Below are 144,179 nucleotides of genomic sequence, written 5' to 3' on the forward strand. Positions count from 1 at the left end.
AAAGTATGTCAGAAAGAGAGTGCATCAGATGGCTCCTGTTACCCTGTGAAGTATCAGGACTGGGTTGAATATGTGCAAATGCTTTCAGCAGGAGCTGTTTTTCCTGCAGGTTAAAGCTTGTCCTTTTCGTCAGCTTTGGAATGGAAGCTGAAAACTGAATTTGTTTAGACTGCCTTCCTAAAGCTAGTTTAGATAGCGAGGAGGCATGTGCAGCATAATGGGTTAGAACACTGCACATTTCTCTGCGTAGCACATCCCATGCTGAAAATTTTCCACCCCTTACAAACTGTTAGAACGCAAGAAAATCATCCTCTTGTGATTTTTAGGTGACAAAATGTCCATTTTATTCCTGATTGTGTGTGCCTGCTCTCTTTTTGGGAATGGAAGCAGAATAGATCTCCCCATTGCTTCAAAACGGATTGGTTGATAGAAAATTGGCTGCCCAGCAAATGCCTATGAGGCGATTCCTCAGCTGTTCTTTATTCAGTGTCATGAAAGCCAGCTCAGACAACAGTCCAAAAGGCCCATTGCCTGCCTACAGGAAATTGGGAGACAAATAATGGCCTCAGAAGGGAGAGCAGAGCAGAAAACATTGACATCTCTTCTTCTCAGTAAAATAAGCCAATTCAGTCCGTCAGTATGAAAAACGTCTGCAATGAAGCTCTGTATGCAGCTGCCTTTTGCAGGAGATATATATATATATATATATATATCACATTCAAGTGGCTTAGTTGTAAATACCTTTCATCTTATACCACTGCAATGCGATAGAATTATCATCTGTGGGTAACCAAGGTAGTGTTAACATTTATTTCATGTTAAGCAGGTTGTGGAAGTGGCCGTTTTTTGCCTATCACATAAGTGTGTTGTGTTCTCTGGCTTTTAGTACTCAAAGGAAACCACCCACCATCTCTCTGCGCATGAAATTAACAGTGTTGCACTCCCTCTGCTGGGCCTTCTGAATAATTCTGTTACTGCTTTTTCCAGAGGTACGTGCAGCTGCCTTACACCAGGTGACTCTTGTACATCTAGCAGATGATTGTCTGAGTTGCGGTGCTTTTCTCATCACTTCATCACTTTTGCTCAATCCTTTTTAACTGGAGCTCCCAGGTGATGAATGGGCTGTGCCCTGCAGGGCTCTCTGCTATTCATAGGCAATGTCTGCATAGTAAGCTTTTAGAAAGATTTAGTGGCCATAGAAGGAGGGTGAGGAGCTTCTTAATAACCAATGCATTTTAGTTCTGGACATTCCCATGCTCTTTTGAAATCTACCACCTCTTGGGGGAAAGGTCTGCAGTTTCAAAAAGCAAAAAGCAGGTAAAGGGCAGGGCTCTCCCATCATCCATGTCATTTACATAACAGTACTTGTGGGTCCCGGTGGGTCATCTGCTCACAGGACTGTTGTAGAATGAAGTTTCACAAGCGATTTGTGTCCTGATGATCAGGTCCATATTATATACGAGAGCTATAAGCAAGCAAGCAAGCAGCAGACATAGGGGCATAACCAGGGAAGAGAAACAATTCTATAGAGGGCAAGTTTACACATCAAATTCTTCCGCATGACTACATTGTCGGTGCAAGACCACAAAAGGTCAGTGTGAACTCGGCTGTACATGCTGATAATTGTGGTTGCATTTCCTCCAAAATCTGTGATCACAGAAACAGTTGCCCAGAACCTTGCATGCACATTCTGATAAGTTCACACTCATCCTTTTTTAATCAAGTACTTGTGAACTGGCCCTTAGTCCTAAGCCCTAATTACAAATGCTTCTGGAACAGCATGTGCTAGATAAATTCCAGTTGCAGATGTAAGCATTATGTCCCTTCTGGACTCATTGTGAATCTTGCTTTGCAAGGATATATATTCTCTTTGAGAGTGACACACATAACCTTTGCAGGAAATAAAATATACCTTGCTGCCATGCCTGGGGCATATCCAGATGGCCCTTAAATGGGAAGTTAGTCTTTCACAAGCTGGAGAATCACCTTCTCCAAAAGTCCCCTGGAGTCTGGATCCAAGGAGCCTTTAAGAAATCCCGCTCACGTGTTCATGTGTGCACGAGTGCAATCTTGATTTCCTGCTCTGGTTCCAGCATCTCACACCACATTAAAGGCTACTCCCATATACCCTACATTTTGGGAAGCTTGTTGAACAAGGTGGGGGCTACATTGAGAGCAACAGGGGCTCTGAAAGTTTCCTGGAGAAGTAGGCACTCCTGTTGTGGCACTTTATTCTTGATCGGCACCTCTCAAAGATGTGCAAGAGTTTTGTCACTGCAAAGGGTAGCCTCAGTTGCCATCAAGGTGTCTCCAGATACTAGCTCTGAAGGTGGATAATCTGTTCTGTCTTTGTATTATAGCTGACTGAAGTAATTCTGCTATGACTCAACAGCAGATTTTCCTTCCTACGCGTCACAAATATCATAAACTTGAGAGCTTCGCTTGTAACTGGGTTTGAGCCATGCTTAAAAACAACAACCCAATAACCTTCACTAAGGGAATATAAAAGTTCCATGGAGGTTATGCAGGCTGAAATCACAACTTGGCTCCTGCATGCTTATTAAATACTGGATGTTGCCAGAATTCTATCAAAGCAGACAAGGCAAGTGTTCCAAGGCTGTTGGATTCTTAGGAGAATCTCACAGGACAATAGCATCACTTGAGGGCTTGCAAATTAATCAGTAAATTTGCAAGTGATAGTATTTCCATACTGTTTGGTACCTAAATAACAGTACTTGCATCTTTTGGTAGCAAGCTGGTGTTTGCTGTGAGTTGCTTTGGGCACAGCACATAAACTAAAACACACATTTCATTGTTCCCTCCCATTGCTATGAATGCATCACTCGTCTCCTTGAAAACCTGCACTGGCTTCTTGCCACAGTCTGCATCAACCTTAAGCTTTAGTCTTTATTCTAAAGCAGGGATGGGGAAATTGGCCCATCATCCCTGATCATTGGCTGTGCTGGCTGAGGGAGGGGATGGGACTGATGGAAATATCTGAAGTGTCACGCAGGTTCCCCATCCTTGTTTTAAAGCAGGCATGTCCAACAGGTAGATCCAGGTAGATCACTGGTAGATCATTGGCTCCTCCCAAAGAAGCTGAACAACTGTGGCTCCCCTAAAAAAAGCTCAACATTTTACCGGAAAAAACTCAACAACAACTTTGACCTGAACCCCCAAAAAGGGGGTAGATCACTGCTAGTTTTTAACTCGGTGAGTAGATCGCAGTCTCTTGGGAGTTGGCCACCCGTTTTAAAGCATTTCTTTGTTCTGCAAGCAGATGCTAACATTTGCAGTGCTTTTCACATTCTACACTAACTCATCTGATACCACCCCCTTTTCTCATTCTATTGGTTCCAGTTGTAGGGTGCAGCTTGACAGAAACCTTCTTTCTGCCATTAATTGTCAAGGCACAATCTCTCTGTAAATCATTTCCAAGCTCTTTAAGAAAGGCTTTACAAAGTCTACTGCTGACTTGACCCCACACCCAGGCCAATGCTCATTTTCCAGCTGATTTGTTTCTTGTCCCACACATTTTGCCTACCTAACGTACACTCTGAACCCTCCAGGATGCTGTTGTCAGCACAGTTCTTAGTGCATACCGTATGCTTGGCATTAAGCACTGTAGTGGCCAAGCAGTATCAGTCTTGTAAAATGTAAAATATTAGGTAACTTTATTTTCCTCTGAGGGGGCTAAAAGGGTGTGACTAATGTGAAATTTGATTCAGTGGCCAGTTACTGGAGGCAAGAGCACTTGGAATGCAGAAGTCAACCAGGACTATAGTTTCTAGGATTGTGGTACCTTTTCCATTCATTCAGTATAATAGTTAATAAAATAACATCCTGTAATCAGACTCACTGGCGTCTTCTCACCGGAGTGCTAAGTTTGTATTGCATAAGAGAAAATATGGGCAACTGGTTTCTTCTCTCACTTGAGCTGAATTTTCATTTTGTTAATGTGCAGGCCAGTTTGCACGTCCTACCTGTTTTGTATCACATACATTTTCCTTGGAATGGCTGTTTTGAACATACTTAAAAATACTGAGAAGTAATTTTATTCTCATTCATTCATTGGTCATTATTTTCTTTTTATGGGCTCTCATTTTTGTTGAATAAGTATCTTGAGATTGTGATAGGCCTTCCTTGCTCTGTGGGGAAGCAAATTATCTATCACTCATGGCAAACCATTTTGCTTTGTGTCTGCAAGTTGTGCTTATGCCAGCATGACATTTTACCTGCAACATAAAAATACACTACTGTTCTGGAATACCTAAGGGATGGGCTTGTTACAATAATCCCCACTGTCTCACCAGACTCTCTCTCTCTCTCTCTCTCTCTCTCTCTCTCTCTCTCTCTCTCTCTCTCTCTCTCCTCTATCTTTGTGTATATGTGTTTTGATAGCTAAGCCTGCCATCTTATGGTTTGTCTCTGAACAACAGTTTGCATCCTTTAATGGAGTTGCATTTGTTATAGTGAAAACTCCACTGTATTTAAAGGAGGTCTTTAACCTGAAGAAAACCTCACACAAATATATGCAGATGCTGTAATTTTAAAAACAGTTAAATAAATAAGACATACCCCTAGTTCCAGGAAATGTTGTGATAGAGCCCATTATCACCTCGTGAAATGCTCCATGTGAAAAGCAATAAATATGGCTTTACAAATAGTCAAAATTGCTTAGCTGAATTCACTGCTGTAAAACGCTACCTTTTACCCAACTGCTGGCACATTTCCCCACCTTGCTCCTTTTTTACTGTCTTTCTCGGAGTACCTTTCTGTAGCCAGTGCAAGACTGACACAAAATCCAGATGAAATACTGCATAGTATTTCATTTTATTTCTTGCATAGTGAGTATTAAGGAGATGTCTGATGACTTGTGCATTACAAGCACACAATTTGTAGAAGACAGCAAACTGCAATGTGCTCAAGCAAGAATGTTTTCCGTGTGATTATTAACCGGCCTCCTCCCACCAGTCTTTTGTGGCAATTTAATAGTCATGTTGTGATTCCTCTGTGGCTCAGTGCAATGATCATTCCATTCCTGGTAATCCTCAATCATCATGTGCTTGAAGGGCAAACTAGACAGTTATAGAGAGCTGCATATAACCCTCTGCAGTTCTGGGCCCTTCACAAATCATATGGTCTCAGTACCCTGGCTGATTCTAAAGCTCACAGGCAGCAGCTTCATTAGAGTAGGGAAACTAACATGGCAGTGCAACCCTGTTAGTTGGTAGAGTGGGCGTGAATGAGAAGACTGCAGTTATGCTTCTGCAAGGAAGATGTGGGTTTTTTTTTAAATAGTGGGATGTTCTATATAGAAAGTTTGTTTGAAGCAGTGTATGTGAAGCCCCTGTCTGACATGTGGGTTTGGTGAATTATGTAATCTCTGGAGAATGAGATCCTATTTGTGTCAGGCCCCTCCTGCTTCTGCAGCAGCCATTACAGGTCCATTACTGAGGCCCAGCTCCGAGGGCCTTCTGGTGGTTCCCTCACTGTGAAATGTGAGGTTACAGGGAACCAGGCAGAGGACCTACCTTCTCGGTGGTGGAGCCTGCCCTGTTGAACGCCCTCCCATCAGATGTCAAGGAAATAAACTTTTGTCATTTTCATTTCCAGATGTCAAAGAAATCTGAATTTTAGAAGATACCCGAAGGCAGCCCTGATTCCCAGTGCCAACCTGTCTCCTCTTTCCTGTAATAAATCTTAGCCCCCTGAGCACCTACAGAGGTGCTAAGGTGATTCTTATGCTGTCGTTTGCAAATTGTGCTTACCATATGGGACTGGTAAGAAAAGCAAAAGAGAAACACATTTACTGCAGTCTGGATGCTTCTACTCTAATGGACTTGGTGCAGAGCCTCCATGTTGCTCGCTCAGATAGCTTCTTCTTGACACCCTGGCTGTCAGATGATGATGAGCTAAATATAAATACACGCTTTCTTCACTGCAAGAAGCTGGAATATTTTGACGTTCAATCCCCTCCATGGAAACAAGTTGCTTACTCACTGCTGCTGCTGCAGTATGAGTCACCCAGGAATATTCTTAGCACAGCCAGATGACAATGGGCTCCCAACAGCCAACCATCCCTGCCAGCTAGCCGGCCCAGTGGCAAGGCATGATGGGAGTTGTAGTCCAAAAATCTTTGGAGGCCAGCTTGGGAAAAGCTGTCTTTAATATGAATATGTGTGTTCTCATTTTGTGCTCCTCGACCCCAACGCTTAAGGCTGTGCAGTTTTCAGGAAACACCCCCCCTCCATTCCAGACACATTCCCCCACCCTCAAAGAATTCTGGGCAATGTAGTTTTCCCTTCACATAGTTACTCTTCCCAACAACCCTGCACAAACCAAAGGGCCCAGGATTCTCTGAGGGGACAGTGCCGGCGCCCCGCTGCTCCTCATTGGCTCACCCCACAACTCCTCCCCCTTTGTATTCCTGACAGGAGAAAGCCCCTTATCCGAGGCTCCGCTTCCCTCGGGATGAAGGCCAGCTCTGGCCTAGGAAGGGGCAGGTCGCGGCGGGTGGTTTATGTGAACAGTTTCGGCAGCCACCGCTGCGGCAACGTGATTCGTTATGGCGGCGGCGGCGGCCACCTGAGGGACCCGGAGGCCTCCAGCCTCTCGGGCGCGTCTCCCGCTGCCGCGCTCTCGGGCAGAAGAGGCTCTCGGGGTGCAGCCGGTCCTCCCTCCGGGGAACGAGGGAGCCCCTGCTTGGGGCTGAAAGCCCCTGGCGAGGCGAGAACGAAGGGGGTCGGGACAGGCTGGGAGGAAGGAGGCGAGGCGAAGAGGCCCAGAGCCGAGAGGCTGCTTGGGGTCAAGCCACCGGCGTCGCCACGCGAAGGGCGGAGCAGCAAGGCGGCGGCTGTCAACTCCACAGGCTCCGACGGCCAGGAAGAAGCGGGTACGAGCAGAGCGCAGGGCAGGAGGCCGCGTGTCCTCGCCGGTATCGTCTCGTGGTGTTAATGGCGAGGATTGGCAATCAGTGCCGGATTTACGTATAAGCTAAACAAGCTATAGTTTACAGCCCCACTCTCTTGCCCCTCCCCCTAATTTCACTATTAATATACGTCTTAATTATATTTCAGTTCAACAATTGCTTTGATAAAATACATATTTTGTTATGGGCAAATGGCTTTAGATACCTAGTAAAGGTAAAGGGACCCCTGACCATTAGGTCCAGTCGTGACCGACTCTGCGGTTGCGGCGCTCATCTCGCTTTATTGGCGAGGGAGCCGGCGTACAGCTTCCGGGTCATGTGGCCAGCATGACTAAGCCGCTTCTGGCGAACCAGAGCAGCGCACGGAAACGCCGTTTACCTTCCCTCCGGAGCGGTACCTATTTATCTACTTGCACTTTGACGTGCTTTCGAACTGCTAGGTTGGCAGGAGCTGGGACCGAGCAACGGGAGCTCACCCCGTCACAGGGATTCGAACCGCCGACCTTCTGATCGGCAAGTCCTAGGCTCTGTGGTTTAACCCACAGTGCCACCCGCGTCCCTAGATACCTATTAGGTGCATAAATTACCATATAGCATATATTCAACACAAAAAACAGCGACAATTTGTAGTTGACAAAGGACAGCTGGACATATAAAGGACCCCATTACCTTCAGTAGCTTAGGGCCTCATCAAACCTAAATCTGGCCCTGTTTACAATACTTGCATATCCCCTCTCATGGTGGTTCTGCCTTTGGTGGTGAGGGTCTCGTAATAATCCGGATGAAGGAACTGGTGGGCGGAATCATTTCTTGTCCATTTTGAATGTGGGATTTCCCCTTGCATAGGATTGTGCTCCCTTGAGGAGTGGGAAATAGTTCTGCTGACTAAGAAGCTCGGCCTGCCTTTTCATCTAACAGCTTGCAATACCAAGCCTTGCCCCGTTAAAATAAATAGACAGCAACCTCTTGGCCCTCAGGATTTTTTCTTTTTTAAAAAAGTTTCTTCATGTGTCAATGCAAGACTGGTTGCCAGTTTGTTGCCAGGCCCGATTCAAGACGCATTTAAACACATCAGTGTCTAAATGACTTTGGCCCCAAATATCCAAAAGAACGCCCCATTCCTGCCAACCTGGGTTGTTAAGATCTGCAGAGGGGGCTCCTTTGGTAGTTTTACTAGCCTGTGGGTAACGAGCTTTCTCTGTGACAGTCCCTAACTTGTGGAACTCACTGCAGAGGTTTTTCTCCAACATCTTCATTTTACAGCTATGAAGCGTTCTCTGTATGCTGAAGATCCATCCCCTACTCTGGCCTTTGACAGGTTTTTTTTTTTTGTGTGGCGCGTGGATCTGGCTCTGGCTGATTTTATAGATTTCCATTTGGAATGGCTTTACATAAATGTCATTTTAATGGTTTTATCTGTTTTTATAACTATATTAAATTATTATAGCCTGCCTTTGGACCTTAAGATGTAAGAAGGGAAAGTTTTTATAAATAAATAAACAGACAAACAAACAAACAAACAAGCAAACACAAGGGCCAGAAGCTAGTACAATTTTTCTTGTTTACACAATTTTTTTCAACAGGACTTTTGTCTCCATTTGGTGCATTTAATATGTTCCTCTTGTCACCGTAACACTAGCAGGAGAACCTGCACCTGCTGGAACCTGGAACAGTCTCCCATCTCTTTGCCCATGCTTTGTTCTGAGGGTTTTCCCCAACCCTCCAGAACAGATTTGGGGAATACGTGATGTACTAGGCTAGTAGTCTTAGTCAATCATTTCACTATTAAGGAGTATATCGTGATTTAAATTAATTATTTTTCAGAACATAATACAGTGTCTATAAATGCTGGAAAATCATTCACTTCAAGTAATTTCGTTGTCCCCGAGAGGGGGCAATGACAATAAAGATATTATTATTATTATTATTATTATTATTACTTATAAAAAGTTAATTGTTTGATATATATGTCCCCTCAGAAATAGTTTTCCATTAAGTTCATTGGGGCGTGCTCCCAGGTAAGTGGATATAGGATTGCAGCAACTTTATTTGCATACAGGGGCATCTTGCCCATAGAGGCAAGTGGTGCGGGGTGCCAGGGAAGAAGTGGAGGCTGGACGCAGCGCCTCCCGGCATCAGCTCGCCGCCCTTGCCTGCCTCATTGAAGCATCGCAGCGCCCGGAGCGTCCGCCTCTTCCCCGCTGGAGGAGCCACCCTTCAGCCGCTGCCTGCCTCCTCCAACCCCGCAAAGCTGCCAGCAGCACAGTAATAAGTAATAAGGTTGACAACTCTGGGAAACAGGGGCGGGGGGGGGGGGGGCGGCGGCAGTGGAGGGATCTTTGCACCATGGCCCTGTTTGCATAGTCCTGCAGGTAAAAGGACAAACCCATCCAAAGATCCCCTCTATCCCCTGAAGAAAAAGAACCTTAACGGTAGTTCTAATGATATTTTTCAGCACATCTAAAGACATTAGAAACCCTCCCCTCATTTGCACTGCAGTAAAAAGCCTTTCTCACAGCAGCAGCAGCAGGAAACATATTGAATTCTTCCCCCTGCCCCTAATTCTGATTGCCATCTTGCCTTCGTTTCCAGCTACTATCTGAAGAACAAGATGAGCTTCGTAATGCAGCATTATGCTGTACCCTCTGCAAGGCTGACATTCATGCTTTGAAGTGATATGAAATATTGATCTTTCAAAGTGGTTTGTGAGAGATTGGCTCCTAAACTTGCACCATGATTGCAAGGGAAGGTGGGGGAAAATAAGATTTTAATTAGAGCTACATGATCTGATTTAAATCTGTGATGTCTCACAGCCACATGTTAGCAGTTTGGCATTAGTAGCTGAAACAAACACAGCGGCAAATAAAATCCAACTCTTTTAATAGGTGGCTGCAAGGAAACTCAAGGAGATGCATTTGAATTTCCTCCTTCCTGGGAAGTTGATAACAGTGAGATCAGGCATCAAAAGAAAGAGGTAGAACATCAGCACAATGGCACTAGAAATAAAAAATGAAGATGCTTTTCAGTCCGTTCCAGAACTGGTTAGCCATTACAGCATTCTTTGAGGTTGTCCCCTACCCAATTGGACCCTGCTAAGGTGTAATATGAGAGTGGTTCTCTATGGAGGATGAGGTTTTATTCTATACACTGAGTGTTGCTTCAGAAGATAATATGTTAAGAAAGCAGATTATGTTCTCAGTTGTGGGTGAATTTAAAATACTGCCCGGTATGAAGAAGAGAGTGATAAGATTTCAGGGTTTAAGCTTGCCTAGAAATTATTTTAGTGAATTGGAAGTGCCTTTCTCTCATCCCAGATGTGATTAATTAGCAGTGAAGGGAAAGTACTCTGCCCATGCTCAACAGCACTCATGTCCCATTTCTCATGTTGCAGAATTACGTCCAGGCACTAAAAACAGTTGGGTGGGTGAGGCTAAGATCAGGCTCAAATTAAGCACATGTTTTTCTTGTCCTATTGTAGCATATTTCTTTGATTGTGGGGTGAAATGAAGGGGTGGGGTTGGGGAGAAACACTCATGATTTTATATTCCTGTTTTACTTGTTTTTCCCTTTCCACCACTACCATGTGGCCCCTTGAAGGTTGGTCTTGTGGGAATGTGACTCTTGGGTTGAAAAATGTTCCCCACTTCTGGATTAAAGGGGGGTGGAATGTGAAAGTTGGATTAAATGACAATTAAATGCAAAATGTACAGTCTGACATTTTGGTTGAGTCTAACTGTATACCAAATAAGCACAGTGACTATTCACAGCAGCTGTAACGGCTGATTACACAATCAGTTTTATATCCATTCACCCTGACCCACAGATTCTCACATGTAGCAGTGGGATGCCTGTCATTATGCATGATAATCTCCATATGATCATCTGATATGGTGATAGTTGGTGCAGTTTTGCTGAGGAGGGCAAGATTCTAGAAGGGCAAGTATGTTTAGAAAAGAAGGATCAGCTTTAAAAGTTTGGAAAATACAATGGTCATCCAATTTATTAATTATAAATTTATATCCCACCTTTCCTCCCAAAGGGTGGGAAGCAATATATAAGGATAAATTGATTGGAAAAGAGACTAGAGTCTATATTAGTAGAAAGCCACATTTCATTCTGTATCATAAATGCGATTCTGTGCTCTCTGAAAAGTTCACCTAGTGCCTGAGGATAAAACCAGACATGTTTGTTAAATTGACAACTGATTAATAGTTTTATTATGTGTAAAGTAATCAACTCAGATTTAATTTATTCAAATGTCACTGATTCATGATTTAAAATAATGAGGAAAACTACTTCCTTCAAAGGAATATCTTAACATCTTGTTACATGGTTTATCTATTCAATATTTTGCAAGAAGGACAAGGAATTTGCCTTATAATTCAACATTAGAAGTAAGGCTAACTCATAGTCTCTCTTATTATCATTAGGCTTCTGCCACTTTCATTGATGTGATTCAAATTGTGTAATTGAATGTATCACAGAGTAGTAATTTTAACTGCGTTAGCATCATGTTTTTGAATGTACATGAATTACATTTTCAGCTTGATGTCAGTGCCAGTTTCTACTTTAGTTGTATTGGTTATAAGAAGTGTTGTGTTTTACCACTATGGGCTGATTTATGAGCTTTATTCTTAACATGTACACACAATGCACATGTTAAACTGTGAAGGAGGCAAACACATTTCATTTGGAACATATACCCATGTGCCTAGAAGCACCAGGGGCTCTTTGTAAAATATACACATATGTGTGAAATAATGTGTGTGACTGTGAGACTATATATATATATCTGTCTATGCCTGTGGCTGCTTGTTAAACAATCTGCTGCTTCATGTGAGAAGGTGCTGCACAGTCCACCTTCTGTGATCTGTATGCACAAACTATTTTCATGCAAAATCTTCCATCTCATTAAATTCCAAAAACCCCCACTGTTAAATAAATACAAGTTCTGGCATGATTAGTCTACATACAATATTTTTGTTGACTGCTTCCCATTGGTATGGCACATACCATTGATTATGGATCCTTTCTCTCTTATTCCTTTGCTGCTCTGCAACTTGACACAGATAATTTTGTGTGACATTTTAATAGAAGCCAAACTATGCTATGTCATTCGGTCTGTGTATTTGCTGCCTCCAGAGAGTTTAAGGTGGTGTAAATGGGATTCTCTCTTTGTCCTTGCTACAACCTGGTAGGCTTGGTTAGTGAGAGAGTGACTAGCCCAAGTTTCTTTCCTCAATAGGGAGCTGAAGTTGAATCCCATCCCCCTAGTCAAAACTTACAGCCCAATATTACACTCTCTTTTTACAGTCCTGCTATTCAAGAATTCTGTTTCATGGTTCCCTTTCCTCCTTTTTTTTGGCAAACAGCATCACATGTACATGCCCAACATTTACTAAGGGGAAAAACCTTTCTGTTGAAATTCTGAAAGAGGAAGCAAATAGAAATAGGAAATATGCAAAGATTGGTACTGAAACAAAAAGGAAGTGGGAGTGAAATGCAAGCAAGAATACTGACCTGGAAGGTTAGCAGACAACACAGATACAGTCAATATTGAAATGTCAATACTGTCTGTGTTATTGCTAATCCATGATGTAAAAGCTGGTTCTAAATAGCTCTGGAAAATACTGTTAGGAAAGAGGTTTGCTTCATGGAGGGACAAAGATGAGTCTTTTATCACTCATATACTAGACTTATAACAACACCACACTAGAAGATACAATTCTTAGTGATCAGCATCTAGCTTTGACTATACCTACTGGGGGGGGGGGGGACCGGATTTGGGAGTGCTAGCTCATAAGTAACACCAAAAAGTGAAATAATGCATTTTTAGGGTTAGACCTTTTAAAATGAAAGACAATAATGTTTAAGGCCAGTCATTTAACAATGTAAATAAACAGACACTTGTGTTATCTCTTCTCACATTTTAAAAACACTTATCAATAGGTAAGGCAATGTGGTTCTGTTGACATACCTCACATATCTCTATTTCTAGTCCACAGTCTGGCTTGGAGTGTGTAAAGTAATTTCTAAAATGATAGAAGAAAATGGACACTTTAGAAGCAGATTGCTGTCCTGTAGCAAACTTCCAAGTGAAGGTAGGTAAGAAGTAAGCTTCTTGTGGTACTCTTGACTCCATTACTATGCCCAGAGTGGAAAGTTCTGGTGCTATCCAGACATACATTTCACCAGTATCATCTGGTAAGATGGACTTTACATTCTGTCATGCTAAATAACATCCACTCCTTTGTTTCCTTGGGATCTGAAAACTGTGGGCCTAATCTAACTAAGGTTAATTGGGCTTAATGCCCCTGAAATAAAAAGGAGAAGGTGGTCATGAATGATTGAGTTTCCACTGATTTGAATGAGACTTGAAGCAGAGATAAATTTAGTTGGATAGGGTTCTAATTTGAATTGTTTCATGAGGACTATGAAAACTGCTGTGATGCTGCAGTGAGTTAATACAGGACACAATGGCTTTTTTCTAAGAAGAGCTCACAATGAAGTACTTTGGGAGCAGATTGCACACGTGCTTCCTCTAATCTTGCAGGCAGAACTCAAACCCACAGTTTGGACAGAGAAAGCCCTAACTGCCTCAGGCTTGCATAGGCAGTAGTGCCCCAATACCATCCATAAATTATATTTGAATATAAGAGATAGATACCACTCATTCTCAGTACCTATTCCACATTTATAAAGCACTTCTGGATATTTATCAGACTAATTGTCCAGAAGTAGTATTTTACATGTGTTCTGACATGTGGTGACTGAGGTTTACCTTCTGTATTCATTTTATATTGCTTTAAATAACAATCTCACTCCTTTTCTATGGAGCCTCTGGGATGGTGTTGAGGGCAGAATTTACAGTTAAACTTCCCTAGCAAAAGAGATACTTGCTACTTTTCCAGGATTAAACTAGCTATCACAGCTGACACCATCTACCTCTCCTTTCCATACTTTCATTTTACAATGCTATGAATGAGAAATGAACAAACTTCAAGAAGGAATGGGAAAATTTTATTTAGGAGACCACTGTAAGCAGATGAAAACATTAGCAGGATTTTAACAACACTTGTAATGTAACAAATACTATGGACAATATGGAGAGATACAAAATATGGATGATGAAATATTATGCAGTTGAAAATGTTGACAGTAGGACCCGTGGAGGGGAGGGTGGGAAGTCTGGAGTTTCAGAGAAATCTCTATATATGGTTATGTATTTGGCATTGTTATAACCTTTCACTTGTAAAATCAAATAAAACATTTTTTTAAAAGAGAGATGCACAAAGATGCTGCCATACTCGTTTGATACAAAATCTATCATGAAAATGAGTTTCTTCTGCAAAATTAGAAGATGACTGCCTATAATATATGAGTATTACATAAATAAGTGAGCTTCCAATGAATGCTGGCTATGACTTACACTAATATAATATTAGAATATTTGCAGCCTAATTGAGGCCTGGATGCAAATGAATGATGAATGGATGGATGGAAATGAAGCATGAATTAAAACTGACATTCTATTGATGCAGTTTCAATTAGAGCTTTGTAGCTGCTGCACAATTCAAAGTAACACAATATTATGCTTACAATCATAATTGGAATTTCTGGCTTCACAGTTTAATTAGTTTTAGGAAACAGATTTACCAATCCATTAAGTGTTATGTGTTAAATTTAAAGTGACATATTCTCAGTTTGTCTGCTGAGCTTACATTAATGTCAATAGAGGTCTGCAAACTATGTGAGTATAGAATATGCATTGGTATTTGGAAATAACCATTGGTAGTTTCTGTTAGCAGTGTTTTGTATTTCCTTTTGTTGTTCACATTCCATATAACTCCAAATAGCCAAACTTAAATTAGCTAGAATTTCTAATTATCTATTAGGAAAGTCCAATATTGTAGACTGGTTTCAGCTATAGTAGCATGGTTTCAATTACAGTAGCATAAACATTGACAGTACCATGACAGTGATTTTGACACTTACTTCCAAGTAAAAATACATAAGATTTTACTGTGAGTCACTCTGTGTTCAGTGGGGCTTTCTCCATATGAGTGTGTATAGGATTGCTGCTTCACTATAGAATTAGGGTATTAAACCAGTATCTAATTTCCTCTGATGAGCTCAGGTAAGTAGTCAAAATTCAACAAGTCGTTTAGAATATAAGTAATAGGTACTTCTGCCCCACTCCTAGACTGAAAGCAAATCCCATGGTTTTGAGTGGGACTTCCAATTCCTATGTGTGTTTACCACTCACTGAACTCCACAGAGTTCACTTCTAAGTAATCAACCAATTTTACTCAGAGTAGGCCTGTTGAAATGAATGGATCCAACTAAATCATGTTCATTAATTACAGTGGGTCTATTCAAAGTAAAACTTAGTTGAATACCACCCAGTGGAATTTACTCCAGGTAAGTGTGTATCAAATTAAACTATGCCCAGTGGGGCTTTTTGGTGGATTTCACTCTCTGAATGTCGTATTATTTATATGTTCCCTCTCTGTTCCTGTATTCCCAAACCACTGCAATACCTGTATGCAAGCAGAGGAACTAATTTGTGGTCTTTGTGACTGAGGTTCCGTTGGCTGCAGCTGTGATTCATAATACTGGAGGTTTCCCTACAGCCTTTTTCTGCCTTGCTTTCTCACTAAATTACAAAAAAGAGTTATAGGGTTTTCCAGAGCATTTGTGTTTTATTTAAAAACAAAAGAAAGCCCAAAGCTAACATTCTGTCTTGACAGATATGAATCACTTAAAAATGCATCCCTCTTCCACTGGCTTTGACAATAGTAAGCGTGGCCTAGTTGAGAGCTTTGATTGTACACCAGGAGGAAGGAAGGGACATTGGTATTTTCCCCCCTTACTTGTGTTTTCTGATGCCCATTGTTGTTATCATCCATTAGAAATTACATAGTGGCAATAATCTTTGGCTATAATTTGCTTCTTTTTGAAACGCACCATTATGTTACCCTCAGTGCTAATTGTAGTTCATTTTTGCAGAGCTTTAATAGTGGCTCACTTATTAAACTCTATTTAGCTGAAAGCACTTGATTCGAATGCCTTCTTTCTAATTAGCAGATTTTGCACAATATTGCACTAAGGAGATAAGTCTCCTATTGATGTGAATTCTTTATCAGATAAGTAGTAAAAATACATTGGAGTAATCACAGTAGAACTGCAAATGCAGAACAACATGTCTGAATCAAGAAGGCTCTGTTTTGCACCAAGCAGTTATTGTTTTGCACTTTTGTTTATATAGTAAAAGCAAGATTATTAATGCCACATTTTGCTATTTCTGTAAATTGTTTTCTTTAAAGGTGATTATTGCAATTTTAATACCATAGATTGCTTCAGATGAAATGTAATGAGAGTTCCAATACAAATGAAAGCGATATATTTGTTCTCATGAAATTCTTCCACAGGCAGAGATGTAAATGGGAATGTACAAAACGAGACTTCCTGCATTGACACTGTAAGTAAAACTCTGCTTCAATTACATAATGGTGATAGAAAATTATTTAATAAGGGCTACACTTTCACAGAGAGGTAAGCAAAAGTTGTAGAATCAGCGATGACAATGGACCGTATACTTCATATATTTAGCACTGCAAATGTTGATGCTCTTTTTGGAATGCTTCAGTTAACTGTGGTAAAATTCTGTGAGAGTTAATTTATCATTCCAAGTGACATGCATATCATCAACTTATCTCAGGTATATATATGAGAGGCATTTTGATGGTGAATTGTCTAGAGGTGGCCCATGAGAAGTTTTCTTATTGGTAGGAAGGGCATATTTATGTTTTGTAAACTATCTTAGTCATGGATATATCTTACTGTGCAATGGCAAAAGCCATACAGAATTTACATTGTTTACTATATTTCTTTGGTCTACTGCCAAGACAAATATTTTTTTCACCCAGAGACTTTGCAGGTTTTGGAGCTAAATATTTTCAAATGTTTGTAAACTGTGGTATCAACATGGTTTAAAAAAAATATGAATTAAGTCTAAGGGCAGTATTCAGCTATGTTTTACTCAGAGTAGACCCATGTAAACTAATGAGCATGAATAAGTTTGATCCTAGTTGAATACCACCCCAAGAAATATTGGGTGGAATTCAACATATTGCTAAGGTGATTGTTCTTTCAGAACAAGGATTTGTACTTGCCTGGAGGAATGCTCTTCTGGGGAATCTTGTAACCCTCAACAGCAGGTGTGGGGAGGAGACGGGGAAAACCTTGTGTTGGCGTCTGCTAATGGAATGAGGTATTTGAATCTAGTCCAAATTTTTGGGTTGATATGGGATCCAAACCAGCCCCGGACATCTAAGGGCATCACAGACCTGTTATTGCTCAATCTCGGGTGGCTGAACGCCACTTGTCCCTCTAAGAAGTTGGACGCCGACCGCTCGGGGGTCGCATAACTAGTTAGCATGCCAGAGTCTCGTTCGTTATCGGAATTAACCAGACAAATCGCTCCACCAACTAAGAACGGCCATGCACCACCACCCACCACCATTACCTTGTCCAATGCTTATGGCGAGATGAATTCTCTAGCCTTTGGACTAGTAGAATTCATGCCAAACTCCTGTTATGGAATCTCTCCCTCAGATTCCCTAAAACTAGACCAAATCACTGCTCAAAGACTGATCCGCCAAAGACTGGATGACATCGACTTACAGCGAAATTATACACTGGGGGGAGGTGTTTGTTCGCCCCAGAACATTGGTATCACTTTAACTTACTGCGTTCCATCATACCTCTCCTCCCTTTCGACTGTTGCCCATAGACTGGCCTTCACCAAAGCGAGGTTTAACGTTTTTCCCTCCAATGTCCTGAGACATAGATTCTCAAAGGGCCAAGCCCCCGCCATGTGCGAATGTGATAAGGAGACGCCGGAGTCGCTCCAGCACATTATGTTCACTTGCCCCTTGTTCAATGTGCCACGGGCAAATTTGTTGGGATCAATCATACAGAAACTAGAGGGTACCCCACCAAAATTCCACCTTGCCCAAATCTTGCAGGATAAGGATACCCATACGACCCTGAAAGTGGCTAGGTTCCTGGTCGCTGTCCTTACCCAAAAGCGACGCCAAGGAGCACTACAAGCTAATTAAGGCGTAGTATGCCATTCCATCTTATAGTATTTTATTGTTATAGTGGTGTTTTAGCGGCCGTTTTTTTTCTTTTTTTCTTTTCCCATGTGCACAAGCTGTTATTTATGTGTTGTTTTTACCTGTATGGGCCTACGGCCGTAATAAATAAATGTCTGATCCAAACCAGGAGAATAGTCCCTGCTCATAGAATTCTGTGGAAGGAAAAAGTTTCTGGTAGAATCCAACTCTTAACATGTAGGAAATATTGGATATGATATTTCCCACACTTCATCTATGCATGCACTATGGTTTGACTATGCTGCAGTTCTTCCTTAATTTGCTCTATATTGTAATTTCATCAGGAACCATCCTAAGAGCTGATGGTTGACAGAACAAAGGAGCCTTCTGTCTATTTGCCCATCTCATCTGGTCAGGCAAACTTAACTAGAAACGGCAGTACAGAAACTCCTGAAGTTGTCTAGGCATTGAGCAATTAAGCAGCTGCTTTACAAAGCAGACTTCTTCCAAAGATAACTACCATATTCCATAAGTCTGTTTATTGTAAACAAGAGATTCATAACCAAAGGTTTTTTTAATCTCCCTTTTCCATTAGGATGAAGCCATTTTTGGATGGGTGTAGGAAACAAAGCAACAAGGAAATGAAGATTTAGTTCAGGTTTTGCATTTTAGCTGTTTTCCAGTAATCCTTTAACTATACAGGAGAAACAGATTCTTAGCGTCAGAGGTACTGGAATACAAATACTATACATGTTATGTGGAACAGTTTATGTGTTTTTCATGTAATAGGTTAATTGTAATGTAAGTTTGATTTTGTTTAAATGTGATTAAGCAAATCAGCTTTGCACTTGGGTTTAGGTGCTCATAAAGGAATACAATGCAGTATGATTACAATACAATACAATATTTTTTATATTGATTTTATGTGTATTTACTGTACTAATCAGCTTCTCATAATAAAGTATGGATCAATGAAGTAAATGTACAGGTCTGGGAGTTTGTATCTCAAAACTGAGTTTAATTCCTGTTTCCATTACACTGTAATGGTGCACCTGAATCTTACCTGAATCTCATAATGTATTTCAAAAATATACAGGGTAGTCATCCTCAAGGACAGTGGACTGTGGGTAATACTACAGGGTCATAATAACAACACATTATGGATTGATGGTGTAGAAGTTGGGATGCAGTGTCAGTGTCTCATTAGCGCAAGCAGGAGTCCAAGAACTATTCAGCTTAATGAAGTCTACTGGGAGTTAGAGGAAGGTTTCACTTCCTTCCAGCTTTCATTCTCCTGGTACATACCAACTCATTTCCTTCTATGTGGAATTGCCTGGAAGTCCCAAGACTCATAGCAGAGGATCATAGTTCAAGAGTCATACAGTTTCTGAGGCCATAATAATAATAATAGTAATAGTAATAATAATAAAAAAATAAAAAAATAAATTTTGGTCTGATCCAGTAGGGCTCTTCTTTTATTTATATTGCCAACTCATTAATTATCTCCAAGACCTCTCATTCTCCCCTGTCAGACTTTGATACATTTCTCAGCTCCTTATAGTCTGTCCTCTGCAAGGGTATGGGGAGAGACAGGGTGCCATCTTTAAAATTTTAAGTGACAATTTAAAAAAGAAATGGAAGGAGGAAACTCTCCACTATGACCTGTTCATCTTGTGTGCCCTACTTGGCGTAGTTCATAGCTTCTCTGAGTTCTTCAAGCCCCTTCGCCACGGCAAGGCAGTGATCCATGACCCCTTCATGGATCACTGCCTTGCCGTGGCGAAGGGGCTTGAAGAACTCAGAGAAGCTATGAACTACGCCGAGTAGGGCACACAAGATGAACAGGTCATAGTGGAGAGTTTCGACCAAACGTGATCCACCTGGAGGAGGAACCGGCAAGCCACTCCAGTATCCTTGCCAAGAAAACTCCATGGACAAAGACAACAGGCATATAAAAGTTATGACGCTGGAAGATGAGCCCCTCAGGTCGGAAGGCGTCCAACATGCTACTGGGGAAGAGCGGAGGGCAAGTACAAGTAGATCCAGAGCTGATGAAGCGGCTGGGCCAAAGCCGAAAGGACGCTCAGTTGCGGATATGCCTGGAAGCGAAAGGAAAGTCCAATGCTGTAAAGAAAAATATTGCATAGGAACCTGGAATGTAAGAACCATGAACCTGGGTAAGTTGGAGGTGGTCAAAAATGAGATGGCAAGAATAAATATTGACATCCTGGGCATCAGTGAACTAAAATGGACGGGAATGGGCGAATTCAGTTCGGATGACCATCACATCTACTACTGTGGGCAAGAAACCCGTAAAAGAAATGGAGTGGCCCTCATAGTCAACAAAAGAGTGGCGAAAGCTGTACTGGGATGCAATCTCAAAAATGATAGAATGGTCTCGATACGAATCCAAGGCAGACCTTTTAACATCACAGTAATCCAAGTTTATGCACCAACTACTGGTGCTGAAGAAACTGAAATTGACCAATTCTATGAAGACTTACAACACCTTATAGAAGTGACACCAAAGAAGGATGTTCTTCTCATTATAGGGGATTGGAATGCTAAAGTAGGGAGGCAAGAGATAAAAGGAACAACTGGCAAGTTTGGCCTTGGAGATCAAAACGAAGCAGGGCAAAGGCTAATAGAGTTCTGTCAAGAGAACAAGCTGGTCATCACAAACACGCTTTTCCAACAACACAAGAGACGACTCTACACATGGACATCACCAGATGGGCAGCATCGAAATCAGATTGATTATATTCTCTGCAGCCAAAGATGGAGAAGCTCTATACAGTCAGCAAAAACAAGACCTGGAGCTGACTGTGGCTCAGATCATCAGCTTCTTATAGCAAAATTCAAGCTTAAACTGAAGAAAGTAGGAAAAACCACTGGGCCGGTAAGATACAATCTAAGTCAAATCCCTTATGAATACACAGTGGAAGTGAGGAACAGGTTTAAGGATTTAGATTTGGTGGACAGAGTGCCTGAAGAACTATGGATGGAGGCTCGCAACATTGTACAGGAGGCAGCAACGAAAAACATCCCAATGAAAAGGAAATGCAAGAAAGCAAAGTGGCTGTCCAACGAGGCCTTACAAATAGCGGAGGAGAGAAGGCAAGCAAAATGCGAGGGAGATAGTGAAAGATACAGGAAATTGAATGCAGATTTCCAAAGAATAGCAAGGAGAGACAAGAAGGCCTTCTTAAACGAGCAATGCAAACAAATAGAGGAAAACAACAGAATGGGAAGAACCAGAGATCTGTTCAAGAAAATTGGAGATATGAAAGGAACATTTCGTACAAAGATTACCATAATAAAGGACAAAAGTGGTAAGGACCTAACAGAAGCAGAAGACATCAAGAAGAGGTGGCAAGAATACACAGAAGAATTATACCAGAAAGATATGGATGTCTCGTACACCCCAGGTAGTGTGGTTGCTGACCTTGAGCCAGACATCCTGGAGAGTGAAGTCAAATGGGCCTTAGAAAGCACTGCAAATAACAAGGCCAGTGGAAGTGATGGTATTCCAGCTGAACTATTTAAAATTTTAAAAGATGATGCTGTTAAGGTGTTACACTCAATATGCCAGCAAATTTGGAAAACTCAGCAGTGGCCAGAAGATTGGAGAAGATCAGTCTACATCCCAGTCCCAAAGAAGGGTAGTGCCAAAGAATGCTCCAACTACCGCACAATTGCACTCATTTCACACGCTAGCAAGGTTATGCTTAAAATTCTACAAGGAAGGCTTAAGCAGTATGTGGATCGAGAACTCCCAGAAGTGCAAGCTGGATTTAGAAGAGGCAGAGGAACCAGAGACCAAATTGCAAACATGCGCTGGATTATGGAGAAAGCTAGAGAGTTCCAGAAAGACATCTACTTCTGCTTCATTGACTATGCAAAAGCCTTTGACTGTGTCGACCACAGCAAACTATGGCAAGTTCTTAAAGAAATGGGAGTGCCTGATCACCTCATCTGTCTCCTGAGAAATCTCTATGTGGGACAAGAAGCTACAGTTAGAACTGGATATGGAACAACTGATTGGTTCAAAATTGGGAAAGGAGTACGACAAGGCTGTATTTTGTCTCCCTGCTTATTTAATTTATATGCAGAATACATCATGCGAAAGGCTGGGCTGGATGAATCCCAAGCTGGAATTAAGATTGCCGGAAGAAATATCAACAACCTCAGATATGCAGATGACACAACCTTGATGGCAGAAAGTGAGGAGGAATTAAAGAAACTTTTAATGAGGGTGAAAGAGGAGAGCGCAAAATATGGTCTGAAGCTCAACATCAAAAAAACGAAGATCATGGCCACTGGTCCCATCACCTCCTGGCAAATAGAAGGGGAAGAAATGGAGGCAGTGAGAGATTTTACTTTCTTGGGCTCCATGATCACTGCAGATGGTGACAGCAGCCACGAAATTAAAAGACGCCTCCTTCTTGGGAGAAGCGCAATGACAGGCCTAGACAGCATCTTGAGAAGTAGAGACGTCACCTTGCCAACAAAGGTCCGTATAGTTAAAGCCATGGTTTTCCCAGTAGTGATGTATGGAAGTGAGAGCTGGACCATCAAGAAGGCTGATCGCCGAAGAATTGATGCTTTTGAATTATGGTGCTGGAGAAGACTCTTGAGAGTCCCATGGACTGCAAGAAGATCAAACGCATCCATTCTTAAGGAAATCAGCCCTGAGTGCTCACTGGAAGGACAGATCGTGAAGCTGAGGCTCCAGTACTTTGGCCACCTCATGAGAAGAGAAGACTCCCTGGAGAAGACACTGATGCTGGGAAAGATGGAGGGCACAAGGAGAAGGGGGCGACAGAGGACGAGATGGTTGGATAGTGTTTTCGAGGTTACCAGCATGAGTCTGACCAAACTGCGGGAAGTAGTGGAGGACAGAGGTGCCTGGCGTGCTCTGGTCCATGGGGTCACGAAGAGTCGGACACGACTAAACGACTAAACAACAACAAAAGGGACCCCTGACCATTAGGTCCAGTCATGACCGACTGGGGTTGTGAGGCTCGTCTCGCCTTATTGGCCGAGGGAGCCGGCGTACAGCTTCCGGGTCATGTGGCCAGTATGACTAAGCCGCTTCTGGCGAACCAGAGCAGCGCACAGAAACACCGTTTACCTTCCCGTTGGAGCGGTACCTATTTATCTACTTGCACTTTGACGTGCTTTCAAACTGCTAGGTTGGCAGGAGCAGGGACCGAGCAACAGGAGCTCACGCCGTTGCGGGGATTCGAACTGCCAACCTTCTGATCGGCAAGTCCTAGGCTCTGTTGTTTAACCCACAGCGCCACCCGCGTCCCATATTTGCATAGGAGGCTTCAAATTTCCCCACCTATTTTGAGTGGTTACTAGGAATTTGGCCTTTTTGTTGGTGATATCCTGTCTACAGAATGCCCTTCCCAGAGGGGCTCACCTGGTGCCTATGTTATTCTCTTGGGTGCTAGGTTAAGTCCCACAGGACTTTTAATACGCTTTTAACTGTACCCTAGCCTCCCAAAAAACTTTGGATGTTGAATTAGAATTGTCCTTGTATGTGGGCTTATGCTGGTGCAAAACTTCCAGCTTCTGTTTTCATACTGTTTTAAATGTTTTGTATGGTTGGTTTTTCATGATGGGGATTTATTGTTTTTAACATGCTCTGAACTGCCTAGGGAATACAGCTGGATAGGGGGAATGAACAAACAAATAAATAATCAATGTTCCAGCAGGGATAATTACCAACAATTCCTTAGAAAAGAAAAATATATTGTAGAAACTAGGTTAGTAAGTCAGTTATGTGAAATTTTGATTTAAAATGTTGGCTGGTGTATAAACAGTACTAAAGTACAAACGAATAGAATCCAAGGGTCATACTTCAGTGTACTCAAATGAGCAAAACAGCCTTTGAGATTAATACAGAAAGCAACAACATAGGAAGTATAGATGTATTTATTTAAAATGGTAACAGTGAATGGTGTTTTAAAATCTTAGGTTTATTTTGCCTTTTGAAAAATTTCTGGCTCAGTTCCTTGTGCTCTCTCTTTGTACATTCCCTCATGTGGAACCTTCCAGAGACCACATGCCTGAGGTGAATGGGGCCAGAGCCAGAAGTCAGTAAAGCAATAGGTATGACTCTTACTTTTATACAATAGGCTGCATTCCACCCCTGCAAAACTCAGAGGTTTCTGCTTCCCCCCATCTCTCCATTCTCCAGCCAAGAAAGAAGCATTGTCTCGTTGCAAAGGCACATTCCAGACTGACAAAAGCCCTTGAGGAGGACATGGAGTGTGGCCAGTGAGGGGTGTGGCCTGGGGAGGCTAGGGGACAGTGGCAGTCCCAAGGGTCAGATAGGGAAACCTTGAGAGCTGTATTCAACCCCCAGGCACTTGGGTGTAGACAATATTGATTAAGATGGACCAATGGTTTGACTAGTACTAGTTGATACAGTGAATATAGGTCTGTGGGTAGACACTGTGTGCATGCCAAAGCCTGTGGTGAGTATATAACCACCTAGCTTATGGCTTTGGTGACTACATGCATCTCCAGCCTGTTATGGAGAGTTACCTTCCAGTATCACATGCCTTTTTGAAGCAGTAGTTCTGGCATGGGAACTCATTATAGCCACAGCAAGACTGAGCCGTCTTGTAGAACAAGGATGTGGAATCACCAGCTTGTAGGCCAAAGTGTCCCTATCCTCATAGTCCTAGAATAGTGGTGTAGCAGAAAAAAATACTGTAGTCATGAATGCAATAATTAGTAGTTCTAGAGAGGACAGAGAGCCGCAGAATTCTGTCAAGATGTAGCACAGCTGACCTGCTACTGATTTTGCTGGCATATGTACATGTGTAGCCACTGTAGATATACAATGTGTAATTTAAATAATGATTTATTTTCTGTGATGTGCATGATAAGGAAAAGAGTTATTTAGAGTCCAAGACGAGAGTGAATATGCTTGCTTATTCATGTTTCAAACATGGCTGGGAAAGTTAAGGAAATAAATATTAGCAAGGTAATATAAGTGTCACCAGTGCTATTTCCAGACTTTAAAAAGCAGGCAGAAGAGATGACTTTGTTGGTTTTTCTGCCCATTTGCTTAGAAATATTAGAGATGCTGGAGATCCAAGCCTAAGGGCAGCTGAAATGGGTGGACCAGACCCTTAAGCGTATGGGATCATCAGAAGTGATAGTGAAAATAGCAATTCTACTATGATTTGTTTAGCCTGATAAAAAAAAGCACTGTGAAACTCTTATTAAAAGACTAAAAACACAGGCATGTTTTTCTGTTAGCCGAATAAGTCTTGTCCCTGTGTGGGTAGATATGTCAGATTACATCTAATATGTGATAACATCTTCAAGTTTTGCTTTGATTTGTTGTTTCCAACTTGCTTTGCCTTCTGCTGCCTTAATAGTGTCTCCACTGAGATTTCATTCTAAGTCTTTGGGCAGGGCTGACAGCTTTAAACACGAAGCATCCAGTTTATACCAACTCATTAGTGCTACTTCACATAAATGTGCAAATAATTGATTTGGCAAGTTTCAAAGAGAAGGGTTTTCAACCCTAAAATCAACCTTTAAAACTTCTAAAATCGCTATAGGGGTTTCTACAGCCTTAATAAGAAAAGCCCAAACTATTTCTTCTTCTTCTGGAATTGTCTTGCCTTCCACCACCTCTGAAATTACAGAAATTAGATGTTGCTACATGTGTGGCTCTGGCCTCCAAGTAATAATGCCAGTCTTTTTTTGTTATGTTTTTAACTCATGAGTTGCATTCAGGCATCATGCTGGATGGAATGGTGGTTTTGTCCCGCAATAAGTAGGCAAGAGATGCTTCCTCTGATGTCCAACAAATAATTAAATTCAATCTTGGTCTCATCTTCGCTCATTGTTACCTCTTACATTCTTTCAGATATCATGAAAATAAGAGAAAGAGCCAGGCTCATGTCCTTTTGTCACCTCTTGCTTTGCTCATTCCTTTCTCTCATTGCTCACCTCTGGCTTCTTAATTTCCAAATGTCCATAACAGGCAGGGAACCAAAGGTAGGACCACTGGGGAGCCATGTCTCTTCCAGTGTGTTTCTGGATGTGGGGTCTAGTCTGAAATATCTGGATCTTCTACCTTCAGCATAAGAGCTGAAGTTATTTTCCATCAGTAGACATAAATCAGCTCACCTTAAGCTATGTTTTCACCCCCTCTATTCCTCTCCAGGAACTTTAGACCTAGGGGCTGAATGTAACCCTTCAGGCATCTCTGTCTAACCCCTGTGGCTTGCACCATACTCACTGGTCCTGCTCTGCACCCTCCCAAGTACTTTTACCCAACTAGAATGTGTGTATACTATGAAAACACTGCTTGCTTGCTTTCTTGCCTGGATGGAGGTGTGTATGTTTGTGTTTCATGCTCCTATGTAACAACCCAGTTTTCCCATCCAGTTTTCCCATCCAGTGTATGATCACCAGAGAACCATTACTAATCCAAGCTTTGGATGATGTTACACTTGCCTGCCACATTCACACTTTGCATTGTTAGGTGTGCACTTTAATTAAAACACACACACTTAACCGTGCTATTAAAAATGTAATGTGCAACTGAAGAGGCTCTAAGTAGGGGATGGTAAACTATATTTTTTACAACAAGCTTTAATTGCCTTTTTTCCTTTATAACATACAAATGCAATTATGAAGCACGCACTGACAAAAATGTACATGCTGTTTTTGTTCTATCTTGCATCAAGAACATTCACTCATGGTACAAGTAGCACAGCAGAGGTACAAAGATGTTTGGTGTTTAATGTGAAAACAGCATCAGTTTTGTCAGCACTATGGAATTCTCTTTTATTTGAAATTACTTCCCACCAGAAGTGGCAAAGTGGATTGGCTCCTTTGCCACATTTTCTTCTCCAACGAAATGAATTTGGGAATCAACACAGGGGTCCAGACCAGTGGCTGAAAGTCACTGTACTAGTCACCATGTTGTTTAGTGATTAAACATAGCTGTACTTCGGGCTAGGCTGAAATGCCTGGTAGTAAGACAGATGAACAGCTGGCTAGAGCAATTAAAGTCTGAGCAGATATAGTCCTTGACATCTTCATGTCTGTGGTACTGGATATATTACTGACTTTTCCACTGGGCGGCTGAAAAGAAGCCCTTATCTTCTTCCTCATCTGATAGTCTGAGCACGTTCACTTGGAAGCAAGTCCCCAGAATTCATAGAATTAGAAGGAACTCCAAGGATCATCAAGTCCAACCCCCTGTATGCGGAATCTGAAAACCTGGTTTGAATCAACACGTACATTGTGCATTGTGTTGCAACTAGCCCCTTGTCCCCTTCCCGCCAGCATACTCTTTCGAAGGCTAAACGTATTTCTTCAGATTTACCCACTGGTTCCCAGTGGCTTTTGCTTTTTATATCTCGAGGTTTGCCTCTAGTTCGCCTATTGCTCATGATCAGCAAAATCACAAACCATCCCCCCTCTTCCCCGTTCCATTAATCCGCCAAGGACAATGCTCTCTTCCTGCCTAAGGTTCTTTGGCGACAAGGCTCGTCCTGCTAAAGCCACAGATATTGCACGTCGCCCTGTCTAACGCCGGAGCCGTGCCCGTTTGCAAATGACATCATACCAGGCAGACGACGATGCCCGCCCACTTGTTGGAGACGCGCATGCGATGCCGGGCCAGAAATCCAGCCGCGGGTTTCTCCGAGCTGCCTGTAGGCGTCGCGGTGGGTAAATGCCTCGCTTTCTGGGCGAGCTCTTGCGGCTCCGCTCTGCAGGCGGCAGGTGGCGCCAGATCCCGCCTAGAAGCCGCCGCCCCAGCTTGCGAGCGTTTGCGTTCCCGCAGGCTCGAGCTCCTTTCTCTTGCGCACTCGGTCCCAGCTTCGCCTTCAGTAGCATTTGCAAGCAGCCGGGCTGAGGAGCGAAGCGCTGTCCGTTCAGCACCACCTAGGCGAGAGCGCGGGGGGAGAGCAGAGCCAGCCCTTTTGCGCAATCCGGACAGAACCTCCTTCTGAGAGCGCGGCGTGCCCTGCAGTAAGTAGCCAGCGCGGGAGACTGGCGGGCTCCGAGGTGGGTGGGCTGGGCTGGGGGTCTTGCGTGGGCGTTTGGCTCGGTCCTTCCGCTGGTGAAGCGCCCGTTTGCTTCTGCATCTCCCGCCCAGCACTCCTGGTGCAGATTTATCAGCTCTCCGGAGAAAACGAGGGCTTTCCGATTCCCTTCCTGTTAAAAATGCAGCCCCAGACGCAAGCGTGTCCACCCTCGAACGGCAGGCTCAGAACAGGGGATGGCTAAAATAATGATTCTGATTAAACACCACACCCCAAGGGGTTAATGCAGCAGTCGTGATTAAAACAACAACGCACAGCGCAACACACATACGCACACACAAAAGCCCCAGGCCAGAACCACCCTTTCCTTGTGCAAGTCTCCTGGTTTCCTTGGATTTCGAACAAAGCAGCAAGGCGGGGTTCTCTCATCTGACATGATTGTGATTTATCGCTTTACTTATTATGTTTGGATCTAAGCAAGGGGAGGCTTGATCTGGGCTCTCTTGGAAGGTGGCTCAAGAAGCATGCTTGGTAATGATGTTCTGTTGTTTTAAATGGTGCCCAGAGATTGCTACCAAATGTGAGATGCTTCCCCCGCACCCACCAGTAACTTCCCCCAGTGATCTAGCAGAGACATCCAAATGGGAAGGAAGGGGTGATAGGCAAGGTTGATGGAAGCAAGGCAAAGCCACATCTCTCTTTCTTAATTTCCAGTTTCCTCCCTCCCTCTTAACACTAGTCGTCTCTATATGTTTTTAGGTCTGGAAAGTGAGGTCTAAGGATGGTGAAACTTGGGAGCAATTTGAATGACAAGAACAAGCAGCAGCCGTCCAATGAGGATGGCTTTCAGACGGTTCCATTGATAACACCCTTGGAAGTAAATCATTTGCAGTTCCCAGCTCCGGAAAAGGTAAATGGAACAGAACAGAACAAAACAGGAGCAGGCAACACTGTCTTCCCACTAGTTTGTTCTGTTGTCCCTTGGAAGCAATTTTTTTTTAAAGCACAGCTACGGTTCCAATTAAATGCTACCTTATAAAAAGGGATTGACTGTTTCCTGTGTGTTTGTGTGTGTGAGAGAGAGATTTAAAGCCCAGCAGACACACCACCTAAACCTGGGAAATGGTTCGTGACTGAAGTCTGCAAAATGGCAGAGTCTGTTCAACAGATTATTCACTCAAATTTAGTGGGGGAAGAAATAAAGCTGCGTCTGATCCACTAAAATGATTTTCTGTGCCTGCTCTGAGATTGTGATGATTTGGGGTGTTTTATTTTACAATTCTCAGGAGTGTGGTTAATATCTGTAATCCATATTGGTTATTCAATATTACACTAACCTTCTATAGATGAGCAGGTAAAATAATGCAGAGAGGGTCATTCAGTGCCTTCATCTCCTCCCTCCCCTATAAATGGGCTTCTGGGAAGTGATCGCTTTTGGGAAACTCATAATCAAACCTCGTAGCTTTCGACTGGCATGCTGAAAAGTGGGCATCATTGATTAGCTTTGCATCGACCTGTTATCTTTATATAGCCTGTTTTGTATTCCATACACATTGTTAACTCCCAACTGTACTGTATTTGGAGAGATAATGCAATGCCATCAACACATCTCACCATAATACTATGTGCCCAGAGCATCTCTGTAGCATTAATCCTTATTGGAAAAAGAGAGCCACTGCAGTGCTGCGTCTTTGTATTTTAATGAAGTATATACAATACAAAGAAGGTGTTGCCCTCATGCAATAACGACAGTGTAAATACATTTGATTCTCAAATCGCACATGTCATAAATGTTCAGAAAAACATGTTGATATGGGTGATGTAATGCTAATATATCTGTTGGCAAATAGAAAAGGGGAAAGGTGCAAGCGACTGGGCTTGATTACTTCAGTAGAATCAGACTTGTGGCAAAAGACTGTAATATGCCTAGTGAATCATTATAACAATATAGAGGAACTCCGTTAATGAACCCTGGGACTATGCTATGGTAACTGAGGGAGGACTGAGTTTGGTATAAGCAAGGAGAGATGAAGACAAGCTGAGCACCCACAATTTTGGTTGCAAGAAGGTATAATCCAAACTGATTTCTCAGAAGCAAAGAACACACAGTTTGCAAGATGAGTGTTCGTAGTGTGGTGTTAAACTTCTGGAAGCAGGTCTGACATTGGGGTTTAGAATGGAATATTTCGTTTCTTTTCTTATATTTTTCAAAAAATAAGGAAGAGGGTTGCTTCCTAAGTGCTAGTTTTTGGGAGTTGTTCCTTTCCTGTTGTCGCTGCAAAATAAGACTGCAATTTTTTTCTCCATCCTCTACCTCCCAAATCGTATAAACCAAGGCACACATTTTGCCAAGTAGATTAAACATTTCAACAAAAATAAAATAAAAATGTGGAAATGCAAATCTGCCCCTCCCCCATTCTTTCCTTTTCTAAATGAAAACAGTTCCTCTGAATTCCACAGGAGTAGCCTAGTGACTTACACATCAGTTGTAGCATGTAGGCAAGAGCCTGTCTGCTTCATCAGGGGCATGCAGTGGACTGTCTCCCTGTCCACTTCAGATATATGATATGAATAAAATCCTTGCCTATGAAATCAATTTGCTGCAGTTTTGCATGAACCTAAATGGTTGGTTCACCAAAAAGCATGTTTTGTCCAGTGAGTAGCATTAGCTAATCATTTCATCACCCTCATCACTCCATATCTCAAAATGGGAAGAGGAGGCAACTGCTGCTGGCCTGGCTCTATTTAGGCAAAAGCTCTTGGACCAAGTGGATGAACCAGATCTCAGAACTGCAGCCTGTTGTAGGTTGTGCAGCCCCAAGATCTGGCAGGCAAGCGCTTAAGTAGGTATACACAGGGGGACGGAAAGCGGTAAGGTCAGCATGGACGGCAGCAGCTTAAGTAGAGTCTAGGGAGCTAGGCTAAAATAAGTTGTTGCACAAGCAACTGCTGGGTTCACACTGACCACCTTCATAATGCTGCAGCTCAGCTGTGTGATTGATGACAGTGTGAGTCGAGAGCTGAATCAGAGTCTTCATTTAACATTTGCTGCCTCATGGGTGGGTCAGATTAATTTGGCCTCCAGGGCGTGTAAGGCATAACATCCTGGTTGTTGCTGTTGAGGTGGTGATGCTTTTTGGAGGAGTGAGAAGGATCTCGTGGTTTTGTGATGCAGAACCAGGAGGTTTGGGGCGGGGATGCTGTTCGAGGGAGATGCACTCCACAGTGCAACTAAATCCTTATGGTGTGAGGACTCAGTATCTGTTGAGGAACCAGCAAGCTAAATAGTGTGGAAGGCTGTTTTGGAAACCCGACTAATGTCTCAGATAAAGGCAATTGTTTTATCATTACTTTCCCAAACCCTTTTGTCTCATTCCAACAATTTCTTCTGGTCCTGAACGCATCAACTCATGTAAGGGCAGCTCACCTTCTATTCGATTGGCAAGGTGGACAGCAAAAACAATCACACTTGAAGCTGGCCCACCTACTAGGATGGAAAGAGAGCTTAAATTACCTTGAAGCTCCACATGCATCTTTGAACACATGTGGAGATTTCGACCGAGGACTGAATAATAATGAACAGTCATGATGATGATGCTAATAACAACCAGCATTACGTTGTTGTTATACTTTAAATTTTCATATCAAACAACGAAGAAGCTTTTAGTGAAAAAAAACTTTCTCTCCTTTAGTGACAGCACAAGGCAAAACAAAGTGTTAGATGTATCACATTTTATTATTTTAAACAAATTCGCAGGTGTTTCTTCTTGAAAATGCAAGAAAACTTTCCATTATGTGCAGCCAGGCCACTGAATTTTTTTATACTGAAAAAGAATACTGTTGTACTGAAGTACTGAAGAAGAATACTACTGAAAAATCATTTGAACAGTATGGATCTGTTGTCTGGTTCCCCACTCAATGTGACTTCTGAGAATAAATGTGCTGTTCTCATGCAACCATTCCATGGATGTGTAGTTAATAAGTAAATATTTCTTACAGCCAGTTGACAGAGCTTTCATATGTAGGAGCTATAAGAAAGAGGTCAGCTCTTAAAAATACTGAGTATTTCAAAGTAGGTTGTGGGATGCTCTGGTCCAGACTATAACTTACTTAAAATGGATTAAATTGATCATAGGCACTTGAATGGTGAATAGCCAAAGAATAGTAACTGAATAAAATGATGATGGAATCACCACTGTACATTCTAATTGTTTCCTTTTCTTTTGATAGATCTGAAATTGGTCAGTGTTGGAAACATGTTAGTAGGTGAGATAGACTTAGCTAAGTGTAGCTCTTATCTATGGGAGCTCTGGAGCTGATTGGAAGCACATTGGTTTGTTTTATATTGAGTGTGGATTGGTATCAGTTGCCCAGGAGACAGATCCTTAAGAAGTTCCTATTAATTAAATGAGGCTTTGTTTGAGAAGAGGTTAAGGAAGGAAGGAAATTTCCCCCAACTAGAAAATCAGCATGCCCTCCAGCAACCTGTTGATGCCCATGAGGGTTTTCCTGTAGCTGAACTACAATAGCCTTTCCAAATTCTCCATGCTATTTGTGTGTGGCAAAATTGTATGCATGTGGTTAGGGGCATATTTCCCTCAGAAAACTCTTACAAGAAATTTTGCTCAGGGGTAGTGCACATCTGCTTGGGATGCAGAAGGTTCCAGGTTCAGCGTGTGCCATCTCTCAGGACCAGTGGTGGGAAAACCCTTCTCCCAAGACCCTGAGGAGCCATTCCTAGTCCCAGCAGGACCAAATGGGCTAATTCTTGGACCTGATCATAGTCTTATGTTCTTGCCTCTGTTCCTGTAACCATGCTCCTGTCCTGCAGAACTCATAATTCATCTGTTTTCCAAAATCCATCCCTCTTGTTCTGACACATCATTCTGTACTTTTTAGATAACCTGGGTTTCAAGTACAGAATATGTTAAATAATAATAATAATAATAGCAAAGCAGGGATGTGTATGTTTGCTTAATTTCCACAAAGGATAGTAGTGGCTGATCAGTGGCGTAGCGTGGGGGGTGCAGGGGGGGCCGGCCGCACCGGGCGCAACATCTGGGGTTAGGGCAAATCCATGGGTTAGGGGGCGCAAATCCACAGGTTAGGGGGTGCAAATCCACGGGTTAGGGGGCGCAAATTACTTTCCTTGCCCCGGGTGCTGACAACCCACGCTACGCCACTGTGGCTGATGCAAAATGTTTGTATTTTTGAAGGAGCTCTGTGTGCAAGCCAAGGCGGGATGGGGCCTCTCTCACCAAGGCCTCCCTTTTCTAAGCTGTGTGCTGAGCGCTTCTTTCTGCTACGTGTGTCACTGAGCAGCAGCCTTCGGTGGACATTTTGTGAGCATTTGCACACGAATATGTGAACAAAAATGTGGCAGCCACAGAAGGAGTAGAGAAGAGAAAATGTGTGCATGAATGTGAGAAAAGAAAAGGGGGTGGTGGTAAATGAGAGAAAGGCAGTGGTTTGTTTGGGTTGCAGGGTTTTTGCTTTTGTTTCCCCAGTGATAAGTCTTTTCTCTTTTCAGTTTTCCCAAACAGCCTCCTTAAAATGGTACTTTAAGGTTTCAGGTCTATATCTGCTTTCCTGGGAGTAAGCACCTTTGAACTCAATGGGGTTTACTTCTGAGTAGACTTGTGCTCTTAGAATGTGCTGTTAAAGCACTTGTTGAGGTTTCATAATCTCGCTATCAATCCTGACATGTGCTTTGTAAGCTTTTCTTTCTTAGAAACCCAGTGTTCTCCCAGGCTACTAGCCTATTGTAAATGTGTGCAATAAATTGGGTTGAGCATTATCCCCATGGCATTTCTGAATGTGGATTTTAGCTGATGAATCCATTTTTCATCTTGTCTTAATGGGGATTTTTACTGCATCCTTCTTTAGCTCTCCCAGTGAAATTGTGACAATCCAAAAGGCATTTAAACCACTTCAAGGATTTTGTTGTAGAGCCAGAGCCAGTTGATACCGTTTGTTAGAGGCTGTTATCTAGTGGGTTTGTTTATGGATTTTTCTGCTAGGCTTATTTATGGGTTAATGCAGGTGTGGGAAACCTCCAGTCTGTGGGCCAAATTTGGCTTGACACAGTTCCCAGTTCAGATTGTGAAGCTGATTAATGCAAACCATGCCCACTTGCCCCACACCTGGTGTCATATATGATTGTCAGATGCAGGGCAGGTGGTAGAGACCCAGCTGATCTCAGCAGAAAGCAGGGTTGAAGTCATCACCCATAAGCATCTGGGTTATGAGTTTGAGCCTACTGGCTTCAGTCTAGTGAAGGGTTTCCCAAATGGGTCTCCAGCTGTTTTTGGACTACAATTCCCATCATCCCTGACTACTGGGCTTGCTAGTTAGAGATGTTGGGAGTTGTAGTCCAAAAACAGCTGGAGACCCAAGTTTGGGAAACACCAGTCTAGTGGTTCAAGTGTTGGGACCTGGAAGACCAGTGTTCAAACCCCAACTCAATCACGAAACTTCCTGGGTGATATTAGGACTTAGCCTAACCTGCCTCATGTGGCCATTGGCAGGATAAAGGGGGGGGGGGGGGAGAGAAACTATGTATGTCACCCAAAACTCATTGGAGGAAAAGTTGGGATTGAAATGAAATAAATCATAGGGAAAGTTGCCAACAACTGAGTCCACCACAGATTTGTTTTTAATGGAGAATTAATGAGAGCAGTGCTCCATGAATTTTGTGTTCCGGTTGTGTGTCCTTTGCTTTGGTGGCATTAAATGCCAATACGTTGTGATGATAAACGACCAATTCCCAGCTGATTTGCAACATACACAGGCAAGCAGTTTTCTGACACTGGTGGGTCACATGTGGAGCATGGGTAAATGCATGACAGATAGGAGAACAGAACAAATGGGCCTGCCCTCAAAAGCTCCGTAGACCTACCAGTGTTCAGTTCCAGGTTTTGATGGATAGGCAATGTGCTCTTACTCATTGGGCCCCGTTCCTCGAGTGTCCCCAGCTCCTTATCTTCACCCCTGCTGCTGCAGTGGCACCCATTCACTTGCCTCCCATGTGTGCAGCATGTGTGCTCAGATATTTCCATTCAACTGGAGTTGGTCTGAAGGAGAAGGTGCACAGTGTACTCATTGTGGCTCTGTGACTGATGGAACATGCAGCACATGACACCAGTTCCTTCTTGAATGTCCTAGGATGTGAGGAATCTGCACTTTGACTTCAAAGTATTGCTTTTTATATCCCCTGTTTGTTTAAGATGTAGGAGCATTATTATTATGTTTTATTCAAAAGGATAGTGCCAATCTGGTGGTGTTCTCTGCAGGTTCAAATGCACTACACCCCATATAGGCTTTAGGTTTCATATTGCTTTCTGTCAGATTAGGAAGGCTCTCTGCACATGCCTGGAGGTATTCAGCACTTCATTTCATTTTTAATAGAACCTGGGGCTGGATTCATCTAATGAGATCCACCAGCATAAATGTTCTGCTAGTGAACTAGGGCTTTTTTGCCTCTTCTCTTTGTCTCACATGCCCCCTGCCCCCCAATTGGCTTTGGGGTGTGTATCAAGGGAACCCTTCAGAAGAGTGCATGGGAGGAGGAGAGGAGAGATAATTCCATCTGGGAAAATGAAATGCTTGCATTGATGGAACAATCTCCTTAGTGTTCTGCTGAATTCCTTCTGGTGTTCCTTCACAATGCACAATGGAGCAACATTCTGTTCATGGTCAGAGGAACTTTGCTCTCCTGGTGTGTGTGTGTGTGTGTGGTGTGTGTGTGTGTATATATATGTGTGTGTGTGTATATATATGTATATGTGTATATATATACAGTGGTACCTCGGGTTACATACACTTCAGGTTACAGACGCTTCAGGTTACAGACTCCTCTAACCCAGAAATAGTACCTCGGGTTAAGAACTTTGCTTCAGGATGAGAACAGAAATTGTGCTCCGGCAGTGCGGCAGCAGCAGGAGGCCCCATTAGCTAAAGTGGTGCTTCAGGTTAAGAACAGTTTCAGGTTAAGAACGGACCTCTGGAACGAATTAAGTACTTAACCCGAGGTACCACTATATATATATTGTTCCCTATGGGGGAAATATTTTGTTTGTGCCCAGAGGCATTCAGCTCGATATACTGAGTTGGCAAACCTATTCATAATAGCAGCCAGAGGCACATACATACTTATTATGAGAAATAGATGTGTGCTTGGTTCCCTTGAAAGCAAGAAATTGCTTTCTCTGAGGGCCAGGTGAGATGTTAATTAGGTTGGATTCATTCCAACTAGAGAGGGCTCCATTCCATCCCCTGCCCCAACCCTAGCACATGCTCCCGATAGTGTGGGTACTTCAGGACTGCAGTTAATGGAAGAGTAGGCCTCAAAATGGCCAATAATGCCCGTGCTAAAAAGTACACAGTGACGTAACTTGTGAAAAAAAGAAAAAGAAAACCGGTATCCTAGTTACATATCAATGATGACTGCTTATACATGAGTTGCTACCCCTCAAAAAGAAACCTTGAATAACTTACTGAATGTGATAGCTCAATGTGTTGCAGTCGCCAGAAACCTGAACAAGCTGTTAGGAACAACTGGGGGGGGGGAGGAATGTCATTAAAATAATCATAGAATCATAGAATCATAGAGTTGGAAGAGACCACAAGGGCCACCGAGTCCAACCCCCTGCCAAGCAGGAAACACCATCAGAGCACTCCTGACATATGGTTGTCAAGCCTCTGCTTAAAGACCTCCAAAGAAGGAGACTCCACCACACTCTTTGGCAGCAAATTCCACTGTCAAACAGCTCTTACTGTCAGGAAGTTCTTCCTAATGTTTAGGTGGAATCTTCTTTCTTGTAGTTTGGATCCATTGCTCCGTGTCCGCTTCTCTGCAGCAGCAGAAAACAACCTTTCTCCCTCCTCTATATGACATCCTTTTATATATTTGAACATGGCTATCATATCACCCCTTAACCTCCTCTTCTCCAGGCTAAACATGCCCAGCTCCCTTAGCCGTTCCTCATAAGGCATTGTTTCCAGACCTTTGAATCAAAAGGTGCTTCTGCTATAAACTGCTAAGGTATCTTTAACATGAAGTAGGAATGGGGGACCCTGGTGTGCTACAGATACTGGACTACAACTCCCATCATCTCTGACCATTGGCCCTGCAGGCTAAGGCTAATGGGAGTTGGAGTCCAACAACATCTGGAGGGACAGAGTTTCCTCATCCCTGACCTAGAGCCATCCAGTTTAAAGAGGAGATAATAAAAATGAGAAATACTGACATACTGGGGGATAAAAGTGAATAGAAACCAGCAGTTTCCTCTTTCACAATACAAGCGTTAGAGGGCCAGTGCTAATAACATACAACAAAAATACTCCCACACAGGTTAATAGCATGCATAGCATGTATAGCTCATTTGCCCAGGGTGCAGCCTATAGCAAACTGGAGCGGGGGGTGGTGGCGGAAATAAGGCTGAATAAATCCATAGGAAAGAGGAATAGTTAGCAGAGGTGGATATTCTTGTGCTTAAAGTATCTCTGCATGTTAGAAAATCCTATCAGAGTGTCCTCCTGTGGTTCCTCTATCCCTTCTTATGTCTGTCAGCACTTCCTGTCAGACTCTAACAGCCGATTGTGGGCGCAGGCGAAAACGGCTCACTTGATGTTATAGTGATGGCAGGTGAATGACAAGTGGGTGGCCCTATGGTGTGTGGGGGAGACAAGGAACCTGCCCACTGGCCGTATCCAGTTCCCTGACACTGTGTTAGGGAATTGATGGACCAATAGGTGCTTCACCTGACTCTGCGGTGCTGTCTGTACATTGCTGTGCAGACAGAAAACGTTTTCTTTAAAAAATGGAGATCCTCCCCGCAGCAAACAAAGCATGGAGTCATGTTTCAGGATATGGACTGTGAATTTGGAAATTGAAGTACTGTGTGAGGCAATGCCTTTTCATACCAAGAACTTCAAACTAGAGGTGATGGGATTGTCTGTGGCCAGCTTTAGATATGCAGCAGAAGAACTTGGTAGGATGCTGAGATGACAGAGTGGACTGTACCACTTCTGGCTGCAAAAGGTAAAGGGACCCCTGACCATTAGGTCCAGTTGCGTACGACTCTGGGGTTGCAGCGCTCATCTCGCTTTATTGGCCGAGGGAGCCGGCGTACAGCTTCTGGGTCATGTGGCCAGCATGACTAAGCAGTTTCTGGCAAACTAGAGCAGCACATGGAAACACCGATTACCTTCCCGCCAGAGCTGTACCTATTTATCTACTTGCACTTTGACGTGCTTTCGAACTGCTAAGTTGGCAGGAGCAGGGACTGAAGAACGGGAGCTCACCCTGTTGCGGGGATTCAAACCGCCGACCTTCTGATTGGCAAGTCCTATGCTCTGTGGTTTAACCCACAGTGCCACCTGTGTCCCTCTGGCTGCAAAAGGGGGTGCAATTTTGTAATACTTCCCTGACATCAAACACATGCACCCATCCTCCTCCCTGCACATAGCATATCAGGGCGAAAGAGTCTAGCATAGCCACCTCCTTTCTGTGTGTATCTCCTTGCGGGATTCAAAGCCTTGATTTCAACTCCACTAGCCGTCTGAAAGGAATATGGTCCATCCTCTCAGGACACCATCACCCCATCCTCTTGTGCATTTAGATCAGGCCTGAGACTCTCTAGGAATAGTAACAGAGCCATTTTGGAAAACAACTCGTATGTTCTGTCACTCAGACCTCCATAAGAATATAGAAAGTTGCCTTGTACTGATCAAACTATTGGTCCATTCATCTCAGTATTGTCTATACTGACAGGCAGGCTTTCAGACAATGACATCTCCCAGTCCTACCTGGAGATGCCAGAGACTGAGCTGGGGATCTTCTGCGTGCAAAGCAGGGGGCATGAAGCTATTTTGGGGCTAATGATCTGGGTAGGACTGCTTTTGTATTAGTTTCCCTTCCCTTGAAGGACAAATGTCTTTCAGTAAAACCATAAGGGAATAATTCAGCATTCCACTAAGGAGATCTTCCGCCCGTGCAAGCATTTCAGCTTTTGGCTGTGCTGGAGGTTCTCCCAATCCCCTCAGCGTCAATTCCAGGGGTGCAGGAGGGGTGCAGTGTAGGGAAGCCCCATTGTGCAGGTGGAGGTCCTGGTGCAGGGCTTTTGCTGAGGGGGCTCACTAGGTGTGTCCCATCCTAAGGTTGGGTATGTTTAGCCTGTAAAAGAGGAGGCTGAGAGGAGATATGATAGCCATCTTCAAATAGCTTAAGGACCATCTCACGTAAGGTAGAGCAAACTTGTTTTCTCCTGCTCCAGAGGGTAGGACCCAAACCAATGACTTCAAGTTACAAGAAAGGAGATTCTGGCTAAACATCAAGAGGAACCTTCTGACAGTAAGAGCTGTTTGACAGTGGAATAGACTCTCACAGGAGGTGGTGGAGTCTCCTTCCTTGGAGGTTTTTAAGCAGAGGTTGGATGGCCGTCTGTCATGGACGCTTCTGCTTTGGAGAGGGTTGGACTAGATGACCCTTGGGTCCCTTCCAACTCTATGATTCTTTGCTTCTTCATCAAAAACCAGCTGCAGCAGACACATAGCCTTCTACTTAATAGAGAGTTTTAAAAAGCAGCATGGAATTAGGTCCAAAGAAGACCACACTATCTGAAGTCACATATTAGGTCTCACTTCTATTTGCTGCAATACTAAGCTGCTTATAAGGAGTTTCTATATGTCCACGGGCTCTTTCTAGTGCTGCTGTAATATAATTTGTGTCCCAGGCCCAAAGGGTTGGATTATTCTGAGGCTTCTGCAATTCACGATAATTCGGGGATGCGTGGCTTGCCCCATCCCCTGCAATGAGGCAAACCCTGCTAGACCTAAAGATGCAGTGTCTGGAAAATAATGAGTCGTCTTTTTCTGAAATAAGCCTACTCCAGCAGTTAAGACTGCAGCTTCTGTAGGCACTAGCCAATTGCTGATATCGGTTGTAGTCTTGTGTGCAGTTCAGTCTCTGTCAATCCACTACTTTCATTTTAAGCTGAACTTCTTGGTGTGTAGCTCAGTTGCACACTGCAGTCATGGGCCATGAGAACGGATACATGAGTGTGTGCTTAACTTTCTCCTGTTGAAACTTTGCCGGATCATGCTTATAGTTAGGAAGACACTTCCCTGCAGTTTAAACCCATTGCATCTTGTCCCTGGCAACAGAGAGGACAAAATGTTGCCTCCATCCTGCCAAGGAGATCCATGTGTGGAGCAAGCATCTGACTGACTGCCACATCTTGCATTATGATCTGTGGGTGTGAACAAGCTGTGCATCATAATATACATCTGATTGTGCATTGGGCATGCATGCTTACTCCCCACATGCCATAGCTTTCAATGGCATGTGCATTTTGAAACCATAGCCCCCCAGTACATATTCAGGTACATATTCAGTCGTGTATCAAAATACCCTTTTACCTCATGGTTAGATCAAAGTTGTTTATGAGGTTTTCAGTGTTCGCAGATTGTCGATGCTTGACTTAAGAGATAGCAAACATATAACATCACGAAATGGTATTACTTCCCCTACCTCGGAGGGGATACATTTCTGATAATGTGTTCTGATAACAGCATTTTTCTTACTGGCAGCAACAGTTCAGTTTTTTGTCCAATAGAATCCTCCTCCCCCTCAAAAAATAACACAAAAAGCTATTTAGTTGTGTTATCCCTTTGGTTTGTGGTGGAAAGCTTAATTCACCCATACCCATCGACACCGGTTCTCTCACAGTCTGTGTTTGCATTTGTTTTTTGCTGATTTCTATATATTGTTTGGAGCCAAAGTTTCCAGTTTGCCTTCATAGAATCGTAGAATTGTAGAGTTGGAAGGGACCCTGAGGATCATCCAGCCCAGCCCCCTGCAATGCAGGAATCTCGACTGAAGCATCCATGACAGAGGGCCATCCAGCCTCTGCTTAAGAACCTCCAAGGAAGGAAGAGTCCACAACCTCCCAAGGGAGTCCGTTCCACTGTTGTTCAAAACATCAGTCCATCTTCTCATCACCAGTCCTGATGGGTTTACTTTCTGTGGTTTTAAAAAATGTATGTGGTTCATAAAGATGAGCTGTGCAAGTAAATAGGTTGCCTTTTAAATTTACATATAATGACAGCTGTTCTTGGGAAGAGTTTTAGCTCGGTGGTAGAGCACTTGCCTTGCAGGCAGAAGGTCCTTGGTTCAATCCTCAGCATCTCTGGGTAGGGCTGGGAAAAAGCCTTTTCTGAAACTCCAGAGAGCTGCTGTCAGGCAACTGTTCAGATCTGGGTGGACCAACAGACCGAGTCACTAGAACGCTGCTTCCTATGTAAGCTGAGTATGTACATGAATCCATGAGGGCATGTTGGTCAGGGGATGTTTGTGCTGTGTGCCTCAATAAATCTGGCTTTGGCTCAGATGGAGGATTGATTCATGGACTCACTTTTCTCCCATCATAAGGCTTTTTTTTTGTAACCACCCCTTCATGAGTTCCATGTGGGACTGGGCGTTGTGAAGACTTCAGCATACACTCAGTTTTTCCAGACATCGTGCATTATCAGAGGGATAAGAACCCCCCGTTGCTTCCTGCCACCGAGGAAATGCATTAATAAAAGGACTTTGAATTATTTTATTTTGGGGGGTGGGTAAGTGAATTACTTCAGGATGAGAAATGGAAGGGATGAAAGCTAGGGAGTGGCAGATTCTCTGCAGAGATTTATAAAGTAGTGTCATCCAGATATTCTAGATGTCAACATAGCACCAAGCATTGATGGGCTCTTCATAGCATGGAAATGTCCGCTGTCTCTGCCTAGTAAGCACATCTGCATTGGATGGAGAAGACTGAAGGAGAGATAAAGGTCAGGGAACATCACATGGCAAAGAGAAGGCAGGCAAGATGAGGCTAGGATAATCCAGGCAGGGATTTGTTGTTAGAGAAGCGGGTTTCTAGAGAAGTAACATGGAGGAGAAAAAGGAGAGTGAGCAAAAGAGATCAAGCCTGATGGAGAGAGAAGAAGAGGCTGTTCTAGGCAGAGGAAGTGCAGCCTGGCAGATGACATGGAGACTCAGGGGATCAGAGAAATGACATTGAGAGCAGAGGGGTGACTTAGAAAGGCAGGGCCACCCCAATATATTTTGTTGCCTGAAGTGGAAAAAACCCCACTCCCTCTAATTTAGATACCTAGTACCCAATGTCAGCCAAGATATTCTGGCATCCAACAAGTACCACTCATACTTCCGGACAATAAAAATAAAATAGCAACAACATTATTTGCTGCTCTTTCATGACACCCCAGATTGGTTGTTTGAGATGCCTGTCTCACTCTGTCTAATGATAGGGCTGGCCTGAGAGAAGGGGTGTAAAAAGAAGTGGGAAAGGGGATGCAGAGCTGACTCACAATGCTGATTCAGACTGCAGATAGTCTACTACTATAAATTTGAATGCTCTCTTCTTACAAAAACATACTGCCTGTGAAAAGCTCACATGCCAAGGGTCAAGTCTTTCTACAGGCAAGAACAGCTTGATGTAGGAAAACATTTCAAACACTCTGTGTGAAGTGATGTAGACTCCGGAGGGGCAGTACTGTGTGACACTCTTGAATGTATAGTTCAGCCCATAGCAAGGGCTTGAGAAGGGGAATGCTATAGGACTCAAACTTTCATGTCAAGTGTTACAAAAAGATAGTGAAAAGACTTAAGGAGCTGAATGACATGGTCATAGTAACTGGAGAAAAAAGCCTAATAGTGACGTTCTGAACCAAACTGGAGTAGAGATATTTGGCAGGAGGGAAGGACAGTTAGGAAGATACCCCAGGAGGTTTGGTAGGCAACCACAGCTTGGACACAGGCTTTATTGGCCAACAGTAAAAGAGAAGTGTAGCTATTGGAGATGCTTGAAACTACAAATTTGGTGACTGAATGGACATGGGAGAAGGAAGGTGGGAGGTCATTCATTGATGAATCTCAGGTTGTTTGACTCAAATGGTAGATAGATGACTGTCTTATTCATGGAGAAGGGAGGGATTGGTTGAAGAAAACTGTCCTGTTTTGACCTTCTTCAACTGGTGACATTGATGGAATATCTAAAAAGAAATCTCTAGAAATTTCTTTGCATACCATGTGAAATATTCTCAGAACTTCCAAATGTTACTCAGAATCAGGGATCCACATTTCCTGCTCCTTGAGCTTCTGGTACAGTATGTCACGTGGGACCTCATGCATCTCCCATGCGGTATGAGTTGCACTCACATTGGATAGGAGATGCAGGAATTTCACCTTCACATGTCACACTAGGAAGATATGAAGAGGAAGACTGAGACATTTGAGCACATAAGGAGATGCTACTTAGTTTGGCTAGAGGAAAATCACTGGAACCAACAAGCAAGTGAGAATGGCAAAAACTAGACAGAAGAGGTTCAAGGTGCACGTTGGAAGATAATATATGATGGCCATGGTTGTGGATAGGATGTATAAAGGATTTAAAGGTGAAATGAAAGATGACATTGGTTTGTTTGTGTACTTCTTCTCAGCCCAAAGTGGTAAAGATGGGGACAGCATGGCAGCAGCAGAGAGAGTCTGCTGTTTCTTTATTCCAGATGTAGGAAGACAGAAGCATGTTTGAAAGCAGAGAGGAAGGAGCCAGCAAGCAGGAGGAGAGTAAAGATGAGGGCGAGATGGGGGTGGAGATGGAGGCAAAGAGAAAGGACATTGCATTTTAATACAGCATTTTACTATTTTATGCTTCCCAGAGAACAATGCCGTTGGATGGCTTATATAAATGCCACAAATGAATAAATAATAAATGCAAGCTTCAGGGCGAAACTTAACTATGTATCTAAAAGACGGGTGCAATCCTATACATGCTTTCTCAGAAGTAAGCTTTTCTTCAGGAAAGTTTGTGTGTAGGATTGCAACCTTGAGGGAAAAGTTATGTAGGCTGTCTCTTGACATCCTTCTGTGGGATTCTGAAGGTGAAATTCAGGTGACCTCTCCCTCACTACCCCCAAGCTGGACACATTAAAACCTAGAGTCCAGTTTGGCCACAATGACTGTCCTTGCCACAGAGATTGCAGCTGGAGAACAACAGCCCTTTGCGAAAGCAACATGAGCTTTGAATATAGTGTTAGATGAGTCAGAATTCACCAACAAAATGTATGAAAACCCTTACTTTGCTTTTCTCGTTCCTGCTCGGGGAATGCCCTGACCGTGAGCCTTGGAAGAGTGCACAGGCCAATCCTGAACCTGGAAGCAATCAATCTCCTTGGCAGGAACAATGTGTTTTATTTATCAGTCTTGCCAATCCCCGGGACTCCTGCAGCGAGCGAGACTTTCTATTATTAATAATCCCGAGGAGCAGTATTTTAAAATTTCATGATCTGCACTTTTTTTGCACCACCTGACCTACAACATATTATATACTCCTTGGCGGCAAAGCGAGAATTACATCAGGGGTACATATCCTTTCCTGAAATGAATAATTTAGGAGCATTCACGATGCCCAGCTCTGTTAAATGTTATCGCTCTATCTTGGGCAAAGAAGGAAAGGAAGAGTTTTAAGTGCAAGCATAAATGATCCTGGATTTCCTCAAGTGATGGAAGGATTCTGAATAATTGCAAATCAGAGTGCTGGGTCTTCTTATTCTTCAACATGGAAAACAAGCTATTGTAATCCTTTTTAAAGGTCTCCTATCTTCTTTCACTCATTTGGGTTTCCATCAAAGGGCTGTCAAAGGAACGTCCTTGTTTTGACCTTGTTCATTGGTCCATTAGTACTGTTGCTTTTTAATTGGGAGACTTCTCCAAGGCCTCAGAGCTCTTTCCAAGCCCTGCTAGCTGAGAGCTTTCCAGTGGAGAATATGAGAAAGCCATTTCCCTTCCCCGGGGAAATGGAGTTGCGGGCTGGACACTATCCCGCCCCATGCACGGGGGTGTGGCTAGCCCCTGCATCATAGGGAGTCCCCCCCTCCATGACGCATCCTAGGCCAACCAATCCGGTTGGCCAGGGGGCGTGGCGTGCAGCATTTAAAGCAGCCCGCGGGTGGGAACTTGCCTCCTTTTTCTGGTTCGAGTTGGTTTCCATCGACGGGGCTCCCCCTACTGGTGGTTAACCTTTCTGAGACTTCCTGCAGGTGGGCAGGAGTCAGATATAGTCGGTTCGGTTCCAGTGCCTAAGCCAATACCACTCACCTTCTGTACCCAATAAAGTTGCGGCATTTTTTAGCCCATTAACCTAAAATATTGGTGTCAAGTGTCTTTATTCCAACATGGGGGGTGGGGGGTGGGGCCTTGCCATGCAATTGAGCTCATTCCTACAAAGCTGGTGATCTGGTCTAGTCGTGGGGCAAACTGCCCCCCCCCCCCAGTCAGAACTAAGCTCAGAAAACTCAAATATCTCCCCTCCACAAAGCTGGAAAATAAAATCTGAGCCAAACACTCTTAACCACCCCCTGCTTCAGACTGCTGTTCTATTGTGGGTGTACAAAGTAATACGTTGTGGTCCTAGTTACAGTGCCCCCCCTACTTCTATGTGAGGTGTGGAAACCATGTGCTGCCAGCCTTTTAAGCCTTGCTGCCAGACTGGGCAGGGCAACAGCCGATGCTTGGCCAGCCAGCAAGGCACTACCCTCCACTGGGGCTTCCTTTTGGCCCATTCACAATTGCCCTCTTTGATGAGAAGACTGCTCCTTGCTACCACCGGCCAAGGGGAAATTCTCAACAGTGGCTGGCAAGTGAGCAAGCTCTAGTTGTCGGGGACGAAGGCAGAGCACGAGGAGGCCGCAACTATTGCCCCCCGTAGATACGTTGAGCGGCCATTGTTGATGCATTAATAGTTCATTTGAAGTGGATTTATACTGGATTGTCCAGATGTCACCCCACTTATCAGTGCGGTGCTCCCCCAGTGTTCCCGCATTATTGCAACAACACTTCATTGTCTGTGTTCCCTCCCTGCAACTCCCCCACTTTAAGCCACCATACTGTCATTTGTGTACTTTTTATGCTTTTATGGCCAGGCTGTGGTTGCCTGTGCTAAAGCATTGCTCATTTCCACAAAAATATCCCCCTCTCCAGGGATGCCAGTATCTGGCATAATCAGGAAGCATGTTGGAATGGGTTAGAAGCAGATACATTCTGGCACCTTGCAGAGATGCTCTTATGCTATGGTGCAGTAAAAGCGGGACTCTATAGAGAGCTGGAACAGATGTAGCATAAACAGTTAGGGGATTTTTGCAGGAAACCAAGGGGCACACCTCAATGGAAGCTGAAGCCATATAACCACCCTGAAGTTTTTGCAGGTACAAATGGCATTGAAAGTGCGATTGCATACAGCCACCCTGATAGCATCATGAGCACAAATGATAATGCACAATAAAAAGAACATCTGGAGGGGCCCTTAATGTAATCAAAAACACTAAGGAGAATTCCTTGCATGGTGGAACGTTCTTAGAGCACCATGTTGCATACAATCTATAGTTCTGAGACCATGATGTAGGTATAATTTAGCAAGTTGTGAAAAGGGGAAAGGAGAGGTTGCCTGTGAAGGATCCAGGGTGGAGTGAGACTTGCCAGCCCCTCTGGGATTGTTGGTGGGAAGGGCAGAGGAGTGCAGCTTCAGAATGAGATTGAAGTACATGCCTTTGGACCTCATCACCATCAGCTAGTTAGCAGGGGCTCAGGTGTTAGTGGAGACTGACCTGCAGGTAGGACACAAACTAGCTCTGAGGGAATCCTGCAAAGTATATGGAAGACATGCAAGAATGTGGGACTCCTTTTTGAACATCACACAGTACTGAGGCCTTTATCCGAGTCAACAGGGAAGTAAGATCTAGAGTTGGAGTCAAGTGATGTGAACGTGCCATTTAAGCCTTATTAACGACCATGATTTTGGAATGACACTAGTCTGGCTCAGTGAGTATTGAAATCAGGCTGAGTTGCAGATCTCTTGGTGACTATAGGCAAGTCACTATTTCAGTCTCCATTCCTTGATATGAAGTATTCCTGTCTCATTCTGCGAGTCATATTAGTCACCGTAGAACCTTCTTGGAGAGGCTATAGCAGAAGTCATTAATGTTCTTACCTTCAAAGAGGAGCAGAAAGCCTCTTAGGTAATAGTCCTTAATTTAGCCTGGTCTGTTTTTAAATCTAGGTCAACCCAAGTTTATTTTTGTGAATGGCATGTTCTTGTTCTTTTTACCTACCCAATGGTTCTGTAAAGGGGGGGTTAGCAAACATTCCACGTGTTACTCAGCAGCAGGGACCCACACCTGTTCTTGAGCATCTGGTGCAATGTGTCTTGTGGGATCTCCTGCCTAGCGTCAGATGTCACACTAGGAGCACACTAGGAGCATACGAAGAGGAAGCCCAGAACATTTGTCCTATCCTGATCCTGTTTCTTTTGTAACACCCATGACTTCTCCTTCTGTGAGCTGGAGCACTTCATAGCCTAAGTTCATAATAAAACACTTCCATCATAGGTGAGGTTCCCTCCTTCAAGTCTCATGCTGAAACAATCCCTTATGTTTTGTGGCTCCTTGTGTGAGCGTTAGCTTCAGTTTCTACCTGGCTATTCATAACTTCATTTTTACTAGGTTCTTTCAGGGAGCATTTTAAGTTCTACCCTTCTGCTTCAAGGGTGTTGGGCAGGTGTTAATTGTTTTGCCTTGTTTGCACAGCCTGGGCAGTATCTAAGGGAATCAGTAGAGTGAGCACATGCACCATTATCATCTAACCATTGGGCTCTGTCTCTGGAGGGGCACTGCTGTGAGATCGGAAGAACATAGGGGCTTAGGGAGCTGCCTTACAATGAGCTCCATCTACTGCAGAGTTGCCTATTTTTATTTATTTCATAAATGTACATACCGCTAGATCGTAGTTTACAAAAGCGGTTTACACAAAGAATAAAACAATAAAATTATTGGTGAAAACTGCTACTTAAAACATTCAAATAATAATTACAAGAAAGCTAAAAACAGATTAAAACACATGGAGCACATGTCCACACCGACTAGCAGTGGCTCTCCAAGGTTTCAGGAAGCCATAACTGGAGATGCTGGGGACTAAACTGGGTCTCTCCTGCAGGCAAAGCAGATGCTTTAACGCTGAGCCTTTCCCTAGGGAGGAGAAATGGAAGTATTGCCTGCTGGATCAAGTTTGGGAAGTGGGAAGACACAATGGGTGGTGGATGAACGGAGTGGAACATAAGAGGATCTCCAGGTTGCAATTTGGCGTGCTCATGCTGGTTACAGATGAGCTACTGAACGTCAGGAATGGGGCCATTGGAATCCATCAGGCATCATCAAGGGTCATATTAGCACCTCTCCCGCCCCCAGGACTAACGGTGGGATGATGAACAGTTTGAATGAAGTGGGGGGGGGGGGGAATACAACACTCTGAGATTTATTACATTTGGTTTCCTTAAAGGGAATTCTTCTGGAATGATTAATTAAGTTCCGAGTGAGAGATCTGAAAATAATTTGATTCTGCAAATGTATGTGTGTACATGATATACGAGCTTTGAGAAATCAGGTCTAATAAGACCTTAAGTTATTTATTTAACTTAAATCCGTGCTAGTCCATTTTCTATAAAAGTATTCACAGTGTGTCTTTCAAAAGCAGTACATTAACACGGTATGATACAAACAGCAGACAGAAAAAATAAACTACGGTGAATAAAACTCATTAAGATCTTAAAAAGCAGAGGAGCAGAGAGCAGTAAAATCTATAGGAGCGGCAGTAAAATAATTTGTAAAAAAACAATGAGCCTGCTAAGAGCCTGGGAGAACAAAGAGGTTTTTATGGAGGCAATGAGCTAAAAGTATCGGGGCTTCCACAATTGGTTGGGGGAATGGTATTCTGTAGGCAAGGTGCCACCGCAGAGAAGCCCCTCTTCCCAGTTTCCACATGGTGCAAGTGCCATGAGGAGGACTTCTGAAGCAAATCTTAGGTATCAGACAGGTTATTATTAAAGGTGGTGTTTTAGATGCCCTGCTCACAAATAATTTAGGGCTTAAAGGTAAAAACTAATTCTTCTTCTTCAGTGATGGTATGATAGTGGTGACAGCATACTATTAAATGTTCTTACATGATCTTTCTTTACTGATGAATATGAGGTTCATGAAACTAGTTTTGGAAGGTTCAAAAGACTGATGATAGCTCATAATCCCTCAAGAACAGAATTCCACTGGTAACATTTATTCCCTGTCACGAGAACACCTTTAAGATCAGGTACAACTCCATGCATGTGCTTCTGGTTTATATTGCTTCCCCACCCCCCCAGAGGAGTGTATACTTGAGGAAGGCTCCGAACTGTTTGCATGTTGTAGGAAAATTAACTGTGTGAGATGGATCACCATGTCTGTTCATTGATGGGAATTGGATATAGGTAAGCTGGCAGCTGCTGTAAGTTGAATGTATATAAACCTGCTCACAACAGAAAACATTGTGGGTTATAATGGTAGCAAGGATGGCATGCTAAATACCAATGTACAATACTATAGAGGAATTTTAATGGAGACCAAATGTAACTGAATGGAAGGAAAGTTCAATAATTAAATTCTGTTTAGGCACTTTAATTATAAGGATTATATGAGCATGCAGCACACCTACAAGTCCAGGGTGAGGCAAGTTCCTTGTGCTCTCATGTAAATTGCAGTGAATCTGGGTTGTTGAATGGATCTGGCTGGCAGGCGGGATCCTGAGCGACCCTTTTGACTGGTGGGCAGGGCATGTGACATTACAGTATAGTGGTTATCAGTCATCTGGTGTCAGATGACACACTGTCAGAAGACCCTTTTCAACACTAGTTTGAATTCAGAAAAAGATGCTGATTTTTCAGTTTGATAAAAATGTGACTTCTTGATGCAAAGGAAGTATTAATCTCCATAGCTACTTCTTAACTGTGACATTTCTCACACTTAACATAATATATGATGTCAGCCTGGCAGGCCAAATGACCCACGAGCTGGAGGTCCACACCAGTGTGCTCAATGGTAGAAAGTGTGCAAATGGTAATGAAACATTTGGGGAGGGGTGTCAAGGCATAACTCCTTCTTATGAATGCATTTGATGAAGCAGACGCTTTGCCACACACATTTATGCAGTTCAGTTTCTGCTGTAATTAGGCAGTTTCTTCATGCAGGAAATTGAAGCATTAATTAAAGGCCCTGAGTTCAATGACAGTCTATAAAACAAAAGTTCATCTAAACATGTGCAAATGCATCCCCCTCGCTGTTCAACAATCTACACATGTGGTCTGCCTTTCCAAGTCAAAGGCAAGCTTTCAAGCTGCCAACTCCTTCTTGAGAAATTATCCGCTGGCTATATGCTCTCTAAACATACAGCAGTACCTCCGGTTACAGACGCTTCAGGTTACAGACTCCGCTAACCCAGAAATAGTACCTCAGGTTAAGAACTTTGCTTCAGGATGAGAACAGAAATCATGCGGCGGCAGCGGGAGGCCCCATTAGCTAAAGTGGTGCCTCAGGTTAAGAACAGTTTCAGGTTTAGAACAGACCTCCAGAACGAATTAGGTTCTTAACCCGAGGTACCACTGTACTTGCAATGTGTGCAAAATTCAGTCCCAGTGTGACGCATTCCCAGGTAAGTGGGCATAGGAGCCTTAGTACATCTTGTATCGCCTTGATTTCCAAAGTACATTAATAGATGCTTGATGTCCTTGAGTATGGGAGGCAAGTCCTCCTGTATCGATTCCAATAGGTCATCTACAAACCAGATATAAATTAAACAAGGGAATAAAAGATTTAAAGGAAGACTAAGGGATTAAACCTGGAAAGAAGTCAGACACTACAGAGGGAAAATGGATGCTCTGGCAGAGCTTCTGCATTGCATTTCATGATGAGATAGTGGGAAATGTGCATCCACACGCTGCAGAGCTGCAAGGGCCTGGGTGATATGCCTGATTGGTTTATAAATAGAACACAGATGCATTTTCTGAAGAACATTACTTAGCAGGTGCTAATGGGACACTTCTATAATTAATGGTCCGGGCTGCACAAAGGGCATGGAGAAAACAAATGGAACGCTGCCTTAGGGCCCAGCTAGGGACAGAAGACACTGCAGCAAGGAAGAAAGCGTGAGAGAGGGATGTGAACACTGCTTGGTGCCTTTACGGCTGGCATAACCAGCAGGCAAGACTGCAGAGTTCAGAGATCTTAATGGTATTTCAAAAGCTCTATATTTTGGCCATCTGTGGTTTTTTGTTGGGGAGTTTTTGGGTGTAGATTCTGCACAAATAATCTCCACATGCAACGAGCAGTGTGAAATTCTCTTGTTTTGTCAAATCGTTCTTAATAAAGGATAAAGCTCCTCTCATGCTACGCTACCTGTCAAACCACAAAGTGTGGTGGTGCTCTCAACAAGCTATTCCCTACTGATGTTAAAAGCAAGACAGGGTTGTTCCTTCATATAAATCCTCCGCCATTTTGTTTGTTAGCAAATGGCAACGTGCCAATTACATTTCTGCAGCAGTATTTTAGGGCCTGTGGTTCATATGGAAGACACTTAACTATGTTACAGCTGGTTTCAAGTATACGGCTGTCTGATCTACAGTACTGGGAACAGCTTCATGTAAGCTAGGGGAAATGAAGTCGAAAGCATGTCAGCAACACATATAAGGCAACCTGCGTTTTCAGGGTCAATCTGATGCATTCTGGAGTCAGGATTACCATGCTAATTCAGAATGCTAAAGTCAAAGGCCAGGGGTTGACTAGACAAATGAGAATCAGGCAGTACTGGATAGTTACTACTAAAGTGATACAAGTTGTCACGATCCGTATGAGTACCTGCTCAATATATGAAGGTTTGGAGTCTGTGATGGATTGGTGGTGATAGAGGTTTTTCTTACTGGCAGACTCCCTTTGTGAAGAAGAGGTCTCTTTTAAAAGAATGTCAGTAGGCTGCCACCAGACAGGATAAACATCCAGCCCCACCCTCTGGTTTGTCTAACAGCTTGGGGGACTTTTTGCTCCCCTACCTCCAGCCCAGCTCTTGGAGGGGGGGAAAATGCTTTGGATTTGCTCTCCCAAAGGACACAGAACTTAATACGCCCCCCCCCCCCGGTCTTTGGGACATTAATTTTTTTTTTTTTACTTCTAAAAAAAGTTTCTTTAAAAAATAACAACAAAGCAGCGGATCAGTCCTGCTTTGTGGCAATGCAAGGTAGAAATCAGGCTGTGAACAGGGTGAGATTCTGACTGGATACCAGGGAAACTAAGGCAATATAGTCATGTTGTTGTTGTTTAGTTGTTTAGTTGTGTCCGACTCTCTGTGACCCCATGGACCAGAGCACACCAGGCACTTCTGTCTTCCACTGCCTCCCGCAGTTTGGTCAAACTCATGTTTATAGCTTCGAGAACACTGTCCAACCATCTCGAATACAGTCATACCTCGGGTTAAAGTCACTTCAGGTTGAGCATTTTCAGGTTGCGCTCTGCAGCGACCTGGAAGTAATGGAATGGGTTACTTCTGTGTTTCACCACCCGCGCATGCGCAGGCGCTCAAATGACATCATGCGCATGTGCAGAAGCGGTGAATCGGGCTCTGGAACGGATCCCATTTGCATCCAGAGGTACCACTGTACAAAGTATGGAAGGATTCAGGCTTTGCTCAGGAAACACAGAACTCTCATGTTGCTTCAGCAAGGACAAAACAGACTCAGCCCTAAATAGTAGCAGCCCTATATAGGAGCAGCTGTATCCTGATTGTTAGCCCCCCCCCCCCGGAAGATGCTGCTTTGCTTAAAGGCGCAGTAGTCTCCTAGTATGGTGGACCCTCTGGTCTCACTGCATCTTCAGTGAAGTTCTCTGCATCTACGAATGGCAGTGTCACAGCCTCTCATGATGTTGCTGTGCTTCTAGGGCTGGCTCTGCATGGCTTTCTGCTTGTGGTTCAGAGCCCCCAGCTCCATCACCCAAAGTCGAATCTGACTCCTGGCCCCTGACAAAACCAACAGATGAATGTACAAACCTTTGCTTGATCCTTTTCATTGTCGTTTTACATGCCTTCTGACATCTGATCTGGATGCTGCCATTAGCGCAGAACGAGTGAGATCCTGCCTGCAAATAACCGCTCTGCTCAGAGGTGTGCCCACTTGCTGCCAGAACAAGTTCAAAATGTTACTGTTAGCATTTCATGGATCAAAACAGAACAGGGCCTACATCTGAGTAGCTGGGCATAGGATTGCACTGCCAATTAAAAAGCAGATAACTTCAGAGTGGCAGGAGGGAGACTAGTTACGAAGGGGCAGGGCAAGGGGAGAATTATTGATTGATGATTTTTAATTATAAGCCACCTTTCATCAAAGAATCACAGGGCGAATTACAAAATATGACAGAGAGGAGATTGCTGTCAGTTCATTCTACTTAAATCTCTCAGCATACTTCTCTCTCTCTCTCTCTCTCTCTCTCTCCTCCCTCTCCCTCTCGCTATCTCTCTCTTGGCAAGGTGAAACATTGAAAATGACTTCCTTGTTGATAAGTCCTAGTGGTTCACTCCTTATCAGTGCTCACTCTAAGAGCTCCTTTTTCAGAAAAAAACGAAAAGGATCAGCAGTCACTCCTGTGAGTTCTCAGTTGTAGGTGAGAAGGGTGGGCTACTGACGATAAGAGCTTTTCCGGCGCGTGGGTTTTAAAACGATTCAAGTGTTTGGAACGAGGTGAAAGCAAGTAGCCAGCCATGCTGCTGAGGGAGGTTCTTATGAACAACACCATGTAAATCTAGAACACAAATCCTGGATGGAAAATAAATACTTGCTTAGTTATTCACACAGTGGTGTTCACTGCTGGGAAAAAAAAAAGACTTTCTCCTCTCAAATATATTTAATTTTATTTTCCCTTTCAGCTACAAATGGGCTCCCAAGGTGACCCACTGAAATTAAAATGCAATACAAAACACAATGAAGACCTGGGAAGCATGTGTGTATTGTATAAGTGAACCAAAATGACCAGCATTAAGGCTGGCTGCTCTTTGGGGTGGGGAGTCAAGGAATATGGCAGACAGGACCCAAATTAGTTTTAAACAAGGGCAGAGGAAGAAGGATCTATATCAGGGATGGGGAAGCTTTTTGAACCTGAGGACCACATTCCCTTCTGGACAACCTTTCAAAAGTCACATGCCAGTGATAGGCAGGGCTAGAGGCAAAAGCAAGATGAGCGAAACATGCAAATTTGCCTTTGAACATTAAGCTAGTTTCGCCACACTCTCGTATACCCATCTCTATCTTTCATCTGGACAAGCAAGTTCAGTGACATGCGCCAACCAGGCCAAAATGCTTGGGGTATGAAGCAGGGAAGGCTGTTGCCTGTGGAGAAGAGGTGCAGCCTCAGAAGAATTCTGAGGGCCGGACAGAAAGGTATGGAGGGCCGCACCTGCTCCCCAAGCCTGCGGTTCCCCACCTCTGGTCTATATGGAGCCTTAAGGCTTAAAATGGAAGATCTCTGTTGTCTGACATCTTTCATCTATGAATTTCTGCACCTCTGGTCTCTATGGAGGCAGGAAAGACACAGTGCAAAGAGGCCAGGATATGGTTTAGTTGCACTACATGTTATGGAGGGGAAGAAGGGGACTCAGCAAAGAGGCCACCATCTCCACCAGTAGCTCCTTGTAACGTTTGGTTCCAACCTTAATTAGACTGCAAATTTTCAGCACTGTTCTGGATTCAGATTGCTGAAATATCCACAGAGGGCAGAGCAGTAAATCAAAAATATACAATAGGATGCAGTTTATTAGGAATACAAAGCTGGAGATGACAGATTATTACTACATTTGCACCCCACCTTTCTTCAGAAGAGCAGAAGGTGGCATAGATGATTCTCCTCTCTTCACTTTGTCTTCATAACAGCCTTGTGAGGTTGGATGCACTGAGATACAGTAACTGTTCCATGGTCACCCAGTGAGCTTCAGAGAGATAGGTTTTTGAGAGCAGGTAGATGGAAAGAGTCAGTTGGAATGATGCTGGTTAGCATTGCCAAGTGGTTGCAAGGTTGTGGTTCGAGGACCTGACCCCCGCAACGTGAAATGAATACGCAAGGACACGTGATATAAGGTTAATGGGCAAGAATAGGCCACAACTTTATTGATTACAGCAGTGAAAAGGTATTGGCTTAGGCATTGGATGTCTAAAACAAGGGGGGTTTATTCACCAGTAGGTGGAGCCTGTTGATGCTAATCCAACTATAGGCTCTCCCCTGATGTCACCGAGGGTCGTGCCATGGCCTCCCGCCAAGCAAGCATCGGACAGAATACACGACCGCCAGATTCCTTTAACGGAATACCCAAAAATTGAAGACATAGGCGATGGCCACACCTAGCCCTTTGACACACCACAACACATTATTCCAATGCCTAACCTACCCACCAATACCACAAAAGTTGTGACGATTGCTATGAGGTAGGTGAAAAAACCAAAAAGCCTAATGCCAAATGGAAAAATTCCTACCAGGTCCCCTGGACAACCAGGGCGACCAACCTAAGGTCCGTAGCAAGGCCAAAGAACTAAGACCCTGAGCTCAAAGGGAGTGGGTGACTCGCGACGAGACGACGGTGAAGAATGAGGCCGAGGAGAGGCTGGCGCCACAGCAAAAGGCTGCTGTACACGCCCCCTCGGAGGCACCTGGTTGGGTGCCTGCCGAGGGGCGTGGGCGCCAGCTGGGAGAGAGGAGGAGGCAGGGGGCAAACGCCCCCTGCTAGGGGCGGAGCTCGGGTTCCCGCCCACAACCACTCCCCTCTCTTCCAGGGAGGAGAGTCTCTAGCGCCACAATCTGGATCCCAAGTAACTTGAACAGTATCAAGAGTGTGGAGCACCCAGATCTTCCATGCTGCAAATCGCCCTGGCATGCTGTTTCTGCATAGCTATCTGGGGGAGAGAAGACGCAGGCTTCTGTTGAGCCGTAAGCAGATCCTACCACATGTAGGATGCTCATGCACTTAAAACAAACATTCCATCTTTCAGAGTTGTGAGGTTTTAATGATGCACTTAGTTGACCTCCTCCTCCTTGCTTTTTACAAATAAAAATTATGCTGATTGCAGTATACATGAGGTTATCTGAGGAGAGGGTTTGTGGGAAAGTAACATTTCTGCCAACAAAACCGTGCTTGCTTTGTTCTGAAAGCTTAAGATGTCAACATTTGCTCCTAGGTGATTGTGAAAACAAGAACAGAATATCAACCAGACCAGAAGAACAAAGGAAAACTCAGAGTGCCCAAAATTGCTGAATTCACAGTCAGTTTCACTGATGGTGTAACAGAAAGATTAAAGGTAAGAAATGCTAATTGCTAACTGGCTATATTCAGTGCTAATTGCCATGGAATAATTAATAGATGACAGTTGCCTTGATTCTGGTTTTAAAATAGCACAACTTGGTCCCATAGTCCATTATGTTGGGGTCATGGGATTAGAATACTCAACGTGATTTTGTTCTTTGGATTTATTATTATTTTCTTACATTTATATCCCACTTTACTTCCATTGTGGAACCCAAGGCAGTGTACATGGAGGGTTCTCAGGTGGTCACTCTTCCAGGCACTGGCCAGACCTGCTCTTCTTTAGCTTCAGCTTCAAGTTGTCAGCCTTCAGCCCCTACTCCAAGACCTAGGCAGGGACTAGGTAAAGGTAAAGGTACCCCTGCCCGTACGGGCCAGTTGTGACCGACTCTGGGGTTGCGTGCTCATCTTAAGAGGCCGGGAGCCAGCGCTGTCTGAAGACACTTCCGGGTCACGTGGCCAGGCAGGGACTACAGCTGCACAAAAGCAGCTGTGGGGTGGGGAGGAGATTGGATCAGTCATGACATGGGGGAAAGGGGTTCAGCCCACCCCCCCATACTGTGGTCCCAGCTGCTAGCTCCCTCCAGCTGCTGCTAGTCACAGAAGGGGGAGAATATGAGCACAAAAAATGTTTTGTGTGGGGCAAGGGAGAGGAGAATTGACCCTTCTCCCCCTGTACTGCAACCCTGATCCAGATTACCCCTCCCTTTGGCTGTCTTTTAGAGGACCAAACTGACATTGGAAGCAAGCAAGGATCTTGTGGCACATTAAAGACTAGCACATTCGTGATGATATAAGCCTTTGTGGACCACAACTCACATTAACAGATACATTGCAAGATCCAGTCCCAGAACTCCAACATAACATGACGTGTGGCCCTCAGTGCTGGTCCAAGGTGCTTGATTTTGCTGCCCTTCCCAAACATGGAAAGTGAAAGGTACTTGGCTTTCACAACACACTTCCAGAATTATTATTTTTTTCGTGAAAGAGCCAGACATTAGCTCTAATGTCGATCTTACAGATGCTTTTCAGAGCAGGTGGTTGAGTGATCCAGTGAGGAAACTGTGTGAAGGTCGGGGTGGGCCTTTTTAAATGGCTAGGGAGCAAAACCAATCGAAGCCTGCAGGCTCAATTGGTCCTGCCCCCTGAGGAGCACTTGCCCCAGAAACTGCCTGCCATTGGCCAATTTGGCAGGTGGGATCAATTCTCCTGACTGGCAAAGAAGCCCGTTTTTGACCCCTGACAACCAAGAGAAGAGTCTGCACAACCCTCCTCTGCTGGGTCAGTGTTCGGGGTGGCCAGTGGCCAGCCTGCAATGCTGTTTGTAGCTTTAAAGTGGTAAGCAGACTTCTCTGACTTCCTCTATGCCAGTGATGGCCAAACTCGGCCCTCCAGCTGCTTTGGGAATACAATTCCCATCATCCTTGACCACTGGTCCTGTTAGCTAGGGATGATGGGAGTTGTAGTCCCCAAACAGCCGGAGGGCCAAGTTTGGCCATCACTGCTCTATGCTATGCCATAATCAATACTAAAACTGTAAAGCTGTGCCAGAGCAAAGAAGGTTCCCCAATTATCCTGGTGCTGCTGCAGATGATGTCATAATTCCTGCTCTGGAAAAAACACACCCTGGAATTGCACTTCCTTGCATTCCACCTCCCCTGCACTGCTGCTGAGATCAACGAAGCATCAGATTGACTACAGAAAGGAGTTCTCCCTTTGCTTTTTTATGAGTGCAGTGGTAGAATCAACTCTTTCCCCTCCTCAACCTGACAGTTTCATTTCCAAGCCCTTTCCTTTCTCCATAGTCCATATGATTTCTATTCCATGCCTCTCAGTGTCACTTATTAATCGCCCATCATAGCAACTGCCAGCAGATAAGGTTGTAAGCTTCTCCTGCCTGTTTTTCATAAGGCTCACATGCACCATATTAACTCTGCGGTATTATTTCCTGACCAAAATGAGCTGAGATAATAGATTATATTTTATTGCCTTCTGTACTTCTCCTGTACTGAACCCAGTGCATATTTTAGGCAAGTTATTAAATATACCTCCCTCTGGTTATGTGCATATCTATTATCTAGAGCTGATGAAATCATCTTGCATTTGTGTTTTTGTAGCGGGAAGGAAAAGAGTAAAATGCTTAAGTTTTATTAACTCAGCTTTTGGCGATGGGTAGATAGATATAGTCGTAGAGACATTACAAATGTGATCATCATATTTTCTGTTGCTGGGTGGATGCTCTCTGAATGGCCCTCCAGTGAGCAATGTACTAGAAATTTCATTTTCACCTTCCTGTAATATTACAGTAAAATATGAAACGCTTATACATACACAGAGGCCATGCCTTCATCTTCTCTAAATTGGAGTATGATTTGGCTCTATAGATATTTTCTAGGCCAAATGAGCCATCATCCCATTGACTGGAATAGGAGTGACAATAATCCAAGCTTTCTAGAGAGATCCCTGAGTGAAGGGGGGGAGGGAAGAGATTTTTCTTTTAAAGTTCACAATGATATGATTTTGAATTTGATTAGGGGTGCAATTCTGGACATATTTTACTGAGAAACACTCCCCCCCCCCCATGCTTAATGGAACTTACAAGTAGGAGTGTATGGAATGGCATCCTTAGTTATGCTTACGTGCAGCTCTAAATCATTTCCAGCTCTTGTAAGAGAATCCTGAAAGACAGTGTCAGTAGAAGATAAAAAAGGAAGGGACTTGCTTCTGGCTTTTCCTGCCATGCCATTGCCAAGTGAGCAATACCACTTCAGGGGATCAGTGATGTAGGAATACTGCAAAGTCTGCCTCTTCTCCGTTACCATGAAGGGAAAGGAGCAGCTGACATTGCTTCACCTCTTCCTGATGAGCTGTTGAAGCCTTTCCCCCTCCCTCTCTTGAGAGAATGGTTGCCAGGGTTCTCTGCACTCTGCAAAATATTCTGCACCAAGAAAAGCTGCATTCAAGCCTGTCTGAAATATGCAAATCAAGACAAATGTTCAAATTTGCTTATTTTGCATAATGTGCTGCGGTGTTGTTATCAGGGCGGAAGGGCAGGAACTCTGGAGGGTATTCATGCTCCCCTGACTTCTGGAGTTCTTTTTCAAGCTCCCTGTGCCTCTGGGCCTTCAGAAGTTTCAGCTGATGGTACGTATGCATTGTCAAGCATATCTCTGCTTTCAGAAGCATGCCGTTTTTCAAAAAACCCAAACCTGAGGCTTTGCACTCACTATTACAGGGTGTGCTTCATGTGCCCGTTTCATGGCATAGATACTCCCTTAACCATTGCCTTCAAACAGCCTGACATACAAGAATGGCTATATCTTTTATTTAGAAAACTCTACCCTTCGCAGAAGTGAAGACAGAAACCCCAAGTAAAGCTCCCAAAGCAATAACGTGAGAACCAAAAGTCTCTGAGAGCCTTTCATGGCTAAGAACGGCAGTTGTAGAAGCGGAAGTAGGTTTCGTGCATTCCCAGGATGCAAATTGGCACCTTCGTTATATCTCAGTCTGTTGGCTCTGCTGGAAGAAGAGCTTGCGGAAGCTAGGGAGGCAAAGCGAGAGGGTGTTTGCTTTCCAGTTTGTTTTCTTCCAAGTGTTTTGTGTCCAGCTTTTAAAATAAGTTTATATGGTTTAGATAAAAAGAACACCAACAATAAAAACACACTTATTTGTATTAAGAGCATAGCAGCTTTTAAAACCAACATAAACTGATTGTCCAGAAAGAGAGAATTCCATAGCTGTGGTGCTACCACTGAGAAGGCCCTGCCACTGGTCTTCCCCTCCTTGAATCTCTGCTAAAGATGGGCCAGAGAAAAGGGCCTGTGACCCTAATCTTAAGATTGGCTGGGGCAAAGCTGGTCCTTAAGCTAACCTGACCCCAGGCTATTCAAGCCTCTAATTGTTAAAACTTAAGACCAACATTCACATTGACCCTGGAAACAAACTGATAACCAATGTAATTAGTGCAAGATTGATGTCATGTGCTTCAACGGCCTTTTCCCTACCAGCGTTCTGGAGGCCCCTTTTTATACCACTGTCTTTAAAGGCGGTCCTGCAATGGTCCAGTCTGGATGTACATGGGCAGAACAAAACATTACAAGAAGTGTGAGATCGCTGCTGGAACTGGCAGCTCTGTGTCAAATTCTTTCCTCCCTGCTCCACAGCACCTAGTGCAACTTGCCTTGATGTCCTTACGCCATGTGCTTTCTCGTCTCCACATCATTGGTTGCCCCTGCTGGGGGCAAGGAAATAAGCAGCAGCATCACGCAAGGACATGGGCTAAATTGCAGTAGAAATTACAAAGAGGGAGAGGAGAGAGACTAGCAAAGGGCTGTTTTCAGTAGCATCCCTTCCCCACCCCCGACTCCTGTTCCAGGACTAGAAAGATAAAATGGCAAGAAGGAAGTTTTGCTTTTCCCGGGAGGGTGGCTTCACCCTTGCAGGAAATTTCAGAACTGTATGTGCTTGGTAGGTAGCGCTGAAGATGACCTCTATTCTATGCCCAGTGGCGATCATTTATTGAACAAGCTAATGAATGATTAGACATCCTTCTATCACGAAAAGGCTGGAGTTTTCCATAGAAGGGAAGCTTACGCAACTGCATCTGTCATCCATCTAGGATAGCACTGATATGATCTCTTTAATTGTGGTAGCATCTGACAGGAGCTGCTGTCCCTAGGCAACTGCTGTTCGCTCACTCTTCCTCTTGCTGAAATCTTGTGTAATTTCTGCTGCTTGTCACTTTTGAAATATGATACTATATTTTTCTTGTAGCTCAGCTCAATTACAGAGCATCCCGGAACTTTGACCAATTACTCTGCAACTGCATGACTCATCTTGTACATACATTATGACAAACATCATTGCTACTCTGCGTAGGTGGAGTACAAGAAAATGATGTTAAAATGACATTAAGGCCCAGCCACCAATGCCCCAAAGTAATTTCTTTCATTGCCGAGTTTGCCCTGCAGAAAGGCATGTCAAAATGTTCTTAATTTAGAATTCTTTACTCCTGCGCTGCAAGAATGCACTTGAAAAGGCCGTCTAGAACAGAGATGGGGAAGTGAATAAAGAGAAGTTTTTCTCCCTCTCTCATACTAAAACCCAGGGCCATCCGATGAATCTGAATGTTGGACAAGTATCATTTTGTCTGGCCTGAATCTTCCTTCTTCACACAGAACATCGTTAGATGTCTGTCAACTTGGATGGCTTTAAAAGAGGGTTAGAAAATTCATGCAAGACAAAGAACATACCTATGATGGCTGTTTTCTACCTGCACTCTCAGAGAGATAATGCTTCTGAATTCCAGTTGCTGGGAATCACAAGTAGGGAGAGTGCTGTTGTGTTCAGAGTTTGCTTGTATGTTTCCCATAGACATCTGGTTGATTACTATGATGCTGGATGAACGAGCCTTTCAGGGTTCTTAGTATGTTGGTCTCCAAATCCCATCAGCTTAGCCACATGGCCAATGGTCAGGGTGCTCAGAATTGTAGTCCAGCACCATCTAGAAGGCCATAGCTTCCCCATCCCTGCTGAACAAGGTTTTTGTTCTTCAAAAATGTTCTACTTTACAAGGAACCCATTGAACAAGCCAGGCTGAACACACAGTGAACATACATTGGATACTCTGCAGTTGTTCATCTTACTTGAATCACTTTGGAGTTACTTGGTTTGGTTAGGGGTGCTTGAAGGTGTTTTGAGTCTTCTGAAAGCAGTTTCCTATGGTTCCCTGACCAACACTCCAAGGGTCTACACAGAAGCCACCAGAAACCTTTGATTCCCTTGACCCTTTGCATTGCAGGGGGTTGGACAAGAAGACCCTCAGGGTCCCTTCCAACTCTAAAATTCTATGATTCTATGAGCTGAACACATAGGCAATTTAGCTGTGCTGTTAAGCATCACCGTTACTAATCACTAAATCCTGTCAGAGCTGTTCTGTCAGCCTTGGTCTGCCCAGCTCCATGGTTTCTTGAATCATTTGAGGTGATGGCCTGCAGATTCCAGCCTTCACAGTATCTATTCTGGCCTTTTCCTCTTCTGGTTCTTTCTTTCATAGAAGCCAAATAGTCAGGCCTCTGAACTTGATGTAAACGAAAGCCACAGTCTTGGGACAGATGGCAGCAATGTACTGAGACAGAATTTGGAGACACAGAAAGCTCCCTTGCCTTGAATCAGACCACTGGTGCATATATCTCAGATTTGTCCACACTGACTAGCAAGCAGGGTTCTCTCCCAGCTCTAGCTGGAGATGCCAGAGACTGAAATTGCATGCAGAGCAGGTGCTCCATCACTGAAGGGTTAGAAAGCCCTTCCCTCTTTAGTCTTTGCTGTTCTGACGGGAGAGAAACAGAAATAGAAATAGCCTGGTATGAGTGAATTTTCTAGAGTCTTTTGCTTCGAACCAGGTTTCAAGGGGTGTCCTGAGAAGCATGATAATAGGCAGGCATCTCTCACTTTCATTCTGGTGTATGTTTCTGCCCTCCCATCTCATTTGTTAGGATGTTGAACAATGGCGGTACTCCATTCAGGCATCCTTCAAGGGCGAACAAAATGGATGAGTCAATTATATAAGGAAAATACCCCTGAAGTGCAGGCTTGTGTGTTTTCAATCTGTCTATTCAGTGCAACTCATTTAAACAAATAGTTACAGGCTCAGGCAACAACCGGTTCATGGTAGGAAAATAAGTTGATGCCATGACAACTATCAGGCCTCGTGCCCAATGCATTTGAGGCATAGAGATACTGCTGAAAAATCCTGTTGCTTCTGGAAGAGGGCATAATCAAATGAGCATAGACTGTCCCCTCTCACTTAGGTGAATTGTCAAGCACAGTTGGGTCACTTAAGCACAGGGGTTGTGTATTGTGTTCACTTTTTCAAAATATGTTATTCTAGGAAAGTTAGGGGCAAAGGGAAGGGGGGTGAATGGCACAGAAAGGGCAGTGAGGCTACTGAACAGTAAATAACCTGATCCAGTAATACTTTTCATGTTCTTTTTACTTCCTCATCCAACACATTTGTGGGTGGCATTTGTTGTCACAAGGTGTGAGCCACTGGCTTTAAAAGGGGACCAGATATGATGGATAGATCAGCCAATGGCTACCAGTCACGATAACTAAATATAAATTATCCATGTTTAGAGGCAATAATCCACTGAATACCCATTGCTGGGAGCTATGACCTTCATGCCCTACCTATGGAGTTCCCAGGAGCATCTGGGTGGCCACTGTGGGAAATGGAATACTGGCTTTGATGGGACACATTCTGTGCACATATTTTTTTGCAAAGCAATGCTCCTAATATAATGTGTTATTGTATGTTATTTTCACTAGTAAATATGTTTTTGTACGCATTGCTTGGCTGGCAAACTGCACAACAATATTTGGAGAAGTGAAAATTTTGCAGGATGGCTGCAAGTTGGTTTGTGTATTGCTTCGGAAAGTACAAATTAGGTAGATTTACCTTTAAAAGTGAGGTGAATCAAATTTATGCCCTATCCATAAAGCGGAGCCTGTTGCCAGAGTTTCATGGCTTGAACTGGATGGCCTTCAGATGCCCTCCATGCGCCTATAATAATGTGTTCAGTAGAAGGGAAATCGGTGTACCATCTGTGAATTCAGCTTTTTAAAAAGTTCTGCTTCATGATCTACGATGATATACACAGAGCAAAGTGCATTTGATTACATCGGCTTTTTCAAAACAAACAAACAAACAAACAAATCTAAAACATACTTCAGAGTACTGCTTTTGATTTCATTTCAAGTGAAAAGATCACTGGCTTTGGGATGGAGGAATGATTCCTCTGCATTTTTGATCTGTGTACAAGTTTCAGGCTTTTCCAGGGCTCTTGATATTGAGGCCCCACTTCTGAGGGATGTCGTACTAAATGTCAGAGGCACATGAACAACTGAAATGTTAAAATGTGATCTGAGGACAAAAACCCCTCAACCTCGGAAAATTCATCTTGGATTCGTATGGTTGCTTCGTTGCTCCAAATAGTGACGTGGCAGGAAGAAGCAATCCATGTTTGGGTAGTTTTATAATCTGCGCAATGTGCATAACATATATAATGAAGGCCGGGTGTAGAGTAATGGAAGAGTCAAGTCAAACATTTGTAAATTAGCAGTCATTCATTTTTGCGTTCCTGTTTTAGCTGATTCAGTGCTGTGAAGTCACACTCCCAACTGTGTTCTAAATGGACCTTTTAATTCGTAGCTGCACTTTATTGTTTTATTGGTGTCATATTTATTCTCACCCTACCTTGGCTGATTTGTCTTGTAATGCACACAGTGAACTTGTGTTATCAATTGCACATACACACACACAATCTGTTGATTCACCCTTGTTGCAAATATGAACCCCTTTCATGGCCAATGGTCAGAGTTGATGGAAGTTGCAGTCTAGCAACACCTAGAGGGCCACAGGTTCCCCACCCCTGCTGTAAGGTTTCTGAGGCAATGCCGCTATTCTCAAGATGCCACTGAAGGGTGCATACTTGCTACTACACTTGTGGACACCCCCCATCTGTGCAGCTGATCTGTGCTGAGGCAAAAGTTCAGTCTTCAAGTTGAGCATGCTCTGCTCAGGCCTCCTACTTGTGAGAGTTGCGAACTGTATGTTTGAGAGCTCCCCTGTTTGATTTTTGCATAACATACTTAAATTGTATTTCATTTATGTGAGGAAGGAGGCACTGGTTTTTGAAAGTTTATGCCATGATTAATGTGTTGGTCTTTAGAAGGTGCCACCAGACACTTTGCTATAGGTCACCCTTGCTGACTGGATTGTGTTGACTGCTGATTATTTCCCCTTCGTTTTATTACTATTATTTTGCAGCAACAAAAGCTTAAAATGGACTCCTTTCAGTAATTGAATCTGAGATTCTGGGAGATTGAGCAGTAATGCACCAGCAGCCAGATGTTGCAGCTCATGAGCTTCCCTCGTGGCCACAGAGGATTCTAACTTCCCTAGATGTTTCTTAGCTGAGCTGTAGTCACTGCTGCATCTAAAAAGGCTCCTTGCAGCTCTGAGGCTTCTGTTAATGCAAAATCCCAGATGTAGCCAGGGTGGCAAAGTGCCACATTGCACAAGCTGATGGGAAGTTATGAGATGTCACTAATGAAAGGTCAGCAGCAGGATGATATGCCCCTATGCAGTAATCCCATTAATTGAATCACCTGCTCAAATTAGTGATTTGAAAGGCAAGTCAGCTCCAATTTTTCTCAACACGCTCCCCCTTCTTCCTAATGATCCACTTAAAAAAAAAAAAAAGATAAAGCTTTTCTGCACCTGGGCATTAATTGGGAACATTGGCAGGAAATTCTTAGCAGGAAAAACAACAGATGCTTTTCAGATCCCAAAGACCAGAAACCCTGAATTTAGGGAGCAAACTGCATTCTTCACATATTGAGTTCAAACTACTCATCCACTTGTATTAAATCTAAAGGATATGTAATATTCTTGTCAGCTACATGCATTGTAGACACAATAGTGGTCTTGGAGGAAAGCAGCTGTAATAATGACAACAAAAGACTCTCTGATATTATCTCCTACTAACAGTTATTAATGTTTCTCCTGTTAATAGTTACTAACACTGCCACAGACATGACTGTAAGTAGCAGAAATAACCCTATGATGCATGACAACAAGTCAGCTTCACTGAGATCCGGCATATTTGCATATTTCACAGCAAAAGTCACATGTCAGTTGGACAGTGTCTAGCTCTGGTATCCGTCACACCAACCGAGTAGATGGGCATGCTGAAACCCTTAAGCTTCCACTCAAAAGACAGGTAATGCAGGGCCGGCTCACCCATGAGGTGGGCTAAGGCAGCTGCATCAAGCACAGAAACACAAGAGGGGGTGCTACCAGCTGAGAAGCAGCACCAGTAGTGGGAGCCATTTCCAGTGAAATCGCACTGAGAGCTCACAAGAGCTCCACAAGATCTTGTGGGATCTTGCCGGAACCTATTGTTGCTGCTGCTACTTTGTGGGAACCGCCACGTGATCTGGGTAAGGGAGGCTTCGGGGGAGCAGGGTCTTCTTTTCTTTGTATGTTCTTATAGCTGCCTTTTTGACTTTGCCAGCAATGGTGCCTCACCCAGCCTGCAAGCCACTCTCTGCTTTTCACTGTCCAGCTGCATTGTGGGAGTAGGAGATGAGACCCTGCAGGAAACAACTATGAGATGCTGCTGCTTTGTAGATATTCTCCTTGCCTCTTCCTAGTCTGTAGTGCTATGATGATAAAAGCATAGCCACTGCACCAGGCCTAATGATCTACCTGTTGCCTGCTCAGGAGGCGTAGGATTGCAGTCTTATTAGAATCATAGAGTTGGAAGGGACCCCAAGGGTTGTCTAGTCCAACCCCCTGCAATGCAGGAATCTCAGCTGAAATATCCATAACAGATGGAGTATTATTGGAGTAAATGAGTTCTTAGATTCACCACCACCCAAAATAAATGTTGACTTCTTTCTCTCGACCCTCCATCCACACTATGGGTGGAATAGGAATAGCTCAGGAATAGGAAAATCAAACCCATTTCTACACTAAGAAATCAAATTTGCTAAGTAAGTTTAAAATGTGAAACTGTACCTGCACAGAATATTTTTGTGATGTAACCTGGCTGGCTAGATGTGTATGATTTATCTCCTATATTTTTCCCCTGTAAAGTATGGACCATGACCATCATCAAAGCATGGAATTGGGGGCAGGGAGAAACCAGTAGCTCGCTTAAGAAAATAATGTGCTCCGCAAAGAATATTTGCAGCCATTCTGACACTGTCAACCTTCTCCTTCAAGCCCACAATACGAAAACAGATTGCAGGAAAGCAAATCCCATTCCATTTTTTTTAATGTGCTAAAACTCAAAATATTTTAGGCTACTTCCCTGCTTGAATGATGGGGAGCAATATTCCAGGCTGTTCAGTGACAAAGTGGGGGGGGGGAATCAAGCTGTTAACATTAAGGACTTTAAAGCATCTACCTAGAAATCACATTTTAGGACTTCTTTGGTGCTTGCACAGGGAAATTGTAGTTTTTGTTTGTGCCTAGGACTTGGCAGTGCCGTACATCACATGGCTGCAGCTTGGCACTGCAAACATTTTAAGACATCAAATCCATTAGGACTGAATCAGCCTCTAGAAATCATATTATGTGATGGAGATTGGCCAGTCTAATTGAGCCAGCTACTCATTGCCCAGGCAATTTAATGATTTGACAAATTGCTTGGAAACATGGTGTACTTGTTTGTTTTGTGCTTTCACTGTGCCCACGGGACAGCGGGGCAGGGGAATTAGCGGCGGAGATGTCACCTCAGCTGATAAGCTCTTTCTTAATTACAAAATGTGCGGAAGAAGTAGGGCAAGGGTGTCGTGGGATAGCTACGTAGGAGGGAGAAAAGTTTTTTTGTAAAAGTGGGAGGGAAATGTTTCGGAGAGTAAGAGCTTTATTTTACACATCGAGTGCTTGGCTTGCAACATATTTCAAGTCTGTCCTTAACATTAAGCCTTTGAATTCTACCGATGACCAGTTTAGAAATCATCACAAGATGTAGGCCACCATCTTGGCTGGGATTGGAAAAAACCATGGCTGCTAGTCATAATGGCTATATCTAACCTCCAGTAGCAGAGGTGGTATGCCTTTGAATACCAGGTCCTGGGAAACATGAGTAGGAAGAGTGCTATTGTACTCAGGTCTTGCTTCTGGGCTTCCCATAATACTTTGTGAAAACTGAATGTTGCCCTAGAGAGCCCTTTGGTCTGATCCTTCAGAGACCTTCTTATGTTCTTAACTTGCTAGCATAGCGTCAGAATTTCTCAATTTAATTTTTAAAAATATGATACAAACGAAATACCAGAGAAGTTCTAGAGAGTTACCAACTGTCCAATATTAGATAAATAATGTATCATAATTCTTCCACTCCATCATACATGGATTATGCTTTATAAATCAAATATTTTTCTTTCTTTCTTTTTTTACATTTTTCATTTCTGTGAATAATAAATCATCATAAAACTTCTAGCACATTTTTTTTCATATTTTGATACTTATTTTAAGCTTCCAGTACAGAATGAATTCATCACATTGTTCCAGATAATATTGTTTTGCAACCCACCCTTTCCAGATCAACTTAAAGTATGAAATCTTTTAGTACAGGCTATACATAATTTCCCCACTCTGAATAATTGTATTGTCAGGAGTCAGAAAACAGAAAGGACTGGGACAGATACATGGCTGTGTGGAGGGAAATAAGATCATTAGGTATAGAGAGTTAGTTCAAAAAGGTATTTAAGAAGCCATTTTTAATTTTTAAGAATTAAAAACAGCCATTGCAACATAGCTAGAGCTAATTCATGCTCATTGCAAATCAGGTAAGGTTTCCCATCTCTAAGCATTTATTGGGACAAGGGTGGAAGGATCTGCCAGTTTAGTTTCTCGCATTTTTCCATTTTTCCAATCTTAAGTTCAGATTTCCACATTTTGCAGCTGGTTACAATTTTAAAATAAAAATCCTCTTGAAAATTCATCAGCATTTTACTACAAATTTATCCTAATAAACATTTTCTTATATGCTGTTTTAAGACATATGTTTTGCAAGCAACTTTGTCCAATAAATTGCATTTCGGTATGTTTTCACTAATATCTTCATTTTTATGCACACTTCCCACTTACACATGCAATTTTATAAATGTTGTTCAGCCGGAGAACTGCATTACAAAATTCAGATAACTCTGAATTTTGAAGGCTAGCTGTGTGTTGGTTCACATATGGTTTCCGAAAGTGCAAATACAACAGTTTTGACCTTAAATAAGTACTGAATAGAATGTCTCCTCGATTCCTAATTGGAACCCCTACCAGTAGCCATCAACTAAAGTGCCAATGGGATTTTCTGCACCCAGTATGCTGTATTTAGATTGGGCGCCCTGCTGCACTTGCCAAAGGAGTCAAAAATTAGCATCCATTTTATGTCACTTGCAGAATTGTACCTTCTTTTACAATGCCATGTAGTCATTTGTGGTGGCTATTTATTAATACCTCATAATAACAATTTTTTTTCTTTTTCATTTTTGAGCTAAAACGATTCGAAATCCCCACTCAGCCAAGAAGCTCACTTGGTGCCCCTGAGCCAATCAGTGTCTCTTAGCCTAACCAAAGCCAGGAAAACAGGCATGCCTCCCTCCTTCTCCTCCTTGCTTTGGTTCCTACCATCCAACTCTGATGTTTCTTGCAGCAAAAAACAGTTTGCCAGCCCTGATATAAAAAGTACTCTAAATACATACAGTTTTGCAGTATAAATTGATTTCGCTCATCATTGTTTTGCTCACTTCCTGCTCACAACCAGCAGCAAAACCTACCTTACATTACCGTTGTGAATCTATAGAGGGAGGTATAAAATGGCTGTGAAAGGGGACTTAATGTTTGTATTAATTTTTGCTTTACTTAACCAGAATGATGCATCTTTGTAAAAGGACATATTTTGTTCTCTCTTTCTCCCTGCCACCTTGCCAAATTAGTACACCTCTGGGGCTTCAACCAATTTGGCCTGATTATTGTGTGTTTAAATGTGTAAGTCCCAAATGTATTCAACTGTGCTGACGCATGAGCCACTTTCTGCCCCTTTCACACAAGAAAGCCTAGGCTGCTGCAATCCTGTACCCACTTACCCTGGAGTAAGCCCTATGAAGCACAAGGAAACTTACTTCTGAGTGTCCTGTCTAGGAGAATCTGCGGAAAATAATTTATAGGTAACCGCTGATCTCAAATGGAGATTACATACAACAACCAATTTATGCACGACCAATTGATGTGCAACATGCACATGCACACATTTTGGCGACCCAGAAGTGGGTGGGAAAGGGGGAGGAATGGGGGAGGGGCATAATGGGCGGAGCTGGCTTATGTGTGCTCTGCTGTCATGTGCAATGACCTGGAATGCAACCTCCCCGACAGATTGGGGGTTGCCTGTACAAGGAGACAGAAGCCACTAGACAGAAAAGAACTGAAGGTGAGAGGGACATTCCTTTTGTTCAAACAGCTCAGCTGTCAGTCACAACCCTGATTTCATTTATTGACTAAAAACACTGAAAGGCAGGAGCAGCTGGATCATCTCACAGAAATCATGGGTGTATTCTGGTTAAGACAAGTGCCCGAAAGGAAGCCCATCGGTTTCTGATTGTTTCATATTCATATTGTTGTATGAATCAAGAAAACTTGTAAAGGAGGTTTCTTTTGAGCTAGAATGCCACTAAAGTTGGTGTGGAACAATGCTTTGATCTAATGTAAAACAATAGGAATTAGACAATGGCATGAAGGGGAAGTATCTTGGTTAGCAACATTATCAGGGCTACTTAGTTTAATAAATGTACAGGTCTCATAAATCTACACCATGTATTCATATTTGTTTATTTAGGAGACTCATTTAAACTCCCAGGATGGTTTACAGGAATGAAATATAGCAAAAGCAAATCTGGTAAAATACAGCCCATACCCCCAGAGAGCAGCATTATACAATATGCAAGCTAGAACCGTGTGTCACAGCAATCAAGGTTTTATACATAGCTGCAAGCCCATGACAACTGTTTTGGCAAAGAGAGTGATAAAATTAAGGCTGAATACTTCCCCACCCCAACTGAAAAGACATGGAATGAGGGCATTAGTTTCCATAGCAATCCAGTGCAGCAATTAAGTACCATCTTTGATAAATCTTTGCTGATAGGGTAAGGGCAGTGTCTGCCTGCAAAGAATTTCTGTCTATAATGTCTGTGAGTTTTATCTCCCTCCCTAATTTTTTATTTCTCTTTTGTGGGAATTTATATTGCTTTGAGATTTGCCAAGGTTCATACACTTCTTTAAAAAACACACCCCAACCCTGAGTTTTATTAGGTAGTTCAGCTGCCTGATCATGCAGAATCTGAATGCTAATGAAGCCCTGTATTTCCCTGAGTACCCAGAGAGCTGTAACTCACCCTTGTCACCTTCCAGTCCATGTCCCCCCCCCCCCGCCCAATTTTTCTTTCTGGTTTTAAATGGCTGCCGACATTTTAACCCAGATCAATTGTGTGTTGTGCATTTTTCAGGTATAATGCAATGCCACGGAATATTTCTGTGGGTGTGTAGAAGAGGGAAGAGAGTAACCAAGGATGCCCGGAGGGAGGGGAGGCTAAGAACAGGAGGGAAGAGGGAGGGTTTGAATCTGGGAGATAAAACTGGAGGTTCACAGACAGATACAACAGTAGTAGAGTCCCTAAAGAGAATGTTTAAAGCCATAGTTATGGCAAGCGTTCCGCGCTGGTAGCCGTGGCACTTTTATCAATCATCAAAAGCTGGTGTGCAGGAAGATGAATGTTGGAGGAACATGGAGCCTGGTGGGACAGAGAAGCAGGGACTGGAGGTTGGGATGTGCTAGTGAAGGAGGGAAGAATAGCAGACAAGTTGGGAGGGAAGAAAAACGTGGCTCAGTTTTGGAGGGTGTGTTAGGGACTCTTAGGGAGTCCTAAGCAATATTGTTGGTGGGGCAGGTTTTGGGGATGGATTGATAGGGGCAGGAGCTGTGGTCCTCAGCTGTTTGAGGCTTTGGCCATGGGATTTGTTGGCTGCCCTCTAGGCAATGCAACCTAACGTTCCCTATATTTGGATTGTACTGCATCCCACAACACTTCATCCTTCTGCCACCTTGACTGTCCCACAAGGTCATGCATTCTCCTTGATCAGTTCCCAGAACAATTCCTTTTACGCTCTTTCAGGGATCACTTTTCTTGTTTCCAGGTGCTGTAGTGCCCCAGACGCAACCTGGTAATGTTTAGCACAACCCAGTAATATTTCAAGTGCTGAATTGCACATTTTCTGCCTACATACTAGATGTCAGCTTGCTCATTTTATATGTGCTAAAGATTCAAGGAGTTCATAACTTCAAAATGTTAATAACTCTGACATTTCTCCTTGAATATTTGCCTGTTGTTGTAACCCTTTCCAATTCAGCTTTCTATCCCAGCAACAACTCTGTATTTCATTGCTAATCTGCATTTTTATGGCAGATTTATACATTCAGAAAAAGCGTGCCGTGCAGTCCTGCTGAGGGTGCACCACTTTGGAATGGAAATGGAGGGATCACATGAGTTAAGAGTCTTCCCTGATACAAATAATATCCCCCCTTCTGTCAAAATGCCAGCCTGCCTCTTCTTCTGAGATGCTATTAGTTAGCATTGTGCAGGGAGGCTTTTACAAATTACTCTCAGACAATAATCTCCAGAGTAAACTGCAAGCATCTTGTAAATATGCTTTTATACATTTGAATATGCTTTTGGTGTATTATTTTCATTGACTGTCTCTCGACTCCCTAAATTTGAAAGGTCTTGTGTGGGTTAGACTTAGCCAATTCTCTGAGAGTTCCTATTCTTTTTGTGCTCCTGTGAATGCATATTTGAGCAACTGATCCCTTGATTTATGGTGAAGGAGGGATGGTGCAAACGCACAAGCCAACAAGCTCGTGACCACATTTCTCTGTGTTAGGGTTTGGCTATCCCTGGGTAATGAAAAGTGCTGCTGCCTATACATTGTTGGACTACAACTCCCATCATCGCTGACCAGTGGCCACGCTGACTGGGGGTGATGAGAGTTGTAGTCCAACAAGATCCAGAGGGTTGATCATTGGCTATTCCTGGATTACATCATCTTTCACAGCTGGTCAGTCCTAGTGTCAGTTACCGCATTGGATTGTGATGGAATCGGGTCACATTGGCCAAATGGGCGCCCCTCAGGAAGCACCACATGGTCCAAATTTGGTCTCAAAGGCATGCAGCGAGTGCAAAGACCTAAGGCAGCCGTTTTGATATTTATATTTATCAGACTTGTTCAACCTTTCCCGGCATTAGCTCTAGACAGGTGCAGAACAAAAGGTTTCACTATTCTTAGATTGTTGTAGGTGGAAGGAACATACTGACCCTTTACTCATCTCAACTCCCTGTTCTTAGCACAAAAATACATTCAGCCAAAGCAAGGTCTGCATGAGACGTTCCTGCTTATGTGAGAGGGCTCCATAAGAACAAGAAAAGTTGTGTTTTTTTAACCTGGTTCTGAAGCTACTAACAGTGGCCTGGGATTGTGTGCTAAATAAAACAGCACAAAAATGAAGTGTTTAGTTCTGAATAACTCTTTATTGCCTTTTTGTGTCTGCCAATAGTCAAGCTCACCACAAACCCATCTGCCATCAACAGTCACTTGCTGCACAATTCAGAGCAGTGTTTATAACATTTAAAGCCCTAATGGTTTAGGACCATAGCTGTCAACGTTTTCCCTTTTTTAAGGGAAATTCCCTTATTCTGAATAGGATTCCTCGCAAGAAAAGGGAAAAGTTGACAGCTATGTTTAGGACCAGGGTATTTAAAGGACACACAAATGTGACTACTCATTAAGATTGCTTGGAGAAGTTTCCCCCCACATCCCTTCAGCATCTTTGACATTGGAGATGAACTCCCCGCCAAGGGAGGGGCGCCTTGCTCCCACTCCCAATGATCTTCCACAATCAAAAAGGCCGACCATGTCTTTTTAAAATGCTGCAATGCTTTACTCTTTTAAATGCTGCAAGCCACCACAAATCTTAAAAACCCCCCAAATAAAACGGGAAGGTGGAGTGTCAATATTTTGAGAGGGTGGAAAAGAAAAACACCCTCGCCGAATTCCAGGGAAAGTCTCCTTTGGCTAAATCTAAAAACACATCATAATTGTGCTTGGTCTGCAACAGAAGACGTAAAAGGAGGTGGTGAAGGCTTACAAGATGCACTTGGCTGCTTTTGAATGGACCGTGCTTTGTTTCTCCCTTCCCACAATGCCACTAACAGTTACACGCTTGGTAGCACACAGGTTCTTACCATCGAGTGCCAAACAAGGCAAAATCTTCAAAATACTTTTCCAGTGTGAAGCCAGCAGAAGTCAAAGGAGATACAGCAGCAATTTTTGGTTTACAGTAAGAAAGCAAGGTGGGAGAGGGACAAACCCAGGTTTTATAGACGATGCATAGAGAAAAATGCACATCATCAGGGCCTTCATTTAGAGGGGAAATCGACATAAAAACCTGGGGATATTGGATGTGGTATTCATTTAATTTCCATGCTTAGTTAAGCACTGCAAAGTGTGATAAAGACGGCAGTCTATTAGGCTGATTGTTAATATAAGTCATTTAACTGTGAGATGCTGCATATGTCAGTAGACTAATATTAGCCCTCTTTTGCAGGTCACTATTCTCATCAGTTTGGCTCTTGCGTTCCTCGCCTGCATAGTATTTCTTGTGGTATACAAAGCTTTTACCTACGACCACAGTTGCCCAGATGGATTTGTTTATAAGGTAAGAAGTCTGAGATGGATGAACTGTCTCTGCTAATGACAGAATCTAATTCACCGCACGGCTACAATTTACTCCTGCATTTTCGCATCAGGATCAAAGACATCATTTGTCAACAACATGCTGAAAAGCAGTTAGTGATTTAGGAAATAGGGGTTGGTAGCACCCTCTTCCAACCACAATTATTTTGAACTTGACAGGTTTAAATCTGCATGAAGCCAACCCCACATATTTCTAAATGAGCTCACATAAACTGGCCTTTAGAGTTCGCTCACTATGAAGATTAGCCACTGAACATTTTGGGATAGAGACTGTGTGCAGGGTCAGAGGTTTGGTGGCAACTGTCTGTAGATGCTGGATGTGTGCCCTTGGGGAGAAGTGGGAGAAATGTGGGCTTATTCTAGCAGGATATTTGTCTTGAGGGTTGAGGCAACATAGGATATAGAAAACAAAAGGTGGTGGTTACCATGCCAGTCCTCTAAAATGAGGGATTTAGTAGGAAGAGGTGATTTATTTTGCTGGATCAACTTGTGGATGAGGTAAGCTGGAAGAGCAAATTTCAAAGTCTCATCATAACCGGGGGGGGGGGGGAGAGAGGGATGACGGACTGAGGTTGGGGAAGGTTAAGTATGGACAGGTGTGAAATGAACACCTGCCACCCAGTGAGTTTTCTGGTTGACTAGAGATCTGAACCTGTGTTCCACATCCTAACAAGACAATCTGGCACACACTATATTTTATTCTAGAATCAATGGAGACTGTGTACACTACTTGCTTTTTCTATGCAGTCCACACAGAATCAGATCTGTTGCTTTTGGGGGGCGGGGGGCTGGTTTCATTGTGAAAATAAAGGCTCAGCTTAGCTGATAATGCCAAGGTTGGAGGTTCGATCCCCATATGGGACAGCTGCAAATTCCCCTCATTGCAGGGGGTTCGACTAGATGATCCCCAGAGTCCCAGCCAACTCTATGATCTATTGATTTCAGATTGATTCTGCATTAACCCGCAGTGTGAAAACGGATGTAGGTGGTCCTGGCAATGGAGGGTATATCCACACCTTTCCAATGATGTTGTCGGTGGGCATTTACCAAGATTTCAATCACCATGTCTTTATTTACTTGGGACATGTGAAGGGAGTAAAAGGCATGGCTAACCTAATTGAGAGGAGGTTTTCAAACATGTAACAAGTCCCCACCCACCCACCCACCCACCCTTGTGGATGGCAGGATCTAGAATCAATCTCGATTGAAAGCATCATGTTGAGGATGAGCATGAACAATTCAGGACATGAAAAACTTCACTTTTTGTGCTACAAACGGGGTAGTGTGCGCAGCCTCTGTCCCTTGCCCTGATACTGAATATATTGGGAGGGAGGGAAATGTTCAAAATTTCCTGGATCAATGCAGGATGAATAATGTTTATTTTTAAAAAAAGTTTCTATAAATGAGATCAGTGGCGTAGCGTGTGGGGTGCAGGGGAGGCCGGCCGCACCGGGCGCAACATCTGGGGGGGGGGCGCGCTCGCACTCGAGTGCTAAAATCCACGGGTTAGGGGGCGCAAATTACTTGCCTTGCCCCGGGTGCTGACAACCCACGCTATGCCACTGAATGAGATTGCTACTTACTGGTCATGCTTCTCTTCCTTCCCTTCAGCATAAGCGGTGCATTCCAGCCTCCCTGGATGCTTACTATTCCGCTCAGGATTCCAACTCCAGGGGCAGATTCTACACTGTCATCAGCCACTACAGCATGGCCAAGCAAACCAGCTCACGGTCCGTCTCTCCCTGGCTTTCCTCCGGATCGGTAAATCACGAAGCCAAGGCCGCCAAGACAGAAGGCCATTAAAGCCAGCTGGTGGCCTAGGGATGGAGGGGAATGGGGAAGAACAACATCATGTCTCTAAAGCATTGCTCTAGTTCAGCAAGGGCACTGGGCAATCAGTGCAGCAAGAATAAAGCAACTCCAAGTGCAGGTGTCATCTTAATGGATATTTCTCTCTCTTTCTTCTCTCTCTCTCTCTCTCTCGCTCTTTCACTCTTTCTCTCTCCCCCCCTCCTTTGGTGCATTGTTCTCGTTGATTTGTAACTAAGTCAAAATCCTGTACAAAGGCATGTTAGGTGTTGACTATATCTTAACAATGTACAAATATTTTTAAAATCATTGCTTAAGATTTGTTAGAAAAATGAAAAAAAATAATGAAAAAACACACAAACAAAAGCAAATCCAGAGAACATTTGTGAGGAAGTAGAAGAAATCACAAGCATAGTTTCTCAGGCCTTCCTTGCCCGACCCCAAAGGGAAAACAGCAACAACACACAATACTGTGGAATTTGTCTGTCAGATTAAAAGGGAAACTTGTGTTGATGGAGGGACACAATAGAATGTTACACTAGGCTGGGCAAAAGGGCATGAGCCTCTAGCTCAACTTAGGGCTTTACAGATATGATCAATAAAATGAAAATGGATGCGGAAGCCCTTGATACAAGGTAACTTGTTCGTTCAGTGGAGTCCCCTGCATGTGCAATGACCTGGTGGATCATGGCTACCATTTCTTTGGTTTCTCTCTCAGAGGGAAATACTGAGGAAGGGCCATAGCTCAGTGGCAAAGCATTTGCTCTGGAAGCATAAAATCCCAGGATCAATCCCCATCATCTCCAGATAGGGCTGGAAATGTCCCCTGCCTGAAACCCTGGAAAGCCACTGCCAATCAGTGTAGATGGTCCAGAACTAGATGGATCAGTTGTCTGACTCAGTAAAAGGAGACTCCTTATGTTTGTGCCAATTCACATGTCTATATGGACTAACATACTGAGTTCAAAACGTTCACCCCCAACCCCCACCAGGCCACAGTTGAGCTGGTCTGATGGCAACCTTCTTGCTTTCTAAAATACCTGTCCTATTAGATGTCGGAAAAGCTGAAACAGGAATATCTGAAATGACCTCTTTCTGCTTCAGAGGCCACCGGAGGATTGATTCTCCAGTGCAGTGAGCAGTATTTTGAGGAAGATAAGCCCCTGAAATTAGCTTATTCTGTAGATAATTAGTAGCTTACAAGAAAGATTCTATGAACACAATCCAGAGGTGAGCGCCTCTCAGACTTGCAAACCTAAATGGGTTTTTTCCTACTCTTTCTGCTTCAGCTGTTCCTCACCTCATTCAACCTCCAATTGTCTTATTTTTCAGACAAAGTGATTATTTTATATGAACCCCCCCCCCCCATAATCTGCATGTTACTTGGAGCTGTTGTGGAAAGAACAGGTAGACAAACCCCTTGTGTACCATATGCATGTTTTTCCTTGCTGGATCATAGCGAGATTCCTTAGGATGATACGTTTTAATCCCTCTAGATTCATATTTTCGCCATGAGCTATGAAGCCCAAAGCTAAAATACTCAACTATCACCATGCAGGTGGCAAAGAGACATGGGGCCACTTTGCATCTACCATTCCCCACTCACAAAGAAATAGTCTAATTCCTCTAATAGTCGGGGTGGGGGGAAGCTGAGCCTGGATAGCTCAGTTGGTTAGAGCCTGGTGCTGATAATGCCAAGGTTGCAGGTTTGATCCCCACATGGGGCAGCTGTAGATTCCTGCATCGCAGGGGGTTGGAGCAGATGATCTTCAGGGTCCCTTCCAACTCTACAATTCTATAAGTCTATAAGTGTTTATTTTGCCAAGACTACTTGGCTACTGCATCTAGGCATCTGGTTTATACTGGGTCAGAGCACTGGTCCATCTAGCCCAATGCTCTGACTGGTAGCAGCTTTCTGGGGTTTCAGGCAGAAAGAGAGCGAGCGAGCTCTTTCACATCATCTGCTACCTGATCCTGTACTTGGAGATGTTAGGGAATGAACCCAGGACCTCTTGCATGCAGATGATGTGTGCTACCACTGAGCTATGGCCTCACCATTTTCCTGCATAAAAGCCAACCTTTAATTGGTAAGACTTCAGGAAAGGGTGTTCATTTCCCATAAACAAGTCTTGCTAGGCTTGTCATTGGTGGGACGGAGACAAGTATATTTTGACCGCATCAAGAAGAGTGGATTCCATGCCAGTCTCCGTCACCAGCTGACTGCACAAAACCACCTTGTTGTGAAAACAAAGTACTTGTGTGAATTGACCCTTAAGCCCAATATGCTTTACATGGTTTGGAGCAGGGGTGCTGCTTCCTTAGAGTGGATAGTGGTCATCAGGGCAGGGTATGGCGGCATTTCTGGCTTCCTAGTGTGGAGGTTGCTGCTGGTAACTGAGAGGGAGAGGGTTGAGGCAGATGGGAGGTTGGCACGGTGTGGATGCAGCGGCAGGAACATCACATCAGCTCTGCTGCTGAACCCACAACCACACTCGACTTCACTGACACCTCCCCTCTCGGTTAGCAGCAGTGATCTCCTCGTTGGGAAGCCTGCTGGGCAAAGCTGTCCCCTGCCACTGGCTGCTCCTGCTTGCATTATCAATTAAACGTCTAGGCTTACTAGCACCACCTTAGGTGCCCAGATCATATGGGCACTTCCATGCAATTTGACACCCAGTGCAGGAAGTCCCAGGGCATAGTTTGAGGGCATGTAATGCAGCCTCCTTGTTAAAGCTAAGCAGGTCTGGGTCTGGTCAGTGCCTGAATGGGAAACTGCCTGGGAACTCCATGTACACTGTCTTATGATGGATCACGGAGGGAAAGCAGGTTATAAACATACTGAAGAAATATTACAACTTCTTTGAGTGAATGATCATTACATTAGATGGGCTGGAATTTGCTTGGGAGTGGTCAGCGGGAGCAACGTTTCGATGATTATGCCCAAAGTGAACCAAATTAAAAGGAAAACTAAGCAAAGTGAAATTGAATCAAACCCCATCAAAGTGTTATACTGACTGCAAGTGAGAGTCCTAAAAAATGAACTTGGAAGTCTTATTTAAGTCAAATATGTATATTTTGTTTGCAAAAAAAAAAAGTCCATTGAGTTGGAGCTGGAGTACAAAAGGAGTTATGATAAATGGTTGTATAATGTAGCCAAAACTGTAGTGCCAAATCTCATTGTCTGACTTTTTATCCTTATCTCTCTACCCCCTTCCTGCTTCATACTTCACCTGTAAATCCATTTCTCACCTGAAATGTACAAATCCATGGGGAGGGGGGTTAAGCCCCCAACAACAATGCCCAGAACAACTACTGGACAATTTATAATTTTGTGGTGTATTGTATGTCAGTAGGTAGAAGAGACTGAAGTATTTTTGGTGTAGTTCTTGACCTTTTCTGACAGGACAAATAAAGCTAGATGTGTCTGAGAGTCTCAGCTAGTATGGTACGGTTATTTTTATTTTCTTCTCTTAAAAGACGGGGGAGGCAAATAAAATGTGGGTGAATTAGTATGCTTGGAACTGCAAAGCACAGATTGCCCACATTTGCCTTCTCTCTCTCTCTCTCTCTCTCTCTCTCTCTCTCTCTCTCTCTCTGAGCTATGGGATTCATGAGCAAACATGCATAGGGTAGTACTGCACATTGCAGCAACCAAATGTAACTGAGTCCACAATTATTGCTTATCTAGCATGAACCCAGTGGCACTTGTGCCCAGGAGATTTGCTGCCTCTGCTCAATGCACAGGCCAGCCCATAGTCAAGTAATATGTTGTGAACCACCCTGTAATACTTGGATGTAGAGCAGTATACAAATTGCGGGGGGGGGGAGTTGTCACACCATGATGTGACCTTTTCAGTTGACAGCTAGGATTATTTACTGCATCAGGCTGCCTGCTGGTCCTGAAACCTTTCTTTCCTCTGACATGCAAAATAAGAAGGGCTGCATTCATAAGAAATCATTGCCTTGTGAAACTGATAAGCTTCAATTACTTTATAGCATCAGAAGTGAATGCCAGAATGGACCTTAGCACAAAAGGTCAGTCGCAAAAAGATATCACAGTCTTGCCACAATCTTATCAGTGTTGCTGCTTAATTCCAGGATGATTAGCAGACATTTAGAACCAAGCTAAAAGTCTGCAATGCAAGGCAGTTCTGCTTGATGAGTCATCGGCAATGATTGAGAGATGATAAAATTGTCCCTTTGAATCAAACAATCATGTCATGAAAACAGAGTTATATAAACCAAAGAAGTTAGGTTTCAAAATTAAGCATAGTGACAAGGTCTGTGGCAAAACTCTTTCAACTTCCATAGAGGAGATTACTTCCTCAGAACTCTAGAATGATAGGGCTTTAATTTCCCTAGAGATCCAGTAGAATTGACCTAAGGTGGCTACAGGCTTTAAAAAAAGTCTACCCTCTGGTGACATGGAGGACTCAAAAAATGGAAGAAAGAAACTAAAAACCCATCAACAGGTGCAAATGATTGGGCTGTTTGTCCAGCTGTGCCACTCTGCTCACAGAAGGCTTTTCAATCCCATGGAGGCATCTCTGAAAAGAAGGCAGAAGGAGGCCATTTCTGTTGAATTTATTCCAGAAGAACACTTTATGGGAGACAGCACAGAGAAATGGTCGAATTTGTGAGAATCACACACTGTCTTCCATTTGCGGAAGTCCCTGCTGGAGCAAAGAGCCTTTCATGAGTGGAAGAACACATTTGAGCACACTTCTGATTATGGAAAGTTAGAAGGTGAGGCTGCAGCTCCATGAATGATTTTGCAGGCAAAGGACAATAGATTGGAATAGGTGTCATGCTTAAGGTATGGAGGAGAAATATAGCTGCTTTGAAGAGTACAGTGAATCACCTGTGTGGAAACTAATCAGCCTGTCTGAATGTGGTTGTCATGGAAGCTAGTGTGGGAAATAATCTTTCTGAATCTGAATTGCTGTGTGAATCAACTTTCATAAAGGCTGCTTAGGGCAGAACTATGAGGGGAAGGACTGCAGCTCAGTGGCAAAGTGCAATGTGAAATCGGTCCCTTAAAAGACAAAGAACAGGTGCCCTCAAGGAGGTGCAGAAGGCCTTTCCCTTATTGCAAAGCAGGGATGGGGAGCCTGTGGCTATTCAGAGGGTGCTGGGCTACATCAGCTGAACGTACCTCCCAAATAAGGATGCTTCAGATGTCAGCTAACTTATACCTGACTCCCAACAAGTGTTCAGTCTGTGTCTAAAGAACCCAAGTTTCTCATATCCCAATGAAATCACACCCCAGACAAAAGAACATCAAAAGGCATTCTTTGTTAATCTCTGTTTGAAATTCCTTTTAAAATGTAGAACAGCCAACCGTAAGAGAATAGATTATCTTGTCAAAATTGATACAATATCCCAGTTACCTTACCAGTTGCTCAATGAAAGTATAATGTGGACACTTTCCAAAATGATAGTTCTGATTTGCAAGTAATACATGGATGACAATGTAAACGTGTGTTAGAAATGGAGTTTTGTAAGGTTTTCCCCTCCCTAACCCCACTGCAGAATAAATAGGTGGAGGAGGACTGCTTCTAATTTTCATTCTGCTTCATATTTTTATGGACTCCACTTCCCCAGCCACCAGCAGAAAGTCTCTGTGGCACAGTGGTGTCTCTCTATGACATTATTAAAAGGGAACATTTTTCTATTTTCAGCAACACTTGGGATTCTATAAGTGCCACACTTTTGACTTTCATATTGAGTATTCATAATAACGTGACAAAAAGAAATTGAGACCGTGGAGGGACCCAGACCCTTGAAATAACTGATATTGCTGTCAGGGGCTGTTTCTGTGATAGGTCATGCCCATTTAAAATGTAGAATAATTGGGATCCCTTGACTCAAAGCAGCACTGGCTGAATTTCTCAGCGTCTAATTTCTCTGCAACAGCAAACTGCTAGGACAGCATGTTCTTCATTGGGTGGTCCTGGATAAATACTGCAGAATGATGGAACCTTTAACACATAACACACACACACACACACACACACACACACACACACACACACACCCTCTTGCATTGTCATTATTTTCCCAAATAAAAGAACCAAGCACATGCCTCATTATAGCAAGAGCTTTTTTGTCGCCAAGGTAAGTGAAGAATTCTAATTTGGCTTATGGATTTAGGAATGGTTGTACCCACCCCATTGCCAAGTGCCAAAGACATTGCATCTTCCTCCCTCCTCCTGGGAAATATTTATTTATTTATTTGTTTCGCAAGTTTTATATAACACTTATTAGAATAGAAGATCTAACAGTGGTTTGCAATACACAACCCCCCCAAATAATTAAGAATACCAACACATCAAGTGATGTTTTAAAGAGTTGTTTAAATAAAAAAACACAACCAGCAATTATAAAACACCTATGCTTATTACTATCATGGATCAAGATGACAGGATAAAGTTATGTGCCTGGCTGGAATAAAGCAGTTCTTATTATCATTGGTCAGGAACAAGAACTTTGTTGTCTCTTTTAAACTAGAACAGAACAGCAACAGGAAATTTCTGACCTCCTGCTTCCTAGTACCTAAGCTATAGAATGGCACTATCCACGCAGCTGCCATGCAATGAAATGGTCAACTGGAAGGTGAACCCTAACCTCATTGAAGGCTTCCTGTCTATCTTCTCATATAGCATATTGTATGAATGTTGTAGAAAGGGGAAATCTGATTTATGACCCAACCTCATACCCTTTAATGCAATGCTACAGATGCAGCTTGGGCAGTAAATTTTGGGTGTAACATTCTTCCTTATCCTCCTGGAATCACTTCTCTGGAGTGGGTGGTAGTGAATATAAATATAAATATAAATATAAATATAAATATAAATATAAATATAAATATAAATATAAATATAAATATAAATTTCATGTGGTGTTAATGTCTTCACCAAAGCACCACATACTCTTGCAATCACAGACACCATGTGGACAGTTTTGAACTGGTGTAGCAGATAAACCAGTCTACTTGACTTCTGGGGCATTAAAAATAAACTCTGGCTCCCCCTCAATGTGAGACATAAATCCAAAATAGCAGCATATGCAAAAATGCAATATGGAGGAGTACATTGTCATTGGAGGCTCAGGTTACTAGGAGTGCCTATTTTAGGCTCTGGGTGGTTTGCCAGCTCTGGCACCTTTTGGACAGAGATTACTTTAGTCTAGGCTAGGGTAACTTTCAGACTGGATTATTGCAATACAATTTAAATGGAGCTACCCTTGAAGATCACTCAGAAACTTCAACTTATGCGAAATGCAGAAGGCTGGGGTTCAGTTTAGAGCCCACATAACACCTGATTTTAAACAGCTGCATTGGTTACCATTATATATATATCCCTCTATAGAGAGAGAACTGTGTGAACTGATTTTGTATTTTTAAATTGCTGTTACTCATCCTGGGACCTTATTGGTGAAGGGTGGGTAAGAAATCCAATCCAATCCAATCCATCCGTTCATTCATTCATTCATTCATTCATTCATTTCCCTCAACTACTGAATGAGCCCAATCCTCTGTCCTTTCTGTAGCAAGCAGAACCTTGGAGGCAACGAATTTGTAATCCTTAAACATTTGCATTTAGAAAGGCAAAGAAGAGGCTGTACAAGACTGTTGCCAAGTACAGAGAGCAAACCCTGATGTGAGCCCTTAAAAAAAGAGAACTTGTTACAACTGAGCGGAACCTCAAGCAGTGAAGGCAAATGATAACAAGAAAGCAGATAACTCGGTCTACTCTCGTGGCTTCCTCTTTCCACTATTACTCAACTCTGTCAACAGTATGCAGAATGTAATTAACTGTAACAATTTGGCTGTGTTTATGAAAATAAATAAAAAACCAGGGAGCAGCTCAGATAGAGTAGACTGCTAATTGGTTCTGAGTTGCAGGGAATTGGTTTGGACAATGCAATGCAACCTGCATGAAAATGCAGGTCCTTCAGGGTTGGTCCTCACCCTCTGCCCTAAAACATCAAACTCTACTTCTCCTGCTTCACAAATGCAATCAGAAGGGAAATCTAAACCAACTTTTTTATGGTGGTGGTGTTTTTTAATTGATTTGTACTGATGTGTTGGGAAATCAGTCAAAGCAACTGACAAATGACCCCTTGGTTTGATATAGATTCAGCACAGAATCAAATTGATTACAGGCAGTTTCATATGTTTTGCTAGCAGTTTCTACCTACGGTAATTAGAAATCTTTAAAGCAGAAAAAACTCCTTTGTAGACTCTAGCCCTGTTCAAGTGTTATACCATGGGGTGTGGAAATGACATGAGAAGAGGGAAACCAGGGTCACACATGCACACAGTGCTGCCAACTTGCCCCTGCTATTGAGGGGCCTCAATTTACAACATCATATTTTCCTGCTCTGGTACCAGCTGGGAGCCAGCGAATGATCTAAAAATTCAGTTTGAGTTCTCTTCAGTGCACTTCCTTAAAAAGCCCTAGATTCAGTGTCTACTAAAAAAGAGATCATTATAATAGAGATGAAATGCTCCTGTGCTTCCCCTCAGAAGGAATGTCTTCATTTTCCTCACTAGCAGCCATTTTGCTTGCTTTTCAGGGAAACTCTTTCCCCCCATTTTAAATGGAACAGCCACACAGGCATTGTCCCCTTTTTCGATGCTGAGATGTATAGAGAAACAAGAGACAAAAGGCTTAGGATATGTGGGGAGGGGCAGTGAGGGAAGCCCCCACTACTAAAGATTCACTTTGCGTTATTCGCTGTAAGAGATTTTCCTAGCAGGTGACTCTCCATGGAAACTTGAGTTTGCTAAGCTGACGGCTAGGCCTAGAAAATTGTGAGAGGAGGAGGAAACCTTCTCTCCAAGCTGCTGCTTGCATGATGACTGAGGTAAACAAATGTGCTACCTTCAGACAAAATCATTGCAACAGTCCTGCAAGTGTGTATACGGTAATTATATAGTGCTGAAACAATATGTCCCCGCTCCCTTAGCCATCCTGACATCCAGGGTGTGATGTTGTGGGGGACTTTTCCAGACCCCCCAAGTGTCCTGAATTTACATAAGCTGCCATGGCTTCTGAACACGTTCCGGGATGCCCCAATTTTCCCAGAATCTGGTCCAGGCTGTGCTGTGTTTACTTCCCAGGGCCACTCTAGGACTTGCGGCATCTCTGGTTGTTGTGGGCAGTGCTTTTTTCTGGGGGTACCCAAGTGTACACAGTACAGACACCTTTTTTCCTATGAGAAAATCACTGGTTCAAAATGTGGCACTTACTGTAACAACTTCATGGTGAGTACCAGCACCATTTTTTCTAGAAGAAAAGCACTGGTTGTAGGGATTAAATGAACCCTGAATGCCACCTAGAACTCACTGGATGAAATTATGGGATATAGTAGTAGTGGCAGTAATACCCTGTGCAGCTGAGTCTCCACCCCTGAGTTATTAATATACATTGTTAATTGAGAGCACACCTTTGAAATGATACTTCAAACAATGAATTGCCCTTCCTCAATTCCACTACTTGTTTATTGCATTGTTTCCTCTCTTCATTTCTCCTACGCCGCGATTAAAATGTAGCGTTTGTGATGTCATATAAGCCAACAGGCTGCCCAGTGCTGCCATGTTCTTTTCTTGAACTTGACAGAACTTTCCGTTGCTTGTAGTAATTCTAAGAAGCGTCTGGAAAATGCAGGAGCAGTCACTAAGGGTACAGAAGGAAGTGAGAAGTCAGACCAAGGAAGCCGTGAAATGAGAGTTGAGCCAGGACTGCAGTTGGATAGTGTTCTACCTATCCATTCTTATTTCTTTGTTTTGTGACATTGACTGTGGTTTGTTTTATTTGTGTGTTATTCCAAAACATGTCTTAGTGAATATTTATAAACCCCGTTCCACTGAAAGTATAATATAAAACAATATTATGTGCCATGAAGTGAAAAGCAGAAAATTAATTAGAAACAAAAAGTGTTGTTTAATAATGTAATAGAAAAACAAAGGTGACGCAAGTTACTAATTAACACGTTATTATGCATTTAGCTCTGTTGTATTTTCAGACATAGTCATGTTTATTCAAGTGAATTAATAGGGCCCCCAAATGAGCTGTGCACAGGGTTCCATGGACCATAAATCCATCACTGGGTCAGTCTAGAGAGGGGTCTGTGTCATGTCTTAAGATTGTTGCCTAAATAGATGACTGTGAGCAGTTGCTGACATTTAGCCATTTAAGATATAAAAAGCTGTGACTGTCTTATTCCCTTAATGCAGAGTACATAATAGTAACCAACATGGCCGCAGTTATAAATCAGCAGCGAGAAAGGGGAGTGAGTGGTGAAATATCAAGATGAGGATGGAGTTCTAAAAGAGCTAAGAGTTCGTGAGACATGAAATGGCCTGTCTGAATGAGGGGCTTTTGGGTCACTTTTCTGCTATTTTGTTAGGGCCTGGCAAGTTTCAGGAGCTGAAGATTAAAAGAGAACAGCCTCATGTAGCTCTCCAATGTTTCAGTGGAATGAGCAAAGGCATTCGCTTAAGAAAAAGTCTGCACTGCAGTTCTGTTCTGTCTTCATTTCACACTCTGTAAAATTCTATTTCCACCAGAGCTGCCTTCACGAGTGTTTCTGCAATGAACACACAAGCAGGCATCATTCAAGATAACACCAAAAGGCAGTTTTCCAATGTCCCACGGCTTCAGAAAGCTTATTTTTGAATTCCATTACATACAGTCATTCCAGAATTCAAAACAAGTGATTCATTTCTAAAAGGCTCTGCATTCATAAGAAAAGCCAGGTTGGCAATAAATGCGCGTTGCAAATTTTGGACATTGTGTTTACTTCATTCATTTGTGCTCATGTGAGCCAGGCTCACCAGCTTAATAATTCAGCCACTAACAAGAAAGGTCTATGATTGTCAAAGACCTTTTGAAGGATCATTGACCATACCCTTTCCAGATTCCCTCCTGGGTCTTCTTCTGACCAGTTAGAAGATTTCAGATTCTATCCACTCAACCATTTATTTGTTAATTATGTGCATTTAATTTTTCACATGAATAAGTTGCTTTTTTTCAGGTTTGCACAAGGCAACCTACAGAATTTGAGCATGATTATTAGCTTGTCTCCTAACGTTCCTTCCATAAATAAAATAGCGTTAATTATATTCATGCAGAACAGGGGTTTCTTTCCTTCCTGTTGCACTTCCTGGGCCCCTCCCTTGTGCTCTGCACCCTGGGCTCCTATGGGGTGGGAGTACCCTTGGAAATGGTGTGAGACATGGTGCATAGGGGCTGCAGATGGAAAAGGCTCTCACCAGAAATCACCTCCTTCCCTACTTGAGTGGAAGGGTTCCGGGATTGCAAACACCTTGCAGTAAAAGACAGGTAATGAAAGTATCACGCAGTGAACAGGGGCTATCAAAAAGTGTAAAATTAAACAGTTCATGCAAATGCTAGCCAACATGGTGACCCCAGAAATTGTTAGACTCCAGTTCCCATCAGCCCCAGTCAATATGGCCTGTGGTCAGGGATGATGGGAGTTGTAGTTGGCTGTCACTTGTTTACTCTGTAACTAGGAAGCCAAAAACCAAAACAGGTGCAGCTTATTTTCACAAAAAATTGATGTTAATCTTTTGTTGCACACCAATACAAAAATGACAAGGGTGCAAACCAGTCAGAGTTAAATATTCCCAGATCTCATTTGTTTTCAGTGGAAGATGTCAGTGATGCTGAGCACACATTCCAGAGAATAAATTACGAGATAACAAGGCAAATGGCTCATGCTTGGGCCACTGAGGAGGTAGAAAGTGTGTCCGGGTTTGGGAGTAGATTTTCTAGTCCTGGAAAGGAAGGGGAAGAGTTGCTGAATCTCCAACAGGTTCCAACAGGGCTATACTTTCTGGGACCTTACTTGATAAGGTGATTTGTCTCCATTCATTCAATGGCATGGAGCCCCCACGAACAACAGGCATATAATGAGGGAGGTGCCGACTGTTACCTTAAGCACTCCAAGAACTCTCCAAGAACTCTAATTCAGGAATGACTGCAAAGCTTTCTTGTCAAAATGGGAAGAGAGGAAAGGGCCATGCCTGCTCCTACTGAAACTCTTAGCGATCTAGATGTCAAACATATTGGTGGCCAGCAACGATGTCCCAGGACATCTTGGCAGCTAGTGCACTGAAACTTCACCAGTATTTGGTATTGCATTGGCAGCCATGGGTAATGTAGTTAGCCTCTCAACAGAAGAAGACTGCTACTCCTCTCACCCACCCAAGGTGGACCTCCAGTCTAGGCCCATTTGCCCTCTGCAGGTGGTGAGTCCCATGGGAACTTGGCAAAAGGAGGAAAGCAATGAAAAGAAATGAGAGAACCAAGGAAATAGTTCTTGTTCTCTTTGATGTGCTGCATGGTGATGGATGTCACCCAGCTGCTAATCAAAAGCGATTTATAGGATATTAAAGAGCATTTGCACTGCTGCTAACTACAGGAGACTCCAAATGTGCTTGGGCTGTCTGTCTCCCTCAATTAAAGTCAATGGGAACCATGTACATATTTCACTCCTAGCATGGCCAGCTGATGAAGAGGTTATGAGCGCTTTAGAAGGAAGCAGCCCATTACACTGAAAATGGGGCTGTTTCCTTGGCTCAAGAGAGGATGAAAAGAGGCAGTCAGGCTATGTTATTCTCATCCATTGAAAGCAAAAAGAAGCCTCTCTCAGCACTGATTCTGCCTTTGAGCCAGACAAAATTCCCTTTTTTAAAAAAGCGTTTCAATGAGGCCACGAAGGTTGGTAGACAAGGACAAAAATGACATTTGAATACTTTAATTGCCCTTAGTACACCACAACATCTTGGCTCCACCCTTTGGGCAGGGTAAGCATGTGAACAGTCTGTAGTCTTTTCCTCTTGCACTTGGCAGATTCATGTTCATCACTGAAGTCCAAGCTTGTGACATTAATATTCTCTGCAGCTGAGAACTTGGTGAGAGGTTCTCCCTGCATGCATAATGTTGATGGTATTCTAGTCGTTTCCAATAAGGATGTAATGCAAGTGCTCTCATTAATGGATAATGGGCATGGCACAGAGACAAACTCTTGCATGGTCAAGATACCCAGTGATGAAAATCAGCAGATGTCTTAGAATCATAGAACTGTAGAGTTGGAATGGATCCCTCTTGACTGGGAGACAGCAAAATAAATCTTACTGGGAGGTAACTTTGCCATGACAACAACCCTGTGAGGTAGGTTAGGCTGAGAGTGAGTGACTATCCCAGTAAGCTTCATGTCTGAGTGGGGATTTGAACCCTCATCTCCCAGATTGTAGTCTGGCACTCTATCCACTGCAACACACTGGCTCTCAGCTGAATGTTTCTAAAGTTTTTAGTATGCAAAGCAGTTTATTTCTTTGATAATGTTATGATGCTGCTCACATTAAAATAAATCTCAAAGGATTTTATAAGAATAAAATACTGTACAGATTAAAATAATTTAAAACAAGGATGCCAGCATCATAAGTAAAAGTTCTAGTGGCTTTTATTCAGTGGCAGAAGCACCCAATGGTTGGCACCTTGCAATAACAGGGGGTGGGGTAGGTATTCCAGAGGGAAGGTGCTATACAACAGGGAAGGTCTGCTTTTGTACTCATGTTAGGCTGAGAGAACCATTACATGTCTTTCCCATTAATAACAGCCACTAGCTCTCTCTGCCAATGAGCCACAGGAACTAGAAAAAACTGTGCACCAAATTATGCACCTGTATTTTAAACCAGTCCTAGTTTCTGAACAATCTTCAAGGGCTGCCCCACACAGAGTGCCTTGCAGCAGTCTAATCTGAGTATTACCAGGGCATGAATACATAGTTCTGCCTGGGACACCTCTCATTCTACTAGCACTGCTGGTAATGGTGGCTTACCAAGAGTATGAGTGGCTGCTGCAAATATAATGGTCACGTAAGGGGGTTTTCAAGAGACTGCCTTGGTTGAGTTTCTTCCCCACAGAGTTCATGGCTAAGTAGGAACCTAAACCCAGTCTTTGAAATTAATCCACTACGCTGGTTTCCAGTTATGATGTATTCGTATCACTATGCCGTTTAAGTGGTCTACAGTGGTTGGCCCAACTGGCAGTGGGTAGCACTTCAATTTTCCCATGTTTAATAAAACATAATATGAAGAACAAGGTCCTAGTTTAATGAAATGGGCTTCTTCTCTGCCTGGCTCTCTGAAAACTGATTTAGCCTAATAATTGTGATTTGTAATGACTGCAGCTCCTCTGGGACAAAATATTCCACTTTGCAGAGGAATCATTTGGGCCTCACCACATTAAGTGATGCTTAGCCAAGTGTTAAATAAGTCTGTGAATCCGAGCTTTAGTCATTTCAGTACTTGATTGGTGTATGCACTTAAATCCTTGTCTTGTGCTTGTTGGGAAGTGCTGAGAACCACCATTTGCTAAATGAGAAGATGGACGTAGATGGCTGTACAGTGGCTACGTACTGTAGATGTGTCCCCATTGGCCACTCTAACCACATACCTTGCTGGTGATCTGTAGAGTCCATCCATGTAGAGAGCAGACTGTTGGCAGGGGGGGTCTAGCTTGGAAGCAGAGAACTTGTTTTGCATACAAAAGATTCCATGTTCAATTCCTAGATTATCCAGGTAGGACTGGGAAAGACTCCTTTCCCTGAAACAGTGAAAAGATATTGCCAGTTGCTGTGGATAATGCTGCGCTAGATGTACTAATGATCTCTCTGTTGGTATAAAGCAAGACCATGTCATGGACTGGCTGGATGCAGAGGACTGGTGGGAGGCGTTCCCAAGGAAAGAAGGCTCAGAAAAGGAGAAGAGAGAGCAGACTGGGAGGAGAAGGTGTTGGATGCTGAAGAGGTAACAGGGTTCAGTGAGCAGGAAGAGGCTGTGGCAGAGAGCAGTCCAGGCTCAAGGGCAGAAGCAGAGGCTGGAGAGGAAGGGAGCCAAGAGGCAGAGATTAGGCAGACTGGTGAGGAAACCAGACTGTCTCCCCCTCCTGCGACGGGCAGCTCCCCTCCTCCCTGGTCTCCCAGCACTGAAGAGGTATGAAGTCAAGAGCTAAGGCAAACCTGGAGGCCAGATTGAAGATCGGGGCAGCTCAGAACTAAAGAATGCATAACTCATTGCTGAAGCAAGGCTCAACTGGAATAGAAAACCCTTTTATACTCCTTCCTGCCCAGGAGTGTACAGAGTCAGTCCACGGTTTGAGAGAACTTCACTGAGAAGCTGCCACCTGCAGCACCATGGTTCCTCATGAGGGACATCTGTTCACAGATCTCAGTTCTTAATAGCTTCGAGTAAAACGTATGCTTCATTTTACACTGAAAAGAATCATTTTGCAGTTTATCTAGTTCAGCTATCCCAAAGTGATTACTCTTTCCAATGTTCTCCACCTCTTGCTTTTTGCTATTATTTCTGTTGCTGGCATGTTTCTTTTTCTACCATGCTGTGCCGGAACTATGAGCCAGCACATGTATGGAAGTCAGCATAAGGCTGGCCAAAGTCAGGAGAAGGTGGAGATGAGGAGAGGAAAGGAGGCACACGGCGCTGGTAAATTCACAGTTTCCAACTTGCAATGCTCTGCATGTTTCTAACATCACAATAGGAAGTGACATTTTTCTCCCTCGACATACATATTTCATTGCTGAGGCAATGAAATGTTCATATAAGAAGAAATGTTCTTCATGAAATATGTGTGCATTGTAATTATAATTGAGGTTTGTACATAGCTTAAGGCTGGTCCACACATGCACATTTATCACGGATGCCTTGCACATGAATCAAGCAGCACAGATGACTTGATGCTGGTAGAACTTGTACGCCAACTGATGTCATCTTGGATGAAATTTTGTCCAGATTTCAGTAGGGTAAGCGCAAACATGAGCTACTTCCTGCCAATCATAGAAAGAGATATCAAGCACATTACCACAAACTCCTTGCCTTGTTGATAACACTTTGGCCCCACCCCTCTAACGGTGTTGGCCATTTTTTCATAGGTTGCTGCTCTTTTTCATTTAATGTGCTCCACTGAAATGGTGCAAGGATGATCCAGTGGGAAATGGTATCAGACCCAGCAGGATGTAGGTCACCAGCTGAGTAAAAGTAGCTGACTCTCTGGCATATGGAGAGAGGAAGCCAAAAGGGCATGATTTAGCCCAGGAATGGGCAGCCAGTGGCATCAAGGCAACATGTGGCCCATGATCTAATGCCATGTGAATGTGGGTGATCCTGTAGGGAGAAAACAAGGGCAGGAGGGGGAAAGCCATAGGGAAAAAGCCAAAATGGGTGGAATGGTGGTAGGAAGAGGGGGCAGAAGTCCTTTGCAACTGAGACCTCTGGCAAAAGCAAGCTGCTCTTTCCCTGGCAGCCTGCTGGGCAGAGAATGGGGAGAGGGAGACAGAGGATGCGCCAGGAAGAGAAGAGAAAAAGAGTGGCTTCAGCTACTAGTAGCTCTGGCCCCTATCTAGCAAGCAGCCTCTGATAGGTTACACTTGAGGGAATGTGGCCTGCTATAGAAAAATGGTTCTTCATCACTGGGTTAGACAAATAGTTCACTACATGGCAAAGCTGTTCCTAAACTGTATCACTTCAATCTGCACATGAGGGGTTTGCGTGAGTTGCTGTCAAAAGAGTCTCTGCTGAAGAATAGGTTTTAATGTTTTCTTTTTTAAATTTATGTTATGTTTTATTTATGTTCATGGCACAGAAGATAAATTTTGAGAAAGGAATTGTTACAACAGTAAACAACAATTAACTTGTCCTGATAAAATTACAGACTTTTATCATGCCAGTTTTAATGTTTGTTGAGACCGGATCAGAAGCATCATCTAGCCATGGAGTGATGAGGGGTCCTTTTTTCTGATGATGTTAATCCATGAAGCCAATGCTGCTTTTGTCTTGCATTTTTTTTTAACATGGCAACCAGCCAATTATTAATGGCTGTGGGACCCAAGTCCCTGCTTTTAAAAGAAAGTTACAAAACACACACAACCCCCCCCCCCCCTAAACCTGTTTATCTCGGTGCTTACGTTCTGCCAGGGCCAGGGCAGCAGAACATGTGACACCAGCGGGAGGATAAGGGGATACAGGTAAGAATATCCAGATAAGATATTGAAATGAAAGTACTTTCCCCATAAAAATTATGATGGAATCATGAAGTGAAATTAAAATAAGGCTGCAAGCTTGCTTCCTTGAAAGTTAACCCCCACAAAATAAAAAACGAATATGTATAGGATGGCAGCATTAATGTGAAACATACCATTCTTTTTCTGTCAGAAATCTAACATATGGGACAACTTGTTCCCAAAATGATGTTTGCCCCTTCTCTGTCTCTGCTGATATGGTTTTCTCGTGGTACCACTTTATATCAGCAGCCTTTTGGCATTTCAAAACTGATACAGCGGTGCATATTTAATTTGCTAGGTAATATAGCTTTGCATTTCCTTTCTGCAAACGCCAATTAGGGGCCCAGCCTTTTATATTCAGGAATATTTCTCTCAGCTTTCCCATCGCCTCCTTCACTGAGCTTTCTCTACCTCTGTATAAATAATCGCTCCTGTGGGGAATCCTCACGGAGGATCGTACATTTGAAGAAACAAAGAGAGACTAAGCCTTCATGTTGGCTGAATAATCACTGGCTTATTGATGGAGACAGGCATATTCCGATATGATAATTCCCCTTGCTCACTGCTGATTAGATGGTGATAAACTGTGACGTTTGGTGATGGACTCAATATGGTTGGTTACGGACAACTGTTTTTTACAAAGCAACTATCCAATTATTTTTTCATGTGCCGGCTGAATTTGAAGGATAATGTAGAGGTTAGGAAACAAATTGAACATAGGGACTTCTAAGCTGTTGTGGCAGATGAAGGTGTTATTTGCACATTCTCAAACCATTTGTGTATGATTTGTTACCTTACGCCTTCTGGAGGGAGGGGATTGATTACAAAAAGCTGAAACCCCAGTGAAGAATGAGATGGAGGCATGAATTGTGACTCATCTGGGGGATCTGATTGTAGGCTGCCGCTCCAAATCTACACACTCCAATAATTGTATCAACTTCAATCAAACTACCTTGCAGCAGTGATGGGGTGCAAATGGTGATGAGATGCTGTCAGAAAAAGATACTCTCCCGGCTGTCAATTATTATTATTTGTTAAACAGGGCCATACGTTGCCTCCACTTTGTGGGTGATAGACAACTAAGGTCACATTCACACAATTTCTTTAAAACCCATTTAAAGCCTTTGACCAAAAATTGTTGTTATTTTCTCTATTTTTACCATACCATGGAATAATTGCTTTTTACACAGCTCTACTCTAATTTATCGGTGGAAGACAGGAGTGCCTGGCGTGCTCTGGTCCATGGGGTCACGAAGAGTCGGACACGACTAAACGACTAAACAACAACAACTCTAATTTATACCATGAAGATAACACTGAGACATTTAGTCATTGGGCTACTACTTATAAACGCGGAACTTTATAACAACCTACTATTTGGGGAAATTTTATTCCTCCTTCATTGTAGCCTTTTTCCAAGGTTGCCATGGGAACTCTAGCTTTTTTTATTATTCCACACAAAATTTGTAAGTAGTTTTTGCCAGTTCAATAATACCATTTTGTCGATCTTTATCACTGCATTTTCAAATAGAAAAAGTATCTTAGGAATTATATTCATTTTTCGTCTGTCAGAAAAAACCTTTGAATTATATTCAATTTTAATGCTACAACTTCCAATCTGGGGGCCATTTTTAAAACATATTTTGCCACTGCAACCATCATTGGTTAATCATTTAATTTAAATAACTATTCTATGTTTGAAGATAACAAGATTACTAGATATTTTATTTTCTTAACTGTCCAACTAATTCTGTTTACTTTCATCAAATTTGCTTTAATTGATCACAACACATTTATTTCCAGATTTATATGAGTTCATCTGTAGCCAGAGACTTCACCAAACTTCTCTATTATTTCAAGCACTTTTCTTACAGATTTTAAAGGAGTAGGTAAGGACAGCATTGCATCATCAGCATGCAAACTGATTTTGTAACTTGTAGATTCAGCATGTATCCCAGTCACATCTTTTAATTGTTGAGTGCCTAAGGCAGGGGTGTCAAACTCAAATTCATCGGGGGTTTGGTCACCCTCAAAGGACCGGTTGTATCTGTAGGACTTACAGTACAGGAGAGAAGGGTTCAGGCAGCCGTTGGATCTGTCACATCACAGGATGGCATGCGCTCAATATAAAAACAAGTGGAGGTTTCCTGAATGCATGTAAAGTGGAGGTTTCCTATGTAGAATGGCCGGCGCCGCTAGAGGGCAGATGTTCTCTGGCTTGTAGGCTGCCGTGCATGCGCTGAAGAGGCGGCTTTCTTGTGTCAAAAAAAAAAGAAGCGAGAATAAAAGGTGAAGGCTGGTGGCTACACGGGCCACATGACGAGGTCTGGCGGGCCGGATTCGGCCTGCGGGCCTTGTGTTTGACACCCGTGGCCTAAGGCAACGCTGATATGGGGCAACCCTGTCTTCTTCCTCTGTTAACTTGGGGAAAAAACTGAGTACTGATTGTTTATGCATAAAACAGCATGTGATTAATCAAACATAGCTTTAACATAATAGTGAAATGGCTTTTCACAGATTTAATTGTTCAGGGACTTTAGAAATAAAATAGCACATTGGCATCACTGGATTTATTGGTATTCTTTCTGTTAATAAAGACTGAAATCTAAGCAGTTTGATCTGGCCAGTAACTCCTTTGTGCCACCTCTGCTATGGATCCAACATAGCATGGTCAACAAAAGAGGTTCAAAGACTCTCTCAAGGCAAAACTAAAAAAATGTCGTATCAACATGACAACTGGGAAACACGGGCCTGCCAGCCCTCCAATTGGAGAACAGCCTTTACCAAAGGTGTCATGCGTTTTGAAGACACTCGAACTCAGAACAAAAGAGAGAAACATGTTAAAAGGAAGGCACGCTTGGCAAACCCTTACCCTGATCAACTCCCACCCGGAAACCTATGTCCCCACTGTGGAAGGACATGTGGATCCAGAATTGGCCTCCACAGTCACTTATGGACTCACTTTTAAAACTGTGTTTATGGAAGACAATTTTACTTGGCTACGAGTGATCGTCAAAGAAGAAGAAGGATCCTACACAGCCAGGGCCAACGGGCATGATCTTCAGCAGTATGAACAATCTACCTGTGATGTTCCATTATTAGGCTTTAAGTCAAAGGGTTCTGAACCCGTTGCTCCTACTTTACTCTGCTTTAGCTTCAAGCTCTTTGGTTTCTTCTTCCTATTGCACTCTTGGAATTCTTGGGTTTCTTTTTTGGTGTGATGTTTTCAGACTCTGCAGCATCCTGGGGAGTCTGGCTCCTGTCACCAGTTAGTTCTCTAGCATCTGTAGCAAGTTTCCAATTCAGTGTGAGTCGTCTATCACACTTCAGGGAACGGCTGTAGCTCAGTGGTGGAAACCTGCTTTGCATGCAGAAGATCCTTGGTTCAATTTTCTTGGTATCTCCAGGCTGGGAATGTCTCCGGTGTGAAACCCTGGAGAGCGGCAGTCAGTCAGTATAGAAAGTACTCAACTAGATGGACTAGCGGACAGTACTGTATCAAGGATCTTCCTAGGTGGATAATAAAACTCTTTAAGTTGAATGCAGTAAGCTTGTGTCTACATTATTTTTAATGGAGCATATGCCCTGCTGTTAACAAATGGAAGAGATGTCAATCCGCAGGGGCCAAGCTGCTATCTCAACAGACTTCTGTCTCAAGGGTGAGCACTCAAGAAATGCCAATGCAGTGAACCATGGAACAACTATGGTGGTTTCCGGCAGATCTCAGCAGCCATTTCCATCCTGTCTGTAACTATTTCATCACAGCAACTAGTCCAGATACATTCCGACCCATTAATTGATTTTCCCAGCTATAATCCTTTGCAACAGGAGAAAAAGTGGAGAGAGGAGAGAAGGTGAAGTTAAACAGCTGATGAGCCAGAACAATGGTAGGAAGGAGAGATCATGGTACCTTTTCATAGTAGTCAAGAAAGAACCCAAGAAACTTAGCAATTTGTTGTGCTTGTGTGGGTGAAAGGAAATGGCTTCTACCTCTAGGTTACTATCTCAAGGTGCATTTACCTTGGCTTTCTTCAGTAAAGCCTGTGAGCATAAGAGCATAGGAAAACTTGGGGGAAATAGTGGATTTTAGGGTTACAACAGGGATGCGGGTGGCGCTGTGGGTAAAAACCTCAGTGCCTAGGGCTTGCCGATCAAAAGGTCAGCGGTTTGAATCCCCGCGGCGGGGTGCGCTCCCGCTGCTCGGTCCCAGCGCCTGCCAACCTAGCAGTTCGAAAGCACTCCCGGGTGCAAGTAGATAAATAGGGACCGCTTACTGGCGGGAAGGTAAACGGCGTTTCCGTGTGCGGCTCTGGCTCGGCAGAGCAGTGATGTCACGCTGGCCACGTGACCCGGAAGTGTCTGCGGACAGCGCTGGCCCCCGGCCTCTTGAGTGAGATGGGCGCACAACCCTAGAGTCTGTCAAGACTGGCCCGTACGGGCAGGGGTACCTTTACCTTTAGGGTTACAACTCCCTTTCCAAAGTTAGGCAGCTTTCTAGCTTTCTCCTTGGTTGTTTCACTCTACAAACCACAACCAGCAAATTTGTAGCCATGGCTACAGATTATGTTTAAGTGAATTTGTTGGGAGTGAACAAAGTGTGATTCCTGAATGTGTCAGGATGCTGTCAGCAGCCCCTGGCTGGTTGCCCAGGAAAGTATAAAGACAAGGAAAAGTTTCTTACAGTCCTTTTTTATTTCAGACTTTACAGAGAGAGGCTATAGAATCCATCCTCTTGGATAATGGTATTGTCCCAAGTGAATTTCCACCCCCACCCCTTATCTCGCACTTTCTCATTCGTCATCATCCTCTAGGGGTGCTTCTAAGTGCCCTCTGTCTTTGAGCTCTTTGCTCTCCTGCTTTTAAGGCTCACTGGGTTCTGGGAGATGGTGGGTCTGGAATGCTTTCTAGTGACAACATGTCAACCAGTTGCTGCTTCAGCTCTGCCTGCTCCTCCTCTCCCATTATTTCCCAACTTTCCCCCTCACCTGTCTCTGAGCTGTGATCCCCCACAAACCACTGTTGTGAATCGATACTGTCTTCCTCTTCCTCCCCCCCTGGAAGGGTCAGGATGGGGAGGCGGTCTCCAGACTCCTCCTCCTCTGCCCAGTCCCTGACAGAATGAGACTTAACAGTAAGCCAGGGACTATGGTTTATTTTACCCCAGCACTAGTGGAAAGAAGCAAAGTGGGTGCAATCAGCTCATTCTTTGTAAGCCCTGGTTTATGGTTTACTATGATGTGCAAACGTGTGATAGGAGTTCTTGAGATCAGGACATTTGTTGATAGTGCAACTTTTCCTTTTCCAGTGCGTTTTTATACTTCATTAATAACTTTGATAGGAAGGTGCATCATCATCCATATACACAATGCCCTCCCAGCCCAAGTGTCCATCCCATACTCTGTTCTTTGCAGCACTGCAGTCTTGTCTGCAATTAATCACAGCAATCTCTCATGGTTGCATCACCTGTGATTGCCTGACCTTCATTCTAACGCTACCTTTAGTCTCTGTTTCATAGCACCTGCCTAGATTTTCCAATGGCCCAAGTCCCCCTCAAATTACCTTTGCCTGAAGCCTCCCTGAAGCACACTCTGTTCACAGCTCCCAAAGCTCACGCAAAGCACATCCCTTTATGCAGGTAAACTAGCTTGCTCTCCTAAGTCAGCAAGACCCTGTCCTCACTCCACTTCAGTCAGTGTTGTGCATACACTCCTCTTTTTTGTTGTTGTTGTTTAGCTCTTTTTAATATCTGCCACCTCTGAGAACAATCTTATCCCCAGGCCTGTTCAGAGAAAATAAAGTGGATATGCTAATCAACTCCTGCTGAGCAAACACATTGCCCTTTTTGACCATCGACAGGCACAAAATTATCCCAAGAGAACAATGCAACCAAAAATAAAGCGATAGGAGCAGGAAACTCAGAGCCAGTTCTGCAGGGAAGATTTCAAAGTGGTGTGAATGTAGCTCCCCAGATCTCGGCTAATCTGACCCCATGTATTGGGGAGGTAACAAATAAGATGAAAATGGCACTTTTAGATCTTACATTCAGAATATTGTCAAGGTTCAATCTTTGTGCCCAGGCCATGGGAGTGATGTTCTAAGGAACCAGCATGGTCGCTTTGTTATGGGATGTGGGGCTGAATTTTGGCTTCTTGGTTGCAGAAACTGTTTCTGGTTTTCAAGAAGCACAAACCTTTCCAGCATTCCACAGGGGATGAATAATAAGCAAGTTGGGTGATAGTTCACCTTGGCCTTTTGGCTAAGATCAAGCACAGTATCACTTGTCAAACTGCAACTGTTCACAGTGATGGCTATGGCAAATTCTAAAACGTGAAGTTCTCTGTTTTTGATATTGATAGATTTTATAGATCTATATTTGCAAGAGTACCATAGATTTAGAAAACACATTATATCTATCTATAGATTGTAAAGATCTACAGTCCCAATTAAGGATGTGATTTGAGATGTTATCCCATTTAGTTTTGTGTGAACTATCGAGCCCATTCTGCTTTGCAGCTCTGTTGTTTTTCATAATTTTGAAGCTCGCTCTTTCCTGCATGCTTTGCCTGGGGAAAATTTCATAAGACTTTGAAGTATGTTTTGTAAAAAGAATTCCACCAATGTAACTGATAAGGTAGTGATGTCGAATTGAGGGAATGGATTACTTGCATGATATATGACTCTGAATACCAGTTGTTGAGGAAGACAAACAGGAGTGGGCTTTCTGTAATTAAACCCCAGTTGTGATTTCCTCCATTTGATCGCTCCACTCTTCTCAACAGCAGAGGTGGGCTGAGGGCTTCAGCACTGCTGTGAGAAATTCCCCCTTTTTTCAGACAGAAGAACAACCCTGCTAAATAAAATCAAAGTCCTATCTTCCCTAGCACCCACTCTTTTCCACTATAAAGTGAAACTAACATATAAGGATTTTTTTTTAAAAAAAGAGAATAACAAATAGAACTGAGGAAATGGTGATTACTCGCACAATTAACCTAGCAGAACAGGATTTTAAAATAAAAACACAAAAAAGGCAAATTATTATTTTAAAAGTGAAATTTGGGGAAAGAAGCCCATGAACATATGCAGACTCTTGCACAGTGTACTTGCTTCAGGGATAGCTTAAAGTAGCAAAATACAAGATGTTTCATAAATAATTTTAAAATAAATGAACTCAAAATACACCCCTAGTCCTAAGAGGACAAAAATCTATAGATTTCATAGTTCTACAGGTGAAGTAGGGTTGTGCCGGGGGGGGGGGGGCTCTTTTGAGCCCCTGTGCCAGGGCCTGACCTGGCTGCCTGCTGGCGCCTTAGTAAATCATTAGATAATGTTGTGGAGCTTGGTCTCAGAAACCAACTCTCTCACTGCATAATGGAGCCAAATGATAAAAAGCTTTGTGCCACTTTCTTTCTGTCTCTCTCAAATACAGAGGCAACAAGGAGCCGATCGATTCATTTTCAAGCTGGCTTTGTTTGTTATAAATAATCAATGTCCTATTAGATTGAAACCAAGGGACAGAATGGAAGGGCTATATCAGCGTCTTACCAGGATCAATGACCTGGCATGGTGCAGCATGGGTAATTCAATGACAATTTGGCTGAACACTGATATTGCTGCTTTGTAGGTAGTCATGTGGGATAAGCAATGTATGCCTTAGGTTTTAGTGGAAGCTGGTCGAATTCAACAGTGATGCATCCTGCTGCTTGTTTTCATTAAATAAAGAAAATGGTGGGCATGGCTTTATTGGGAGTATTAATAATGGTACTTTTGATGCAACATAAGTTATGTTGGTGTAACATGTACAGAAACTGGAAATTGGAATAGCTTTCCAGAATCTCTTGGGGAAGCATCCTCTGTATGTGCAAGATTTCACATTAGAATGAGCTCCAGACATTCAGGAAGAAGGAAGTTCTGCAGTCTCTCATCTGTAGCTTGCAGCGAGCCTTGTGTCTGAGGATGATAATGATAGTGGAGGATTAACAGAGATTTGTTCAGCCTCTTTGGATGTAGCTGTGTTAGGGATTTGGAAACGGAGTCTACAAGACAATTCTCCAGTGAAATTGTAACAATAAAGTCATACACAATTTTACCAGTTATCGCTATGCATACTTCATTTAAGATGGGGGAGGTTTCTTAAAAAGTACAATCTTGTAAAAACAGCCCTGGTTAAAAGGATGCACTAATATGTCAGTTCCATTTTCCCTCTGTTTCTCATTTTTCCAAACTTTGGTTAATCCATTTGTGTGTATATATAAATCATTCATGTGCATTTTTGTGTGCATTTTCCCTATCTTATGCATTTTTGTGCAAGTTTGCCTAGTAAACCCATTTTTGAAAACAATTCCCCCTTAACCAAATGCATGTTGTACCTTATTGTCACCAATATATGCATTTTGTGTGTGTGATTTCACTAATACACTTCGTTTCATTGTTTGGTTGGACAAATTCAGAGAAATGCATGTTTCAAAGGAGAGCTGTGTTTAGATATTGGTTCGGGAAGTGAAAATTTTGTAAGTTCACATTAAAATGCAAATTATCCCCCCCCCCCGTCTTTGCCCAGTTGTGCCAAATTAGAGAACTCTAAAATCTAGATATCTTATGTAGTGAATTGGGGAGTAGCAACTATTCAGATGTTAAGTATCAGTCATACAAAAGAGAAAATGAGATTAAAACTAAGCTTGAGGCCAAGCCTGAAACAAAACATCGCAAAACATGTGGAATTGAAACAATCTCGCATCATTTTCCTGTTTAAATCTATTTTGACCTCCCTTTCTCATGCACTCTGTAAAGCACCACCCTTCCCCCATATTAATCCATCTTTCAACAGATACATTTTTTTTTAAAGTCTGGATTTGAGAAAGTATAGGTTTAATAACAATGAATAGAATTGTAGAATTTTGCAGCCCATTTATTTTCGAATTTTTAAATATTTAACTATGAAAATGAAAAGTTAATGAAAAACACTGTGCCTGGCTTATCTGAAAGCCATTATCAATTAATGATTTCAGTTACCGTACTTCCAGAAAAAAGTTACTTCTGAAAGATCTGAACTTCATGTTCCTATCTTGAGAATGAACACATTTTATCCCTTCCCCATTGCATAGAGATGATTCAGAAAAAGAGATGCCAGCTGCTTTTTCTTTAGCGACTGGGTTTAATCCGCATCAAGTATAGGTGCAATGCACATCTGTGAGTTTTGACAGTGAATATGTAACTCATAGCTGTCAAGGTTTCCTTTTTAAAAGGGGAATTCCCTTATTCCGAATAGGATTCCTTGCATGAAAAGGGAAAAGTTGACAGCTATGGTGTAAATGCCTTTGTGTGAAAGTCCACGCTGGAAAGTGTTCAACACTCTAGACCAAGGATGGGAACTCAAGCTGGCCAGCAGGCTGGATTCCAAATGGTAGCACACTTCCTTTCAAATTCTTTAGGCACCATCCTTTTTGAGTTTATCACAGGAAGTCCCATCTCAGAAGCCTGGAAGGCCTACCTCTGATGATATCACTGGATGTTCTGCCCCCCAGGGAGTCCCACCCTAGAAGGGAGGATCTAGGAAATGGAAGTCATGTGACCCCTCTAAGAGCATGTAATTGCCAATGGACCAAAAGGCTAAAGTTCTATTTCTTTAACTCAAAATAGGGTGCACGTCTGGTCCTATAGAGTGTCATGAACTGGCAGGACAATGGGGAAGAGGAAGAGAAGGAAGAGGATCCCAGTAAGGGGTGTAGTTGGGACTGGGACACGCTGGGGCAGACTGGGGATGGGGAAGGAGAGGTTAGTGTAGGAAGTACACATGAGGTGACGGAGGATAGCGAGAGGATGGAGGTCAATGTACAGAAACCAGAGCAGCAGGATCCATCACCAGAGCCAGAGGGACCCCTGTCTCCATGAATATGGCGGGCTCTGAAGTGTAGGGAGCAGCAGGAGTGGTGCTCTAGGAGGCTGAGGCTCAGCTCCCTAGCTGGCCAGATGGGGCTCACTAGCTCTGGGAGGTGGTGTGTGATTCCTCAGCTGGAGCAGGCTGGGAGCAGGTGAGGGTCACCTGCTTTATCAAGCCCAGATGCTGCAATCAGCATGCAAAGTACACAAGGGAAGCAGAGCTGAAGTGCTGTGTCTGCTCAACTGCTCATGTTGATGGAGCTTGACATAGATGCTTCTGGACCTCTATGGGCCTGCACTTCAGGTTTGACTCTGGACTACATCCTGACTGCTAGACTTAGGACATGGCTACTTGGGTTGACCCTGAACCTCATTTCCTGACCTTTGGACTTCGCTTGTGTGGATTGACCCTCAGACTTTGAATTTGTGACTTGACACACTGACTTCCTGCCAGGTAAGCCAAGGGTTGCATCACCTGTTGTTGCTGTGGTGGCAGCAACAGCTGTGGCATACTCCTTGGAGGTTGGATCTGCTGTCTCCTCAGCAACACTGGTCTCCTCCATCCTTTGTTCCTGGTGTAGATCTTTATTCCCCTTTGTTCCTGATGTAGATCTTCACTCAACCCTTCTTCCCTGGCCAGGTAGGCATCATTTCACAGTCCACCTCAGGTGCCAAAATGTTTTGGGATGCCTCCCCCCCCCCCAGTAGGGCATAAGTCTAACCAAGCCTAGCATATTGGAAGTGGTTATAGTGTTCCCCATGTACACAAAGACTCCTTTCTCATCCCAAAAAGAAACACCCTGGCTCTGCATCATTCTGTTTAATGATTCTTGTATCGAACAGGCAGACTGCCCAGTACTTTTTGAACAGTTGCCTCAGAATCAGTTAGATCCGTCCTGTAAAAAAATTCCCTCCACCCCGGTATCAAGTGAATAGGTTGTAGCAGGAGGGGCTCCCTTTAATTGCTCTAGATAATGGCTGGGAACCAAATACATCTTTTCAGCATTTTCCATCACCGTTAGTTAAAAGTCCAGATATCAGAGGGATGGCAAAACTTAGTAATAGTGCAAGAACCCCTCCAGATGGTTTCATCAATTGCTTTGTACTTCTTAGTGATACTCTCTTGTTGCTCAGACTTTTAATAAGGCTATTTTTTTTATTAATACATGCACCTGGTGAGGAGGACTTCAGCACATTGCCTTTTGAAGTGTTGAGGGATATTTCTGAGATTGCAGAAATCAGGTCACCTGATGCTGCACTTAAAATGGCTTTTCTCTGATGAGGAGGGGCCTTCATAAGAAGGTGTAAGAGGGGCAAGTTTCTTTTTATGTGGCTGGGTATGCTGCTTGGTGGGACAGATAGGCTCAAGAGAATACAAAGCGATTAAATCCGTACCTTTTGTAACTATGTGTGGCCTTTTTCATAGTGCTTAACACAGACTAGTCTGGAGAGAAAAGTCAGCCATAAGATTTAGGTGTGGAGACATTTAAATCCACCACCAAGTAATCATAAGGTTTCCGTGCAGTCTGCAAAATGAAAAACTGAGCATGTTTGGGGTACATCTGTTGTGCTAAAGCTGCAATCTGTAATTTATCTCCCAGATTCTTAAACAGCACCATATACTTTGCATTTAGGTGCTTTTTCCTTTGCACGGTGCTCTTCCAGGGACCAAAGGATGACATCCTTATTGTTCTTTTCACCCTTTCGTTGCAAGTCATCCTGGAAAGGTTTTATACTGAAGGGTATAAGATCATAAAGCAAAATAATAGATTCACTTGCGTCTATGAAATATACTCAGAGTCAAAAGTGGATTTCATGCTCTTTATTCAGCTCATAGTGGTGAGGAGGAATGAAAGTCCCCTCAAAGTATCTGCTTTATATACATTATTTACACAATGGGCTGCACGTGATTGGCTAATTCCGGAATTCTCCTGTAGGCCAATCAGGTTGTGGATTTGCTTCCATCTGGAGCTGGATTGGGTGGCTCCTGCAGACCAATCATACTGCTGCATTCTGAATCCTATTGTTCTAGGACCAATCAGACTGCTGCATTTTGGATCCTATTCAACTCAGTACATAACAGTCTAATTCTTCAAATAGTGCATCAATACCAGCTGGTTTGCATGATAGGTTTTGTATAATTGTGTGTTCCTTTCTATGCATTCTCATGGCCAGGTACATTGTGTGAATCATTGTCATCATGGATATGGCTAGTGGTAGTTTCAAAAACAGTGGCTAGAAAAAGCACAGCAGAGCCCTGGGAATTGTTGCCTGCCATCATGGGTAACTGTAGGATAGATATTCAGTCTTGTTCTGGAGATGCCAGTACAGTATTTTTCAGGTTTTAAGTTAACTGGATGACCTTAGTGGAACATGCAGTGTGTTTCGCATGGGAACTGCAGCTTTTCTCAGTGAAGCATGGGAAATGACAGGATATCTGTTCATAAGACACCAAAACGGCATGGTACATTTAGCCTTGGATAAAACAGAAACAAGATTCACTAGTGTCTGATGAGCTGACATTGGCTCTAATGAGAACAAAATGGAGAAAGTTCTGTAAAGCTCTCACCAGGGAAAATGAAGGTAGGCTTTGTAGTTCCAAACTAAGTACAAGAGACAAAGGGATAAAGTCTCAAGTATTATTTCTGCCACCTGGTAAAGCTCAGTATTTACTCCGTGATATTTGGCCTGATGCAGTCTTGCTCTTGCTATTGGTGAGCTAAGTCAGGCAAAGTCATGGAATTGTTTCTGAGACAAACAAAAAAAGACTCAAGTTTCCCGCACAAGGAGATTCTGAGTTTCACTGAAATAAATAAGAAATGCAAAAACAAATCAAAATAGAATTTTTCTTTTCCCTGAAATAGATGAATTTTCTCCATCTTTTCCTAATGCCAAAAAGTTTTAAGAAACTATTTCCAAGGTTACTTTCCTTCAAAAGACAGAAAGCACTGGGGATATTTTTATGTGAGAACTTCATATAGACAGCATTAAGCTGAAGGAGAATGAGAGGGAAGCGGCAATGCCTCCCTCAAGGCAAAAATCATGGCAACCCCCAGCACACAGCAACCTCACTCTACTCCACTCCTTTTGTGTTAAGTGTTGTTTTCCAGCTTCCAAGGCACCCAAATCTCTCTCTGCTGATTGCTTATTTAGGCCCAAGCAATTCCACATCTGTGTCCACTACTTTAATTTTTCCAAGTTAGGTACTTTTTATTGGCCAGATGTAACGGTGTCCAACGTTTCAACTCTTTCTCCTTAAGAATCATATAATAATAATAATAATAATAATAATAATAATAATAATAATAATAATTTATTATTTATACCCTGCCCATCTGGCTGGGCTTCCCCAGCTACTCTGGGTGGCTCCCAACAAAACACTAGAATACAATAACCTATTAAACATTAAAAGCTTCCCTAAACAGGGCTGCCTTTAGATGTCTTCTAAAAGTTTGGTAGTTATTTTTCTCTTTGACATCTGGTGGGAGGGCATTCCACAGGGCGGGTGGAACGCCCTCCCACCAGATGCCAAGAACTTTGTCCTTCCATAACAATCACATGGCTGAGCTTGAGTTTTTCCCAGATCCACAAAATAGTGGTTTTCTTCAGTTAATTTCATCTAGCTGGAAGGGAAGGCATATATCTCTTCCCAGGACACCTCTTAATGTTGCTTTCATGCATGAGCTAAGTGCTGTTTTGAAATATCACAATCCGTGCTTAAGGTGAAACCTGAAAAGCTCAGGACCCTAGCATCTTATATTAATTTCTCCTGTGTTTTATTTTAATCAATTAGCCCAAGGCAGATTATAACACTGCAGATATGCTATCAGAGTGCTATATCCCTTCTTCAAAAAAGATCATTCCTAATTTCCCTATATTAATTAATTATAAAATATGCAAATTGTAAATGGATCTTTGTTGTTGTTTAAGAGAAAGGGAAACAATAGCTAGATTGCTGCAGTCCTAAACCCCTGTTGGAAAGAATGGGGGTTATAGTAGCCTTCTATATTTAGCATCAGATTAATGGAGCTCTGTCAAGAATTTTTTGACAGATGAAAAAGGGATCTTTAACTTACTAAGCATTAACCTAGAGCATAAGACAGCACAGTTCCAGTCTATTCTATTTTCATTTCCAGTTAACCAGATTAATTTGAAATTTCCTTCCCAGGTAGCTGGCTGAACATCTTTTGAGATATTATTTATGCAAAATCTTCCTCAGAATATGAGCTTCTGCCGAGAAGCCACTAAATAATTAATTTCCTTGTAAAATGTTTTCCCCATATAGAAAAAGGGAAGAGCAAAGGGAACAAAGAGTGAAAGCCACAAAGACTATGCTGAATCAAGGATGCATGAGCAATAATCTAGCCAAAGTAAGCCATCACCCAAGCAACGCAGATGGTCACTTGGGACTAAACCTGAGCTTAAAGACCGCCCTGATTTTCTCGTTCAGAGCCCCTCTGAAATTGTACAGTTTTGTAGAATATCCTCTGAATGTTCTCAACTGGTTCGTTTTTTGTTTCTTTGTTTGGTGGCCATATTCTCCCCTCCTCCACATACACAATGCTTCAGAATGAGACTATGGGGCACTGTTGGGGAACAAAATATTGGCTGGGCTGACAACAGAAATGCTCTGCAGTTGCTTTTGGTGAAGGGGGGGGGAAGAGCTGTGCCAATGTTCCTTCTTCTAAAATAAACTGCTGGAGAATTTAGTCCTTTATTGAGAATGTTTAATGAAATACCCTCTCAGCATTTTCCAGGAGTAGGGTGGATAATTTTAAGGTATCATTTTCTGTTCTGCCCAACTCTGGGCAACTGCTGCATTGGCACATACCAGAGAGTGCTGTTGAGCAATGAAAACCAAGCACCTGCCGCTAATAAGCCTTACGATAGGCCAGACCATTGCTCCATGGATCCCAGTATGGACTCGTCTGACTGGCAGTCTCAGGCAAAGATCTTCTATATCACCTACTTTTAACCAGAGATGCCAGTGATTAACCATATTTTATTATGTGTTATAGACCACCCTTCACCTGAGGATCACAAGGCGGTTTACAAAATAAATGATTGAACCTGGGACCTTCTGTAAACAAAGTCTCTGCTCTACTACTAATATACAGGTCTTCTGTGTGCATGTGCAATGCTTTTGCCATGTGACTGTGTTCCAGAATAGCTGGTTGACAATGCCAGCTCTGACACAACTTGGGATGCCAAAATGTCTAGGGCCATTGCAGCTGCTAAGTAGCTTTTTTTGCATTTCCTTCCTGCAAATATGTGGGTCATCTGTTACATCTTGGTGGCACAGACATATTAAATGTACAGTGCTACCTCTGGTTACGAACTTAATTCGTTCCGGAGGTCCGTTCTTAACCTGAAACCATTCTTAACCTGAGGTACCACTTTAGCTAATGGGGCCTCCCGCTGCCGCCGGTGCGCGATTTCTGTTCTCATCCTGAGGTAAAGTTCTTAGCCCGAGGTACTACTTCCGGGTTAGCGGAGTCTGTAACCCAAAGTGTTTGTAACTTGAGATGTTTGTAACCCGAGGTACCACTGTATATGTCTTGAGATGTAATTCCCAGGTTGAATTCATCATTGCTATGCATTAAAAAGTGCTGGCTTTATACTAGCAAGACCTTGCTTGTAGTTCATCCTGAGGTCATAAATATAATGAATCTAGCAGATTGAGCGCTGTCACCAGGGAAGCAGAGCTGCTGCTGTGAAACAATCACACTTCATTATGGGTGGAGAGCAGCCTGAGTGTTACAAGACATCTTGATTTCAGCTTGTGACAGAAATGGAAGCCTCTCTCCCTTAAACGAGATGTCCCCTTTTTAAAAAAACAAAAAACAAAACCCCCTCTCTTTCGTAATGGAAATGTCCCCTCCCCAACAATCTAACCCCCCCTCAACATTTTAACTTTTATTTTAAATATGGCACGTGGAAATGAAAGGATGCTGCTTTTTAATATACTGTATGCACTCATCTCCAGCCAGCCCTAAATGCTAAAGAATGACTATGGGAAATCGGAACCAAAAACTGAACAGAAAATGGTGGTTATTCCTGTCTCTGTCTCAGCCTTTTAAATCAACAAAGAGTCTGGTGGCCCCTTTTAAATCACATCCATTCAGATCTGCTTAAAAACAAGTGTCGATACTCCCCTGCCAGAGATGTGGTTTGGCATCGGGGGAGTAATTGGGCACTATAAATCTCTTGGAGAAGGACTTTTGTCTTGCTAATTTTCATGTTAGCAGCATCGCAGTATCTTTCCGTTATTAGTACTGGCATCTATGTATAGTAGTGATGTAAACATCAATACATTCATGTCACTGAAGAATACAAAGTGAAATTGAATGCCAGTAAGCATAAAGGAAATGTAAGAATGGCTCTCCTATTCAGTCCTCAGCAGAGTAGAGATAATGGATTATTCATAGACTTTCAGCTCATAACTAGGGCTTGGTTTGTGTTGCAGCTATTTTTCGCTTTAAATGGTGATCATGTTTAGTTGCTATTGCTTCCTCCCAATATGCCTTTCTCTCCCGACTCCCCTCCCCTCCAGGATTTGATATGCACAGTTATAATGCCAGTATTTTGGCAGAGTTGAATTGGCGTGTTTCAAGCTCAGATGGACATTTACATCACGGGCAGTAAAAAGGCCTGAATCTGAAATTTGGACCACTTTCAGCTGTTTTTCTATGTCATATAAAAATTCAGCTCGCGAACAGAGTGAAAGCAGGGAGCACACAGATTCTGCTATAGTGACTTCTGCTATTTCCAAGTTATGTTTTGGAGTTTTGCTGACTGTGGAAACTAAGTAACTGCAGCTAAAAGGAGGTTGGGTTAGATGACCCAACTCTATAATTCCATGAAAACCTCTGTTCACACATTGTTCTGTCTATATGAGCAGACACACGCAAAGCTGGGGGGAAAAAACTATTGAAAATAATACACAGATCATTTTCATGAATATTAAATTTTGAAATTCATTAAGATGATACTGTTTAGAAAATGTTAACTAAAATTTAGAAGAGCAACCAAAAGAGTGGAATAATCCTAACTTCTCTACTATGGATCTGCATCAAGTTGTTGAGCTAGCTGTAAGCCTAACAAAATTGCAATAATTTTTTAGCAGCGGATTCTCCCTTTTATGGGTGATTTCTAATACTGCCCATGGACAGTCCTCTCTCTCTCTCTCTCTCTCTCTCTCTCTCTGGATACAGAATTTTGCTTTCCAAGTCTTGGGCTATCAAATAGTATGGCAAATGTGAAGAGGTAGGAAGAAGTCCTCATCACTGAGTAGCAACTGAAGGGGAAAGGAGTCTCTGCATTCATCTGAATAGGACACCTGGCAGCTGGGGCATAGCTGTCAAGTGTCCCTTATTTGAAGGGACAGTCCCTTATTCCAGCGCCATGTCCCGCTGCTGTCCCTTATTGATGGATGTCCCTTAAATGTCCCTTAAATGATGTCCCTTAAATTTCAAAGGAAGCAGCTCCTCTCCCTCCCTCCCTGCCGGCCAGGGAGGAGGGAGACTCCAACTGTGTTGCTTGGCTATGTTGCTCACCCAATAAGAAGTCTACGAACGACTGGGGGGTGGAGCTTGCATGCCTTGTTTGTGGCTAGTTAATGCAAGCTGAGGGGGGTTTTGAATGCTGGACGCCATTTTGTTGCACGTGCCGCTGCAAACTTTGCAGTGCAAAGCCAGGCCAGGGAGCCATCTTAAGTTGAGGCTGCATAGGCCTTGTGGTGCATGTGATTCAGATTCTATTCAGTTGAACCTCTGGTTACAAAGTTGGTTAGACAGTGTTCTTGAAGCTACCAGCATGAGTTTGACCAGACTGCAGGAGGACAGGAAGACTGGAGTGCCTGGAACAGGTGAGGCTGTAGGTCCCTTATTTTGGCTGCTGGTCTCTTATTTTCAAGGCTGCTGGTCCCTTATTTTCAAATCTGTAAGTTGGCAGCACCTTACAGGTATTTTATTGTTTTGTTTATCCACTAAATTTTATATCCTGCCCTCCCTACCAAAGCTATGTGTTGTTATTGTCTTAAAATCATAGTTATTTTATTTGAAATATAACAGTACAGTTAGAGAACTTGTATTTCAAATTATTTGGTCCACGCCATGTTTAACCCTTCCCTACCTTAAAGTTTTGTCATAAAACCATAGGCCTCTATTTCCACTTTCCCAGAGTATGAAAAGAAGCATGGATTTTTACCAGAGCCAGTTTGGGGGGAAAGGATCACACCATTATTATTTCACCATCTTTGGCTTCTAGTCTGTTTCTTTGCACAGTTCAGTTTTATAGCTCTGAATTGCTTGAAATCTGGACATCTAAAAAGGACCCTCTTCTCTTATATAGCCTGCCTGTCCATTGAGAATGGCAGAGGTGGCTCTGATTTCTGTTCTGCTACCTTCAGAGGTATGGTTGGTGGGCACATGGGTAAAGGCTTTCCTTATAATAGTGCCTATACTATGGAACATTCTGCCTCTGGAATTTCATTTGGCATTCCAGTGGAAAGTTAAATATTTTTATTTTATCAGGCCTTTTGTATCATTGTGTTTTTTTCTGCAAGAAGTTCTGCTTTACTTTTATGTTTATGCTTATTTTTGTTGATGCTGTCTGTATTTTAATTTTGATGCTATTAGCAAACTTGAGCATCTTATGAAGATGGAAAAATCACATATAATTTTAATTGATAGGTTGGTAGGTAATATTGGTTTTCCTCACACAGTTCCTAAGAGATGACTTAGACAGCTTAAATATATATGAATTGCCTTGAAAAGTTGCCCAGGATGATTGCCTTCCTTGATGGGGAAAGGCTGTTGATTTGTCAAACTCAACTTATATCATTCAACACCATAGCTCTTCACAATAAGCCCAAAGTTAGACATTGTCTTTCCTAAATAAAATGTGATTTCAACGCATTCTATGTTTTATTCATTCCTTTATTTATTTAGTTTCTTTAAGAAGCAAATTAGTATGCTTGATGGCTTTTCTTTTAAATATTATATTGATACTACCCAAAGCATTGGAATGCTCTGTTCTGGATTGCATTAAACATTGGAGAATGGAATGAATTTTTCATGGTTAATAAAATAGTATGTATGAATAGTCCACCATTCTGTTTCAAACTTTCACAATCGCTTCCCACCCACTATTTTAATTTGCAGTTCTGGAAATGATTTTATATTTCTATGCTACAGTTTCTTTCTAGGTCTGTTTGTTTACACACAGCATTCTGCCAAGAGAGCACGGGAGGTGGATTTGCTTGGCCTGCATTTTCAAGTGAACCAACTTGATTTGCACTTCCTTGTATTGGAGCAAAATTTGATTCAGTTTTCATTTAAAGCACTTTCTGAAACAATATGAAAACCGAAGCACAGCCATCCTTCAAAATTCACACGTTTCCGAAATTTGTGATTCGCATCTCCAACCTACCAATGTTTACAAAGATGCATAGATTACAGAGAAATGTACATAAAAGTGAACATGTTAGTGAAGATAACAAACAAAAATGCCTTATAATAGGAGGAATTGCTTTCAAAAAGGTGTACATTTGTCAAAGCTGCGTACAGAATTCTATGGTTTTAGCAGTTCTTATTTTTATCTGTAAGCTGCCTTGAGTTTGAGCAGGGGAAAAGGAAGGGTATAAATAAATAAATATAATAATGATAGTGATGATGATAGCATAAAATGGCACAAAAATGGTGAAGAATTTCTATGAGGATTTTATTTATTTATTCAAATTGCTACAGCCATGTTAGGAACTGGATTGAAGACTGGAAGAATGAAAAGAAGTGAAACTGATAGATCATTCTACCCCTACTTACTAATGAATTTTTTTTTTTTGGGGGGGGGGAGGGTTGAATGATAGAGGATGCATACAAATGTCTGTGTTTGATCTTTGTTACGCCCAGATTCCAACATTTCTTCTTTCCCTCCAGAACAACATTGTGCAGTCAGGGCTGACCTTTGTGTAAGTCCTGTCCAGTAAGTAAGGAAGGATGAATTTCAAAGGCAAGTTCCCATAGGCAGGGAATTCAAGGCCTATTGTGGGCATTCATTAATCATACAATACCAATCCTTCTGGAGGGAGAATGTGACCATGCTCATTGTTCACGCAGAAGGCTGGAACTGTCCCTTGCCCTGAAGAACCACTGCCAGTCAGTGTGGACAAATACTGAGATAGATGAACCAATGGTCTCACTCAGGCAGCTTTCTGTGCTCCTGTTGTGTAGAACAGGCTCTCCACTTCAGATCTTTGCCCCAATGTGTGGACAGGGCTGACAAGGATATAATGCCAGGGTTGGGGCAGGGGAGCATGGCCACAATTTTCCACTCACATAAGAAGAATTGCCTGGAGGCTAGAACAGCTTTCTAGCCTCCTGCTTACCAGGTTCTCCAGCTTGCTAGCTAAGCTCCCTGAAATCCATTCCATTCCTCTGTCAGTAAAATAAACAGACTTTCTGATTTTCATTTTCCTCCCACTGGATTACAGCATAAATGTGAGATAGTAACTGTTGATTATATCAACTGCAACAACTTTTCAAACCTTTAGGTGTTGAAAACTCTGGTTCCAGGGAACTCACCTTGGCTCTATTATGTTCTTTTGAGTCGGGGCTACATTAGCTACATCTGTGGTCAATTAAAGAGCTTGAGTGAAAGAGAATACTTAATTAATGATATCAGGCAGTGGAGACATGCCTGGAAATCCAGATCAATAAGTCATTCCAGTAGCAATGATAGAGACCCATACTTCCTATGTGGCAATGGGAGTCTATCACATAGTGTATATTGTAAAAGAATATTGGGTCTTTCCCAGCCTAATTTCTCAATCAAATCCTCAGATTTGACAAGTCTAATTATGATTTCTTTTACCATCTTTAAGTTTGAAATCAAGACAATTCAGTGGGGTTTACTCCCATGGAGTTTGGTTCCAAGTAAACATGGGTAAGGATGTGGTCAGACAATCACCCACCTGGTTGCCATGGAAAATAAGAAAAGTCATTCAGATGTGCCAGAGAGAACATTTGTCAAATATCTCAGTCACGACAGGATTCTTGGCTGCTACATTTATAGTGGACTTTTGTGCCTTGGCTTTATTGGCACTTGACAGCTCTTCTATTGTCCTGCAGTAGTGTGAAAATTTAACAGGGTGGACCAAACTCCCCATGTGAATTATACTAGAAAGTACAGCTGAGGATAAAATAGAGTGTGCGTATAGGTGAAATACATGATCAACATGATAAAAGTCAAGAAATGAACATGCACTATGAATGCAACCGTCAAGATGCACATCAGAAATGAAATATGAAAATATTGCTATATATATGCATAGCAATTTCATGGAACCATTTTGCTGAGAATGAATGTGTCAGTGTTTCATAGAAATAACACTAGCCAGGATTCCCCCCCCCAACTATTTCAATGAGTATAATCTTAATTCTCTTGCTGTATTCTCTGAACTATGCCTGATGATTGATCAGTGTGAAGTATTGCACTTTGCTGTACAGTGTGAAGAGATATAGCAGTCTTAGGATATTGTTTACAACTGAATGGTATATTACCTTGGACCCATTGGGGCATAATTGTACAGAAAAGACAAGTAAAGTAAAGAAATATACTGGTAGCAGTAGGGAAGCTTTTATTTTTAGGTATATCATATGCTCATCAGAATGAGGGACGCGGGTGGCGCTGTGGGTTAAACCACAGAGCCTAGGACTTGCCGATCAGAAGGTCGGCGGTTCGAATCCCCACGACGGGGAGAGCTCCCGTTGCTCGGTCCCTGCTCCTGCCAACCTAGCAGTTTGAAAGCACGTCAAAGTGCAAGTAGATAAATAGGTACTGCTCCGGCGGGAAGGTAAACAGTGTTTCCGTGCGCTGCTCTGGTTTGCCAGAAGCGGCTTAGTCATGCTGGCCACATGACCTGGAAGCTGTACGCTGGCTCCCTTGGCCAATAAAGCGAGAGGAGCACCACAACCCCAGAGTCGGTCACAACTGGACCTAATGGTCAGGGGTCCCTTTACCTTTACCTTTATGCTCATCAGAAAATTACATAAACCCATAATAGCCTTTCAGTATAGACTGGGCCTTATACAAGTTAGGTTACCATATTATCAATAGCAGGCAATAAATATGTCTCTTATATAACATAATAATGGAAAGAGGGAGGATCAGAAAGATACCAAAAAGTTACATCAATAGTAGATGTTTTGATGAGTTGATTTTCATTCTGGACGTGGGGCATGTAAGCAGACACCGGTAATTTCCACTCACCTTTCCACCAGACTCCTCCAATATCTCTGGTTTAGGCAGATGCAGCCAGAAACTCTGTGATGGCAGAAAACCCACTAGTGGAGTCACCCATCAGTAGAGCCCTAGTGCAGCTGGGCAGAGCTGGTGGGAGACACTTTCTTATCCAAACCCCCCTCTAGATCAGGGATTGGATTGCTCTATCTGTATACTATTTCTATAAGGGTCCGTAGTTCCATGGTAGAACATCTGCTTTGCATGCAGAAGGTCTCAGATGCATCCTGCAGCATTTGAGAAAGTTTGCCTGTCTGAAATCCTGGCAACTGCTGCCATTCAATGCTAACAGTATTGAGCTAGAATGGACCCATCGCCTGATTCTGCACAAGGCAGCTTCCTTTATTCCTATGTTATACAAAACACAACAAATTGTAACAAGATGTCAGTCAGGCTGAATGAGGGAAGAGAATTCATGGGTGCCTTGGCTTTCAGTGACATCATCAACTGATTTTTATTTTATTTCCTATAAGTTGTGCTTACCAGCATTAAAAGCAAAAACAATATACATCCAATAATTCATTAAATAGCTAAAATAATCATGAAATACATCCCAAGCAGATGTCTTTCTAAAAGAAGAACTTGGCTGTTAAATTACCTTAACCAGTGATTTCCTCATCCTAAAACTACCCTATAAAATCATGTAACATATTGGGTTACTAAATCCCATCTGGTCTTTAAATTCTGTATACTTTCTTTATCTTTAAGTGGCACCGTTAGTTTTATTGTTCTCAGCCGCTCCCAGTTTTTCCTAATCATATCAAACTTACTCTGCTTGTAGGCGTATTTTCATGATCTGGCTTATGGAAGTCTGGCTACAGTTAAAATATATAATATCCAAGTTCAAAATACTGGTTTGGTTTTCCCTTTCACACAATTCAATAGGCACATGAAGGAATCTAGGGAGACACTAATTTAAAATATTAATTTAACTGGATTAATTACCATTGTTTTCAAACTCTTGCACTTTGCAACATTCCCAACAAAGACAGAACACACCCACCTCTCTCCCCCCCCCCACTTCCATTTCCAATTTTCCTGAACTGTGTGGACTTCCAAGGCATTCAACACCACCCACTAAAAATAGTGGCCACCAAGAAAGTTGATTCCTTACCAAATCAAAATACCCATAAATTGTCTAATATTTTCTGTTTCTATCTGGAATCCATTTCCTTTTATAATGAACACATAATTTCACTGATCTTGCTGATTTGAATAATATTCTATAGGGGTTTTTTTTTTATCCACACAGTGAATTTGTCACTAAAAAGTGTGAACTGACTCCTTTGAAAAGCATTGTGTCTGGGGCAGATTGGACAATATCTCTATCCATTTCCAGAGGCATTTATTCCTACTTTCTGCTTCTTGTTCTTTAACCATTTACTGATCCGTAAGAGGACCTCTCCTCTAATTCCATGACTGCAAAGCTTACTCACAAGTCTTTGGTGAGGTACTCCATCAAAGGATCTGTGACAGTCCAAGCACACAGTGTCTATCTGGGTGCTTGTTGACATTTTGAAATGATGCTAAAAGGTTAGTGAGGCAAGACTTACCCTGGCAGAAGGCATGCTGCTTCCGCTTCAGCAATACTTACTCTTCTATGAAACAATTTTCCACCAACCAGTTTATAGAATCAATTTTGCATGCGGCATTATTGCGGCACCCTACCTGCAAGTACAAAGTGGCGAAGGTCATGATTCTACTTTTTAACTCGCCTACTTTAAATAAATATTAGTATGCAGACCTCCCATGGGTTGCATTACAGGCAGAGGCAATATCTAAACAAGTATGCCTAGATTGCTCCTCTAGCATCACTTAGCACTGAGACATTTGCGAGTTTCTTTATGATTCATGCTTTGCATGTGTCATTTTCTGATACAAGGAGAGGAGAAGAAAAAGCAAATATTAAGTTTGCCAAGAATGAATAATGCCTATGCAGTTTTTCTGTGTCTACTTGGCATTGTACAGAGATGTACCTCTAAGTAGTAAGCACCGTATCATTATCATTATTATTTCTTACCATCAAGGCTAACAAGTTTTATTCCTTACTTAGCTAGTTCTGGAGGCTTTGTTGCAGTACCAGCTGTGCACAGTGCTAAACTAGCTGGCACCTGGCTGTGCATTGTGCTGATTGGCTGTGGAGGCTATGATCCCACCTGCCTGCAGTGGTTTACAATATTTAGGTGTTAACATGATATAATTAGTTTATTCATTCCTTTGACACCTTACTTCAAAACACACACCATATGTTTGTTAAACCTCTCCAGGATGTGTGTGTGTGTGTGTGTGTGTGTGTGTGTGTGTGTGTGTAGACAGGAGAGACTACATCTGTCAGTCAATCAGCTTGCTGGCAGCTGATACACATGGTACATGTTCAAATGCTAACCAATCAGCATTAGGTAAGACAAACCTACTACAATGCTGGCAGAATTGGTTTCCCAGTTAGTACACTTCCAAACCACAGAGGCTTCTGTTATGAATGTTTGTACTTAACCTTAATTTATTCAGAGACTTAATGTCAGGGCTCAGCCTAATTAATTAAATCTAAGAGGACGAGATGGTTGGACAGTGTTCTCGAAGCTACGAACATGAGTTTGACCAAACTGTGGGAGGCAGTGGAAGACAGGAGTGCCTGGCGTGCTATGGTCCATGGGGTCACGAAGAGTCAGACACGACTAAATGACTAAACAACAACAAATGGACATAATGTATTCTCCAGCCCAGGATTCCAGAAATCAGTTGCTGGAGTTCAGTTTGGGTGTCTGTGCTGGAGATGGAGAGGTCAAAGCAGGATCAGATTTAGGTTTGATGAGGTCCTAAGCTACTGAAGGTAATGGGACCATTTATATGTCCAGCTGTCCTTTGTCAACAACAAATTGTCACTGTTTGTGTTGAATATATGCTATATGGTAATTTATGGACCTAACAGGTGTCTAAAGCTGTTTGCACGTGCAGAATGTAGACACCCTATATATAGAAATGAGCAAACCAGTGATATTTTAGGGAGCAGGCTAGCAGGCGGGGCCCATTGCTTACATCATAGGAGCCTACACAACACCAAACACTGTTGCTGTATGTAGGTTTTATTTTATTTGTTTTTTATCTTGTATTTTAGAAATGTACACCCAGTTTTCCCCCCTTTAATTTTTTGGGGGGCTTCCAAGGGAGAGGGGCCCTAAACTATAGCTTATTTAGCTTATATCTAAATCCGGCACTCGGTCAGAGTCTGAAGTGCCATAAGTAGGTGGCCCTGCTCTGTTGAACAGGTAAGGCTTGTAGGCCAGTTCCTCCTACTTATACCAGGCTGGGCGATCCAATGGCTTCGTATTACTTGCTAATCACAGGGGCTGAAGCTGCACACTCCTATTCCCTTTAGTGCCTGGAGAAAACTGAGAGCTGGGAAGAGGCACCCCACTTGGCTCAAACCAATCTTCAGGCTATGAGGTTTCCAGGCTATGAAGTCTTGGAATCCTAGGCGCCTCTAGCAAACTGCACTGCTTTGTGATTACTTTTGGACATGCAAGGGCAGGCTTTATGTGTCTTCACAGTTCTGCATAGCCTAAGTCCTCAGAGCTGCTTAGCCATCTTTAAATCCTTATTGTCATAGTCCCCCAACCCAAGACCAAAAAACTATCCCCATAGGGATGGACAAATCAGTCAATTTCTGGTCTGTGCCAAGTCTACATTTGTTCACTCATATGTCTGCTCCATCCTGTTTCCACATTAAACAAGATTCCTTTAAAAAAATCTACATGAACATCTACTTTTAATTCTAGATATCTGAAATATTTTCTCCTCCAAATAAGCATTTTAAAACATCTTCTCTCATTTTGATACTTTTTCTGGTATCCCATTCTTCCAATCTAAAGTTCAGTTTGCCACATTTCTGCATCAGTTTGCTTCCTTATGAAAACCCATCAGCTTTTTCTATTGATATCCACATTTGATTATGCAATTTGGTTAAATATGCAGAGTTTAAAAAGCAATTTCTGCTAATATAAAGCATTTGGGGTGTATATTATTTCCATTAACATAAACATTTTTTGCAAGAAGAAAGAAAGGAAGAGGAGAAGGAAAGCATTCCCTTCCTCTGTCCTTGGTGCTAGCCTCTGGTGTTGATCTCCCAAGGGAGGGAATGTCTGGGCAGGTGGCAGGAATGGCTTTTCTGGAAAGTGGGGTGGGGGCTAATGGAGATGGGTGATGGTGGGAACTGGGTGTTGTTCTTTTGCTTAGATTTTTATCCAAGCCGGAGAAGAACATTGGGGGGGTGAGGGCAACCTTTCAATGTTCACCTCTTACCCAAAGCAGGCTCTATTGAGTCTGTGCAGTTTGTATCCAAGTCTGACCTTGGAAAGCATTGTCATTCTTGCCAGCAGTTTTACAGCATGCTAGCAAACATGCACGGGTTGAAAGCATGCATGTTTTGGGTGCAGATTTGTTTGTGTGTGTGTGAATGAGAGAGAGAGATAGAGAGAGAGAGAACACGCAAGAAAGAGCAAGCCTGAGGAAGCCGCTGTACATGGCACTGGAGACAGAGCATCTTGCCTCATCCGGTATTAGGCCAGCATGTGAGTGAGCAGCCCCAGCTGAAGCAGGAGATGGGCTTCATTAGCATTCAGAACACAGCTGGACCACAGACTGCACCAAATTAATTTCAAATAAGAATTACAATGGGAAAGGCAGAGAGAATGAGAGAGAACTTGAGAGCATTTATCAGCGGCACTGCTTGAGGGAGTGTGCCCAGTGCCTCAGCTCTTAATGCAATTCAGGAGGAGCATGAGGAATCTTGAAACAAAAGAGACAGCAGGAGGGTGCTCGGTGTGTGTGTGTGTGTGTGTGTGTGTGTGTGTGTAGGAGGGCTGTCAAGCCAGAGCCTTCTGTAGACATTTAATTTAAAAGAGGCTTTTCATTTCAGAAATTGCAAGTTGGCTTCATCTTTAAGATGCCCGAGTATTCATAAAAGCACCACACCAAAGCTGCCGAACCCATGTGAGCTGGACAAGGGGAGGGGGGAACCTGGGCATCCTTTTAATGTAGGAATACAGACACACAGCTATGGTGCCTTTTCATCCCCGTAATGACGGCCAGCAGACAGGCAGATGTGAGGTTTAAATAAGCCGAATTTGTCAGCCCTGACCCAGGAGCCTGATTTTCATAAAATTCTATTCATTGCAGAATAAATAATGTATGGTAGGTCATGTATTTTTGATGCTAAGTCTTTTAAAGGCCATTGTAGTGAGTTGTGTAAATTTGATTCCCTCCTCCTTCACCTTCCCCACATGCCTCCTGCATGCTCAACTACCAAATAATTATCAATGTCTGACTTGCAGCAGCTTGGTACTGGTGGTGCACCAAACTGCGGAAATTGGCCGCTGACTTTGATCTCTCACCCTGGTCCAAGGCAGGACCAAAAGGACAAAAACTCTGATGCAATGAAGCAATCGCTTGCTGTTCTTGAGTGTGAGATGCAAGTGCCTGAGCAGCAGAAAGTTTATGGGTCTGAAAATCCTTTGAAAGCCCGACTCTTCCAGAACAGCAAAACCAGGCGACCTTTTTATTTATAGCCGTTGACTAATCTGGATGTCTGAGGATGGGGAGAGAGATGGCGTTGCTGGGCGGATGAAGGAACAAGAATCTGTGCTGCTGATCAAGAGCTGGAGTACGAGGACAGAAAACAAATCCTGAAAGATGGCACCAAAAGAGTTTGACCTTTCAAACCTCTCATGTTAAATCCCTGTATTTCAGAGCTCCTCCAGCAAGTGTTCCAGATGGAGACAGGGATTTAGATGGGGCACTGCCATAAAGTGAAATATTGCTTCAGTGTAACTCAAAAATATTTTCTCTGGCTCTGGGAAGATACTGGTAGATAACTGGAAGCGTGCGCCATGTTGCTAGTCTGGGGCTTGTTCATGTGACCCTTTGAACGTGTGCTAGGCATGGATTTTTTTATCTGTGGGCAGACTTGTTATTATACTACCACGGGCTCCAAAGCTCATGCATAAGTTAATTGCTGTTATTATTCACTGGACTCAGTCCAATGCAGCCCTTTCCATGCTGCTGCAGCTGTAACCGTTGCAATCTAGTACAAGTAGCTGAACTAGGTTATGCTTGGCATCATCCATGTTTCATGTGATTTTGTGGCAATGCAGAATCAAAAGTTGAACTGAATGTGCAGGCCTGTGGTGTCTACCATTTCAACTGCAAGATGTACCGTATTTTTCCATGTATAAGACGAGCTTTTTTGACCCAAAAATGAGGTTCAAAATTTAGGCTTGTCTAATACAGGGGGAATGCTGGCATGCGAATGGTTTTTTGGCGCGAGTCTGACATTGTAAGTGGCGATTGGCCGCTTGATTGTTGGGGGAGGGATGCCAAAAATCGCTCACCCACCAGAACGCAGCACACAACCACTCGCGTAGCTTACAATTGCCGCTTACAATCTTGGGCTCACACTTTGTTCCGACGGGTGAGAGATTTTCGGCATCTCCCCCCAACAATCAAGCGGCCAATCGCCACTTAAAAACTCGGGCTTGCACTTCATTCCAGAGGGTGAGCGATTTTCGGCATTCCCCCCAAATAATCTTCTCCAAAAGCTCAATCCCCCCTATTTTCTAAATTTTGAGGCCCCTAAAATAGGGGGCGTCTTATAGACAGAAAAATACGGTATTCCATCATCTTCAGAGATTACAATAAGCCACCAAGTATAAAACATGCGGGGTGGCGCTGTGGTTAAACCACAGAGCCTAGGACTTGCTGATCAGAAGGTTGGCGGTTCGAATCCCCATGACAAAGTGAGCTCCCATTGCTCGATCCCTGCTCCTGCCAACCTAGCAGTTTGAAAGCACGTCAAAGTGCAAGTAGATAAATAGGTAGCGCTTCGGTGGGAAGGTAAACAGCGGTTCCGTGCGCTGTTCTGGTTCTCCAGAAGTGGCTTAGTCATGCTGGCCACATGACCCATAAGCTGTATGCCAGCTCCCTTGGCCAATAAAGCGAGATGAGCGCCGCAACCCCAGAGTCGGCCACGACTGAACCTAATGGTCAGGGGTCCCTTTACCTTTACCTATAAAACACTTAGAGCGTACCACTGACTTAAATTTGATTGTTTCTTTCCTTGGGGAATCTTGGGTTGCGGTGGGAGCAAAAACTACAGATCAGTATGTATTTGTAGTGCTGACGTGTTCTTATGAGTGGACCTCAATGTGCAACAGGGCTTACCCCCTCTCCTCCTCATGGCAATCCACATGCCTCTCCCTGAAAATTGGCTCAGAGGAGTGTTGGTGTTGGATCATTCCACCTGACAGGCTGAAACAATGCAATGATCAACAACAGCATGTTGAATTCCTTCCTACATTTTCACATTTAAGACCGAAGCTGTTCCTCAAGTCTGCATTTTGGGAGGAGAACAAAGATCCACATGTTTACATCAACATCCCTCCCCAAAATTACTGTGCTGAGAACGCACTGCAAAAATAATTCACTGTGACTAAGAGCTAGAGTTGTCCACCGGCATGAAACATCCACCCCACTCCCTTCTCCAGCTCTGTGCATTTGTCCGATCAGCTTGGATTCATTCTTTTATATAAGAAAAGTGGTGGTAGTGGCAGGAAGGTTTTTTAAAGAACTGAAGCAACAGAGCTACTTGGAAGGCATGGGACAGCATGATCTCTCTTGATACACCCTATGCAATTCACCTATGCAATTCAGCCTATGCAATTCACCTATGCACTCAGGATACACACAGAGACAATGGACACTCCTAGAAAATGCTATTGCACATTTCAATATATATGTAGGTGCCAACATTTGATTGACCAGTCAATATCTGAGATTTACAGCAAAATATTGTCACTCTTGGTGATGCCCTTAAACTTTTCGTTTCTAGTAGCCTAAATGGTTGCACAGTACAAACTGGCTTGACTGAACTGCCATGCAATATGTGAAAATAACTTTCTTTTGTGTAATAATGAATGAATGAAAAATTAAAAGCTAACAAAGGTATTCAATACTATGTTAACAGCAGGAGATGGAACTAATGCAATGGCTGCAGGGTAACACAGGATGATTTAAGCAGTGTCTTGATTTGCATGGCAGTCATTACACCTTCCACAAAGTCCTTTTGTAGAAAAGTGCTGAACTTAGTTAATACGCAATGTTTCATTGGATGGCAGTGAAATTTCTCCCACAACCAAAGGGCAAACAGGCATTTAAGGTTGCAATCCTGTGACATATTTGCGGGGCAAATCTCACTGAATTCATCGAGATTTCTGCAAAGACATGTATAGAATTGATCTGGACAGAAAATTCTTGGTTTATAGCATGTGCTTAACTTTAAATGTGGCATTTCCCCTACAGTTCTGTATAGGATGCTACATGTGATAATCCTGCATATGTTTTGCTGAGTTTCAGGAGCTGGAATGTTACTGGTCACAGCTGATTATGTCCATGTGTACACACAGTAACATACATATGCAATTTGTATGACCTTTTCCTAAAGTAAAGTATTATTCGTTTCCTGGTGACGGTGGTGGTGGTGGTCAAACAGCTTTGCTGAATGAAATTCCAGCCACTAAATTTGCACCTAGAAAGTCATGCAGCTTTTGGCAGTTCCAGTCACTGCTAGACATTTTAGGGGACGTGAAAACACATCTGTGAAACCATCCTATGGGGCAGCTGAAATGATGGTTCCATTCCATAAGGTGGCAGGTCTTGTCATGGAAAAGATTTGTGGCTCTACCATTATAGGAGAGATCCGCCCCCCCCAACACGCGCGCGCGCGCGCGCGCACACACACACACACACACACACACACACTGAGTTTTGCAGTTTAGCTGCTATCATTATTCATGGTGTGAGGAACTGGAAATGATTAAAATAAAATAAAAAAACCAACACATGCCATGCATTCCCATTTGCTACTAATCTGAGCTGGATGCAATTTCATCCTGTTGCTGAAAAGAGGAAATTAATCCAGCTATTGGCATTCACCCTTATAAGAGCAACCCAAGTTTAACAATTCTAGACAAGTTTTAAGAAGCTCCATTTAAATTCACCTGTCCGTGCCAAAAAAACAATGGAAGCAGTGGCTTGTGCTGGATGAATGCAAACACATTTACAGGGCTCTGAGAGCCGAGCAGAAAATAAATTATGGGAATGAATTACCTAAAGATCAATGAAAGGGTATCCCTGAGTGAATAGCCTGCAGCTTATTTTAAATGCAGCGACATACTAGCCCTACATTCAATAGGTCTGCTGATTATGGTGGAACACTCTTGATCATTTTGGCATCAAGGATGGAATACTTTCCGCACACTGCCCTCCCTCCCCTCCTTTTCTTCAGAGACTGAAATTGAGATTGTAAAAGAGGTGCATTTAGATGAGTTTCGGAGATGCCGGGGCCAAGAATGGGGAAAATGCAATTTATTGATCATGACAATATTGTTCTTCTTTTTGGTAGGATGTTTGAATTAGCAATTAACATGATAAATAACCTATCTGTCTTGCTAACCCTCCCAATGTTGTGATGCCCTTAGCTTTCTGCCAGTTTGTTTTCTGCTGCTCCAAGGATGCTGGTAAAGCTGCTGCCCCATTTAGCTGGCGAACTGCTGTATTTAATTTATTACTTATCTCTTAAAGCTGCCTTGCTAATAAAATGTGCCCAAAGCAGCATCCACAATAAAAAGTATAACATAAAAATGTGTGCACTACATGTATATAAATGTGGCACAGGAAGGACAATGAAGTAGCTAGGCAGGCTTCCTTGGGGAGGCTATTTCACAAAACAGTTGCCAGCCTGGAAAAGGTTTTGCTTTGCACCCCACCATGCCATATATCATGAACAGAGAGGGCTGTTCAGGTGATCCGATGATCTGTGCAGTAAATGTGTTCAGGGTAGGAGAAGCAGGTTTTCAGTGACAAGCTCTGTTCCCCAACCCATCTTATTCATATGTGTGCATGCATACATACTGTACATGTGCAGGTTTGTATGCAGGGATTGTACTTTTTTTGCAAAGTTCCCCAACTACAAATAAGAACCAATGTGTGTGCAGGTTGTGTGCACCTAGATATATCCGTGACATACAACTGAAGCAGGCATACAATCTTGCCTTCCCGCTTTTACTGTCACATATGTGCATTCACCACATTAGCTGTTGACTGGATGGCTGGGCTGGGCAATATCTGGTTTTCAACAGTGCAATATATAACCAGCTAAGTGCCGCGATAGACCGATATATCACAATATCTCAAATAAAGATGGAGCTGTGTAGAGGCATTGGCTAGCTTCACAGTTTTTCCTATACTGAGATTTTTGCATAACACCCCCACACCCCCACACACCATGATTCGTGATATATTGCCAGGTCAAAAATTATGAAACTGATACCACGATATGGACTTCCAACCGGTTTCATACATCACCCAGCTGTACTGGATGGACAGTGCTAGAGAACAGCGTTGTGCCTGAAGAGATGGAACATGGAAGACAAGATGTCCTTTCTTATATATTGGACAACAGGACTACGGTACACCAAGAGCCACTAGGGAACAGGGAGAAATTTGGTTCAGATTTCATTTTCATGCAAAACCTGCCTAATTTGCACTTCCCCAAACAGTACACGGACTGAAATGCACAACTGTCCTTTGAAATTTGCCCTTCTCCAAAATTTGTGTACAGGAATTGTGTACGTTAGGGGGAAGTGTGCACAAAAATTCACACATGTGGCAATAACATACAAAAATTGCATTCCATTGGCAGAAACAGCTTGCAAAAACATGTATATTAGATCAAATTGAATTTAAATGCACATTAAACTGCAATTAATTTTTGTGAGTGCTTAAAAACAATATCGCAGATGGATGTGGAAGTGTGACACCCTGTGTCAACTACTGCATCCTGTCAGTGCAACGAGTCCCCCCTGCACTGGGGCTTCCCCCGCGCTATCCTTCTGTACCCTACACCCTCCCCAAATATGCTTCAGAGGGTTAAGGGGACCCCTGGAACAGGTTTAGAAGGTGCATGAGAGGAGGAGAGGTGGAAGAATGTTCCATTGCGCAAGGAGATATTTCTCTTGACAGAGGGGAGTATCTGTCCATAGCCCATGGCTAGAGCTGATTTTGAGGGAGGCAGGGGGTGTCAGCAAGATCCCTAGATATTCTCCTGCATACCGGCGTTTAGACTGAATAGGACTCATTCTATACAATGGAAAATATATGCTTGTGGGAAACCTGATTTCAGTAACACTTTTATTAGGAAGGTGGTGAGGTCTGTGAAAGGAAAAGTGTGCCAAAAGGGGTTGGGAAGGTAATATTAAATGAGGGTATAAGGGAGTGACATTTTATGGATATACCTTAGTAAAAATACTTTGCCTTTTCTCTTTCTTTCTTTCACGAGGGATGGCTTCAAATAGCTGCACCCTGTTGCTAGGCTACCAATCTGTCTTCCACAAACCACCTTGTAGTTTAGAGTAACCTAACATTAAACTGCAGATCCCATTTTGTACTGTTTTTAGATGGGTGGATGACGTATTCTCCATTTTTAGTGTCAAGATTTTTTTGCCCATAGATGGTGGTGTGTGAGTATGTGTGGGGTGCGTATGTGGATGAAATCCTTAGCATGCTCGTTAGCATCAAGCATGAGCCTTTTGTAGTCTGATCCTGGATCAAACTTGCCTCTGCAAAGCAGGGATGAGAAATTTTTATTACTCCTCAAGAATGATCTGACTGAGGGGATTGTATGGATGGGCTAATCTAGGCTTCTTTGATAAGAGACAGAGAAAAGAGATTATTAGTTTGGTTTCAGAATATATTCATTTCTCTGGTGTGCTCCAAGGGATGTTCCTAGTAAATCACAGACCCTGCGTGTTACAGGGTCAGCTGTAGTTTATTAAAGATAATCATTAACATTATTTAATTATAAAGCCTCATCAGTGTACATCTGAATACCAGCTGCTGGAAACAACAGGCGGGGAGAGTGCTATTGTGCTCACGTCGTGCGTGTGGGTCTCCCATGGGCATCTGGTTAGCCACTGTGGGAACAGGATACTGGACTAGGTGAGTCACTGGCTTGATCCTGCAGGGCTATTCTTACATGTTTATGCACAAAGCTACTTCAAAGAGAAACATGGATCATGCGATAGACCTCTGCCAGAAGTATCCTGCAATCTCAATTTTCATATCTGACTAAAGAGTCTTGTGCCATAAAGCCATGAGTGTGGCTACATCCATTGGTTCAGGAAAGGCATGGAATATTGTTGTGTGTTGGGAGGGGGGGACACTCATGTTGCCAGAAGGCTTAACATTTGGCTGATACTATGCACACAAAGCCAAAGGCTTGATGCAAGGGACTCCCCACCTTTCTTCAGCCTCTTGGGGCACACACGTTCCAAGCCCTCCAAGTGTCCCTGTTTTCCAGGGTCATCCCTGATTTAGAGAAGCCATCCCAGTTTCTGATTTGATCCCAGAATGTCCTCTACTTTTCCTTAGGATGTCCCTATTTTCATTAGAGAAATGTTGGAGGGTATGGAGTTATCTGACCCCCTTGCTGTCTGAAGACAATCCTGTATAGGGAAGTTTTTAAAAAAATAATAATGTTTTATTATGTTTTATATATGTTGGAAGCTGCCCAGAGTGGCTGGGGCAACCCAGTAAGATGTGTGGGGGTATGAATAGTAAAATTATCATTCTGGAATGGGACGTCCCTGTATTCACTGGAGAAATGTTGGAGGCTTTAATGTTCCAGTTCAGCAATTCCTGTAAATCATAGAGGGGAACCTATGGTCCTCCCAATGTTGTTGGCCTACACGATTCCTACCTATTGGCCATGCTGGCTGAGAGTCAGAGAGTCTGAATCCAGGAAATGGTCCTGTTCTTTTACAAAATCCTACTGTGCACAGGAAAGTCAGTCAAAACACGCAGAGATGTGGTTCAGTTGGACAGGCTGTACAACTTAGAGCACATGCACTGCAAAACACAGGCCCATCTTTACCAGTAGGTATTGAGGATTAATTCTGCTGCTGTTGATCTGCGGATGGTTGAAGATTTAAATTGAGATTTCATTGGAGTTATTGCTTTAAATGAATTCTTCCTTAAAAAAACAATGTTGTGAGCCTCTTACGGCATTGGATAAATTGCAAAACAGTATAAAAATATGGTAGACAGATAACTATATGTGTCTTGAATGGGCTAGGCTATACAGGGGGCACATTAATTTAACCAACGAGTAATAAGGTAATGTAACTGCACACAAATTCCCCTTGTGTTACTAGTTGTGTGTGCAACCCTTTGTTGCGGGCAACAGTCTCTGGATCAGGATCTTTGACTCATCCTTTAGCCTTCCAATTTGACTGTTCTGCCTTTTGGTTTTCTTCTGGTTTTTGATGGAGTTCAACATAATTCAGGTAACATAAGTGACACTTAAACCAAACAGCAGTCGCTTTGTTACAGATTCAGCAGGAAAACATGTTGATGTGAGAAACAGTGCATAAAGGGCCCTAATCAGCAGGAGTACCATTTCGGTTTCCTCGGTAGCTTCTTCAAGGGAAATAAGCACAGAAGAGCCTAATAAATTAGAGTTATGAATGGTTTCAGAACTAATGAGAAGAAAGTCTTCTAAAAAGGAGAAAGGCCTGCATTGATTCTTGCACAATGTTCAAAGAAACAGGCTCCCCCCCCCCCATTGGATCAAATTCTCCCTTTGGAATTTCAAAAGCCTTTATAGAATAATAAAAAAATTAAATTAAAATGGAAATGTATTTCCAAGCGGACTGAAGAATGGCACAAATACATTTTGTACCAAATTCTTATTCATCTTTGTTGTCTTGTCTACACTTAGGGAAAATCAAGCTCTATAATGTGGTTTCCCACTAGAGATTACAAAATAGTCAGGGAATATTCTCCCTCCCAACATTTCATTTCACATGTAGCCCTTTTTAGGTATATATGCCTGTGTGTGCACAGACAGACAGAGGCACTGTATTTAAAGTAAACCCTGGTGTTCCATACCATCACAGCCTACCTCCTAATTACAGGTGATGGCTTCAGGAAAAGGTCCTCAAGGCTACGGGTCTATTCTGCATCGGGTGGCCAGTTAAGCATTACCATAGAAGAGGATTTGCATAATCAAAGGCGAGGACAAAAGAAGGCACCAATTTGCATAAAAATGCATATGGTAATTTGTATGTATAGATGCAATTTGAGAAATAATGACTATAATTTAAGTACAGTGCATCTTGCCACAGCAGGGAAGACAGCAGGTGTGTGACACATGTGCCTGCTGGTCTGTTGACCAGGTGCTGCAAACTGCTGATGGGCTCCTTCTGCTCCCCCCTTTTATGGTTCTTTTTCTTTAAGCCTGTCTTGTTTAAAGAGACGCTCTCTTGAAACAGTGGACTGTCCTCTGACAGCCCATTAGAATACATGTCTGAGTCATAATAATGTGGTCCCGCTACTGAACTTCCTTTAGTAGAGGCCTCCAAAGTGCAGGGAAGCTATTAGTCTGGGTGGTTCCTCTAAAGACACGAATCTGCTGCCTATTGTTGTATAATAAACAACATTCCCCCCCCCCCCCCCGGTAGCCAGGTCCCACTCACAAGTTAGCACTGCCATTATTTCTGACTCTCTGCAATTTCTTGCTCTTTGATAAATGCAGTCATTTATGTCTCTGCCTTCAATTACCGGACTCTGCTTTAATATCTGGAGATCAGAGGGCAAATTCAGACCATCTGCACGTGGCTGCAATTTCATTTGCCCTTTTACTGTAAACTGGGGGTGGGGAACCACCGACCTGAGGGATGGATTAGGCCCTGAGAGTCCTGCCACTGAGTCTCTTCCCTTCCATACCTTAGAGGCCTCAAAACTGTAACCAATCTCTCTATAGCAGGGCAGACTTTCAGCCTATGACAGCAGCAGCCTGTCTCGTTCCTTCTAGCCCTCTCTTGCTTCTCTGGACCACACTTCTCGCTACCCAATGGTGTGTATATGTGTGAGATAGATATGGAGCATTGCAAGATGAGCCCAGAGACAGACTGAGTGATGTGGTGATAGAGGGGGTGGGGGAACCCAGGAGAAAAGCAAAAGGTAGAGAGATCAGGCTGAAACTAAACTGAACTCCCACTTGGTACAATATCTGAAAAAGAGACTTAATCCCACCCTCCAACCCTGGTTAAATACACAAGCAATTATGCTTATTTTACTTATGTGGTCGCTGCTTTGTGCAGGTGGGTGGGGGAAGATATATATATTTAAATGATGCGCTGGACTTTGGGAAGGTGTGATGGCTCTTGCAGGGTCCTACTGCTCTCACATCTCCCTTCCAAAGCTAGGCAAACGCTTACTGGGCTTTGAGAAGGCAACAGGAGGGCTCTGGGATACTGCTGGAGCTCCCATGCCTCCTTCTCAAAACTGTGACCAAAACTGCAGGTGTACTGGATAATACTTGCCCATTAGTGTAAACTTTGTAAAAGTTTAAATGGGCAAAGAGACAGCAGCAGGTAAAAGAAAGACAGATGTTAATCGTACCTTTTAGCACCTAGGAACTAATACACACTCTTAAACCTAGAGAGAGCTCTCTTCCACCTATGGGATCAATCAACCATGTGGATGGGTGATGTGCATATAAGTCTAACCCATTTTCCCTTTCACTGCCTTTTCTGGTTTTCCTTCTGTACCACCCACTGAGAAAACCAGTGACACCACGCTGTGCTCCAAAGCCTTGGATATTAATTTGACTTTCTCCACTTCATCAAATCAAAGCATCACCAATCAGTGTTTAAAAGGCTTTGCTAATATTCGAGCTTTAGTTCCTCAGAGACTCACACATCATCTCCTCGGTTTCTATCTCCTCAGAAGCTGGGTTCTAGTTAGGTGGTGATGAGAGAGAGCCAATTCTCAGGTCAACTCCTTCCTTTGCCCTTTGCTGCCCACGTTCCCTTTCAGTCACAGCAAGGGAAATGTTTTCTAGAAAGCCCTTGCTTCACTGCTGAGGGTCTTTTGTGAAAGGTGGAGGAAGAAAGACAAGAGAAGAGTTATTCCCAAGTCCTCTCTTTTACTCTGCAATGATTTTTTATTTTTTAAGCATTCCTGGCCCTGCTCTGTGCATGCATTATGTGCATGTAGTGATTTGCAGCTGTGTCATAGGAAACGGGAAACCAAAGGCATACAATTTGTTGGCTTATTGTACACTAAAACAAAGCAAAACAAATGGACTTTGTGGGGGAGGGGGTTGAAAATATGCTTTCAAAATAGAATGAACCAGGCACTGGTTAAACGTAATTACTTCTCAGCAAGACAGAGTGAGTGCATAGTGAGATCCAGATGAACTAAAATTCTAGAGCAGGAATGTGGAACCTGAGGCACTCTAGGTGTTGATGAACTACATCTCCCATCTTCCCTGGCCATTGTTCATGCTTGCTGTAGCTGATGGGAGGTGGAGTCCAGCAACATGTGCAGGGCCAAAGGTGTCCCCACCCCTGTAATAGAGCCCCACCCAGCCACACAAGGCAACAAAACCTGGATGACAATAAGGAAGACCCCGCCCCTGCTGTTCTCCCTGAGCTTCTTGGCTGCTGGATGACAGATCCATGTGTACCTCATGGCCTATCCTGCACTCCAGTTTCTGTCCTGTTGCCTTCGGTGCAGCGGAGCACACTGGTTCTACTGCCAGTAGGGAAAAAAGATTTAACTGCCAGTCCACTAGGCTTCAGTATATGGAATCGGAGGTGGTGCCATCTTCTACTTTGCCTCAGGCAGCAATGCATCTTGGTTAGCCCCGAGAAGGATAGGATGAAACTTTCTCCCTATTCGGGTGCATGGACAGTTAGATGATGTTCAGCACCCACTCTGCTTTTCACCTTCCCAATGGGAGAGGAATAGGGCAGGAATCTAAAATGCAGATGGGTGCATGATGTCATATACATCAAGTGCCACCTGCACTACTCACAGTGCAGACGGCACTTTTTCAGCAGCAGTACAGCCATCCGTAAATTGTTTACTTCACTGAAAAGGGAATTGGCCATATTTTCACTAAACATGGGCACTCCCTGCCCATCCAAGGAATGCCTTGTTTCCATCATGTTTGGAATTCCCACCCCCTCTCCAGGAAACGACTCGTCCTCTGCATTTCATTCCTTCTGTCTTTATTTCCTGTTGTTCATGGGACCATTTCCTAACATTTCTTCTTACCATTTTTAAAATGTAAAAATCAAAAGAACAGACAAACAAACAAAACATAATCCAAGTTACACAGGAACAGTACGGAAGTTGTATTTTCCAATTAAATAGGGAGCAGATGATGTGGAAAAATAAAAGCAGCAAAACATATAGTGAAAGCCAAATTTCATGATTTGGGAAGGGAGTTTTGTATATTTGAATTTGGCATGTAAGAAATGAAATCCCACCAAATGGCTTAGCATTTTTTTAAAAACCAGAGTTTAGCATGTTATTACACACACACACCGCCACAATGATTGCACATTTAAATGTACAAAGAGGCTATTTCTTCGCTTGGAATAGAAGGGAGGGATGTAGAAAGTGGAGTTTCTATGCAAAAAAGTGTTAGGAGAAACTGAAGAACCTTTGGAACAAAAGCAGACCAAATAACAGAAAGGATGAACATCAAGCTTTTAAATTGGAATGTAAATGGTCTTAACATCAAAACCAAAAGAAATAAAATTGTGAATTATTTGCAAAAACAGTAGTTGTTGGACTTAATTTGTTTACAATGAGGTGATCTCTCTGGAAGATAAAACTTCTAACGAGGGCCAACCAATGGAGGGGAAATTGGTGAGATCCTTTTTTGAAATGACACAAACCTTAGATTTAGTTGATGCATGATGACATAAAACCCCCACCAAGCGCAGTTACACCTACTATTCACACCCAAAGAAAGTCCATTCCAGAATAGACGTGATTTGGTTGTCAAAAGATCTAACAAAAGATCTATCTCCATTATTATTTAATTTATTTAATTATTATTTAATTTGGTATTTGAGGTACTTGCAAGAAAGATTAGGGAGGAGGAGAGAATAAAGGGCATACTGATAGGACAAAGCCTTTGCGAATGATGTAGTAATAACAGTAGAGAATCCATAGGTAAGCTTACCAATAGCTGTGGCAATCTAGTGGGATTTTATATTAATAAAGATAAAACAAAAATGCTAACTCAGAATATAAATAACCAAAGAGAGAACTAGAAAATGACTTAGGAATTAAAGTGAAAAAGAAAATTACTTAGGAGTTTGGATTGCATCTAAAAATCTAAACTTATTCCAAGGTACCTATAGCAGAGTGTGGACTGAAATTTAAAAAGACTTAAAAATGGGAGTCAATGAACTTGTCATTTTTGGGTAGGATATCTGTAATTAAAATGAATGTTCTCCCCAATCATTTCCAGTAATATCTAACCCCAATTGCTTTACACAATGGGAAAAAGATATACTAAATTTTCTATGGTAAAAGAAAAAACCAAGGCTTAAATATAAAATACTAACAGATGAAAAGCATTTGTGTGTTTGTGTGTGTGTGTGTGTGTTTCGCTTTCCCAGAGTTGAAATTATATTATGAAGCAACCTGTTTAAGCTAGATGAAATAGTGGATCCATTTGAAGGATGCAAATATACTGGATTTAGAAGATGCTGATATGATCTATGGATGGCACACTTATGAGAGAACACTTATGAGAGAATACTAGAGAACTAGTGTTCTCTAGTATGAGAACACTAGGGTTCAGAAGGATTTTTTAATCATGTGTTTAGAAGGAGTCTATATAAGGTCTGGACATGGCATAAAGACATTTTAGAAAGAAAGACTCCCGGTTGGGTTTCACCAGTGGAAGCGGTTGCAGTAAAAAGGCTAAATATGGATAGGATTTGGGGAAAATACAAAAATCTCCTTGAATATAAAGATGGCAACATAAAACTAAGAGATACGGGGGAGGTGTCTAATTGGATACCTGACTGATTTCAATACTTCCAAACAAAGGAGATGTTCAAAAAAGATAAAGAAAGAGGATTTGTATGAGAAGGATCATAATTTGAAAAAGTGATTTTGGGGTCTAACAAGAAATTAATCTCTAAAATATACAAACTATTGCTAGAATGGGAGACTTAAGATGAACTTATAAAGGAGGCAATGATAAAATGGGCTATTGATACTGGGCATAATATTGAAATTGCCGAGTGGGGGAAAATACAGAATTCAACAATGAACTTCTCTGCATGTTATCAAGTAAGAGAAACCATTCAAAAAATGCAATATATAAAAGAGGCTCAAAACTATGCTGGCAATGTCTAGAAGCAGAGGGTTCATTTATGGTGGAAATGTAAACGGGCAAAGGAATTTTGGGAGATGGTGTATAACAAGTTAAAAAATATATATTTAAATTCACATTCCCCAAGAAACCAGAAGCATTCCTTCTAGGCATACTTGGGAATAAGTTACCAAAGAAAGCCCACAACTTATTTCTATATGCAACAACAGCTGCAAGGAAAGTATATGCATGATACTGGAAACAAAGAGAGACCCCAGGGAAAGAACAATGGCTAAATAAACTAATTGAATATGCAGAGCTTGCCAGTATGAGATTTAAAATAAGAAATCAAGATGACAAACAGGCAAGGAGTGAGTGGGATCTAGGGAATATTTACAAAAAATTGACCTCAAATGTAAATTCCAGGTAGGGGTTACCAACAGCTGACAACATAAAAGAGATGAGAGTGTGGAAAATAAGGTGAAGGAATTAATGTATATGCAGCTAAGCAAGATGTAAAAAGAACTGTCATGGAATGCTGGGTGGGAAGTAAAAAAGAACTACTGTATAAGAATGGAAAACAGTGTACAGACGTATCTTGGAAGTCTAATGGAATCCGTTCCGGAAATCTGTTCAACTTCTGAAAAGTTCGGAAACCAAGGCTCAGCTTCTGATTGGTTCCCGATTCTGCAGGAAACAATAGTGGAAGCTGCGCTGGACATTTGGCTTCCAAAAAAAAGTTCGAAAACCAGAACACTCACTTCCGGTTTTCAACCATTTGGGAGCCAGAATGTTCGACTCCCAAGGCGTTTGGGAGCCGAGGTACGACTGTAATTGTAAAACTGAAAACTTTAAAAGAAAGAAAGAAAGAAAGAAAGAAAGAAAGAAAGAAAGAAAGAAAAGAAAAGAAAAGAAAAGAAAAGAAAAGAAAAGAAAAGAAAAGAAAAGAAAAGAAAAGAAAAGAAAGTGGAGTCCACCATGGACCTCAAACTTTTCAACTTGTTCATAAACAATGTAGAGTCAGGGATGAGTAATGAGCTGGCCATCTCAGCACAGTGTGTAACAGGTGCTAACTGGTGATGGGGAACTTCAAGGCCCCTGACTCTCCCTTCATACTAGATTTGTTATCTTCAAAGTAAAATTGGATTAGAGGACGCCTTGAATAAGAGGAGGCTCCTCTGTAAGGTAGAACACATGGTCACCCTAATGTCTTAATAGCTACATGTTCTGAAACTGTTGCGACATAACTCTCTTTGAAACTATCTTTTCTTAATCTGTGCTTCATTTTCTAACCCGAGGTGGGTGGCAAATAGCATGCTAGTAGCTCAATGGCATTGTGTTAAATTTGGATTTGATTTAAGTAAGGGTGTTATTGAAGAGAATGCAGTACACAAGCCACTCTCTGAAATTGTGCTTGTTGTTATTTTGCAGTGCAGTGCTCTGTATATTTTCGTCTGTCATGCCGGGGTGGAGAGTGTCAAGACTTCCTACATAATGTCTGTGTGTGCGTGGGAGAACTCACAGAGAAAACGCAAAGTAAGAAAGAAAGATAAATAATGCCACAGGTAATATAGTGCAAGGCGCCCTAAGAGAATTGAAGCAAAAGTTTAGAAAATGGATTCCATTTGCCTTGAATAAGGAACAATTACAAACAGATTTCCCAGAGATTTGGGTCACATATTGAGCGTATTATACAACATATACCTATTGATTGGCACTTCCTTCCTGCTCTTAGGTATAATTTCACCTGCATTTGAAAGCTCAGCCATGAGTGTTATCTGTGCTTGCAGAGGGGAGAAATGCCAGGCTAAAGCAGGAAGGAGTCAGAAGGAAGGTGACTGGCCGACTGGATACATACGTAGCTAAATCCCTTGAAATCCTTTGTTTGAAATCGAGTGTGGTAAGTATTGTTTTAATTATTGTAAGCCTCCCTGGGGCTTAATTAATGAAGAATAAAATAAATCCTTATTCTACACCCAATGAGATGAGGTAAACCTTATTTTACTGAGTAAGGATTTGTTATTTAAAAGATGATCACACCACACTTCAACAGTTAATCCCAGGATTTATTTTAAGGGTGGAACTACATACTACACATGTCTGCAAGCTAGTATGATGTAGTGTTTCTGGTGTTGGAGCAGGACCTGGGAGACCAGGGTTCAAATCCTTACTGGGCCATGAACCTCACTGGGTGACCTTGAGCCAGTCACTGCCTCTCAGGTGGAATCTAAACACATATAAAAAACGCTGTGAAAATGCTTTTTAAAAAAAATGTTTTGAAGAATACATTGAAATTTGCATAGCTCACTGTCACCATCTAGTGTCACATTTGCATATTGCACTTTACAACACATTTAAAATGTTTTATTTGCAGCTGTATGGCTGAGTCCTCAGGCTAACCTACTCCATAAGACTTGTTGCGAAGATAAAATGGAGAGTTGGGGAGACCATGTACACTACCTTCAGCTTCTTGGAGGAAAGGTGGGATTGAATCAGAACAACAGACAAAACAATTTCCCCTCCCCAAGCATCTCCTCCATTGTGCCCTACTTTTCTATCCACAAATACCTGAAGTTGCTTAAATAAATTAAAACAGAATAAGTGTGTTTTGAGAGAGAACACCTTTTTGAAAACACATATTTAAATAAGGTTTCAAGTGCAGCTTTCCATGCAGATAAACGCAGAAATGGGATGGAGGATGGTCTGATGGATGAATGCTTGTTAAAGTGGCATGAACTGGAAACAGAATGATTTGCCCATGCCTAGTTTGTAGCCACTGAATATATAAGTGCTGATTTCCACCATATGACGTATCAGCTCTGCAGTCTTGAACGTACATCACAGAACAGTGGGGTTGGAATTTGAATGGGACTACTTTGGGGTTTTTTTTTGTTTTGTTACCCCACATACTATTCAAAGAACCCTTTGTAACTGCTCTCTCCTGTTTTAAATAACTCAATGAATGAGTCATGGCGATTATCACCCGAGCTAATCTCTAGACACCAGATCAGAAGGTTTAGTAAAACCAACCAGTGCCCTCACTCCCTCTTCTTCTAACACTTAGGCTTGAAGCACCTGCTGAAAATAATGCAAATGAGGTATGCTTACTTATCATGCCTGATTTGCATAATTAGCCCCTGAATTTGCATGCTATGTAAATCAAGTTGGGGAGGGGGAGGAAAAAGGCGACTTCACTCTTGAAAGATCCTAGCGTAGGCATGGATGTGCATGGCATAAAACAGTTGTGCTGTTTCCTAAACGGATTCCTAAAACACTCGTGAATTCATTCTGGTTGTGACATAGGAAGGAAAAAAAACACTACCACTGAACTCCCCCCCCACACACACCATTTTGTCTGGGCTATCAGCTACTCTCTCCTTCACAATTGCCTCCAACCAAGGTCAACTATGGTCTCTTAGGTCAGCTTTCTTAATGCATTGCTCAATCGCAGTGCCTTCGAAGAGAGAAGCAGATCTTAAAGCAAGTCCAGCCATCACACCTAGCTCTGAAGGGGGAGAGTTGAAAAGGTTTTCTTACAGTCCTATGGTTTTGTAATGTTTGTGCCACTTACAGATCTGTAAGAGACCTTCCTTCTTTCCTGGCCTTTTGTGCTAATTTCAGACTAGCAAGAGCTTTTGCTTTTTTTTTTAAGGCCCTTCAGTCTAGCAGTCTTAGTAACTGTAGTGAGAACAGATGCAACAGCTCAGATCACTGTATGCCTTTGATTTAATTGGCATTATTTAAAGGGCAACACTCCCCCACCTGAAGTTTCCTAAGAGTGCAAGCCTGCATGCCTACACACAACTAAGTCCTGCTGAGATCCCACACTCATTTGTGTAGGACTGCAGCTTCCAAAGATATCTCAACAAGATGTGTATGCCTGCCTGCAGCAAAGGAAAGGTAGCTGAAGGAACTCCCCTAAATGATTAGCTTTGCAAGAGCTGTTGCCACATCAAATCCCCCTGTTAAGAGCTCCACTTTGGACTTGTCAGCAAAATGAAGTTAAGTGAGCTGCAGTTAAACATGCAAACGGGACATACAAAAACTGGAATGAGTTTTTGAAATGCTTTCCTGCTCCAAATATATGTGGGAATTCAGATCTGAATCTCATTATTAGGAATATTAAAATACTTCCTAGGCACTTCTTGAAACTGTAAATATCAAACTATTTGATCATATTCATTAGCTTTAGTTTCAATAGGGAATATGAAATATTAGTTTCAATAGGGAATATGAAAGGGAAATGAGAGGGTGTTTCTTAGGCCAGCATTAGTGCCATTAGGGCAGGACTCTGAGGCAGAAGTCCTGGGTCCCACTTCAAGTAAGCAATGTAGTACGCATTATTGCCATCTAACAGGGGAGCTCCCTTCTGTAAGACCATTAAGTTCATAGTCTAAAATTACCAAACTGTACTACTGCAGTCAAGTGTAATGGGCTGAGGTTGACAGCAGACATCTAAATCTTCCAATCCTCACACATTTGTTTAGGAATAAGTTCTGGTGAAATTTAGGGGAAGTGCTTAGGGCCTGAGTGTAAATCTACCACTTCCTGAAAATTTTTATTCATCAGCAAGGATGTTATTCACAGAGGCTCGATTGCAGTGAGCTCAGCTTCTCCTGAAAGGGATGAAAAGCCCACTGAAGCAAAAATGAGTGTTTTTATTGACTATAATGGGCCCTGGATCTCCTTCTCGATAGTGGTCTGCTGAGATTTTGTCTGATGCTGTGCTAAGTTTTCAGCTTCCCTTTGATGACATTGAGTTAGTTGCTAGTCTCCCCCCCCCCCCAACTCTATTCTCTTAAATTCAAATATGCCCTCAAGTTTGAATGCCGATAATTTGAAACTGGAGCATACAACAAAATCATGCAGCTAAATCTGCAGTCCAGAGGCTGGGGGGTGGGGCAGGGGCAGGAGACACTTAAGCCATATCGTGAGAAGAAAATACTGTAGGGCAAAATGCTCTTTGCCCTACAGGCCCAGTAATGAAAATATATGATACATAGGTTGAGTTTAAATAAGGCTTCAACTTAATCTGATGATTTGCAGTGAATCTCCTCATCTTCACAATTGCTTCCTGGTGTGAGTTCCTACTGATCCAGGTGACCACATTGCAATGAAAGAATAAATGCAGCACCAAAAAGAATACAGTTTTGCATAGGATTTGCATACCCCAATTTATATATAAAGATGCAAATTAAGAAATAATTGTAATTATTTAAATACAGTGGTACCTCGGGATAAGTACTTAATTCGTTCCAGAGGTCCGTACTTAACCTGAAACTGTTCCTAACCTGAAGCACCACTTTAGCTAATGGGGCCTCCTGCTGCCGCCGCGCCACTGGAGCACAATTTCTGTTCTCATCCTGAAGCAAAGTTCTTAACCTGAAGCACTATTTCTGGGTTAGCGGAGTCTGTAACCTGAAGCGTATGTAACCCGAGGTACCACTGTAGAAATATATCACCATAGCAGCAAAGGCTGTAACCGAGGGCTAATCTACACTTGTCAGTTAAAACGTTAAAAATGTGCTATAAAAATGTGGCACCAGAGAGCACTGTAGAGCAATGATCCGTCGTCAGTGTAAAATTGCATTGAGAGCTATAGTACTTTTTTAAAAAAAAAAAAACAAAACATTTTTACACATCATTGTAAGTCCAGCCCTAGTTGATGGTCAACTGCAAGGCCCCTGCTCTCTTTATCTTTAGATTTGGAGCAGGCAGCCTTTGAAATAGAGGACTGTCTTTCAAATAAAAGACTCTCCTCTGCAAAGTAGACTGCCTGGCCATCCTGCTGGGAATACTGGAAGAGTATGGTGGATCTGCGTTCTGGGAAATCGAATCCTTAATGCTAGCAATGTGTAGGCTATTTTAAGAAGATGGAATGTTCCCAGGCTGACCACATCACAGAGAGGAACATAGGCCTGCCTCAATGGACAACCAACAAATGGACCTTCATGGCCCAGGTCAGGGAGAGTCATGGGCTCCCACTGCCTCTGACACTTGTGCTTCAGCTTGGTGGCCTCTCAGGTTTTCTTGCAGAGATAGGAAGCCTGATGCCTTCCAGACGTTTGACTACAACTGCCATCATCCTTGACCATTGGCCATGCTGGCTGTGGCGGATGGGACTTAGAGCAACAACATCTGGAAGGTGCCAGGACCCCATGCCTACTTTATTGGAACAAAAGGGTTTGAATGTTGAGCAAAGAGAATTTGAGACGGTTGGCAATGTCTTCATTCTGTTTTAAGGCCCTCCAGGTAGAAGCCCATTCCATGACGGGATGTGGCATGTGATATGACCCATCTGCACTGAATAGCTCTTCCCCTAGTATTTATATCCATCACACACTGCTTTCTGCAGCCGAGCTCATAACTCTTTCCTTCCCACATTTCCATCTGGTGGGACAGGAGCCAACTCTGATCCGTAATTGTGTGCAAATGGATTCATTTGACTGCTGAGCCACTGGAGACTCAATTTTAATTTATTGTATGTATTTCCTGCTTGCTTGCATCTAATTGCCTTCCCAACCCTAGATGAGGAGGGGTTTTGTTAGCTCTGCTTAATAGCATGAACTGAATTTTTTTTTAAGCACCTATATTAAAAAAAAAGAAATTCAGAATGATTATTTTCTTTTGGAGAAGTGTCATATGCAACTTGAGAAATCCTTTTCTTCTCCTTTTTGTTTTATTCTGTGCCGTGCTAATGAAATTCCTGAAAACATGATGGGTTGCTGTTGCCATAGAAACCCAGAGCTGGCAGAAATTGTTACCGTTTAAGGCTGCAGATTTATTCATGTGCCCTGTTAGTCAAACATCATACAATAAAATCAAATTAATATTTCTGTCTCATCAGGTTTTTGCAGCTTTGCTTCGCTTTCCACCCTCCCCCCAAACATCTTTGGAAAGAAAGAAATGTAATCTGCAAATGAGTGTAAGTAACTAGATTCTCCATATCTTCTTCATGGCAAATCATCTAGTGTGGTCTGACTAAGGCAGAATAGAGTGGTACTATTACTTTCCTTGATCTGGACACTATACTTCTGTTGATGCAGCCGACACTATACTTCTGTTGATGCAGCACAGAATAGCATTAGCTTTTTTTTGCTGTTGCATCACACTGTTGACTCGTGTTAAGCTTGTGGTCCACCAAAACCCTAGATCCTTTTCACATGTACTGCTAGCAAGCCAGGTGTCCCCCATCCTATATTTGTGCATCTGGTTCTTCCTGCCTAAGAACCTTACATTTGTCCCTGCTGAAATTCATTTTGTTAGCTTGTGCCCAGTTTTCCAATCTGTTCTGATCTTATTGAATACTGATTCTGTCTTCTTCAGCATTAGCTGCAGTTTGGTGCCATCTGCAAATTTGATGAAATCCTTCATCCAAGTCATTTATAAAGACATTGAACAACAACGGGCCCAGGACTGAACACTGCGGCACTCCAGGGTAGAGCTTTGTGTAATGCAGCTAGGAAACAATGTTCCAAACTAAGTTCCCATTCCTCTACCTGGTTCTTGCTGGTGTCTTTAGCATCTCACACAGTGTCGCTTGCTTGTTGCTATAAATGTTGGCTCTGATAACTGCTTATAGGGCAAGACTAAAAAAAGCCCTCCAGATTTTCACTGCTTGAAATATGGCAACCCTAGCTTAGCATGGCAGCTTTGCCCATACAATTTCAGCCATTATTAGTTTCTGTGGTTAAGAACACTGGAAGGTGCCTCATGTTGAGTTAGACAGCTGCTCTGTCAATCTCTGTTTTGTTTACTCTGATTCTCCGGGGTGCTAGGCAGGAGTCTTTCCCAGTCCCACCTGGAGATGCCAGGGACTGAGCCCAGAACCTTTTGCTATTGAGATACAGCCATTCTCCTGGTTATTGTCCAATGAATTATTGCCATGGATCCAGAGAGAGGAGACCCATATGCTTTCTCTCTCAAAGTCAGTCTAGGGTAACTCTGAACACTCATCGTTCAGTGGAGGCTAACCAAATTTTACACTAGTTCTAACTTGGGGAAAGCAAGCCTTCTCCACTCCTGGCTCTGTTGATCACAGTAGTTTGCACCATGAATGGGAAAATGAGGGCAGAGTGTGGGGTTGGAAATGGACTGGAATTCTCTATGCTCCTTTCTTCCCTACTTATATACTATTACTACTACTCATCTTGTAGATTATGGTGCACAATGCATGTATGAATGGAGATACTGGGATAAATGATGATAATGAACGGCCTATGAGCCATTGTAGTGTAGGACTAGGAATGGGGAAACCTACTTTCATCCATAAATCTTGATGGCTGACATTGGGCCAGTTATTACCTTTTTGTGCAACCTATTTCTCAGGGTTATTTTGAATGCAACTATTAATGCTCCCTTGAGCTCCTTGGAAGAATGGCAAGATATACCTAAAGAATGAATTAAATTCTTGGAAGCATGGCATCTATTTTCTAACATCTGTGCTAAAAACTCCAGTAGCTCTTTAGAATCCTAATATTTCTCAAAGAGCGTGCTGGCTCACTTCAAATACTATATTGACTCACAGCGGCTCAATAGATTGCCAGCACTTAGCTTGTTTTATCTTGGCACCTTGTTTGTGACCTTTTCAGGAAAGAAAGATAATGAAGGAAAATGGGAACATGGGCCATGTGTTCATAGCAGCAGGTTTTCTAGGTTGCCATGCTATCGAAGCTGCCTCTTTGTACAATTCAACAATGGTATTAATTTAAAGCTAAAGCCATAGCTTAGCCTGCAGAATGTAACAGGTATGACAGTCCACTAAAAAGGATGAAATCAAATAAATGAACCAAGGATGGGGAGGCAGTTTGCAAGTGTGTATATGCAATGGTGCAAATGCAGCGAAATCAGACACCCAAATAGCAAAGAGAAACTGTTTAATAAAGGGAGGCGGGAGTATGGAACACATGACCAGGAAAGAGAATCAATGAAAGGTCTCTATTCAGATCAGCCATGGAAAGATGTAGGGTTGGGTCAAATATATCCCACATTTAGATTATGCTGTATTTTTCGCTCCATAAGACGCACCTAGTATTTAGAGGAGGAAAACAAGAAAAAAATATTCTGAATCAAATGTTGTACTAAACTATTTAATAAACTACCAATATATCAGAATAATATTTCAACCATGTAAAGTGAACA

The 144,179-nt window shown here is 42.7% G+C and overlaps 2 protein-coding genes across 5 annotated transcripts; both read left to right on the forward strand.

Annotated features, from left to right (window-relative positions):
- Nucleotides 1-5,571: 5,571 nt before the first annotated feature.
- Nucleotides 5,572-19,286, forward strand: C2H5orf47 (chromosome 2 C5orf47 homolog). Of its 3 annotated transcripts, XR_013391902.1 has the most exons (6): nucleotides 5,572-6,937; nucleotides 9,817-9,905; nucleotides 12,930-13,032; nucleotides 15,298-15,352; nucleotides 16,363-16,412; nucleotides 18,647-19,286. XR_013391902.1 is itself a non-coding variant. In XM_028717833.2 (5 exons), the coding sequence occupies exons 1-5, from the start codon at nucleotides 6,475-6,477 to the stop codon at nucleotides 18,671-18,673; spliced, it is 732 nt and encodes a 243-aa protein (XP_028573666.2). In that variant the 5' UTR covers nucleotides 5,610-6,474; the 3' UTR covers nucleotides 18,674-19,271. The 3 variants fall into 3 exon arrangements, 2 of the variants coding, with proteins under 2 accessions (XP_028573666.2, XP_028573667.2); XM_028717833.2 differs by lacking the exon at nucleotides 15,298-15,352 and having other exon boundaries at nucleotides 5,610-6,937; nucleotides 18,647-19,271; XM_028717834.2 differs by lacking the exon at nucleotides 15,298-15,352 and having other exon boundaries at nucleotides 5,625-6,895; nucleotides 18,647-19,036.
- An 8,523-nt stretch (nucleotides 19,287-27,809) lies between these two features.
- NSG2 (neuronal vesicle trafficking associated 2) lies at nucleotides 27,810-79,946 on the forward strand. Of its 2 annotated transcripts, none has more exons than XM_028717836.2 (5): nucleotides 27,810-28,071; nucleotides 28,845-28,995; nucleotides 56,207-56,326; nucleotides 74,553-74,663; nucleotides 76,313-79,946. In XM_028717836.2, exons 2-5 carry the CDS (start codon nucleotides 28,867-28,869, stop codon nucleotides 76,502-76,504), a joined length of 552 nt encoding a protein of 183 aa, XP_028573669.1. In that variant the 5' UTR covers nucleotides 27,810-28,071; nucleotides 28,845-28,866; the 3' UTR covers nucleotides 76,505-79,946. The 2 variants fall into 2 exon arrangements, with proteins under 2 accessions (XP_028573669.1, XP_028573670.1); XM_028717837.2 differs by lacking the exon at nucleotides 27,810-28,071 and adding an exon at nucleotides 28,263-28,616.
- Nucleotides 79,947-144,179: the final 64,233 nt, after the last annotated feature.

This window comes from Podarcis muralis, chromosome 2 (genome assembly GCF_964188315.1).
Source record: "Podarcis muralis chromosome 2, rPodMur119.hap1.1, whole genome shotgun sequence".
Lineage (NCBI taxonomy): Eukaryota > Metazoa > Chordata > Lepidosauria > Squamata > Lacertidae > Podarcis > Podarcis muralis.

Bases quoted from the DNA above. Each gene is read 5' to 3' on its own strand.
- NSG2 (XM_028717836.2), top strand. From the start codon at position 28,867: ATGGTGAAACTTGGGAGCAATTTGAATGACAAGAACAAGCAGCAGCCG. The intron at 28,996-56,206 runs GTAAATGGAACA...ATTTGCTCCTAG, and splicing joins AGTTCCCAGCTCCGGAAAAG to GTGATTGTGAAAACAAGAAC. The intron at 56,327-74,552 runs GTAAGAAATGCT...CCTCTTTTGCAG, and splicing joins GTGTAACAGAAAGATTAAAG to GTCACTATTCTCATCAGTTT.
- C2H5orf47 (XM_028717833.2), top strand. From the start codon at position 6,475: ATGAAGGCCAGCTCTGGCCTAGGAAGGGGCAGGTCGCGGCGGGTGGTT. The intron at 9,906-12,929 runs GTAGAACATCAG...CTCTATTTCTAG, and splicing joins TCAGGCATCAAAAGAAAGAG to TCCACAGTCTGGCTTGGAGT. The intron at 13,033-16,362 runs GTAGGTAAGAAG...ATTCTTCCACAG, and splicing joins TAGCAAACTTCCAAGTGAAG to GCAGAGATGTAAATGGGAAT.